Source organism: Cardiocondyla obscurior, linkage group LG05 (genome assembly GCF_019399895.1).
Source record: "Cardiocondyla obscurior isolate alpha-2009 linkage group LG05, Cobs3.1, whole genome shotgun sequence".
Lineage (NCBI taxonomy): Eukaryota > Metazoa > Arthropoda > Insecta > Hymenoptera > Formicidae > Cardiocondyla > Cardiocondyla obscurior.
The window spans coordinates 5,076,949-5,196,470 of NC_091868.1; the positions used below are offsets into that span (position 1 = coordinate 5,076,949).

Genomic DNA, 119,522 nt, shown 5'->3' on the forward strand with positions numbered 1-119,522 from the left:
ATGAACGCGTTAGAATCTCATTCCATTTAATGCCTCGTGATATCGCCTTTTATTTCATATTTCGTACTGAACGGCTTGTTAAATCGACATAAATTTTGTCAGCAATAATAATATATTACAAAACCTTTTTCGACGGCGAATGTCGAGAGAGAAGAATGCATCGGAATTTGATTTAAATAAAAAAACGATGTAATTATTTTTCATAGTTTTTGCAAATTTATACTTATAATTGAAAGCGTGAGTTGTAGCGTGCTCGTAGCCACCGCTTGATTCAATGTTAATATCGCAAAATTGCGCCACGAATTGTAAAACGGTAATTACTTTGCCGGAGTGCAAGCGATGTCATCGTCGCGTTGTTGCAGAACGGAATAAATTTGTTCGCAAGACCGCCGGTGTTTCAGATTCCGTTGGAGCGCCTATTACTAATCGCGCGGAGTCTTCTCACGCACCGCAAGGACCGCGAATTCTGCAGATTGCCTCCGCTTCCTGGTTCATCTCGGCTCATTCTCCGGTTGCCGATCAAACGGTATTCCGTCGGTATAATGCGGAGAATTCGCCGACCTTCCGCTAGCAGATTACGCGATGACGCCGGGTGTAATAGGTCCCCGGGATTATCTCCGCAAGTGAAACATCTTCTAACCGAAGGCATTCGCCAGTTTTCAAACGCTCGGTCGCGCTCGGCACGAGGCTTGCCGGAATAATAATCGGCCGATTAGCCTTATCGCATACGGAAATTCAGCTTCGATTTGCAAATAATCGAGTCGCCTATGTCGTTCCCACTAAGGTGAGACGTTTGTGGTGCGCGTTATCTTTTATTATATTATGCGATACCATCGATCGTCAATCACGCTGTCGCGAGTGCCGCGCCGCCAATTACGTTCAGGGGACGCTCCCGGTTAGATATTTCCCGCGTGTCGATTAATTATAGCGATACCCGACGTAGACGAGTGAAATATCGGTGGTATTAGCACATTCATATGCGACATATAAAGTCGGATAAAGTCGCGGAGATTATATACACGGGCCTTCGCGCGCCAGCCAACTTGCTCGCAGCGTGACGACTCGCAAGTCATTCAGCATTCCTGTTACGGCGAACTCGCAGCCCTGCGCCTCGGCTCTCTGCGGTCCTTTTAGCCGGCAGCCAACGTTGGTCCCAAAAGGACCGAAACGCGAAGCCGGTCCCGACTCCCGGCCAACCCGCTCGGCCCAACCGCTCACGTACGCCCGAGACCGTCAGAAGTAAACGCGCTACGAAATACGGAGAACACGTTCCTTCAAATCTATGCCCCGAACATAATCACCCTCGTGTCGTACCGTTTAAAACATACTATAATTATATATAATTGTAGATATTTTTTTTTAATTACGATGTACGTTAAATAAAAATTATTTTTTTCCTGCTAATCTCTCTGTGGTTATTAATTCACTGATTTAGATTAAATTTCCCTGGCTCCGAAAGACAACTTTCTACAAGTTCGTATTGCGAATTGCGATTTGATTCGAATAATTTTAGTCTCTTACCTAAGACATTGTCGCTTGAGCTCTCGTCGAACGCTGCTGCGCGAACGAATAAAACGCAGCGCGCCGGTACCAAGGGAGCCCGCGCGCTTCTCGCCCTTCTCAACGGTTGACAACCACTGGTCCGACTGCTGGCTGTTCTGCACACCGTCATCCATATCTGTCGCACCCTGGATCCAACCGCGTCGGAAGCCTACGCTGAGATTGTTCCACCACGGTTCGCGATGACTGCGATCCCCACGATCTCTCGAGATTCGCTGCGCTGCATGCGGTATCGCGCGCACTACCTAGCTAGCGTCGAGAAGTATTCGCGTTAGCGCCACAACGCGGCTTGTGTTTCGATCGCCGTAGCTATACGATGGTGTGTAACAGCCTTTAACCTGTAACGGATCGGTCAAGCTTTCCGCGACGTCGCCGATCGTCTCTTCCGATTAAATTAATGCCGGTCGCGTTGAGAAAAGTAAAGCGCTGATCGCAGCCGTTCGATAATGTCCTGTTCTCGCGTCACCGCAAACACCGATCAATTCGTTACTCCCGTTGAAAATGTGCCACATTCGAATATTCCCTTCGTTAAATTCGTTTACTAAATTGATATATATTTCGATATATTAATTCAAGGGTCTTCGTTCAACTCTTTGTTGAAATAGCGTGCGTGCTCGATTGGCATTTACAGCCTTTTTAGCGACGGTTCTGTCGTCGAGAATGTCGGTTCGACGAGGGAAATTCTACCCGCACGCTCAAGCCATTATCATAAATACAGAACATGATTATCCGTTAAACAACCGATCCTTACATTGTTTATGAGCGCGATCAATACCGCCGTTAATTACATAACGGCCGTCATCGTAGGTGCACATGTACGCTTCAAGTTCCTCGTGTGTCAAATTAATTTTCGCTAGTCCCACCGAACGATTGACCAAAGCTATTTCGCCATCCACGCGTTTTCGCTTTTGATTTTGGTGAACCATAAGATCGAGATCAATTTTTAATAACGCGGAACCGGTCAAAGTAATCACTCACTTAATAAACGATATTTAAAGAAGACCTCTTTCTCGCTTCAAAAAGCTGTGAGAGCAAAACGTCGAATTTTTCTTAAAAGCTTCGGTCAGTCGAACGAATCGGCCCGTCACTCGCCGCTCAAAAGCGGAAACTCCGCGTTGATTCTTCAGTCTTTGCAACCGTTTTTCTCTCTTTCGTTCCCTCACCCGTGGAAAATTCATGCGTGGCACTGCAACGTACCCGTCGATTAACAGCGTATAATCAAACCGAGATCCTGGACGATTTTAAGTGACGCAACTCGGGCGGATTGGAGTCAAGTACCGGCATGAAGGCGCCGGTTTACCGTTCGCGTACGCGGTACCAGAAGCAAATGTGGTCTCCAGTGGTAGCGCTCTGAAGCGACACCTGTGAAGAGACGCTACCCTCTTCTTCCTTTCGAGCGTTCGTTCGCGGGCGCCTCCCGAGTCCCTCTCGCCTCTTGCCTCCTCCTTTCCTTCTTCTTCTTCCTCCTACGTTTCGATCCTACTTCTTGCGATAACAATGAGGTTACGAGTGCCCTCCCGATATAATGGCGGCGATAGAGCACACCGTGCGATCAAGAATATCCGTAGAGGATCGAGTCGCGCGATTAGAGGACGGAAAATTAATAGCACGACTTGTCTTCCCGCGGGTCTTAATTCGCACCGTATCCATTTGCCGCGAATACACTCACGTTCGCGCATAAGTGTGTTAATAACAACGACGACGTAACAAACGCACTGACAATCAGCATCGCCGCGTCTCGGGCGCACCGAAATGTACATTTCGTTAGTAATTGCATCTTACGTATTTGGAGAGACGTCGTTAAGCCGACAAGTATTATGAAAAAAAGCGTAAAGGGGGGAGGTGGGAGGGAAGGGGGAGGAGGAGAAGAAACGTAATGGCTGTGAGTTCGTTCGAGGCATCGAGTCGCAGCCACGTAATAAAAGCACGTAGGGTCTGCGCGGCGCGCCGAGAGAAACTGCTCGGTATTCTCTCTTCTCTCCGGCTCTCCTAACCGATCTCGGGTTAAGTCGCTTCGGATTGGCTTTCTTGTTCTCCGGTCTACCCGTCGCTATAGAGTCGCCAGATACCAACCCGAGTTTCTATAGCCTCGACGTACCCGATGATCACGTCGTATCGACAATAACAGCAACGCGAGTAACGAGCTCGAGGTCTCGACTACGTACAACCCCCGACACATTCTAGACTTCCTCTACTCGATGATAAAATTTTTTTTGCCCTGCCTCGGCATTCCGAAGAATGATATCGTGCAAATGTACAAAAAAATGATGCTACTTACCAATCTGCATACAGCGGAGTTGTAAAATTCTGCCGTTGCCTGTAACATAAAATAAAACATATTATTGTAGACATTTCAGTAATTTAATGAGATTAATAAAAAAAAAGATTTTTTTTTAAATTTTTACTTACTTAAAAGTTGCTCCGCCGATGTATGATGCCCTTCCCGAGCCTGCTCCTCCTCTCAGGTGGGACGTGTCGAGTCATCCTTCCGCGCCGCGCCCAAGTCACTCGCGAACACCCCGACCGTGAATTTATAACCGCGAAAATTACTCAGTGATCACTCGCGCGTTCCATGCTCGGCACTCGCGATTAAAAGAAAGTCGTGTGTCGAAAAACTACGCCCGAATACTCAGCGGAACTCGCGGGACGACCGACGAACCGGCTGCGGTTCGTATATATCTTAATATCGGCGGTGACGACACTCGTTGACGACAGTGGATGCAACTGCGTCCATCTGTAGCAGAAAGAGATATCAAGTTTAATCGTAGTTATCGTGCCGGAAAGGTTTTCGTTATACGGAAGTGCGAATTACTTTTGGTACGGAGACACGTGCTCGCTGCGCAGGGTGTAGGACGTGTGTACTCGCGCGACCGCTGGAGAAGGACAGAGCGAGAGTGGGAGTAGTGGAGAAGTATACCTAGCGCGCGGCACGTAGCTCGCGCTCGCTCTCACCCCGTCCCACCCCCCGCAACTATCTATTCGTCACTCTCGTTCGATTTAATTGTAATATTTAATTAGTATGTCCAGACAAAGACGGTACTTCCCTCAGATCGTCCTCGATCTCGAAAAGACCGTCTTTGCTTGGACATATTAATTAAATATTACAATTAAATCGCCGATTTGATAGCCGACGTTGACTCTAGCTTGGCGTGAAGCAAGCCAAGCGAGAGAGAACTAGTCGCACCAATTTTTTATAGAGAGGATTTCGATTTTTATACGCCAATTGTATATTCTCGATCGTAACGATTGAAAGGGACGAACTCGCGCTCCTTAGAGAACCGCAGAAAACAATTTCTTATTAATTGCCTCGATTACTCATTGAAAATAGAAAAAAAAAAAAATTGAGCCTATTTATTATTGTTATTTATTGTAACCGATCGTTCCGAGAAGAACAAGAGTGTGCGGCATCAATCATTGTACATTTTATCTGATTTTTGCGCTTTTGTATTATGACGTGGAAGACTTACGGCTGGTTTATATACAATTTGCATCATGATAATATCAACCGAGGGGCCGGAAACGATAATTCGTTGGGCGGATGAGCTATGTCGGCTCGTATCTCTTCGCTCTCGCGCTCGCCCGCGTTTTCCTTTTCGATGTGATCCGGCAAGATGCACCTGCGTAATTACTAGCCTCGTGGTAATAACATAATGGCAACAATAACATAATGCAGTGGCAAACAGTATCGAATCATTAGTTATGCTAGCAGCTAAAACGATTCATCTACGTATTAAGGAACTTTTATACTATAACGTAAAATGCAAATAGATATATCTTGCTGTCATTTATAATTAATAAGGATTTATACTCTTTGCGATCGTTGCTAAATAATAAGATACGAACGGTCATTATCTTTTTTTTTTTTTATATCACACAACCATTATCGATTTTCAGCAATTAATGTCGAGTTGTATTTATCGTCGGGTTTCTATCGCTTTAAACTTTTATTTTCATATACTTCTTCGTCGTTATCTCGGCGGATGTACGATTGCGCGTGAAAAATACTTGTTTAAGAAGATGCGCAATGTCGTGGTTTGCGCGTAGCTCAGCAATCTCGAGACGTATGAGGAGCAAGAAGCGCGGCGACCAAAGGGAGACCGGGCGCATTCGACAGTGAAAACGGATGAGTAACGGCCGACAGCCCCCCAAGACTGCAAGCACATTGCAAGTCGATCTCAGGGCCAGCGAGTGTGGTCAACTACTCAGGCTGTACACGAGGAAAGGGTCATGGTCACAAGCAAGGTCGTGCTCGCGATTGTGCGCGCGATACTTAATGCGTAGTGCTCGTGAACGAGAATAATGGGGCCTACGAATTTCTCGATGCCGGACCTCACCAAAGTGCCTTCCACCCGGGGATGCAATTACGGCGAACTCGACCGCGGCCGGTTGCCTATCGGACGCGAAGAAATTGAAAGAAAACATCGTTATCCGGTATTATTTTCATCGGGTAACTCGCACGACTACTCGGCACAGACGAAGCGATATCGGATATCGCCGCGAAAAATCATCATCGTGATTGCATATGTATATAGAAGCGCCGATCGGAGCGATGCCCAGCTTCGGCTTTATAAGGTTCGCCAGCTGAAATTACCTATTTGATGATAATATCAACTAAATAGCAATCGGGGCCTTAGCGAAGCCCGATGTGGGATGCTCGGGCTTAGTGGTCCCCTTTTCGCGCAAAGTAACATCGCCGTAAAAAGAAAACGATCATTTGTTAAACGGCATCGTACTGTGCTATTAAGTAAGAGCGCGCTGTTATTATACCGAACTCGATATCGCAAAATTCCAATTGTGGTTATCTCTCTCTCTCTCTCCCTGAATAACTATATATTAATAATATAATGGCGAAAGTAATAATGCATTGTAAGTATGTTACCTAGTCGTGTGGATATAATCTCACAATGCAATCAACGGTAAATATACCAAATTATGCATTTTTATAGAAAAGTATTTACAATTTTTCTTGAGATAACGAAAGCACACGTATATTATATCGAATTTACAATTTTCTGATCAAGTTTGGTTAATCAGTTAAAGCTTAATTAAGAGATTATACAACAATTTGACTAATATAAAGATTTATTATTGAGTGAAAATTAAAATAGCGACGGGATTAAAGTTGAGATTTTGACGTTCCTCATATTTTGTTATGCATATTCGTTTCAACGTCACGATAATTATCGTCGCACCGCATGCCATTATTTCCGCGAGCATTGTAATAGCCGATTCTGTTTACTTTTTATTACAAAACAACGCGAAAAGGTAGGACCAAGTGCATCGCGTGCTTTCTTAGGAGAAGACCCGGGTTAAAAAGGGTCGCGCGGTATGCTTTTGTTCGAGAGTGAATCGCCCATATACGACTCTAGCTCTGCTCCATTCAATCCCTGAACGTAATTATGCGGAGTCGCGGAGGACGCGTATCGATCACTTCGTGGTGCACGCCTGACAATAGCCAAGCGAGCGCCGGTTCATTAACCGTTCGATTAAAGCAGGATGCACATTCACTGTATCCATCCAGATATCTGTCGGATGTGAACGGCTGTCATCGAAAAATCACTTAGACCTAACGATCATCGCCAATCTCGCTAGAATATTTACACTCTTTATTATATTACTACCTTCAATAAATCGCGGTGATATACATAACGCGGGGGATAAATGGGAATAAAAAAAAACGAGTGGTAAATTAGAAACGCGTTTACCGCATTAAACGCCGGCAGATCGCTCCCGCGGGTTCTCGTTTGTAAGGCAATTTATTTTGTTTATCGATAAGACGGTACGATGTACGAGGTGTGGTGCGTCGCGAAAAAAAAAATCGAGATCTTTTATATCGCGCGTCGTGTTGGCGTCTCTTTCCGTATAGTCCTTATTTTATCGTATGATAAATTTCTCGGTGAAGAGAGTCGAACCAGTTGTAGATAGCGCGTTTGCATCGACGAGTACTTTAGAACGAATTTCATCTTTATTACGTCAGCGGACAAGTTAAAGAACGCGCTGAGCCATTTTTCGTTAATATTAGTTGCCCACGAGACATGATACTTTAGAGAAAACACCCGTAGCTGATAAAATATCGACAACTGTCGCAATCAGTCGTATTTTCGACGCTCACCCAACCGTGAAATGGAATTATTCAATAAGGAGATCCATTTTTTTTTTCTCTTTAAACGCCACGATCCTCTCGCCAATCTTTCCGCTATCGCGACGACCTTATCGTGTGACTGTCATTCAGATATCACGTTGGACTGCGCACATAATTAACAATCAATGACCCGTGACAAATTACTGTGCCGTATTAACGGCGGCGGGAATAATTATGCGCCGTGTGTATCATTAGTTCCGCTGTGCGCGCAAAATTTTGGCACGCTTTCTTTTTCGTTTTTCACGACGAATAAAAAAAACTCATTATTACATTTCGATGTAGTAATCATTAGAATTTAATTTTACCAGCTTTCATAAAACCGACGAGCGCGCGAACGACTTGGAGTGATTCGTACGACGTTCAATACATTGATAAAACATTTAAATGATTTTTAATTTATATCAACCATCTGCAACGCTATACAAAACGCATCAACTGACACGTGAGGGGCGACCGCGCGCTTAAGTGCAGGTAAATAACTTTAAAGAGCCATTAGATGGCATAACGAGAAGCAGTCACTTCGCTCGTCATTTCAAGGGAATGTGATTTCGAAATAAATGTCCGTCAGCGTGGTCTTCGCCATTGATGCTGCAATAATCTCTGAATGACTATGTCACCGTCCGATCGCACGTGCCTACATTCACAATCGACTCTTTCACTATTTAGATGATGTTTTCATTTTCCTTTATTGTCCTCTTTTCTAAGGAATATGCCTGCGTGATAAATGATGCGACACTATGCATAAACTATTAGGCGCTGTGTTAATCAGACATTTAATTAGTCTTTTCAATAAGGTACCTGCTGTACTGTTCGAAAAATCTAACTGTTCTACATATATGTATATCAAGAAGAAGAAAAAAAATCAAAAGACAGAAAGAAAAAAAAGAAGAGAAATAATATTACGCGTGAGAAAAATTAAATTGCGACAAGTATTAAATAGAATTATAGTTTTACATTGTTTAGGACTTGTTGCGTGAAAAGAATTTTGTAAAATTAAAATAACAAGGATGCTGAACTGCAAATATCGCACGCGATATTGTAATAAATAGCTCGAGTGTGCGGTCTAACAAGTTGAAAATGTTGATACGCGCAAGTATATACATCGCGGCAGATTACTCGTGCGCAAATATAAATTTCTTTTTTATTTTTCCTCCTTCGTTTCTTTGCCTTTCTTTTAATGTACTCACGAAGGCGAAAGGCCGACTGATAACATCAGTCATTTATATCGACAATTATAATTTATAAGCAAAAACGTAATATAATATACGAACGCGCATTAAAAAGATGGATGTAAGTATGCGTTGCAACAGGTCTTTGCTTTGTCTGCGTATGTAAAGGCGGTCGTTTACGATGCGTGGTATTGGTATAGGTAATCGCCAAAGGTTCCACGCGGTCTCTCTCTTTCACGTGCGTATATGCGCGCCTACGCTTGTGTGCGTGCGGCATAAAGTAAGGTTGGTTTAATAAACGTAATGCACAACGCCGGCAAACCGGCCGGTGCAACCACCCCCGACATTGCTTCGAGCTGAAATAGCGGGGGCGGCAGGGCGGGAGGGCAATGTACACGGTGTCTCGTAAAAATTCTCAATTACGATCGCTATCGTGACATAACGCGCGCCATTTGCAAATGCGCATTAAATAATTCTTTCTCTTTTAATAGAAATCCTTCCGGTGCGTATCTCGAGAGCCAAGTTCAACGTTATTATTATGCCGCGTGTGTTATTAATATTAACTCCGTGTGCTCGTGATATTTTGCGAATCGCGGAGCGCATATGTGTCTCGTATATTCAAAGAAAACTGCTCCCTGCACAGACGGGATGGGACAAATCTCACGAAGAGCCCAGCGTCGATTATCTAACTTAAGTTCCGTACCGACTACGGCGTAGCGTCGTCTCGGATCTTTGAATATGACTAAAGTCATTTATCAGATCGCATCGAACCTAATGCGGAAAATATAGATGTAACTGGTAAAAAGCTTAAAAGGATCTGTAAAACCTGTTTCTCTTACGAAGGCACCAGGTGCCACGGGAGCGGTATACATTCTACACGAGGACACCCCGTAGACGTATACAGCCTCTTATTCCGGTGTGCTTACACGTTCACGATGGTCGTGGCAATTTTTTATAAACGACTTGGCAAAGCCATTAAAATAAAACGCGAAACAAAAAAAATAAAAAATTTTGTTTAATAAACTACCATTTTTAATACTCTAAAAATTAATTATTCCTCCCTACTTAAAGTTCCACGAAGCGTCAGGACATTAAATGTAATTCCAATATACATTTTTTTTTATAATAAAAAAAAATTTTAACAAAAAAAAACGTGTTATAACACCCGCGTGCGTATTATAAATTTCCTCTCGACACAACAAATTTTAAACTCTGAACTTCGAGTTAAAGTTTCCGATAACAGAAACCTGATAACACCTTCATCGAGTTTAAGGTCTACGCATCGGCGGAACTATGTAAGATTTAACCTTGGGCGATCTAGTCCTTGGAAGGCACGACGAACCGTTTGTAGGCTCGCCGTGAGATACATAGCACCCTCGTGCATCCAATTCCATTCGTACGCCGCGATGCGTGTCGATTGGCTGATTATACGCTGCTGCGGGATCGTTTGAAATCAGTAACAAGTATTCCAACGCACGTGCGTACGAATAAAGAATCTTAGTCGCGTCTCTCGCTAGAACAATTAATTCGGTAGCCGAGCCGGACGAAGCACGAGAAAATGATCGTGTTTAGATCGCAAATCGACAGAAGCGAGCTCGTTCCCTGGTCATTCTTTTTTTTTTGCAGCGCGCGGTCGCGTTATACATTCTACAGGCGGAAATAATACGAGGGGGAAGATGCGTTTCTATCACTGTTATTTAAAAGTAGCGTGACATAACGCGTCTTTCGCCACAATGTTGCGCTGTCCCGAGGTAAGGTAAGATTTACGCCGCACGTGGTCGCAGGAACGATCACCGTATCGGACACGTCGTGCTCTATCGGGTTTCTTAAAGGGCAGGATCGATCGCGGTGAACTGCGTTCTCGTGATGCATGCAGCGGGATTGAATAGGTAAACGGAATAACGAAAGGGAGTGGACGTGTCACTAATAAAGGAATGAGATGCGACGACTCCTCGTAATCCTCCTCGCGCAAAGATTGCGGGGGAAGGGTATAATATTCGAACGCGGGTGAACAATAGCTTTGTTGGCAGTGATTTATGGATTCTTGCAGGGGCCACGGCGACGACGACTGTCTAGTGTCACGACGTATTTCGTATCGTAGTCACTTCACTTCCGGAGTGTCGTGAATCAAACGGACACGTCGCGACTGCTGTGGCTGTACGAACCAGCACGTCAGATTTGTAAGATTGTAGGTATTCCTCGTAAACTTACGACGACATGTATTCGTAAAGAACTATTGTGCGCGTCAAGCTGATCATGGTACGTTACACACCGCGTATTCTAAGATATCGTATCGTCATAATTGTAATAAGCGTCCGAATGAGAATGCAGATTGCGCGTAAAATTGACGACGTGTAAGTGAAAAGATAAGCTCTTTAAAGGTTAATTTAAAATTCAATTTTAGAAAAATATTTTTGCGATTATCTTTCGTTGTAATATAAAAAAAAAAAAAAAGCAAAAGTATTACGAAGTATTCTGATACACTACAATTTTAAAATTTTTTATCTAAATTCCTTCTTTCCCGCTTTCTTTTTTTTTTTACGTAAATCTGTATCGCTCAAATTCAAAGTTCGAAAGACTCGTTTCTAAATGACGATGCCGTATGCGAATGTACGTATTGTCTCGTCACGTTTTGTGGCCGAGGAATCCCGAAATAGGGACGAACGAATTGGGTGTCAGAGTAGTTTATGGGTTATCGTAATGCAGCTTAAATGCGTTTATTGTTTGCTGTTGCGATATGAATTTATTCCGGCTACCTGTCCGCCGAACGACGACCGATTCTTTCTACCGTCATTTCGTCACACGAGAATAGTCTTGAGAATCTCAGGCTCGACCCTTTCACATTCACCGCGGAGACTATAAAACTTCAATCGCACCGCCGTTGATCGGTGTATTCGCATTACATTCGCATAGTGGCCGCGCGGCGACAAATAAAAGCAATCATTCGCACGCCGATCGGGCAGCGCACGTGGGAGGTCGAGACCGAGATATAAAAATCGATAGCCGGAAACACCACAGTCTTGTTAGCCGTTGATCTAAGTGATCTAAGTGTGGGCGCTAGATCATAGGCCAGTCAATCCTTCAAAGCGAGTAAATATGGCGAAAGAGAATATACCCGTGGTTGGCAACGATAGGCGAGAACGATAGATCTCCGCTGATACACTTTTCGCCCCGTCTGTTTCATCGTATCGCGATGTGCCATTTCTCCTTTTTCTTTCTTTTTTTTTTTTTTTCTTTCCTACGCTAACACATGACGTATGGCTCGCGAGACATTGCAGATGTATCGTCGACGGGTGCGGGAAATTGGAACCGCGGCTACGGCGAGAAACGACGCGCGATATGTCGTGGGCGTCGATCGTGCCACGAGCGATCGCACGGCGATCTTCTGGATCACGTTCCGGACCGAGGTGAAATAAATCAGCCACTCTCGGATGAGGTGCTGGGTGGGGTACGTGGAAGTGTGCCCTCGCAGTTTCTGCTATTCCCACGCCCACCGTCGGCCGCGAGACCGCAAAGCAGCCCCTAACCATAGTCGTCGCCAACTACTGACATTACGTTGAAAAAAACCGGCCATGAGCCGATTCCGTCTTTCACCGCGACCTCGAGAGTCACCGGAATCACCGCGGCGCGGCACTAAAGTTCTTCGTTATACAATGACCTCTGAAAATACGGATGGGCTTTTACGCCATCGCCATCGAATTCGGAAAGACGGAGACCGGCCTGTCTCCGATGATTATCGTTACCGAGCAAAAGTCCTCACGAAACCGATTCCCCGGCATTGTAATTGAAACCGCGTACCGATAATCTCGTCGGAAACGTCAGATTATCGGCCGCTTATATCGAAGGGAAATGATTTATTCGACGGCGCAATCGCACGGGCTTGCGTAAACTGACAATAGCTGTAGGGTAGTATCCGCGTGAGAACCCGCCGGCTCCTAACTTCTGCTACGAGATTAAGTCACGCGTGGCGCGCGCCGTAAAACTTCCGCCGGCCTGTTCGTTCAAGTATATTAACGTCTGTCTTATCATAGGTATAAGATTATCTTTATTGTTTAACGTCGTGCTCGAAGGAAAAATTATTCACCGGCTCACGTCTGCTTGTTAGAAAACGCGATTTGTCATCTCGAAACCTTTTTGTCTTTTACAATATTCTAACCTTGTCGAAATCTAATTGTCAATTACGTTAAAAGATTTCCTCGGTACGCTTCATAAAGCACGAATGTTGATTGACGATAATTATGATATATAGTTTAATAACTAAAGTAAATCTCGTTTATGCGTTACGCATGTCCTCGCTTCCGTCGTCCTGCAAATGATAATTTTAACGCTTTACTGCGATACGTAAATGCTATTACTCTTAGCCAAGCATCAATCGAGCTTTGTAAGATTTCATTACGAGCGTTCAGTCCTTATGACATGGTATGACCGCGTCCGTTACGTTTGCACGCGATACCGATCCGTATCGATGCATCTCCGGCGCCGCACCTGTATACCGACGTTGTTATTACCCGCATCATTATCTTTATCAAAACAGTCAATCTTCATTAAAATCCTGCTACAATGTTGCTCGGAGCGCTAGCGAGGGCCAACCGGATCTTGAATCCAGTTCACCGACTGTACCTTGCTAAGCTACTCGCGTGGACAAACGCAGTTCGACACGTATTCGTATACAATCGTGCGTGGCGGCAGTTAAATCATTTAGGAGGCTGGCGGAGAACCGAAACGAGAATCGCGCCGCGAAGAGAAGGCCGAAAGGAAGAATGGAAGTACACGACAGCATTGGAGAAGTGGATCTATAAAGGCGAAGACTGCTCGCTATTACTGAGTGCAAACGCATGCTGTTGCTGATAAGGCGCCGTCTCGCACTCATCACATATTCAACCGCGGCCCACCCGATAATCCGTAAAATGCATAATGATTTATTATTACACTACTCAACGATGGCAAGTATGTAGGTTGCGTCTAAGACCTTATACCTTATAAAAATAAATCGTAGGAGACGCTCGCGATTACGTTTAGTATTTGGAAATCAATTGTGTACTTTTACCTTTGAAACGGCAAGGACAATGAAGGTTGGCTCCGTTGCTGCAAGAAGCCTCTTAGGTCTCCTCTCCTTCCCAGACACTCCGGCCAGATCCTTCGTCGACGCACAAGTCACTCGCGAGAACGCGGATAATTAATTAACGAACGCGCGAGACTGTACGTACCGCGGCACTCGCGAAATAAACGCGACAAACCAGTTGCAGTTTGTATGTTCGATATCGATTACGGCACAATAGGTTCTTCACCGGATCTTTATCTGAAACGAGACAAAAATTGGTTAATAGCCATTCAAATATCAATATACTTTAACGATACAATTATTATTCAACGCGTATGGATACTTACTCGTTCACGGTGTTAGCTGCGTAGACTTGGTCATCCTGCACACAACGAACGCTTGAATATTGCCGAGCCACGTACATTGAAAGGCAGGTAAGGCGTTTGCTACGGCGACGGTGATGGTGGCGTGTGTGATCTTGGCGTGGTGTGCGTCGAGTTTTACACGAAGCGTGCACGTAGATGTAACGTGAAGCACCAGCAGTTGAGAACTGAGGAGAAGCACGCCCCACTCCTACTGCCTCTGCTCGGTGGCCGAGGGAGGGGATAGAGAGAGAGAGAGAGAGAGAGAGAGACGAGTCACGTACGCTAGCCGCCGTCCTCGCAGCGAACACTTTATTCGCCTCATAAATGTAAAACTGCAATTCGCCGTGTGGGTAGCAAACCTCTGGTTCCTCTCGCTCCTACGAAATATTAACACGCATGTTACTCAGAGGAATTTACAGCGAATATACTTTTCAATGCCACTTTCAATGTATCGCGAATATCATGTCTACTAGATCGTCGTGATGCTCGTTAATAAAGTCTCATTTCACGACCGAGTACCGACTGAACTGATCGGCGATTAGTATACTATAATGCCGAACGATATTACGACCGGCAGTTAGCAGAATTAAGTTTACTGTCGATCAGCTTGCTCGGAGCTGGATCGAAGTACGTCTAAATGAATCGCTTGCAGCTTGAAATTATCGCCCTGGGGAAGTGAGTAACATTATCGTAAAAATAAAAGTGTAACTTACTTTAGAGAAAGGATAGACGGTCAAAGGTACTCTCTCTCTCTTTCTGCCTCCGCGTATGGAGAATTAATAGAAGTTGTAATTCACGCTGGGTTACGTCTTAGTTCACCGGTAAATGCGTAACACTTCCGAATCTTCCGATACAGATCGAGCATTCCTTCCGTGGGTCCGGCGACTTCTGTTCGCATTCGCTTACTCCCCACCACAGCAGCCATATTTGTCTAGTACATTGCACTACTCTGATTCGTTAATTCAAAAAGATCTTATGTCATATAGAATACAGATTATAGACAGTAAGAGGTAATATGAAATATCGCTATTATAAATAAATGTGGACACCGACGAAATTAGAAAAATTGAATTAATTCGATTTTTCACGATAATGAAAAATACGTTTACAGGAAATTACGAAAAAAGAAAGAAAGGAAAAAGAAAGAAATACACATTAATATGTAGAAATATTCTGAATTAAATGTCTACAAAATCAGATTAACTTTCTTCTTGCATTACATCGCTAAATGTAGTAAAAACAAGTAATTGCACAAAGAAATCGCTCTAACTATTCTATTATAATTGCTAATTAAGGCATATTTAACAATGTTATAAATAAGTATTAATATTGGGCATGAAATATTTTTCCTATTCCTTTCTGTTCATCACAGACCGATATATGTATAAATTGGCTATTTTATAATACATAGTTAATATGTAATTGTCACATAATACATACACAATACATAAACTATTGTATAATAAAATATATAAAGTTATATAGATAAAAGTCTTTATAATGGAAGCACAATATGTAATATATAATTATGTATGTTGACGCAATTGCATTAATATGTTTATATCAATCTTGAGCCATAGCACATTTGCACATCACTTTTAGATGTACAAATAAAAACAGCTTCGTCCTAAACCGTTTCCCATCAATTATAATATCATTGTAATATTAAAATATTAATAAGCTTTATAATTTAAACGAAATTGTTTCATTATTTATTCTATTATAGTCATACGATCATTATTACTTGTATTATGTGTAATTAGTTTATAGATTAGAGTGTCAAAAACAATATTGTATAATATTATACGCAATTACTATAAAATACTTAATAAATATTTCAATAACATTAGTTACGTGATAAATGTTTAAAAATGGCAAATAAATCGTCGATGTATACGAAAAGTACACTAATGCATGCGGCAATTAAATGTTCGACGTCAAACATTTTACGCAAACAAAATTTATGGCAATTATAAAAAAAACCTCTAATAAAATGATGAGAGAAACAAGACATATAAAAATTATTTATGTACAAAGCTTATGGTACTATATGTATAACTATGACCGATTTATTTCTCTCGGTATTGCTAATCCACGATTGTCGTTGTATAAAGATATCTTATAAAACGATATATTAAACATTTACTTTTTAAAATGATATCACATATCATGACATATGCAAATGAATAAACTCGTAATAATATGAATGAAAATTACAAATTCACTAGTGTAGCAACGGAATGCATTTTAATATTATACGATAATATCAAAATATTTTTTTAACTTTTTATTAAATTATAAAAAGATTTTACTTCAAATATTGCACTTATAATTTATTTTTAATAAGTTACTTCATTCTTTACCTATAATTTATGAGAATCAATTGTCTTACACTTAAGTTGAAAGAGAAAAGTATATAATTATATATATAAAACATATTTTATATATTTTAACCTATAAAATTGATCGTTTTATGAAGTCTATAATGTATAAATTACTATTTACAATATAGTGACAAAACCTGCTATCAATTTTCCCTCGTTAATCCCTAAAAGCTTAACATCGTAAATGCGAATTATTAATTTATGACAAATTGGTTAATATAATTTTACATTTTTTAATATATTCTAATTAAAAAATATAAATAAAATAAAAGTTTCTATTATTTTATAATTTGGACGGACTTATAAATGGAAGTGAGATATCTTTAAAGACATTCGTCACATATAATGCATCACAATAAAAAAGACGCGGTTGAATCTCAAGAAACGTCGTTATTTCGTAACTAGTAATTAATTAAACGAGTAAATGTCTGTATTCATGTTAATTTCTTTTATCAAACGTAAACTTCACCTCTCTTACTACCAGTAACCGACGTCGTGGCGGGCACATTCATGGATGATGTTGTGGGTGTTGTGCCTAAATTGCTCGAAAGCGATGCATTTGTGGACGAGCCACTACTAATCTTTCTCGATGCATCCTGAATCCTTTGATTAGGGATAGAGAAGTCGGTAAGACCATCTCGCCTACTCGACACAGAGATCGCGCGACCTTCTCTCGGTTGTAATCCTGGGGATTGTGGCAATGACATACTTCTATCGTCCCGACCTGGGTGCGCCGGGGGAACTGGGGGACCGGGTAGCGAAGCCGATCGTCTCCCTCGTGCATCTGTACTTATTGCTCTATTAACTTGAGTTCCCGGCACAGCTGCGGTAACCACGTAGCCTAATTTTTCGGGTCTCATCAGAATTGGCGAGCGATCATTGTAGCCGTCAAAAATGGGCGAGCTGCCATTGCTACCCATCGGACTGTTATTATTATCGATCAACGGTGTCGAGCGATCCTCCTGCCCAGTAATACTTCCACTTCTGCTGCTTCCACTTCCACTACCTTCTTCTTCACTGCTTGTAACTTCTGTTAATGTCGCCTGGATGCCGTTACTCTGTTTATTAACATGCGACGTCGTAGTTGTCGCCGTTGTCATCAAGCCTAGTTGAGTTAGATGACCCATAGTGACCGGTGTCAAAGTTAGTGGTGTCAGGCTGGTTAAACCGGCGCTAGTTAATGTTGGCGAAAGCACAGCCTGTGCCAAAGCTGCCGTTCCAGGTTTTCCCGAAGCGGGGGTGCTTTCAGTTTCCTGTATCGGTGACAGCACTACAACCGACATTTCAGTCGGATAATGACCGTTTGCTGGTATTACGCCCACCACACCTGCGCCGATGTTCGCCGCATTGGTAGCAGACAAAGCTAGCCTCTGTTCACGATCAATCACCTCCTTCGTCACATCCGGAGTTGGTATACGTGGCCTGTTCTTCAAAGATACAGGCACCGAGTTCAGCTTCGTCAAAGTACCTACAATACAAGTAGAAAAGAATTGTGATAACCGTTAGAGCGACGCTACCTTGATCAACTGGTTCCGGAATCGGGATCATTCCGAGGACGCGCGTAAAAATAGGTAATAATATTGCCGATTAAACTAACGACTGTAATATTTCTCGGTTGAAGACGTGCTGAACGAGCGCGAAAATGAGTTTTAGACTATTGCTTTGGCGCCAGGAAGCATATCGAGTTATACTGACGAGAATATAATTACGCGAATATGATACCCTTGCGATACTGTATTTCCCGTTACAAGAGAGAAAAAGTAATGAAAAGAAATACAAGGACTTTAGAGAGTTTTCTCATTACATGGGCGAGAAATAGCCACGGAAATTGCAGAGGTCACGCAAGATTAGACATTACGCAATTTTGCGCATACGTGGAATATACAGCGATAAAGGAAAAAGTTTACGATTTCTTAAGACTTTCTTCCAAGACAAGTTCATGATTCAGAGAAAAAAAAGTCTTTAACTGGAAATGCCCGATTTCTGAGGTGAATCTTCTCCGAAAACACACATAAGAAAACATCCAATTTTTAATCAATATAAAAATAAAAATCTAAATCGGAGTATTGGTATTAATTAACTTATTAAGCACCTTGGCGACCCATGCGCTGACTTCGGATGCTTTTTCGTCCGACGAGACGATCATAAAGCGAAATTTTAAGATTAGAGTTGTTCGTTTGTGGAAGCCCGCCAGTTTCAGGGCTACTGTACACGCTGTTGTGACGATTTCGTGTAAAAAATCCACCACCGCTGCTGTATGTAGTCGAAGAGCTACGTACTGAACCCACTCGAGTGATCTGTCGTTGGAACCAGCCGTTTTTCTTTCGTTCTACCAACGGAGTATCTACGCTCTCCTAAAAGAAAAAAAAAACATGTAATACTTTGTGTGAAAATACGTGACAAAAATTAAATTTATATAAATCAGCAAAAGAGATTGAGATTTTTAATTGTTTCAGGTTCATATTTTATCAGTCAATCTGCAATTGTATAAGAGAACAGAAGTTAAAATTTATATAAAATTATTTTACTATTGCGCCTGTGCAAACAATTTACTTACGTAATCGGCGTACATATCATCTTGATGAGCTTTACGATGTTGGCCGTGACTGTGAATTTGCGTGCCCAACATAACGTTTGCGTAAAGAGCATCGCTGTCTTTCACTTTGTAATGTTCCGCAGAACCCTTTGGCTCTTCTTTTCGATACTGTTCGCTGGCAACTGTGTATGGCAAGTCCTTGGGTACAACTTCATCCCAGTATTGATCTTTTAAGAGTTCCGGATGTTCCTCGTGCATCTCATCGACGATCATGTAACCTGCCTATTACGCGATAATGATAACACGATGAGAAAAAGTACATTAACGTACGGTTCGTAAAAAATGTTAAGTGCACAGCAAAAAATATATCTCCATGCGCAAATATTTTACTCTTATATATTGACTTTTCTGTGTATCGAAAAAAAATTTACATAAAAATAGATAAGGACTTTCTTCTTTTTTTTCTAAAAAAGTCATACTTTTGTTATAATCGTTTCTTACTCTCATGTACCTTAATATGCCTGTCTATCAACCAATTCAGCTCGATATCGTCATCATCCTCGCCGAATGGATTAATTAATACCTCTGCGACTTTCAACCATCCGAAGTAAAAGCAAAACTGCAAGAGTACACGTCATTTTTATAAAAAGTCGTAAACATTATGCAGGAAAACTCGTATGCAACATTATAGTTAATGTTTAAAGATAGTATCGTTCATTTTAATTACCTGAAGCGCTGTAAAAAACGGAAAATACATATCGGGGTCCTCGTATTTTCCTGTGCCGGAGTGTTCGACGAATTGTCTGCCAAGTAGTGCCGAAAAAAAGTAGGCGTACAGCGATAGCGTTACCACCTGAAAATATATGAAAGTTAATGATGAAATTCTTATACTGCATGTTAGTTAAAAAATCAGTGTAAGTATAGAATAATTCTTTTTTTTTAACAATTGCTTCAAACGTAGAATAAATTATTCCCACCGGAAGTCACGAACTTCGCCGGACCTTGTCTTGCAGCTTCTTTTTCTGTATCATGTAAGTACGGGCAAACAGGTTTAATGAATGAATATCAAGGTCGTCTCGCGAGCGCCGCCTTTCTTATTGAAGGTTATCAGGAAACGGTAGTTTATGCAAAAGTATAGCGTGACTTGTGCATAAGAAAGACAACGGACGGTTTCACATGAAAACTTGGAACTTCAGACTCAAAGGATTTCTCGTAAACGTAATGCGAAATCATTGCCGAAGGCGTCACGTATCGTAGAAAAATTACTGTTCAACTCTCTTGCCGGCCTTGACCATGCAGCATGTTACGCGTTTATTTTCCGTGTTTTATACAAGTTTCATTATCCGAGCTGCGTCCGTGGTTAAAGCTAAGCCCTCAAATTTATTGCTCGACTTATTGTAATACACATGCTGCAGAGAACATATGCATACCAAAGTATTAAAACTACACGCGATATATAAGACTTTAAAAAATATTAATTATTATTACTTGCCAAGTGTATAAAAAATTAAGATATATTTTACGTTGAATTTAAGTTAAATACTTTCATCGTGACACGCATGACGTACGGTTGTCACAAGGCAGTGTCTCAAAACCGTTTGTTACAAGGATAAATAGACACATTTCCAGTGTAAATGCAGGCAGCATGTAATAGCAGCGAGGATCCAAAACGGGTATTAATCTTCAACGGATGTATCATTACGCGATGAACACTCTGCGGTTATTACGCGTAATCTTCTTGCGATTTTACAGAATACGTCAAATTGCACCGTTTCAAAAGGCAATGCGCCTCGAATAACTGAAATAATGTTACGAATAATGTTTGATAAAAAAATAATTGAGAGATCTTGCTATTTATCGAATTCTATTTATACTAGCTTTAGTTTGATACCACATTTTGCAAGTGCAACGTAAATAATGTATCGGACACAGTTGTCGAAGATTACATAATAACGCGTCACCCTGCTAGCGTTTAAAGCATGATAATGACTTGATCACTTGAAAACGATCAAGGCATCGACGTAACACCTTCGACATCTGTCAATGACGAACAATACTATCGACGAAATGTAATTTTTCCACGAACATCAATGCAAGAGGGAGTGAACAGACAGGTATAAGAATAATATTATCTCTCGTTACTTTTGAAACATTTTGTTACTCCTTTGTCAGATGTTTAACAATAATTCAAGATGCTGTATCAAACTCATCAATATCCATTGCATAAATATTTAATTTTCAATTCTAATTCTGCGTGAATAATTAAGATAAATTTTAAAGAAGCATGGACGATTATTTTATCACAAGACGTTTTGATTTAACATGAGAGTACTCACCTGAGTGTAAACTAAAGGAACACAGACAGTATCATAACCTATCAATGCACCGAGCCTCTTCCTGATATCGCTGAGCTCGACAAGAAGGGTTTGCACTACGTGGTCGCTGGTAATCAAAGATTCCTTCCTCGCCCTGTTAATGATATTGGTCGCCCAAACCAACGGCATCCAATACTTAGACATAGCCGCCTTCTTGTTCATCATCTCGAAGATCTTCTTCTCCGATTCCATCATCAAACCTAAGGAAATCGATAGAGGTTAAGCACGAGTCGTTTCATCGTCCGTTCGATTTGAGCGAAGAACATTTTCGAATGTCTGTCTCGGCGAGTCGAGTACTTAATTACGTAGAACTTTCCTCGCGCGAGGCGCTTGAAATAAATTTCTCGACAGCTCGTGGGCGCTTGTAATATTTAATTAACATATGTCCAGCCAAAGACGGTCCTCGCGACTTCCTCCCCTCTCGCCGCGTTTCACCCGCGATTCGCTGGTGATCGTATTCGGACCACGTCGTCGGCGCTCGGCGACGATCGAGGTAGTGATAGAAAACCCTAGCGCGATCGACCAATCACAACGTTCCAAGGTCGCCTGATCGCGAAGAGTACGCGATGCGTTGCACGGTCGGGAAGAAGCGCGAAATCTGCACCCCGCCCGTCTTCTTCGTCGCGCCCGAGGTTCTCATCCCGTTTCGAGCAAGCGATTGTTTTTTAAAGAACCCGAGGAAGATAAAGTGCGCGGGAAAGATTTCGTATCGCGGCCGGTTTCGTTCGCCACTTGGCTTGCAAATTTTCATCCCGCCGACGAGGATCAACCGAAGAATCAGAAGTGACCAAGCTTTACATCGTGGCTTCTCGTCTCGAGCTCGAGGACGAGACGAGGAAAGACCCGGGAGTGGAAGTAAGCACCGCCACGAATATCGCGAGCACAAATTTACACAACGAATAATCGTTCGTCGCGCGTTTTAATTTTAATCGTAATAAATCGCCGCGATAATCCATCGTCATTCTTTCGGTCGTTTATCTTTCGAGTAATACTGATTATAAAATAAAACAGACCAGTATAATACAGTGTTAAGTGATGTGAAGTGCTATAACACATCAAGATAATCCAGAAACTGCCACAGAATGAAGGAAGGGAGGAAGGAAGGAAGGAAGGATGAAAAATAACCTGACCCAACGCAACCCTAACCGGAAGATACAAGGTATGTGAACCGGCAACAAGCCGCCAGCCGCATATCGCCAATTGTAATTGTATAGAAATTATTATAATTAATTATGGCCCCAAATTATAATAACGCGCGCGAATTGGGATCGTCTGAAAAACTGTCCAATGATTTCACGTTATCTTACATCACATAAATGCAAAAGGTTAAATTATACGAATCGGACGTTGTGTCCAACGATAATCGTAGTCGGGACAAAAACTATCTTAAAAGTCACGGCGAGTGCGAAGAGCAAGCTACTACAGTTCGATTGGCGCCCGATCGAGTAACGGGAACGTCGTAATTTTTCTCGGAGATGTCTTTTTCTTATCGGAGAAGAAAAGGGTCGCGTTCGCACGGGCGTAGATCCGCAACTAAGCTGGGGCGATGTCCGAAAAAAAGAAGAAAAAAAAAAATGAGGCAGCCTTGCTACGGGCAGTTATCGAAATAAATCGTGGCGTCACTCTGACAAGTCGTTGATCGAAGAAACAGTCTGCGAGATGAAAGACACTAAATGGAAGCGCGTAGATTACTAATGACGGTGCACACGTGCTCTTTTATTCAACGTGCGTAGCTGGATTAAGTACACACCTTAACAGCAAAAAAACTGACATAGAGGTAGCCGGATATTCCACTTGGCGCTTTACGTCATTTGCAGGCTTTAAATACGAAGTATTAAATTCTTTTCTGCTTACGGTTTTATTCTTTCATTCATCTCTCCCGAGACATCGCTCATATGCAGAACACGTATATATGCTCGTACATGCTTAGCATATACGCGTAATAAAGATCGCAATGTTATCCCGTATAAATAATTCTCGTTTCCGCGTATGTATAATGCTTCGTACGAACTACGTAATATTTAGAACTAGCGATTTGATTTATACGCAATTATGTATTTTATCCCATTTATCGTACGATCTCGACACTGATGTCACACAGTTATCTGACGTTGTGCACGATGAGCTCGAGAATTCGCAGGTAACTGAGCGATAATTCGATCATCGGATGACTCACTCGAATGCCGCGACACATTATTGACAATTGAAGACCAAATACGTCGAGACGATAATGTCCCGTTCTCAGCTTTTAAACGTTTAAAACAAGATTACCTTAAAATAATGAAGTCAATTTCAATAAATTGTTTACAATGAATATCTATATTCTAATTTACAAATTTCACGTGAAAAAATGTGTTGGCGCCAGGCGCCTAAAAAAAAATTTCGAAAGCGTGTCCGCGGCTACGAACTTAATTTATATTCACTTTCACGAGTTTTAACGGGCCGTATAAATTCGTGAGATGACATCCGTTTAATTTGCGCGTTGGCGTAAAATTCGCCGCTCTAAGCGGAATCCAGGCAAAAATTACTTGATGCCGTTAGTATCTGCTAACGGAAGTAAATCGACACTCATTAAAATATCGTTTGACCGTACGTAGTTCTCCGACCTCGTTGTTTACATTTAACTGCGACTCGTAAATCATAATCACCGCATTGATAAAGAATTACGCCCGTAAAACATTCGCTGCGTAAAACTAAGTCCGCGATCATTAAATCCAGATTAGCAATCAACTTTCTTCGCATCGTTACGATATAAATAGGCACACGCGTAGACGTATGATGTGTAGGAAAAATATCAAAATTAAATACTCCTGAATTTCATAAATAAAACGTCTACGTAGTTTTCTAAAAATATCAGAGAGGAAAAAAATGTGTAGAATAGAACGTAATCGACGAGCAAAGTCAACGTAAAAATAATAACGCGCAACTTTCGACGTGAGAAAGGGCTTGTTTTGCGATTATGAGGCGACGCGGATAAAATTTCAGAAAATTGCTCCCAGATAAAGTCAAGTTTCACAAGCCTCGTCAAATAAAACGCCAAAGAGTTTGGCGATTAAGAAGTGGTTCCCTTTTCATTCCTGGGAGGATGTTTACCCCTTGGGTCCTTTAGCTGCATACATACGTAAATGAGCAAGATGAAGTACGAGCGATCAGGGAGAAAGATGCCCGGCACGGGTCAAGAAACGCGGAGATCCTTGCTCCGCTCGCAAGGTCGCGGTAGAAATAAAAAATAAACCGAGCTCTCTTGGTTCTACCCTTCGTACTCGCCAGGCACAAACGTGACGACGCTAAAAAGCATCCTTCGGAGAAAACCAGTCCACCGTCCGGTTCGTAAACTTCTCGAATGTAGTCTACAAAGCAGGAGTCCGCGAATGCGGATGTATATCGCGTAAAAATTCCGTGGAACGTCGACATTTGGGTATTTAAATTGATACAGCGATATCCGGGTTTTATATCGAGCTATCTTTCTCAGGAAACTATCAGCGACAATAAAACCCGAGCGCCTTTCAAAACGAAGAGTCATTCGACTTTTTTTAGTATTAAATTCAAGAAGAATTATTTTTATAAAATAACATAATCCAAATTATTAACAACGCATTACTTGGAAGAAAGTATAAGTATGCGGTAAACGCAATTAAAAGAATTAATTGTTAATTATTAAAATCTTTCCCAAAACGTTAAATTGGTGAAAACCTCTTGCGCGATGAGCTTCTCGCGTGTGGATAATAGCTTCTTGTTACGCCGACGAATACCGTGCATGTAGAAAACGTAGCCGAGGCTCGGTCGCAAACTTGGCGCCAGTGAAAATACACTGATTAAGAAATATTCTCGCGTAATTAGAAGCGAGCGACTTTGGAGCGACTCGGCACGTGCGTCGTGGATGCGCATTGGGTGTCAATGGACGGCCCGATGGTCTGCCAAAGAGAAAATCGACCGTGTCGATGCTCCGCGTCAAGACGCGAGTATATTATGCGTTCACGTGCATCGCCGATCCTAGCAAATCGCACAACACATGACGCGGCCATTAACGATTTCACTATCATCTGAGCGACAAAGCGCTTCCGTCGTCGAGTGCGAATCTCCAGCGCAAGAGAAATTTATAGGATTTTCCATGGTCAAGAGAATCGTAAAACTCGATCTAACGTTACTTACACTTTCAGAGACGGAAGAGTTAAATACTACTCGCGATGCGAATCGTTAAGCAAAACGCACAATACGTCACGCGTAATAAAGAAATTAATTTTAACATTTTTTTTTAATATTATATTAATTAATATTACAAAAATGTGTTTTGCGGAAGAATTACCCGTAAACAATTTTAATGAAATTGTATATGTATAGGTATTGCTTTTTTTTCCCCCCGTAAAATATTATTTAATAGTAATCTGTCTGCAACAGGGAATGCATATAAAAGCTTCAATCTCACTTTCAGAATAGAAAGACTCTATTTAAATCAGTTTAAATTCTGTAGATCAGTGGCCAAAGTGACTCGCATGCTTAATTATTCTGTACCGTGAAAAACGGAGCTTCTGTGCGACGCACGTTAATCAAATGTGATGTACTGATGCGTATGAATTAAGAATGCGAATGGATACTGGTTCGCATCCTTAATTGTTCAGGTAGGCGCGATGACACCGCATAGGAACGACAAATTAACTGTAAATCACAAGGATTAATTTTAAATTCGGTAAAACGTCAATGTCTGTTAATCAAAATACGTACGCCGAAAACGTTTATTAACGGTTATTAAATAAAAATTATAAGAAGTAGCTTTGTAAAAGCTACAATAAATAATTTTGCTATTTTATATTGGCGTTATTTTTTCTTTTTTTTTTTTTTTTTTACATTGCAAACAATTCGGGAATGCACGGTATCGATATTTATATGTATATCAACGCGATAGATTCGTACACGCATGTGCGTAAAGACCGTTGACCGTCGTAGAAATCTTATATTCCGAGAGTTCAACGCGTTTCTTTTCGTTCTCTCGTTTCCTTCATTTAGGTGAGCACGGTCAAGGTTCGACCTTCCCCAAGGCCGGTATCTACGTAACGTTACGTTCAGGTAAAGTTCACGGTTTTCTCGCTCTTTTGAGGCTAGTGACACATGACCCAGACGCGCTCTATAACTGTTCCTCGAGGGACTCGAGAATGTTGGAGAGTTCCACGAATAAAACGCGAAGAAATCCGTTATCTGCGAAACGTTAATTACCAAGAAGCCCGATTGTTTCCTTTCTAAAAGTCCAATCGCCGTTCGTGATATCCGCCAGCGAGAAAGCGCCAATTGTGTCACGAGCATAGTCGCGTGTCGAGCCTCTTATCGCGAGATTAATTAATATCGCAAGATTTCCCTCCTCTCGCCTCGGCTACCGTGACATTCCTCTGAAATCCATCGCCACCGGGCAATCTCGTCTATTTATCTATATCTCATCTACGACTGGACGGCGCGCGGCGTGTGCTTTCAAAGCTATCCGGGGGTAATTATTTTCTTGCGAATCGTACCCGCCGCCGATCCTTTCGCATAATCGTGGAGAAATTCTACCTGGAACAATAATTTGTGCTAAATATAGGTAACGCGTGCTGCGTGCGCATTGGCGTATTACGGTCGGCCAGTGAGCTTGTAAAAAGATAGAAAAAGATGATTAAAAAAAAAGGAAAAAAAAAAACAAAGAAGGAAAAAAATGAGGAAACAGATTCTCGAGTTTCTTGTTCTGCTCCTGCTACAAAAATGTGACTTGAGGATACCACCGATGGTGATGATGATGATGATGGTAATGATAATGATGATGACGATGTTGGAGATGATAATAATGATAATAACGGGTAGCAATAATTCTTGAACCTTCGCGACCAGTCAAGTTCCCGAAGAAGGCGAGACGACAGCCACGTATCAGAAGAGTAGTAGTCGGTTACCACCTGCAGTCGCGGTTATATTACGGTTCTCATTACGCTGGTTATATTTAACGTCTAGTCCCGATCTAACTGCAAAGAATTCTCGCTGATCTCAAGATAATTTCCACGATCGTTCATCCGAGCATCGTCTTTTGACACGATGATCGTTTCAAATAAGCCTAATAAGTTGCTCGCCGCGTACAGATTGGTACACAGGCATATTTTAAATTAAAGAAACAAAAGATAATTCTATCTAAGAGTCATTAACTTCAGTAAATGCATTTTTAGTATAGAAATAAGTCGATTCGCTTGTATTTAAAATGATTAAGCGATATCCGTGATGAAATTAGAAGGAAAAGCGCACTGTGCGCCGACGGTGAAAATCTATATCAATTGATAATTGCAAGGAGGTCTACGAAAAAGAAAGTAATAAGGATATGAAGACCAAGGAACTCCTCTCGAGAAAATCACGGGGACGTAGCCAATGATTATCGAGGAACCCGCGACATTAGCGCGTCGGATCGGCCGCAATCGCATCGAGTTATTTTTGTATGCACCGGGAGGAAGAAGCGGCACGCAAGAACGAGAACAGGATGAGAGGTATAAGGTAAAGGCAGAAGAAGCCCCGCAGCGTCTGCTCGCCTAGGCTCCGGGAATAAAAGCGGTGAGATGCTGCATCTGCGGTTGCTCCAGCCACGCGACTACAAAACAAGAAATTCACGAGGAAGAAAAGGAAAAGGACGTGGAACTGGCGCCGGCGCTCCGCGTTTCTAAGCGGTCTCGCGGCGTGCTCGATGAAAATTACCCGGACGCACGTGAAAATTGCCTGCCGGCGTGCGAGAGGCAGCCAGGCCGACAAGCACAGACGAGCGCGACCGCCGTCGCGGCGCCTGACGATTTCCAGATAGTAATTCACCGGGGAATCGGGTACACGCCGATTATTTCGACTACTTTCAAGACTCGAGTTTCGAGATTTCTTCTTGTCGCACTGTAATCACCCGCGATCGTTCACGATCACAGACACGCGACGATACGACTTTCTGCTCTTCGACAAATCTTCGGCGCGAGAGCTTCCGCCTCGCGTTATTCGGTACGTTCGAGACACTTATTTTTATTACTGTACGAATATTTTTAATTTATTATAACGAGAATAGGACACATGATATTTTAATTGAGACGAAATCAATTAAAATTCTTTAATTTTATAATTTTTTGAATATTACTGAGTAATTCTTTTTTTATTACTATATGTATAGAATTGAGTTTTAAGAATATGTAATTTCTTGAAAAATTTACACGCAAATACCGACGTAAGTCATAGCGGCAAATTTATTCTATGTCTTTCGCAATACTGCGTGTCAACGACCAGTCATCGGACACGTGCATGCATGAAATTGTTTTCAATGACGTCCGTTGCAATTTTGCATCGACATATACGCGCACACGTCGATGTATATGTCTTCTTAAAAGTGATATCCATTAAGTGCGGTCAGTTGTGCGGAAGTTTATTATCCGTCACTTTGCCATTAAATATCATAATGTGCAGTTTTAAATTCCACATTTTAATTAGGCACACAATAAAAAAAAAAAAAAAAAATTGATAGATCAGTCTATAGAAAATCCTTTCTTTTTTCTTTATTAAAAATTTGCAAATTTTATAATGCAAATACCTTTCGCGTGTAGTTCCTCATTCCTTCCTCAAAAAAGACAATGATCGTAATGTTTTAGCTTGCACAACGTGGGAATTGTTATATTTACAATGCGCATGCCGTAAAAATTATATCGGCGTTCCGTTGGCATTTTTCAGTTTCATCATTTATGTCGTTATATTAACGACTGTTCACCAGAAAAAGCTGGCTTCGCTTTATTTATAGATACGCACTGCATTTTTCGCACATACATTATTAATGAAACCGCGGCATGGAACATGTCGAGCAGATTTTGTTTCCACGATAGTAAAGAGTTTTCCTATTTAGATCTGCTCATTCTTCCGAGAGGCAGGTTTCTTCATCGTGCCGGCACGTTTCTTTCACGATGCCACCACAGAGTCAGTTATTTCCACAGAAGAGCGAGTTCTTACTGCAGATTCGAGCACTTAGTCCCTGATTTACGGATGGGGCGGTGTCCTTACGTTCGCGGAGCATTCGCGGTCTTCCTTATTAGAGGAATGCGAGCTATTTCTAAAGACAGGATCCGCTCTGACGAGCGAATAATAAGAAACCGAACAAGGGTACGCAGGCTCTTTTGATTTATCACAATTATGTGAATACTCGTAGTACAAACTAACCATAAAATATTCATAGAAGAAAATCACTCATATCACGCTACGATTAGAAAGTTCAAGATATCGTCTGCATCGTATTTCGCGTGTTAACGTTACTCAAACGTAATTTCGAAAATGTAACTTACTGACCTACATCCACCATATGCTGAAGAGTCGGGAAACGCCTCTTAACGCGAAGCGAAATCCTTTGCAGTGTAATGACATACGCGAGCACGGCATACCTCACGATATTGCGTCTCATCAATCGCCCCCGTTCATCCTGAAACACAGACAAAGATGCATCAATTGTATTTCACATCTTTAGCAAGCTTAGATAAACCTGTTTGGGCATGAATTTTCTTATTAATTTTAATTTAGCTTGCTTACGCAATGGCTTACGAATAACTCGCGTTAATAAATTGAATAATTGCTCGATTTGATTTCTTTAAATTCTCCACTTTAACGAAAATTTAATTTGCAATAAATCTATGTCAGTTAAGTGGCGTCAGCTTCAAAATTTGTTTTACCAAATGCCAGACACGTTTACACGTCTCGCACATACTTTCCCCTTATTCTCTTGGCCCGATGCTATGAATCTCCCTCCATTCTTTCCGCTATCGTTTTAAAGTGTTCTAATATTAGTTGGAGAAAACCCGACAATGCCTACTATTTCCCCCTTTCTCTCTCTCTCTCTCTCTCTCTCTATCTTTTTCTCGAACGCTGATGCACACTTTTGTAATCGATCACGCATTTTGCAATCCACACCGACGCGACGCCGCAATGGGCGCAATCGCGCTTGGAGGAATATCAATTTAATCGGAAATGATCGGCGATGTCGACATTTTGATTTTCCGTATGCTCGAATTGTCGCGATTCCTTGAAAAAAAAAGTTTGTTAAAGAAATACTAAAAAAATTTTTTATTCACAAATTGCAAAAGAACTCCTAGTTATTCGTCTTAAGATATCTTTTTTTCATGACTGCCGATACCTTCTACATCGCACATTAATTAATTTCGCCTCCGGAGAGGTTCCTTGCATTCTTCGTTGACAATGACGACGTGCTATGAACCTTCTCAAACACGTAAAGCTGTCATAAGAAATTACATCGAGATTTATTGATTAGTTAAAATAACGTGAAAAAATATTGAAAAAAAAAGAACAATAGCAATTCTTCATTCTGAAAATAATTCCTTTCTCTTTCCGCATTTTCTGAATTAAGTCATTGATCAATAATTATCTTTCCATCATTTTTCACTTGCACGAAAAAAAAAGAAAAAAAAACCGAGACAGCTCCTTCCTCGGAATTCTGCGACCTACTCGCCATGCATATAAAAATGTTTAGTTTGGCAGCTCGCAAACCCTTCTTGTGGGGAAAGGTAGCAGTCGGATCGATCGTCGTTTTGCATTCCAATTAGATTTCAATGAAAGGTGCAGCACAAAAACCCATGTTGACCACTGCAGTAACGCTCATTCACAAATTGGACATTCTGTATTATGCGATTACATGACCAGGCGTATGCATATAACTGTGGACACGTTCCACGGCTGAGGACTTTACTAAAGTTCCCATCGGGAGCTGGTTTGACAATTAGTCGATTCTTCAAAATTATATAATTCGTGAGAAAGTATTATATATTTTAATTTAATATTTGCTTGCAATATAAATTGGATATTTCGCGCAAATTTATCTATAATGTCGATTTAATAAATTGCTAAAGTATTTAAGAAGGAAAAGGAGATTGCACGAGGAGATAATTAAATCATTTAGTGGCGATTGATCTATTCTCGCTCTATTAATGTAACGCCAGGAGCAATTAGTGGCTGTAAGTCGACCACATATTGCATGAGTTTAACACTCGGTGACCGATAAACATATATTTCTTTAGAAATCAATTAAAGTAATGGATTAATTTAAAAAAAAAAGGAAAAATATATATATATGAGCGTGTGCGCGTGTGTATATATGTATATATGAGATGTGCATGACGTGCACGCGTAGGTTTGTCCTTCTTTTTCGCCACGGTACGTTGCACTTTCACTCCAACATTGAGTCATTGACCAGCGGTGGAAGCTTGCACCGAACCTGTCTTCGTTGTCCAAATTGAAGCTCTTTGTTTCACGACGAAATAGTCGTGGAATTATTTACGAAATAATTACAAGAAAATCTTTTTAAAAATTGTAACAAATAACATATGTACTTATTGTGTTTCGTTTCTTGCGTTCGTATCAGTCATATAACAAAAAAAAAAAAAAAAAAGCGAATCTGTCAGTGGTTGTGAAATAATGGGATCATTATCCTGTACATTTTTTCGTCTCTGGGCGTGACTGACTGGATTGGCACCTACTTAGGTTAACAACACCGAAACATGTCACGGCAATTCATTAGCGTAATGAGACTGAACGTAACACGAGCGACTACTTGAACCAAGGTTGCATCAATTAACGCGAGTCTTTTTTTTTCGAAGAATAATATCGTTTTGTTAAAAATAATTTAAAGCTCCCATTTTACATATCAAATAATGTGCTTTCTACGACACATTTACGATTCAGAATGGCATCTGTTCTTCCAAGAAGAACGCTTTACAGCCACTATATTTTTTTTAATCATATTTGAAATCAACAAAGGACACCTCGTCTCGATGGGCAGGTTTTACTTACATTTCCAGGAATGGCAGCACTGATGAAGAGAGCCAGATTATCTGGCCAGGGTAAAAGTTTATACTGCTCCCACCACCTCTTCACAACGAGACTCACGTAGAATCCTAGGACGAACGACATAGGTATGGACTCGCTGGAATTGCCGAAGTAGTATCGAATTTTTTCGAAAATTCTGAAACAAAAATTTCACGTAATTAACATCAGTTCTCAACTTCGATTTTTCGATCTTACTGTAGAATATCTTTTTACGAGGTTTTAATTCTATCAGAATTGTATAAAAAAAAAAAAAATAATTCGAGATATTAGTATGCGTTCGAATATTGTTAAAATTTACATGTTAGAATTTTTTGTATGAATTTGCATGCGCTCGAAGTGGAGCAAGGTTGTGATGATACCGCTTGTCATTCGAGCGAAGACAAAACCACCGGCATTACATGTCGCCGATCAGTATCGATAAGCGCAAATTTCCACCTGGTTTTCGCAACTGATTGCAAGCGAAAGCGTCTTCGAAGCGAACTTCGATTCCTTATTCGTTTTGCTCGTTAATATCGGTTATTGCCTTGCAACGGGTTATTTTAACAAGAGCGTAATCTCCGCACGCATAAAAGTAGCCGTCTTTATTTTTACGACTTCACACATCAATCCCGAACGATTAGCGCCGCGATTCCAGGATGTTTCAGCAAGTAGGTTTACGTCGGAATTTCCACGAATAACTGGCACTGTATGCGCACTCTTAAGGTAATATTGACTTACCGTTACCTGAACGTACAATATCACGGCCATAAGGAACTGATATTGATATCACGCGTAATCATTCAAATAACGACAGAACGATATCGAATGCTTTCCCCAAGAAAACACATTCAGCGCAATAATTTAATAACTTTCCAAAATTATATTTAAAATGCATAAAATCATTGTAAGAAATATTTATATGTGCATCAAGACGAAGACATTTCACATGTTCGTTCAAAAAAGGAAACTTGCTTTCAGATAAATCTGAATATAAAAGGAATTTCGGGATATTAATGATAGACGATTAATCTTGCAAACTACAGAGAGGTGCAGTCCACTCGGGCCTATTCAGTAACGCTGAATCGCTTGTACATCTTCACTCTGGATCCTAAATCCGTCTTAAACTTTAATCTCTGCAGTTCTAAATTTAGCACGGACGAATCGGAAACATTTAAAGGAGAAATCTTTTTACATCCTTATGCTTTCTTCTGACACTTCTTTATCGACCTTCTTCGCAGCCCCGCATAAATAACAAGTTACATTTTAATGTCCTTTTTTTTTAAAACCAAATATGAATGCTTGGTCCAACGCATTCCATGATACTGTCGTGATGTAGTACAAAACACATAAGAAAAAAAAAAAAACCAAAAACGAAGTATTGTACAGTAAGCAATCAGTCAATTTAATTATATGCATTTAAATCTGTTAAATATATGCGATCTTCATTGTCAGACCTTCGTTGCTTAGTTTTCCTATTTGCAACTGATCAAACATGACAAAGGAACGAAATGAACGAAGGGAAGGTTACCGAATATTTTGCGTGACAAAAATACAACAATGAATACTAATAAAACGAAGGTATTGTAAATTCCCTGGTGTTAGCCGATGATACGCGTGACCGTGATCAAAGTATTGAAACCTTCGGATTTGCTGGCGGGCCAAGGTTGATATTCCACAGGTTTATCTACGTCCATAAAATATAGTTATGGCAGATACGCTCACGCAACGGCGCGCAACAATCATTAAATTCGGCGTTATTTGTGATAAGAACGCGACAATCGAGTCGGTAATCAATGAAAAATATGAGATTAAATTACCACTTTTCTTGCACAATCGAAAGATATTGCCTACTTAAATTATTTACACACATCGTTCGGTATATTCTTGCTCTGCATTGCCTTGAATTCTGTTAAATTTAATTTTCTTCTTTTCTAAAATAATTCTACAAAATTAAAACTGTGGCTATAAAAGATCGCCATTGAATATGCGAAAAAATTTCATAAAAAAGAAAGAAAAACCGCGTAGTTGGTTTAACATCAATGTACGAGGATTGCATGTGGAAACATTTCCTTTCCTGTTTAAAACATCTTTAGTCTTCCGCTTCCTCGTGGAAAATGAAATTCGCGAGAATTACATTAATTCAGGTTATATTCTGTACTTACAGTCGTTGGTGCTCGCTCAACGCGTATCGATACGTAAAGTTGATGAGGTAGTACAGGAACAAGTACGCCAGTAGTTCTCGCCAGATCAATTTGTAAACGGAGCCACGCCATCTGAAATAAAAACCCGAGAGATTCACTTAAATAAATTGCATAAATATAAACGTAATAATTAGAAACCTACGAACTATGTCATTTTTCTTTTTCCATTTGCATGGAAGATAAATGATTCATTTACTAAAATTTGATAGTTGAATTTATGATAAGTTTTCATATTACGAGGTACGTTAATTTCAATATTGTAAACTCAGTATACTTTGCAATTTATCTATGTAAAATATTAATATACATTTTAAATGCGACTCTTACTCCAAATAAAATACTCTATTTTTCATTGCCCGTTTAACAGGTGACGTTAGTGGGGAAATTGTAAAATGACAAAATAGAATATTTATTTGGAATAAAAAATAAAAAGAGCATTAACTAACAGATATCGCGCCTCTTCAGAGGGAGAAAGATATGAAAAGTTCTGCCGGATATCCGGCGCATTCAGAGTAGCTAGCTTGCTGTGCTCACAAGACCGTGACAATTCTGAATGATTATTGTGTACAATAAATTCATTTGCGGCTGATAAAAAACAACGATCGAAAACGCGAAAATTCACGAGAATAATCGACACATGACGCGTAAAGTGAAATAACACATTGCGTTAAGCGCTTGGATCAAAAGAATTCCTCTAATGTGATTGTATTCCAATCGTTGGGATTGCGCAAACAAGATTATTTCCTTTCGATAGTGAGTCTTCTGCTCATTAACCAACCCGTAATTGCGGGAAACTACTAACCGTTGCCAGCTATATTTTTTTGACGCGCAGTACACTAATTAACATTGATAATCACACAATCGCAAATGGCAATTTTGCAAAAATAATCATGAAATTGGCACACACATTCTTACACGAGAGACACAATTACGCGCCTTTAGACGCCGATTAAGCTATTTGCCTAACGTATGGCAAACACTCGTTACCGTTGATTATTCATTGAACAACTTGACCGGGCTATTACTCGGAAATAAACGCGAATAGATTTCTTATTAAATACTAATAATAAGCACTTTTAAATGCTTCGCGGAATAAACTTATATAAACTGCATTCAAATTATTTATATTAGCTTGCAAGTCATAATTATTAATACTATTGTAAAGACGCGAGACGTGCGCCGGCCAGCGAGGAAGATGTCAGAATTTTATGAGCTCCTTTTAGCTTCACGCGTAAATACGCGACGAGTGGTTTGTTACGATATTTTGAATAACGGCGGAAGGATATTTGATTTATTTCGCTATATATTACTGTGCTAGTGGGTCATGGTAGGAGGCAATGTCCCACGTTTTTTTTTTTTTTTTTTTTTTATACGTACACGGCGGCACGCCCGCGAATCTCTTCACACATTTTTGCATGCGTATACGCACACGTGTGCATGCACACGGGTAACATAAGAGTCATTACATCGCATCGGTGTGGCTGCAATTGGGAGGAGCTATTCCATTGTTAATCAATCCACGACGACCTTCATCCGATTCGTAATTTCTTCCCAAGAGTGAGGGACGCTCATTTTTATTCCGCGCGCTACCTTTATTTTGACGAACGGCGTGCATGAGCGCTGCAAAAGAGATGCACGTCAGTTCTAGCGTTGTGGATTACGCGGTTTACCCGTCGCTCGTAAAGTTAAAATTAGCGCAGTGAGGCATATTTTTTTTTTTTACGATCGATGAGAGACGGTGTCTGTTTTCGATGCGGGATCGAGGAAGAAGTTAGGCCGTAAAAGTTGACGCGCGAGTGAACGTCAATGACGAGCTCTCGCGGTCTCCGAGTGAATGGGCGAACGTTCCGCGATGGTAGCCAGCCAGATGTCGAGCGAGTTTATGCAAGATCGTTATAGCACAACGCGGCAATTTACCGGCACTGGTGCAAAAGCGTTTTTCTTTTTAGTCCTTTCCCCGCGCGTTTCACGGTTTTTGCCGCGAAATCGGCCACGTAAATTCGTTACCGCCGCTTACTCCGCGGCGACCAATTTCTCACCACTACAGAAACACCCTAGTCACACAGATGAACGCAATTGCATAATTATATCGAGTGCTCTTCGAATGACGTTCAGAGATGTAGTGATGCTGAAAGGATCATTTTGTAATCATTAAACGATAACATCGCAGACAATACCACGCGATTGTAAAAAAGAGTGTCTATAAAAAAATTTTAATCTTTTAAACGTGCTTCAAATGCCTTTCAGACGTCTTTCAAAGATATACTGCAACGCACACAATTCTGTATGTTCGACTGTACAGAAAAATAAATCAAAATATTTGTGAAGATACAAAAAAAAAATCGTCCGAAAAAAAAGACGCGATGATCAATTATATCGAACGTTTCGATCGTGATACAAGCTGGCAGATCGATCAAAGAATTACGTAGGAAGCGACTAGTTCGTCATACTCGCTTTGGTATCACAAACGGAATGCAAAATATTACTGAAACGTGAGTCACTGCCGCCGATGTCTTGCGAGATAGGCAATGATAATTTACGTCTTCTATTATGTAGGAATTGAAGCTCCGCTGCCTAGATGCAACTCGCTTGACACCTTGTGAGATAGGAAATCTTTCGAGATATTAATTATAAATGAATGAATATAAATGTATAAACAATTATCTGACATACGTTGTTCCAATGTTTCGTTAAATGTTTCTATCGCTATTTCCTGGTGCAATGTAATATAATATTTACACGAACATTGTAGTTTTGTAGATAAAAAGATTAAAAAAAACGTGTCAAATTTCTTGGTTACGTTCACATTAGTCTTAATTATGATTAGCATCGTCGATTTGTATGAATGAAAAATATTACGCAAGATGACTTATAATCGTAATTCACATTAGCGTGTACCGCATTCTAGTCTTCGGAAGTACTGTCTGGTTTACTTCATCAGCTGTTAAGAAAAATTTCAAGAGCTCTCTTTTTTTCTTTTTTTTTTCTGTGCCGTGCGCAACACGATTGTTGCGAATAGCATTTATTCAGTGCACAAAAAGTGATTACATTTTCCCTGAATAATCAATGCAAGAAAGACGTGCGGATGACGATTTATTAAAAAGCTAGAATGGATGAGGTTGGCCTTACAACGAGCCGTACTGGTAAAAGGAAAATAGGAACCTAAGTCTCTGTGGACGGCGTAAAGTAACGGTTCACCGGTCAAGGCTCGCCAAGGCCTTTTATCGTTTTTACCAGCCAGACAACCGCGCGGTGTTGTAATTTCGTTTCTGTAATTTCTACTATGCCCGTCCTTCTCCATTTCTCCGCGTGGCTTAAATTTATAGTCACGCTCGGTGATCTTTTCGATGCCGGGAACACGTTAAATGGTATGAATTATCGGTGTTAAACAAACGCGGAAGCGGCACTTCTGTAACTTTAACATAAAATACGTAACATAACATACTTTGCGAAAACTCTGCTCTTTTATTACTTGCTGCAGGATAGTGTATTAATGTTCTTTTTTCTTTTCTTTTTTTTTTTATTAAATATTTTAACACAAATGTGCAAACGCGTATTATTCAAATAATGTACTGTCTGTTCTTTAAGATAAATTGTGTGCGTTGCGTGCATGCGTTGAAAGATGAGATGAGTCGGGTACAAGGTTTTGGGTGGGCTGATATGTGAGAACAATGAGACGGATCGGGTGAAAGTGATTGCAAAAAAACACTTTCGAAAATCTCTATAATGCATGAGCGGTGAAGTCACGCATTGCGAAATAAAAAAAAAAAAAATTATAACGTAGCGCGCGAATATTAGTAAGACGTGAAATTAAATTTATATATGCAATATTGTATTTTAATTTAATATACTTGATATACTATATTCTTGATATACTATATATGAGAAAAATAATTTAGAAAGCTCACACGTATATTTTGCACACGAGATATACAACATTGCCAAGAAATTATCTTCATAAAATTAACAGGTAGTTGCATTAAATATCTTTGAACGGCGATTTTCCTTCGTTAAAGTACATAATATCGCCGACATTGAGAACTTGGCTAACGATGAGCGGCAGTAATTAAGACGTTTACACAGCAAGTATCCTTGCTCGCAATGTGATGATTACGCCTGTTAACTTAGATAGAATAAAGGCGTTAATTTTTTTTTTTTTTTTCTTTCCTTTCTTTTATGCCGAGTAAAAATACTTATTAATGCATTTCTGCGAACACGTCCTTCGCAAGAAGCATGAAACTTGAACGAAAAAGAAACAGCGGAAAATAAAGACTGCCTCTTCAGGATGAGCAGAACTGCTCGCGTATGTTCGCTCTGAGAAAGAATACCAATAACTCAAACTCCGGCGAGGCGTATTCTCTTTTTCGTCTATTTTTTATGTCACGACTAACCATAAGACAATGCGCGGCATAGACTTCGAACGAGCAACAGTGATCTCACCAATGCAAGGGCGAAATTGAAATAGTTGCTCGAGAAGTTACATTTAATATAAAACACGAAATTCGTTACGTGGGTTGGATCCGCATTTTTTTCCGGGCATTGCCATCGAATCGCCAAACTCGAGGTCCGTTTAAGATATAATATAATTTCACCTGGAAGAAATTCATACGAGGAGTTCTAAAATTCTTTCAATTTCTAAACAGAAAATCTAAAATGACGCAAATCATAATGGCCTAATCAATAGAACACTGGCGTTATCTTTCTTATTTTACCAAGAAAAAAATAATTAGCGAGATAGACGGATGTCAGAGAAGTAATAATTGATTTCGATGATTTTACTGTTTCCGTACTTCCAAGAACACGATGACTCGCGCCTCTCTGTTACGAAGGGATAGCATCAATCGAGTAATTCGATAATTGTTACGTTCCCGGGCGCAGAGTTATACAACCTGGCTATGTTACGAATTAATTGATTTGCGAGAGGCAAATTACGAATAACATTGCCTGCGATAAATGATACATTTTCTTTTAACACCGTTAGACGCAAGTATGCTGAGCACGCGCAGCCTTAACATGCATTACAACTGTTACCTGTCACATTACATATAATATTACATACTTTGCAGATATTAAATTATGTAACATATATTTTTAAATATAAAGATAATGAGTTCTATATATATATATATCTACAGCGTTTAATTGTTGCGCGTTATAGAGTTTATGAGACCAATGATTTGCGGCTACTCGCACATTACGCCACTTTTAAGCTCTCAATCAGAACAAGTTTAGGTAAAATATTGCGGTTTATTATTTTACGCACTTAAACTTTTTGTCCTACATCTAATATCCCACCGTAAAAGCCGGAGTGCCGCTATGTACACGGAAATTATGAGACGGCTGCTAACATAATTTCAGGGAAAAAAAAATAGAAAAAAAAAATACACCAGCGCACTTTTCGACACGTAGAGCTAGAAGGAGCGCTGATTAATGGCACGAAAGTCTCGGCGCGACTCTTGCGCAGCACGGAAGTACACAAATCGTCCGAGTGCTACGAGCGAGAGTCAGCTTCCTCCGGGTTTACATAAGGAATGATTAACATCAATCGCGGCTACTAACGAATTAATTACGCTGCGTGATAAGCTTGCGCCCATCTTGGCGCTGAAAATTACACTCGAGCGTGTAGCAAGGCCGCGCCTTACTCGCGGCTGCAAAAAGCGACCAGCGTTCGATTGTTTTGGATTCTTAATGAGTCGACGTTGCCTTAATGATTTTATTATTAATTGTAAAAAAATTAGTCACGTAAATATGTAATCGGCAGGCCACGTGTGCAAACGTACCATGATTCTCAAAAATTTAACTAACAATAAGTCAAACAGTCGATTTACATGTGCACATCCGTAAGTTAATATATGCATACACTATATTTATTATTATTAAATTTATTAATTGAATTCTATTATCATTGGTCAAAAATTATTATTACATTTTTTACTTTAAAGCTGCTGAAAATGACTATTGAATAAATTAATTGGCAATCGAATCCAGAAATGATGTAGTAAGGTCTTTTCCACGACCGCGGACCATGAAGATAATTAAGTATCCTGGCACAACTACGTTTGGAAAGCGTTATACATACCGATGAGTCTGATTGACAGTGACATAGTTACGGGCAGCCTTGTATTTTAAGTCGCGACGAAAGAAGTGCGACGGTTATGCGTGGCCAGTAAATGCTGATGCATGTTTTTTGTTTCTTTTACATTACGTTATCAATTTGCCAAACAAACATTTTTAACACGATTATAAAACGTGCAGAGCAAGCACGTTTTACCTATCAATAAATAAAATTTCTTAAATTATATGGCTTTAAAATTTATTTAAAGCGTGCAATATAAGAAGTTAACATGTATGTATACGCTTATCCGTTAAGCAAAAGAGAAAAAAAAAAAAAAAATTGCTGGGTGACATTTTTAATCTTTTGAAGTTTCCGGTAATAGCACGATTTTGCAGTAATTATGAATGATAGTCGGATAATTTTCACGGACATTTGTGGAGTGCTAAACGCAATTGTCGGCTGATTTATTGACTTGGTCTGTATGTTATACAATACTTGAATTATGATTCTAACAGCTGTCACGGATATCTTTAAAAATATCTCGCGAATGATAAACAGATTTGCTACGGATTATGATTTAACTGTATCAGTAGATAAATCAAACTGGCCATTTTTCACAATCTCATTCCGTCTCCTTTAAATTAAATCAGAATTTTGCAGTGAAAAAAATTTTGCAAGAGCCGCTGCATCCTGATCAACGAATTTGCCGAGGGTCTTTCTCCCCAGCCATCGTTTACTTTTCGGAAAGATACCATCGTCAAGGCAACAAATTGTAATTGATTCTTTGCTCTAAACAGGATAATACCAATGCAGGCAACAAGGACGCAAGACTACGAAACGTTGCATAACTAATACTAGTCACGCTTCACGGCATGATGTTTCATGTTAGCCCTCTTTACCAGATTTTTTCTTAGGATTCGCTTTTCCACGGTCGTAAGATTATAAAGTACTAAACGAGAGAGTCGGTATGCGATATTAAAATTTAGAATATTTATAACATCGATATTTAGCGCGAGGGGATTATCTTTTCTCGATGCCTGTTGAGAAAATGTAAAGTTATGTGGCTCGACATTTTAATTAGAAATTAAGCAAAATTAAACGCGCAACGTTTCAAAGGATTGTACGGAACGTCCGCTTCGTTGTCGTCTCTTACGAGATAAACGTCCCTGTGGCATGTCGTTTAACTCACGTACGAGACATTCGCCGAGACGATCAAGGACCAATGGAAATTTTCGATAAGATTTCACGGAAGAAAGAACGAGTTCTTCTGCCCTCGAGTGGAAGCTAGTGGATGAAGGCATTTTGCAAATTGCACGCGAGGAAACGCTATTGAATAAAAATATCAGATTGCGATCTGAATTAAAGAAATTTTATAGATATTCCGAAAATATGCATAAATTTGCGAGGACTCTGGAGCTTGAGCATATATTAAAGATAACGGCGGTGGCAAAAGCGACTTTAGGGTTCAGGCGATTTAACGCGCCATGCAATGGGTTATGAAAAGTAATATTTGGGAGCATGCTTACACGAGAGGTCGATGAAAGACAAGTGAGGTGAACGAAATGTGTGTCACGCGATCGAAGTGCAGTGCGCAGCCAAGTGCGAACCGCCGCCAACGCTCGCGCACGTCTTCTCATTGTCATTCGATGTGGTGCAAAACGAGCCGCAACGGGTGCAAGACGGCGACACGATAGAACCCATCCATCTCGATTCACATGCTCGAACGTGACCAATCATTGTACTCGTCCCGATGCGAATAAACCGCAGAAAGGCTTTGCGGTCTCGATAAGGCAAGTGAGAGATAAACTCTGGCCTAGTTCTCCGCGAAATTAGATGAGCGGTATGTAAAAATTATACCGAGAAGACACCTCGGTGTTTACGCGTTGAAAAAGTAGCTCAAAAATGCGAAGAAGGAACAGAAATTATTTTTGAGAGAATTATACAAAAGGAAGAAGTAACAATTGTATAAAATATATATATATATATATATATATATATATAAATTACGAATACTTAATAAAAAATATTCTGTGCGCGTGACTTTTCTAAAAATTTCAATGCTAGTTAAATGGATGTAATTAAACTTGTCTCACATAATTATTGCACACAACTCTATATAAATTTAATAGATTAATAGTTTCAAATAATTTCAGACTTCTTTCCAGTTTTAATCGCGTTAATAATCCGATAAATTTGCACGCCTGTATTTTCCTTATTTCAAAACGGCATTTTCAACACACGCGTGTCTTATTTTGCGTCCTACATAAAGTACGTGACGATTCATCACGATTGGCCTATCGTTCAGCGACGCGCGCTTTTTCATTTCACAACGAGCTGTTTGTAATTCTGTAAACATCTGGGCAAATTTTGCCAACCTTGCGTATCTCGTTTGCGTCGAAGGCAACTCGTTGTTTCGCTGATTTATAGATCCGAAATCGATTTCCCGTGCCTTCCTGACGAATCTGCAAAAGCGAACGCGGCAACGCGAACGGCAACTCCACGGCGGCGTGAAACCGTTCTTGCTTTCACGCGTACGATTCGTCGCTATGACTCTTCCGTTCATGCACCGCGTGTATTTCGCGCGAGTGATCGAGTCAGCTGTAATATTAGCGCGTATGCAGGCACAATTGTTGCAACAAACGTCATACCTCGAGCGATAATCGTCGGGCATAAAAATGCTTTAGATTCTCATTTCGCTTTTGTGCGTCACGCGACAATGACACGCTATGTTCACCAAATATTTTTTACCCGCGCGACCATTCACCGTCGAGTCCTAAGCGACAAGCAGAAATATATTTCCTTTTTTGTCTAATTAAAAAATAATAAATCGCCAAATAAAAATGAAACGGTGCATGGTAATATTAACGACAGGGTAAAAAAAAAAAAAAAAAAATAGAGAAATATTGAATGATAACCCAGAATCATCGATGGAATTCTCGTTGATTTAACCTTCTCAAGAAGTCGGAGGAATTGGCCCTTAGCCATGCACGTAGACGCACACGAACGTCTATCCGCGGCTCAAAAATCGTCCTAACGATCACATCATTAACCTCGTAACAGATCTGCTCTACGTGTGAGAATTTGCCGGCACGATCGTTTTATCGGCGTACTGGAAAAGCAGGTAAGAGGATTTTCTATTCCTGGATATAAACGTACGTATTTATAGTACGTTCCGGGGACTCTCCTGGGTATTTATAGATTGGCGATCGCGCTGTTCCTTTTTAACAGCAGCACCGGTAGGCGGATAAGAAAGCTGGTATGGGTCACCGCGGAAGACTGTAATGAGAAAAAGGAGAGCTACGCGTTTCGCCGTGTCTAAACAAGCAAAACGCTGGCAATGAAATATCATGGAGCGGAATTGCCCCGCTTTGCAAATAGCATAGATAGCAGATAATTTTTTTCCTTGTAAATAGCACCGTATCGGGACGAACGTGCCATTAGCGATCTTTCAGAATCGAGGTAATTCCATGCAAAATAATAATTAAAAAAAAAATTTTCCAAATTAACAGCTGTCGTACGTAAAGTTAGATTTAAGATTTCGAGAATCGGGAGAGCGTATAAGAGTACGAGAGACACCTCTTTGCACCTCGAAGAGCGCAGCTAATCGTAACTTCCGCCGATTTGAGAGAACCAACTTATGGTGCACATGCACACGCGCTCTCGTTTGCACGCTACCACGAAAGATTTTCTATTCCTGGACATTCCAGGGTATTTATAGACTAGCTGCTGTCGTCTTTCCTTTAACTGCTGCGGTGTTGTGGTATAACGCGCATAGGAAAGCGAGATCTTACGTGAAAGCCGTTAAGGCCATTTCCACCGAGGCGTATAGAGAGAAACTGAGACTTCGGAGCATCCACTAATACCGCAGTGTGTAAAGGTCGTGGAAATGCCAACACATGGGCTTGAACAAGGACACCGCGAATAGTAATAGAAGATACCGTGCGATTAGATAAATTTCTGGCCACCGTAAAATCCGCGAAATAACGTTAATCACGATACATTGCCGCTGAAACACTCGACTTAATCAAGCGGTCCTGTTTCCCGTTTTATCTGAAAATTTTTCAGCGGCTATTGTATCCAAATATTTCGGATTATTCCCATTAAAAATTATACGTTGGCATACATTGTCACATTATTTTGCATATCTACATTATATTCCAAAAACATTTCCATGTTGCATAACATTTAATTCTATACGTAATTGTCAAGACCCGCGTAGACGTTCTCGACAAGCATTGATGTCACCGATTACACCGATTTACGAGAATGATTATATAACGACTTCAAACGAACAAAAGAAAAAAAAAAAAAAAAAAAAAAAAAAGAAAAAGAAGAACTTTGTAGTAATAATTGCAAGTTACAGACGTTAATATATGTATGTACTGCAATTGCAAAACGATCCTAATATTCTAGTTTTTCAAGTATTATCAGTCAAGTGTGCAGAATGTACTAAGATACGTTTAAACGTATCTTAGTACGTTTTATTCGTTAAAATTTATTTTTTTTTATTAAATTAATGATTGATTATCAAATTTAACAACTCTCTTCGTCGTTCAAAAATTCGAAAAAGTAAATGCAATATCCTTAATCAGTTTCTCGCATTCTATTCAAGTAAAACACCTGTGAGAGAAACGTAACATAATTTATATGGTATTCCCATTCAAAAGATACGACCTCGGCGTTGCTCGAACTCTGAACATATGGAAGATTTACACTTGCATACGAGTAGCTAAATTAAACACGTGTCCGGTCAATGTTGTCGTGTCAATCTCTCCAGAATAAACATTACCATTGTTATCTGTTGCATGGTAGATAAGCGACGCACAGTCTGGCGTACGGCAGTGCAATAATTTTCAGTGCCGATATATTCCAGGCACAGAGGCCGTGCGCGCCGCTACGTTTTAAAATCGACGTATCGGCGACCTTATTTCCTTAAAACGCGCGCGCAATCATTTACCGAACGCCATTTCTGTGCTAGCGGGTTTTACGTGCTCCGCCGCTGTGATTCGAACGTTTTCTGCGCGGTTGAAACATTTGGAACACTTCCGGACTCGGATATCTTCAAATCTACATTAATTCCTCGATGAGTTGCGAAACACGCGGGCTGAATAAAAAATTATTGGACGCTGCTGACAGATATACTAATGTTCGTATATTTAATGATCGCTTTGATGCTTTAATTAAATTAAAAAAAAAAAAAAACTCTTGCCCGAGGATATTCGTTTTTTAACTGTAATTGAATTATAAAGCGTGATCGTAGCGCACTAAGTCGAAAGTTAAAAATTGCATAATGATTATCTGGCGGGTTGTAAGGTAAAGTATTCATCTTACATAGCACACTGACAATAACGTGGGACGTCTTGACATCTAGAGCATCTAATTTCGCTTGTTATTCCGCACCGAAGGCACAAACGTCAGAGATATATGACGAAACGTTGATCCCCAAATAAATTCCGATGTTCCTCGACAAATTCGTATCACGAAACCGCGACATTTTGCAACGATCGCGGTGGCCGACAGCCGATCGTACGTTCGGGTCTCAATTGAAAATACCATCGGCATAATTTATGCGACGTAGCAAAAGTAAAAGTAGATCCCGCAATCTTTGCGAGGCGACGAGTGATAAAAACTTTCGGAGAGTAAGCTACTTATAATGATGGATAGAGCGTCGAAATATTACCGTCGGGTATACCACCGAAAAACGAGACTACCATCGTATTTGCATTCGACGGACGATTCAAATCGAAATACGCGGAAAGCAGACTAACCCAAGACTCCACCGCGCCTGTTACCGGTCTCACCTGTTAGCTGCTAGCGAGTTGACAGCTCCGGTGCCTGCGTCAAGCGCGGACCGCAAAAAAAAAGTCATACATTCATTCAACATATTGAAGCAAACTCTCGCCGAGTCTCGCGAACTAAGCGACGTTACTTACTTGATCAAAATCCTCCAGAAGCAACCAAAGCTGGAGCCGTTCGGCACTTCGCTCGCGTACGATATGGTCATCTCCCGTCTGATTGCGCGCACGCAATCCTCTTCCTAATTGCCGTCTTTTTCTTCTCCCTTCGACGCAGTATCTCTTCGCGTAGACGATCTTGCCCCGCGTACCGTATCGATGACGTTTACGGCAAAGATGCAGCACATTCGCGCACATGCGGCGCGCGCGAGCCGCTAATATTCCGTTTCCGACGTTTATAATTAATTTAATTTGAATGATGATTTATTATTGACACCAGTAGACCGCCACCGGGATCTACCTAGTCGCTCGCGATGGATCTAACATCAGGGAGATGTGTGATATGCGAATGGTTCAAACCAGCTGACTAGGTGGATCGACTGTCTACTGACTGAGCTCCGGTAAGGACGGCGGGACCAACAGAGAACGGGGTCCGGCTGTGCCACCTCCACCCGAGAGCCAGGGATGTGAACGTCACGATCAGAGCCCATTTCACGTTAAACCTGCTTAAAGCAAGTATTACGAGCATAACTAAGGCTAAACTCGAAAGGGAGAAGCAAATGGTAAGATAAACAAAATGTCTCTTTACGTTTTTGCCAAATATTTCAAGTCACTTTTGTTAAATAAAGTTGTTTCAAGATTACGAAATTGCATACGATTCAAAATTATTAGATATTAATCCACGGTGAATATTAAATGGCAATTACCACTTCTGCCTGCTATATTCGTTAAACTATCGAATTAGGCGCGCCGGTTTTACGATTAGATTAATCACAACTCATGTCCGAAGTTCAGCTCCAGAGTCGATAAAGAATTTATGTAACTCTGTTGCAAGGATCTGTGACATATGGCTTACACGGAATTCCTCTTTCAAAATCAACGGACACGCCTGGCCTTTCAAGTGGATCTGCGGCAAGTAAAAGGGGAACGGTTCAAAGCGCGCCGCTCGCCTACGCGGCGATATTAATGTCCAGAAGTTTCCATATTTCCTTGTTGTTTGCCGATCTGCTCTGATTCATCATTCTTTCCTTTATGTCATCATTAACCGTGTTATTATAATTAACTCACTTAATTCCAGACCGTTCAGCGGTAAATCGAAACGCGCGATCGTCTCGTTAAACAGGTTTAATTCTTCAAAGGAAAATCGGACTTCCTCACGGCCCTGCGCGAGGTCGTTCAAACGCAGGTGGACGCAGGTATATTAGGTATCAGGCACTTCCAAAACGCCATCTTACGCACAGTTATTGTATCCCTCTCTTACCTTGCCGTGGCCTAGCCTGCGGCGTAATCATGGCCTTCTGGTACCATCCACCGGTCACCTTTCGCTCGTTCACGCGTCGAGAACACTACGCTGACGTCGACTCTTACCGCTTTCCGCGAGCGTCGAATATTTATGCAACGGGAAAACCCGAAAATGTTCGGCCGCAAGTTTGCCGGAAGACTTTACTTGGAAATACAAAGAGGCTCGAATTGCGTAAGGCAAACGTCGGGTATTCTACACGTCGTCAAGTGTTAAAAGAGGTCATTGACGTCATTGCCTCGTCGGATTCGATTTTAAGATCTTGAAATCGTTAACGAAATTATATTTATAAAGATATTATCATTTTCGGCGACCATTCCGTTGACTCAAACTATTAAAAAATTCGAGACGACGTAGTTCGAAGGCTTCGTTCATGATTCTTGTTTTTATTTGCATAAATTAGCAATCGGAGCATTCGCGGTTGCCGCGTGTCTTTCTGCACGAGTCGGAAAAAAATTTGATTGTGTGGTAAACGGTTTTGTGGTGGCAGACGTAACGGGACGAAACGTTGAAACGAGCTATATATAATTTATTAAACGCGCATTTTTTTTTTTTTTTTGTAAGAAATTAAACACATTCTCACGATTTCTTCTCACGCACCACTACTTGATTTTGATGGTTTTCTGAACGTTGTGTACGACGTTCGCCGAAAGCTGAAACAGCTTTTTCTCGTATTCGGTTATGTGCATCCGTATTACTTGCGTGATACCATTTTCTCCAATCGCGCAGGGTAAGGACAGGAACATATCGTGGCACACATCGTGGTGACCCTTCATTAAATCGACATAGAACAGTATAATTACTATTTTGCACGAGATAAAATTTTTATTTAACATGAATTATTTGCATTAAAAAAAAAAGAAAAATAATAGTTTTATAATTACAAAAAAAATTATATTAAATTATTGATAGGTAAAATATTCGTTTAATATCTTTTTAACGCCAGAAACAGATTTTCCGAGATGAAAGTAAACGCAGTAATATACAAATTTATACCTGCACTAGAGTCGAAACTGGTATGATAGCTTGTGTATTGCGTAATATTGCTGTTATGATGTCAGCTGCAGAAAGTCCAATGGCCGTATTTGAATATCCTTTTAAACATCGAACCAAAGATCCTCTTAAAAAATGAGTAACATAAGTATGTATACATTAGAACAGAGTTTAATTTTTTGTTTAATTAAAGTGATGTAACATACGCTTTTACCACATCTTTCGCTATTTCAAACCACTTTTCATCGTCTGTCTCTAAGCCGATATTTGGGATAACATCGCGGAACTGTACTCCCGCGACGTTCACTCCGGACCAGAGCGGAACTAGGAAACACCGAATGATAAATTAGGTTTAATGCGTAACGTCGCCTTTCTCCCCGTGTCATATGTCACAGATCGATCGACAGAGCTCACCCATGCTGTCCCCGTGTTCACCAATTATGTACGCCTGTACCGAACCCGGGGCAATTTGCAACCGATCAGCAATCAGGTAACGAAATCTTGCGCTATCGAGATGAGTTCCACTACCGATTACTTGATGAACCGGAAGTTCACTTAATTTCCAAGTAACCCATGTCAAGATATCGACTGCATAAAATAATTATATTTACATTTATTTAACTAAATGTTTGAAAAATTGTTGAATTAATTAATTTTAACCTGGATTAGAGAGAACAACGAACACCGCATTCGGACTATAATTTATTAAAGGTGGTATTATAGTTTTCAATATTTCTGTATTTCTTTTTGCTAGGTCGAGCCGCGTTTCACCCTTTACTGGTCGTACACCCGCGCAAATAGCTACGACTTTCGAATTACTCGTCACACAAAAATCTGAAGAAAAAATAAAATAATTTTTGCATTCTTATATAAAAATAAAAAAATGCTGTAATAAATTAATTACCTGTATCATACTCGATCTTTGGGTTACCTATAAATACGGAACCGTGGCTAAAGTCCATTCCTTCGCCTTCTAGTTTATTAGGAAAGACATCTACCATTGCAATATGTGAAGTAGTTCGCTAATATTTTATAAAACAACAATAAAAACTAACAGAATATGTTACAAAATTTAATTTTTAATATTTTAATTTTTTATCTCTAAAATATAAATATATAGAACAAAAAAAAAATACTTGGAAAAGTAGTGAATTAGCGAGAGCAACTCCGACCATTCCGGTACCAACTATGGTCACTTTATGGTCGCAATCTTTAATTGGTTCAGATATTTTGCATAAAAGTTCTTCCTTTAAACACGGTGAACTAAAAAACATGGTAAAAAAAAAATTTAAATGGCATTTATAATTTAAAGATATAGAAACAAGTATAAATCAAATATAATCCAAAAAATTATTAAATTAGTATTTTAAAAAAGTTTGAAATTAATTTTTCTTACACAAAATTAAATGTTTTCTGTAAACTCGAATTGGAAGTCGCATCTTTCCCAAAAGATTTTCCATTATTTCCGAAGATCTTTGCCAATATCGTTGGTGGTAAAGCGCGTGTATATCGGTTTCTGATCAAGTTTTTTGTCAATGTCACGCATGCAAAATTTCTCAAACATACCGATAGCAACGAGTTTGACAGCAGAGGTGATAAAACCATTGCTTCTGTCACTCATCGGTTTTGTAAACGTCGCACGATCGTTTTCAGCCACGCCCGTCACATTGCATGAAACTGGTTTTTTTTTTTCTTGAAAAGAGAGAGTACACTGATAATCGATCAACATAACATTCTTGGCATACAGCCATCATGTCGATTTGCCAATTGTTAAACGCATCCATGGTTACTAAAATTTATTATTTATAATAGGCGTTTAAAAAAAAAAAAAAGAAGATAGGAATAAAATACGAGATTGATCAATTTCACTAGACGTTATACAGCGCACGTTTCGTTCATTTTATTTGCTTTAATTCTCTAAAAACTCATTAAAACTCATTAAATTCTCAATCGTATATATGTAATATAACATCGAAAATACTTTTTATTCGTATTTTCCCACATTTATTCAAACTATACGTCGATTATATAGTTATAAACGTTTGTAAAAATTTATTAATTTAATACATATATAAAACGTGTATATTAATACTGTGATCAGTTAATACGTTTAAATACACATATGTATAAGTTATATATGGAAAACACCAAAAACACGTAATAAGATAATATAAAAAAAGAAAAAAAAAAAATTAAATTAAGATATTCTTAAAACTTGAGGCCTTTTTGCACTTCGTGCATCATCGCAGAGGAATTATGCAATAATTCAAGTTCATCATCTGTTAATTTCTGCTGAACGATGTGCGTGACGCCATCTTCACCCAGCGTGCAAGGTAAGGATAAAAATACTTGTTCATTAATTCCATGGTGACCCTAAAAATTAATAAGTGTTAATTTCGTATTTCGTATTATAATTAATAAATACACAAAAATCTAAATTTCCATAAAATTAATATTACAGTTTGTACAAATGTATATTAAATATTGTAAATTAATGTAGCAGAAATCCACGTTGTCGACTTACAGTAACTAACGTGGATACAGCGTGCACCTGATTGGAATTTCTTAGTATAGCTGATGCAAGTTGCGCCACACTGAGACCTATGGCCCATGAGGTGTAGCCTTTTAATTTGATTACCTCATACGCACTTTGTACCACTTGCTTATGCAACTCGTTCCAATGTTCCTCATCTTTCTTAGTACCCACGTGCTCGTTCAAGTCGCGTAGACGTACTCCGGCGACGTTAACTCCTGACCACACAGGCACTGATAGAAAAAATACAGTGCAGTAAATTTATTATTATATTTATTACTAAAAAAATTTTTATTATTAAAAAAAAAGCAGTTAACGTACCACTGGTATCGCCGTGTTCTCCAATAATCCAGCCGTGGCAAGACGTAGGCGCGACATTAAGTTTCTGCGATAGCAGAAAACGGAAGCGAGCGGAGTCTAAATTTGTGCCGCTGCCAATAACTCTGTTCTTTGGTAAACCGGAGAGCTTCCATGCCACGTAAGTTAAAATATCCACCGGATTGGAAACGATAAGCAGAATCGTGTTCGGGCTATATTTCACTAACTGAGGCACAATGCCTTTGAATATGTCGGTGTTACGTTGAACGAGATCCAATCTGGTTTCATTTTCGCGTTGACGAGCACCTGCTGTCACGATGCAGAGGCTCGAATTCGCGGTCATGGCGTAATCAGTGCTCGCGCTCACTTTTGCGTTTTTCATAAACGCACTTCCGTGTTGTAAATCCAGCATTTCGCCTTTCAGCTTGTCTGCCATCACATCGATTAATACCACATCGCTTGAAACATGCTGCAACAATTTATCGACTGACGCAACTCTGTAATTCGCGCTGCAATTATTCTGAGTAATGAAATTAACTTACGTTCGTCAGAACGCTGAAGGCGCAAGCCATTCCAACTTGACCGACACCAACCACTGTGATCTTATTCCTTCCGGTAGGCACCGGTTCGGTTACAGTTGTCAAAAGTTGATCCTTCAACGCTGCCATTTTCTGTTAATATTTATCAAAATTAATTTAATAACGCACCGATATCAGAACTATGAAATTTTAATCTAGCTTGCTGTATATACGTCCGTTCTCTTCTTTTTTTTTTTTTTTAGTTACAAATAACTAAGGATAATTTTTTTTAATTGCGGTCGTTAACACGAGTTCGCGAAGCTCGTTAATAATATCAACCTTGGCCTCACGTCTTTTTTTAGAAGAAATTGAGTCATGTCGAGAAATGTGTTTGATCGGCGTCGTTGTAAAATGTGTATCGTACGGTTTCTACTTGCTGCGGTACGCGTCGCGTGAAACGAATGATTCGTACAATTGTCAGATGGCAGTGTAGGTATAATCAACGGAAGTCCAACACTTCCGTTTCGACTAGGTGGAAAATGTAGGAAAAAACTCACGAGAAATACGTTGGAATTAAACTACACATCGATTCACGAGAATTGCGGTCAGATCGTTCATCACTAATAACATTTAACTGGCGAGATGTAATCGACGAGGCTCGGACAGCGTGCAGCACTGTTAACTTACCGCACTTGTATAGGAAGTTAGTAAACGATAAAGTACAATATACCGGTAACGGTACGTAATGTAACACGCACGTGCTTTATCGACGTATATTTTATCGCAGATAACATACACCAGCTGATAGCACCTAATCGAGTAGAAACACAGAACTTTGACTGTCGTGGTAAAAATATTTTTTCTTTTGTACTCAACGTTAACGAATAATTGAATTCAATTAAATAAATTAAATAAATTTATTTGAACGTCGCGAATAATAAAGCTTGAATTACAAAATTTATCGAGGCCCAGATTTAAATATTACTTTTCTATTGCACACCGTAAGACTGGTTAATTGAAAATAATTTTAGACGATTGAAAAGTCTTCACTGACCTCGCAAGTATTCTCTGTATAATACTATTCTTCGAGACTGTCGAACAGTGACTGAACCCGGTGCAGCTGGCGCACCGCTATTCTACTGAATTGCTCAGGGATGTGGATTCGCCAAGGTGACCTAATCCCCACTATATAGCTTCTATGAGCGACAAGGCAATGATGAAATATATCCACTTTCGTAATAATATACGATAAAATCAGAAAAACCTTGAAAACGAATAATTTCCAAAAACGCGGAACGCGTCGAAGTGCGACGTGCGACTCGGATTTAAATACGGAATACTTTAAATCGCTTTGGAAAAAGAGGAAACGTGACATTGCGCACGCGTAACATGACGCAACTCACGCACGTGATGGGTGATATTCACCATCGATCCAGCTCGAGGAGACTTTCTTTCGCTGAATCTTTCTATTCCCCCAATCATGATGTGCTGGGACGCCGAGAGTGGGGCAAAATTATTTCTGGAAGCAATGCCCGAGTCATGACTCCCGCATTGTGCGGCACGACATTTTTATGGGTATCGCTAAAGTTAAATTTATCTCACTTGAGAATATAAAAAAAGAATATTTAAAAAAACATGTACAAAAAAATTCCATTTGAGATAAATAAGATTACAATTAAAAGTAAACTGTATTGTCCATAAATAATCTATTGAAGAAATATCTATAATTCTCGCGGTTGCAAATTCATTTCTATTCTCAGATGATTTCGATCGACACCAGTTGCATGCGCAACTATGATGCAACTTTCTCCGTACAGTTGTAATGCTGTACGTGCGAACGGTCATCGATCCATTTCGAAGTCTATATAGTGTGTATTCAAGTGACTCAAGTACGGCGTTCTTTTTCGCTCTTACATTTTACAAATTGTCTCTGTCCTGCACACGTTCTTCTATTCATGACATATCTGCTCCCCACTTTGGAACGGATATAGCTATACTTAGCGGAATGAGTAAAGGCACTCCGTTCATCCAATTTCATTACACAAAGTACAGCATTACACATTGTGATACATTGAACTTGTCAAGCACAATATGTATTATTTTATAAATAGGCTTCCTGAGCATTTTAAAATCGTTGCAACAGATATAAAAAAAAAAAAATAATATTAATAAAGATTTTAGTGTAAAAACTCGAAGACGGCATTATAATTGAAATTTAAATTAATCTTAAAATACAATAAAAGTTTTTTTTTTTGTTTCATTAAAAATGACATGTAATATTATTCTCTCTGAGACTTTATCTTGCCAGGAGTTTTTTGCCAATTGTAATTTGCATTTGCCGCTTAATAACGAAGCGTTAATCTTAAACATCGGAGCGCACCACGTATTCCAAAATATGACCATTCGTATAATAATCATTTTTTTTTAAATATGCAGAATGAGACGTATTGCAACAGCCCGCTGTGATTTCCATACACAAAGTCCATAAAGTGTTTGCGTGCGTTTGCCCCGCAGCCGGCGAAATCGCGCCGAAGAAGGCGGCTGTGGATCTTTAAGGCCTCGAGAAAGGTGGAAAGAAGAGAGAGTAGGAAGGACAGGTCTCATAATAGAGCAATTTAATAAATTGTCGAGCGTGGCAATTAGGACGGTGTTAGGGATCAGCAACGAGACCTTGATATGGTAATTACCGGGGGATAATACATGTGCATTCGTTAGCAATCGCCGTATAGTGTGTACGTACCAAGCATTCGGCTACGTTTGTACGTCAGACTCGCGAATATTTCGGTTCTTCTCTTGTGACGTGATTGTAAATTATAGCTCGTAAGAAAACGCGCTCACCTTCGCAAGGTACCGCTCGCGGACACGAGCGCACGTTAACCGTCGTGTCTTACCTTGGAAAAGGATTCGTTAAATTGCCCGAATACTTTGCGCAAATTATCTCGTCCGCATACGTTTTCGAGCGAATTAACAGTGCGCAACACATTGCGACTGTGCCTGCAATCGTGACGTAAGATCGCGGGAAGTTTGATATTTCTGGAAATTAATTATTTCAACATTTTCATTTAACTTGCATCGTGCGACTAAAAGCTTGACAGGAAATGTAAGCGAATCTACATATGATCCTTATCTAAAATTATGTAATTATTTCAAACATAAAAAAGTTATTACTGAGAAACAATGTGTCAAAATATAATGCAATTAAAAAAAAAAAAATGCGAAATTTAATTTTACTAAAAAAAATCATGACATAACTTTAATTTATTTAAATTTTTTAACTAAAATTCCATATAAATTTCGAGAGAAGAATTTTTAAAGCCCTGTCAATGTGCTCTAAATTGTATTTGGTGTCCACAGCTGCATTCCCATGCCCGATATTGCGGGTGGTCGTCAACGAGTGTGTTAAAAGTGCACTCACGCGTGCGGCCGAGAAGAAGAAGGGCCAAGGAAGAAAGACCTCAGAAAGAGAGAAAGAAAAAAGAGAGAGAGAGGAAGAGAGGGAGAGATATCGAATGAGCGGTTGCAATAAGTGATTCCCTGTAACTATAAATAAACGGTGATACGTCCTGAACGGCTTCGCTTGCCCGTAAATCTCGAATCGGAGCATAATCGCGTAATCGCTAAAGCAACCTAGAATCTGCCGCGGATCAAAGTAGATCTTTTCCGTCTTCGTGTTCCCGGGTCCGCAGGATCTTTTTGACGAGGCTCATCGACGACGGTAAGACAGAATCGTATCAATTTTCATTCGGTAACCCAAGATTCTGTTATAAGTATATATAAGTCAAGGCCTAACGTCGATGCAGATTTATTTTCTGCAGTAAAATTAGGTTGCCACATGTACACGGTAAAATTATTATCCCTAAACACGTAATACGCCCTTGATATTAGGATATTCGTGACTAACATTAGAAAAACACCTATCAAGAAAAATTCCTTTTTCTCTTAACTTTATAATGCAGGAAGTGCACTATTAGAAACACCTAAAAAATTCCAATTTGTATTAACACTTGTTTTACTAAAGTAGAGCAATGTTACGGTATTTATTTCCGCTTCGTTAATCACAGCGCTGTATTGTAACAAACTTGCAGTTCTGTCAGAAATTATTCATTATTATCTGGATGCATAAAAAAAAACAAAAAAAATAAAATGCAGCAATTTTCCATTAAGATCTGGATAAGTGAAAGAGACAAAGCAGTATTGCGTAATAACATATAGATATAACTGTATCCTAAAAAAAAAAGCGGTACTCGAGGCGATATTTGCGTTGATTTCATTAATCTTCCCGGCTGTAAACATTTTATTAAAATATCTTGTTGCGCGAGCAGGTACATTTCCTTACAAGAAGTTATACCGAACAGTAATTTATGAAGATGTGTACTGATATAAAAATCGGTGTCGAACAATCTACTGTTAGTGGCGTGATTTCGCGCCATTAATCTTTCCCCGACAATTAACCGACCGTAACGCAGCCGGCAGCTATTAATTGCAATCAAAACGTTATATCACATAACCGGCTGATGCGGAATTTAATCTCGTGCACATTCGGTGGAAAACATTTATCTTTAAAAATCGTAACAATCATTACTATATTGACCGTAAACACATACGTGCGCGCATAATCTCAGTGGGGAAAAAATTATTAGCGTTCATAAAATTGTGAGTTCGTCTCGCTGGATTGGACTATGCATGTTAAACAGGTTTGTAAAAAGGTGGCTGAACAAATGTGCTCGTTTATCAGGCACGTTTTCGATCGTGTGTTCTGATTTTTTCCGACAGATGCCAGGAACATTCAGTATTTTTCTTATCGCAAGAGATAAAATTAGATATTAATAGACTTAAAAAAAAATTAACAATAAAACAATAAACAAGAGACTTGAATGTGAACAAAGTGCAATATAAAATTAATGTTACCGTTAAATGATGCAAAAATATCCAATCAAAATAACAAGTCACTTATTCGATTAAGTATTCGAGATATATTGTTATAATTTCCAATTAAAAATTAATTAATAATTGATAATAAAGTACAAAAAAAAAAGAAACAAAATACCTACGTTGAGAACAATATAAAATAAATGTCAGAGTAAGATTTTGAAGAAAAGAGAAAGAGAGAGCACGAGGACAAAAGTTCTCGAGCGATAAATTCGTAAAGAAAAAAAGAGAGATCGAAGAAGGGCTGCGCCCGTTGATTAGCGGATATCTTAATTACTGATTGGCCGCGCGGGCTAATTAAATCGTAACTCAATCAGGAGTCCGACCTGCCTTCTGCGCCACGGCACATTTTATGAGCGTGTACGCGTGGTTTGAGGTCCCCACATGCATACGCGAGTCGCTGATAGCGTATAGATGACTTTAAAACTTTGAGTAACGCACTCCAACTACTCTCCACCCTGCCCCTTTTACATATTCCCTTCACTGATCTTTCTCGCGCGGCAGTCCCCTTTTTTACTTCGCCTTCTCTCTTTGCACGCCTTCCTTTTTTTTTTTTTTTTTTCTATCGGCGACCTCCTCGCTCCGAGGCTGCTTCGACAGCATTATATTCACGTGGAATAAAAAGTATAAGTAATTAGTAGTACCTACCGCCGCGTCTCCTACCCGTTGAGCAATGTCCTCCGGACCCTCCCACTTTTCATTCGTATAAACCGTCCCCGATATGAATTTTCAATAGCCGATCGTGCAAATGCGCTTTCGCCTTGATGTATGCACGAGTGCCTTGCCACCTTTTTCGCATGTGTGCGATGCCTATGAATTTCGTACCGCGAGGATCACGACCCGTATAGCCATTCGGCATTTAACGGCAAATATAGAAAAAAAACCATGCGTGCGCTACGCCCGTGCTATTTTTTAAGAGACTCGAACTAGTATAAACTACGAAAAGCAAAGCGTGAGACTTACCGATCTGCAGCGATCTGAGCTTCAGCGGAGTCGTAAAATTCTGCCGGTAACTGTAACATAAAAAGAAAAATATTAATGTAAATTCAGGCGTCACATCAATTTTTTACAGATAGAATAAAAATTTATATTTTTACATTTACATTTCAATATTGTTACTATAATAAAATAAATTTCGTTATCGTATGATCAATAGTAGGCATGCGGGTCAAGAATTTTATTACGCGAACAATAATTCCCTTATTGTAATTTAAAAAAAATTAATTTTTTAACTAAATCAAAAAAAAAAAAAGAAAGCATTTAAGTTCTCAGTAAAACGCAATTCTAAGTATGACTTTAGATTTTGTATGTATTGAGAACACTTCGTTACGATATTTGAGCAGCAGTAAACGAACGTCTTAACTAATGTAAGGGATGGCAGAGACAAAAAGCGTGGTATCACCATACGTGAATTTTGTAACAAATTGGTGGGTATCGTTGACCACTAGAGTCGCGTGAAACCGCCTCTCTTTATATTTATAATAGCAATCGTTTTATCATCCCCGATTGCCTTTAGCAAGGCGGTTAACTGCTCCATACACGGAGCAATTAATTACGCGTAGTCTGTATTAATCTTTGCAAATTAGAACCGAAATCCTCGAAGTACGCCCTACAATTTATAGTATTCTCTGCTTATCTGATCGCACGATAAAATTAAATCGTTTTATAAAACACACGCGGATTGTTCTTTTCAATTTAACTGCTTAATCGAATGATAAAAGATTATAATTTTATATGGAAACATTACGTACACGTGCACGTACATTTTTAGTTTTCCATTTTCCTCTCCGTTAAACGTAACATCGATATGTAATTTATTCCTATATAAATTTTTAAAAGTATTTAATACTCTACAATTGAATAATTATAAAATGTTACGACGAATACGTGAATTGTATTATTTTTATTTATTCGATTTTGTCTAGGATCAATTTTTGTGCCTCGTAAATTTTTCGACAAGATACCGTCACCAATTCTTGTTCTTTAGATGTATATAATAAACGAATAAAAGACTGTACGCCGTTTTTTCCCACCACACACGGTAACGACATAAAAATGTCCTTTTCCAATCCATGCCGACAACCCTAAAATATAATAAATACTTTTGGTCAAGCTTTGACAATTAATTATCGAACTACACTTTTTTTTTTAGTTTTTAAGCAAAAAATTTACATATTTTTATACAATACTCGTGTTTCTTTATCTTTATATTCATCTTTGTCTTTTATTACACGGTAATAATTTAATATCGTCATTATACAATGCGAGATAGAAGTAATAAAAAAAAAAAAAATTCCGAGGTATGCGAACAATATCATTAAAGAAGTTTAATGGTTCCAATAAAACTTGTCGATAAACCTTTACGAACGTAGAGACAGTAAAACAGGCGCAAGTGTTGCGTACGATAGCATCGACAATTTCGCCTGCACAGATTCCGACCGCCCAGCTGTGATAGCCCTTCTTGGTAATCAATTCGTTATCGCTATCAATGACTTTTGTGTGCAAATCACCCCACGATTCTGGATCCGTTTTCGTGCCAATCTCCTTATTTATATCTTTCAAAGGCATACCCATTACCGAAACAGCAGACCAAACTGGGACTAGCGTACGACAAAATTAGAACAATTACGCGAGTGTGGAAATGAGAATTAAATAAAATCGCATAAACGTTTAATTGAATTATTCGTCCGTTTCGACTCTAATTACCGGAGGCCGGCCCGCTCTCGCCGATAATTAACGCTTGAACCGCGCTAGTTGAAATTCCGAGTTTCTGAGCGATCAAGTACTGAAATCTACAGCTGTCGAGAAACGTTCCTAGTCCTATAACACGGTTCGGCGGAAACCCAGATAGCTTCATAGCAACGTACGACAGAATATCAACTAAACAGGAATTAAAATAATGATAATAATTAAGTATCCTACTAACACCTGCTCGCGGTTAAAATAGATTCATTGTAAATTATAATATACCTGGTTTTGATAGAATGAGAAGAACGCTGTTCGGCGCGTACTTGGAGACGTTTGGAATGACGTCCTTAAAAATTTGCAGATTTTGCTCTAGATAATCAACCGGCTGCAAATCTTCACGAGACTGGCTTCCAACTGTGATCACGCATACCGCTGCGTCTCTGACACAAGCATAGTCTATCGGAGCGTAATACACACTAGATGATTTATCGTTTATTACAGAATTTTCTTTGCACGCGATTTTCGTATATAAAACGACAGCCCGAGTGGAAATTGATTCCCACCGTTGTCTAATAATTAACTAGCCAATTCGTGGTTCATCTCGTGGCTGTCTAGCAAAATTGCTAGTACCAAGCTAGTCACCAGAAATATATTTAATCTGCGCGATCTAATCACTAGCTGAAAAATCAGATTAGCTAGATAAATTTACACCCGGGAGAAAGCCTGTTTTCACAATTTTTCAAAGTCACAAAAGAAATTAAAATACTTTCAATCTTTCTGATTTATTAACGTCATTATCATTTATTATCAATTACTAATTAATTTCTAGACGAGTGTCGCTCGTACGTCGCTCATCGCGCGGCGTCGTGTAAAATTTAATTACCGCGCAATTTATCTTAATTTTATTAACATCTCGGGATGTCTCAATGCAGGCAATAAAGCACACGAACGTCACCTCTAGCGACCTTATCGCTGATCGCAGCCGCGCAATTTACTTATACGGACGGTTTAAAGCGCGGTTGTTTTAAGATAATTGCTCGTTATTCGCGGACAGTGTAATGACGGTTTCGCGATTTTTTTTTACTGCCCCCCCCTCACCTTTAGTACCGACAACCTTGGGATTGCCGAGATACGCGGCCGCATGGCTGATGTCTTCAGCCTCTGCCTTCGCGAGATCCTCGTTCGCGTCTATGAGGACGAGCTCGGAAGCGAGACGCTGCAAAAAAATTCCCAGGGGGGTGAACGGAGGGATAGAATGGGGTAGAAGCGGAGAAACTAGATAGTAATTAGGCTACTGGTCGCTTGCCCAGCGGGCAGCGTTATTACGTGCTTATCATTACGCAATGAGAGCATCAATTCTCCGAGAATCGCATTAAGATACGAGCGGCCACGAGCGATCAATCGCGCTGTTTGCAAAGTTCCTTAATGCGAGGAATCGTTAAGATCCGATCAAGGAGCAGCATCGAGAAGGGCATTATTTTCGGGAGAGCCCGGTACGTCGGCTCGTCGTGGTCATCGTCGTTATTGCCACCGGTGCCCGGTGACACAAACAACGTCTTACGCCGGGCGATAATTCATTCATGAATAATTATAGGACCGGCGCGGCTCCTTCTCGCCGGTTCCTCCTGCCAGGGACTACCTTCCGTCCCTTCCTCGGCGACCGCCGCAAGACTCACGGCCGTAGCGATCGCGTTCTTCATGAAATGTCAAACGAGCATGAAGAATGCTCCAGCGACCCCCTGTCCGCACGTGCTTCATTTTTCTCCCGCAATCATGGCTTCTTCGTAAATGTTGTCTATTTGTTTCCTCATGAATTTTTTCGTTTCATTAAGGTATCGTACCGCGCATACGCCAGGGATATCGTAAATGTAACGTTATACGAGTCCGTGAAGTGTGGCAAATGGCGCGGCAAACGAGCGGTATAAGGGACCGCTGGTAATCCATATTCGTTTTCGAACGACGGATCATTAAGCTTCGAGCGGTTCTAATTTGTGCGGACTAATTTGCGGTATAATGAGATATTCGGACGATCATGTAAATCACCCCGTAAAAATTTATGGGCATTATTCTCCTAGGCTTGTATCGTGTATTAACGCGCTTTCGTAGCTACGGCGGCAGATACGTGCCGAACGATTCATATTTACAGGACACGCATAGTTTCTACAAATAATTGAGGAAGTTATTGTCAGAAGAATCAACGAAAAAAAAAAAAAAAAAAAAAATTAGTTTTAAGGAAATATGATATTAATTTCATAGTCGACACAGGCAATTTTCTTTAAAAACTATTATCGTGCGCGGTAACGGGTTTCCTAATATCCTAGTTATCCTCGTACAATTCTGGTTCCTGCGATAATACACGATGATAAACTCCGGTATACATATATTATTTAGTCTCGTGATATACGCCATATATACACCATAGGATCGTCCGGCGAGAAGTCTATCGTGCGTCAGTTACGCCCTCCGCCTCCCGCCGCATGCGCACGCCATTGTTTGCCCTCGTAAATTTGCGGAAACCGAAACCTAGAATTAGTCGCCCACATTTATTATCCTCTACCGGAATGTACTTGGCATATGGATGCAATACTGTTGCACCTTGTAACAACGCGAGCTACGATGTGTTCCGTCTAACTGTTAATTTTCCTCCTCGACGCAACTGATATGAAATTACGCCTAAACAATACGGTAATAATATACGATTTCATTTAAAATGTTACGAGCAATTTTATATTTCCCGTATTTTCCATTATTACGCATGACTCGAGATTTTGGACGGAAGAAAATTGATAAGCGCGCCGTTTGTTAAATTGATTAACGTCACGTTAATAATGTTTGCGCGAACTTCGCTAAAATGTTAAATGAATCGTGTTGCGGATTGTAGTCTTCCTCCGGTTAGTAGTTAGTATAAATCAATCGTTTAAACCGTCCTGCGGGGGCGCATCGACCGACGTGTAAATGCTCGCGTTACGATCCGATAACGAGCGAAAGGATCTGCCCACTTCTACATCTTCTATCATCTTCTTCCTGCTATCTTTCTCCCCCTTTAGTGTTTCGTTCCGATCCTTCCTACAGCCGAATTCCTTTTTCTAGTCTTCAGTAGATCATTTGCATAATAGCTTTTTTTTTTTTTCTTTCGAGTTGGCGCACACTAACGAGCCTACATTCAGGATTCATCCTCGCGCGTATATTCATGCATAAATCTACACAGGTTGGTTTGGATATTCTCATCGTTCTTTGTTGGGATTTGAGGGTATCTACCGAGATCCATAACGCGGCGGAGCATTATATCTTTGATCCTCGATGAAGAAATGTATTCTTAAAAAATATTCTTAAAGATTTCTTTAGATTGTATTGAGCATATTATTGCATTATCTGACAGATACACTGATGCAAAATATATTATTATTTAAATATTACATTTTTAAAAAATTAATGATAAGTTTGAAGTGTGTATTTATCGCGCTAAATAAGTATCAATTTGAATGCTGTTAAAGTGATAAAAATTAATTAAGGTGACATAAAAGGTTAGAATCCAAAAGAGAAGTAAAAGATTCTTTTAACTAACTTTGAATAGAATCGCAATAGCGACCGCGACACCCTTTGGTGCGCTACCAACGACGACAATTTTGACACGATGACCGTCCACAAGATGTTCGGCCTGTTTGGCCAGTAAAACAGTTACCGTATTGCCAGCGGCTTCAGATAATTTCCTTCTCGCTTCGGTCATATCCGTTACGTCAGTGTTCATTCACTTAAAAACACTAAATAATTTAAACAATCCAAAAGTCGCTTGACATCGTGAATGTCTTTAATCGAGACAAAGAAATTTGACGGTCTGTTAATTAAAATTTACGTAAGATAGAATACGTCTGAAAGAAGCAAACAATTGAAAAAAAAAAAAAAAATTTTTTTTTGACAGGAGATCAATGAAATTAACAACGAATACGTGACAGGTAGATTTCCTGTAAATTTAGAATGGCTGCTTGAAATGGAATATGTAAAAAGCGTATTGGGTTCTGTACAGTCGAACTCTCTTTGTTTTTCGATGTATCCCGCACGCTTATAATGTACTATACGCACGAGATGTGAACGTCAAGTTATCTTGTAGCAGAAGATATACAATCCGATTAACACGTTCGATCATGAACGAAAAGATGCTATCGATAAATTCAATCGCGTCGTACAGAATCAATTATAGTCGAAAAAATGGCCGTTATACAAAAAGGTAAACGCTCGGAGCAGATGTAGAGACGAATCGCCAATTGGACGCATCGTTCCTATGGTGCTCGTTTTTCTACAGATAGAAGGTCGTAAAATTGATCGACAGCTGTTGCGAAGCCGCACAGGTGGGATGCGCCGCGTTCTTGAAAAGATACTACCAATTTGTGTTTTATAAGATATTTGAGACGGAATCGAGAAAGGATTCTTGAGAATACATTTTTTTTTTTTAATTCTATCTTCGTCAACTATACTAGGTTATTACATTTTTATTATAAAGACCCAGCTATGTTTTATTTCGATAGACATCTAATTTGCACGATTTAAAAAGAAATATGTAGCACAACGTACGACTTTGCTGTACAACAAAAATTAAAGCTAACGTAAAGAAAAAAAAAAAAAAAGGATTGTAGCTTAAATTATCCAATCTCTTTTAGCCGCAACTCTCAGCCGTAGATTCGCCTTGCACGCAATGGAGAATGCATTTTCATCCGCCCTTTCACCTTTCCGTCGTACATCGTTCGACTGCGTAAATCAAAATTCGATCGAGCAAAAAAGACGCGGTAATAAGCTCCGCACGCGTGGAACATTGTAGCGCGAGTTGCATGTACCGTTCGCCAAGCCAATCTTAGAAGAACGTGGCTGGTTTAATTTTCCAGGAAGTCGAGTTTCACTCATATCGTTTATTACGCCGATCGAATATACGTAGGTACGCACGCGGGAACCGGTTGCCAGGATCGAACTTTATTGATGAAGATATATCCTAGGACGTCGCTCCTTCTCCCGCTCTTTCGTCGTGACTAACTTCCGCGCCGCGTATCCGCTCGCATTCGTTTTCAGATCCTCACTCGCTCTCCTCCTTTCTTTCGTTCGTCACTCTTCAATGTCATTCGACTCGCGAGGAATGCCGCACTCACGCAACACATCGCGGATGCTGTCGGCGCACCGTTGTAGCGCCGTCTTTTCCTGATCGTTCAGCTTCTGTCGCACCCTGGCGTGTACACCTTCCCGACCGAGAACACAGGGCACCGACATATACACGTCTTTATCAGTCCCGTGGGCGCAGCTCCGCGAACAGAAATTCCTCGATCCTGTTTTCTCCGTCGCGCCGATCGACGCACAAATAAATGCGCTTCGATTCTACATTTTACTTTGCAAGTTCTAATGACTTTTCAGTGATAATAAATTGTAAAAAAAAAAAAAAAAATTGTCGAACTTTATTCGATAATTTTATAGAACGTCTATTTAATTGTGCGCCGTACGTGTATGTACGTCGACACTGGCAATACAGCTTTAATATTCCTGACGACGGCATCAACGATCTCGGCGGTACAGAAGCCGAGAGTCCAGCAACTCGGCCTTCTCTCGCTCTTCTTTCGATTAAGCTCCGCGTCGCTGTAAACACAAGGCGAAGACTTTATTACTTCCGTAAATTTTCTCGAGAATGTCCCGCGATCCTAACCACTGACGTTTTATTTACAGCTTCGGAAATGTCACGCCACTTCCCGGGATCATTTGCCTCACCCATTCGTGGGTTTATGTCGCGTATCTTCGTACCTGCCACGTGAACGTTCGACCATATAGGAAACTAAACAACAGATGTTGGAAGGAAAGAGACACACCGTTAACTGTCGCTTGATCGTTCGCAGTATAATATAAATATAATAAATATAAAATATAATATGCAATATATAGCTAAAGTATTTTATAACGTTTAAAAATCAATATGGATTCATGTAAAAATTGTAGCAACGACTCTTAATCGACCGTAAAATTAGTCAGCGTGTCAATCAAGTTCCAGATGTATCTCCTTGAGCGTCGATGCTCATGCAATTGATTGACGTGCGCGCCAGTCCGAACTTCCGACTCAGTAAATCCTGGAACCTGCAGCTATCGAGCAGTGTCCCCGTGCCTAGCACTCTGCTTGAAGGAAACTTAGACAACTTCCAAGTGACGTACGACATCACGTCGATCGACTGAGTTACAACTAGTAGCACGACTTTGCAGGCCAACTTTGCAATCGTAGGAACAATTTTCTTCAATACTTGTACGTTGTGCCTCACATTCAATTCCTCGTCGTATTTCTTTTCGCAAACCGCGATTATTCCTCCCCCTTCCCCGTTTTTCACTTTGTAGAAATCTAAAGTTAATTTTAAATTATAAATTATCGCAAAAGTAGTGCTAATTTTTTTTTTCTTTTTTTCTTTAATACGGATGCATTTTAATATTCGTGGCATATTTTTCTGAGAGTCGAGGTATAAATCGTTTCGAGTCTTTATAGAAGAGATCTGAATATTCACGCAAAAGAAGTCGTAACGGGAAATAACTTTGTTAAGAATCAGATATGCCTTTCTGGAGAACGTCTTATTCAGCCACGTAATCATCAGCTCCTCGAAAGTGCGTGGAATACAAAACGATGAGAAAGGATGAGAGATTTTTTCCCCTTTCGAGAGGGAATCACCATCGAAAGAGATTTGCCGATAACGACGGCGGGGAAGACAATCCGGCGCGGTCGGAAAAATAAAGCGTACAGATTCGAGGCAACACCTTTACAAAATACTTGTAGTAACACGCGGCAGTACCGCAACTATACGGAAGATACATTTACGACGGAGAGAGATGTTGTTACAGATAACTTGGCAAGCCCATAAAAAAGTCGTCCCACTTGTTCCAGTAATTGCTACCTCGCACGAGACAAGATCAGAAGGAATCATTCCGCTCTTCTCTGTATAGATATAAATACAGACACTACGCATCGCACGCAACGCCAAGGAAAGTCGAACAAACTGAAATCATTCCCCGAGATTAAACCCGAAGCAGCTCGATGAAACTATCCAGCGAGATCAGACCTGATCGTACCGCACACTTTCCGTTACTGTCCTCTTGAATTCCCACAAAGGATACGACGCTTTTACAGCCGGCCACTTGTCGGAGGAACCGCGCGCCGTACGCACGTTGGAAGCAGAAACAGAAAACCGCGCCGTAGCGAGTCGATCACGGCCAAGATAAATAAGAGTGAGCGAGATTTACGACAGTGTCCGTGAAAAGCTCGGGGGAAACGTTCGCCCGGTTCACCGGCGTGTATAAACGTTCAGCGATGTAGATGAGAATCGAGATTAAAAGACAGGTCCGAGGGAATTCTTGCTCCCAAAACTCGTAGCTAACTCAAAAACCCACCTATGTGAAAGCGTTGTTTCTGAATCGCTGCACGTTGACAGGGGTCCTTCGGGATTCCGAGCAACCTAACGGATTTAAAGTGAGTGTTGATCGGAGCCGACAATCGCGACACGCCGGTGACGCTCGGTGGACTCATCAGTTCGGACGTATCAATCTAAAATTTCTGGAATCCGTGCTGTTGTGAACCGCCTAGCACCTAATGCGTGGAAGGCTTACATCGTCCATAAGCGTTCACGACTCGTTGATTCCGTGATTGTGAATAGAGCACGACGACGGGATCGTCTAAAGTGTTAACCGCTGTGACAACCCTAACGCTGGCTTTATCTCACACACATAACGTGACGAGGCATTTCTCGTAAGAATGGTACACGATCAAAAAGCATCGAAAAGACGTATAGTTGAACGAATATTATAATTAATAATAATATTATTAATAATACGTAATATTAATAATATATAATATTAATAGTAATATTTTATAATTATTATAATTTTTATTTATCGTTATATACGATGTAATATGTAAGCTTATTTTTTTTTTTTTTACCTGATGTCCCAACATTAATGAAAACGCGATCCATCTCGTCTGTGTACTTTACTAATTCTGTATGTATGTATACGCTCTCGCAACACGAAATGAGCCAAACGAGAGAACTAATATCAATCGCGTGATTTTATTTTCTCCGCGTTATCATTTACGGACGCTCGTCGCGGTGGTCGCTATCTTTAAAGTTTGAGTTTAATAAACGGTGGTCCGGTCGTTGTTTGCGCAAATCCGGATCGGTTTACGCAGGAATAACGCATCAAATTTTTAGACGAATACATATTTCACCGTTACGAGGAGTACGCGTAACGTTTTTGAAAAAGAGATAACCGCACGAGAGAAGACTGGAAGAATAACGGCGTAACTTATCTGCGAGCTGTAAATTAGCCTCGGGTAATCGGCGTAGAAATGCAAGTAACCCCTCGTGCCTCTCGTCGGCTAGTCGTGTTCCACCGGTACGTTACCGCGGCACATATTCGCGAATATATCTACGCACACGCCGGCACGTGCGTGTATGCGCGTAAATACTCGGCTGCGTCGAGACCTATTAGTTGATTACAGCGAACGAATATGTTTTTAATGACTATTTCGAATGAAATAATTAACCTCATGGCACATAGTAAATCACACATGACTCTCCCAACGTTTCCGCATGAACGATTTCTATTAAATCCCGAAGTTTTTTTTTTTTTTTATTAAATACTATTGCCGATGATAAATCCTTATTAATTAATAATGATAAAAAGTGTAAAATGTATTTTTATACGCACATGTCAACCTGAGATTATGTGAAAATAGCAGAATAATTTTCTTTATCTTTTCATCTTTAATTTGCACTGGCATTTAATAACTTTATAATTATGCCTCGACGGAAATTAATGTAGAGAAGAAATTCAGATGTACGACGGGCGAACTCTCGCCCAAGTTTCGACAGAGGAAAAAAAAAAAGTCGTCTAATATATCACGTGTGTTCAAATAAACGGATGAGAAATTATTAACGTCACCTTGTTATATTATCTTCGAGACAGGTCTAAAGACTCCAGGCAGAACTGTGGCGAAAAAGAAACATGCGATATCATATATTCGTCCGAATGTACGCGTTGAAAGTAACTCCTTGCACCTGCGATATAACGTTCGAACGACAATCTTAACCACCCGAAAAAGGGAGCAGTTAAAAAAGTAAAACTTTTCCATTTACTTTGGTGGCCGCAGATAAATCATGTCCGTTGCATTTAGGAGTAGCGAGCGAGGCGTTCCCGGTAGTTTGGGCATCGCGAGGTTTTAACACACATTCGAAGATGAATCTGGCCTCCCTCTCTCTCGAGAGAGAAAGAGAAGTCTCGTTTTTCGCGCGTGGTCCATACAACTGGGTCCGATCCGCGCGCTCACGGACACATTCAATTTTAGCGTTAATAATCGCCGGGAAAAATGACGACCTTAAACGTGGCCATTCATCAGGTCCGATCGATATTGCGAATGCACCTTAACGACGGAGAGATACCATCGACCGTCCCGCTACAGAGTTATTGAATCGCGTCAAATAATATACGAGCCAATAATGTATGAATAGTCCTGCAATTATGGCCCGCTGATCGTATCTAAGGGCGAGTTGTAATTTAGTAATCGTTCATTCTCACCGCGCTCGATAGAGAATCAACGAATATCGGTGGATGGTTGCTCGGCCGCGGTAATACGCGACTCTTTTTACGCGATGCTCGAAGTTTAGGGGGCACAACTGCTATTATTCGTACAATTGCAAATCGATAAAGCGATTCCTCCCCACTCTCCGCGATTACTCGCTACCTCATCTGATTATCTTGCGGCAGTTATCTTCGGTAGATTGCCGCGGGTTCGTAATAGGATAATATGTTTCCTATCTTTTTAATGACCCCGTGACACTTGTAACCATTCATAATGCCAGTTAAAATCGGTATCCACCAATTAAACGATTTCCTAATAACATCCGCGCCGGATCGGGAAGACGCGGTGAGATCGGAGGTGAGGAAGTAATTTCGAATCTGACATTTATAGTTAAGCGCCGCGAATGGGAACGAAGCGCCCTGCTTCCAGATAATTAATTCTCCGGCTTAATTAATCATGCGAATTTTATCGAACGCCTTAGCGGAGAATCGCGATACGAATCGGTACAGCACCGCCGCGGTGATTTTTTTTTTTCCACGGCAAAAATCCGCCGGTTGACGGCGGCATACCCCGTATCTCAGCCCGTTATGCAATCTCGCGATGCCCGAGCATACGGAAGCGAAAAAAGTTTTTCGTGCGGAGACACGAATCAATTGGGCGATAAAGGCGTGATTCGGCGATAACGATGTCTCGTGAAGCAAAATTTAGTCGAGTGGACGGTGCAAACGAGCCTCCGTTTACCGCGGAGATAATCCTTGAAGGTTGGTCGTAAGCAACCGATCTTCTGGTACCCAGACCCAGTCAACCGATCCAGACACCGGCTTGCGCATGCCTTCGCTGCACAATGGTAGTATTGCAGCTGATACAAGTATGTTCGCCGTGCAACCGGAATTTTAATTGGCTATTTGTTTGTCCGCTACACTTCGCGGAGCTGCTATTGTCCGCTCTGCCGCAGGAGAAACCATCACTTCTCTCTTCTCTCTTTCCCTGCCTCGTACCTTCTTTCACACCCTTTCCATTACTTGCGGTCGCTTCATCGCTCAAGTATTAATCTACTTTTAAGAAAGGAAGCGCTCCGCGCACATGCACACCTATACACCGCGAAGTCGACCTTTTAACGTGCTCAAATTGTTCGATTCTGAATCCCTGAAATTGGGAAATTTTTTTTTTCCCTTCGGAGCATTAAAGTAACGTAAAATAAAAATTGAAATTAATCAAACTTTCCAGATTTTACATATAGATTTGATAATTAAAGAGACAAAATAACTCGAAAAAGAAAAACTCGCTAAAGAAAGACATTTATTGCGTAAAGGATAATGCCGTCGAAATTCTCAAAAATAAAACCAATGCAAAATCAGCAGCCCGAGAAACATTTTATTGATCCTTTCCGTGCATCTGTTGCATTGATTAATCGCAATGTTATTTACAAGAGCCGCGAGATTCATTTTCGCCACGGTAATTATTGGGCTATTTGAATGAGGCGCGGAGGGGGAGAGGGAAAGGAGAAAGTTTTTCTTTTTTGCGGTTGTGCGTGCGTTCCGGCGTAATCTCGCCAATGATCACGTATGATATTAAAAAATTCGCCAGCTCTCGACTTTCAATCGAACGCCGGAGATCTCGGAGCACGGTCGTAGGAGGTCGGGGCTTGCGTTACGTACTCGGCCACGTACGTACATACGACCCCCGTGGCTCGTTGAAATATCGCGCGGACGCCGGTTCATTTCGATATTCTTGGCCCTGGGGCCTCGATGAGGAGAACTCCTCTCGGGATCGGGGCGGCGGTGGAGGGCCGGCAAGAGACCTCTCGTTTTATTACATCGCATTGGGAAGGGGCGAGGCTGATGCGCAATTGTTTATGCTCGTGTCCCGCCCTATCGGACGCATCGGACACATTTGAACATACCTACCACGTACACGCCGGGTGTGCTCGCGCAATGGTGGTGGTGAACGCAGCGGACGTGGTGCGCGCGAGCTGTGTACCCGTACCCTCTCGCTCGCAACTCTGCCGCAACTCCTCTCCGCGCCCCTCCTCTTTGTTTCTTCGTTCGGGCTAAGATTATTAATGGCCAGACCGAGGTCCGATACCCCGAAGTGTCAGCTTCATGACAATGACGAAGCTCGCACCTCGAGTCTACCTTCCCTGCTTTCCTCCTTCCACTTCTCTCTCTGTCTGGAGGATGAATACTGTGCGTTATCGCGTGTGACTTCGATTGACGTCGTGGGTTATTGCAACGGAAATACGACTACGACACGACTTGCAACGCGAGATCACGATCAGTTTTTCACGCGGTAGTTCTCGTATACTTCTAATTTATTATGCGTTTCAAAATTAAAGTTTAGACAAACACGAGATAGAAAGAAAGAGAAAGGGAGAAAGAGAGAATGCAAAAAACGACTGGTGCGACGATCAGGTGGCAGATGTTTTTAAATGATATCTATATGAGCGGGAGAGTATTTTGAATGACATCAATAGTAGCAGGTGTTGGCTATCAGATCGTCGGACAGCCTGATTTAAAGCGGATATATAGATCATGAGAGCACAAAACTGCTTTATTTTCTCTTCAAACAAGCGAACTTAATCTTGCATCGAGGAACATTTCTAGGACCTCCCAGAATACACGAGTCAGGTGGAAGGAAATATACCGCATCGAAATCGCGAAATTAAGTCTTAACGCATCGTAATTTCGCTTAATTAAACGCGAAATAACTCCGAGTGTAAAAATTACTCGGAGACACGAGGATAATTAATTCTACTTTGTAAGAAAAAAACCGCAGACGTCAAACCTGCGGCCTCCGTTCGGCAATAATTAATACCGAAGGGTGGTACGTACACGAACAAAAAAGAAGGTGAGAGAAGATAAAAAAAAAAAAAAAAAAAACGGTTAAAAACGATGGTGAGACCAGGCGACAAAATAGCGCGGATGGGACCGAGGGAGATTCACTCGAAGAAGAGATAAAATCACACGAGTAAGGAACGCGCCGCGCTATCTGAGCGTTCGCGCTTTTGCGCAACGCGACTCCGTAACCTGTCTCTTCTTCTCCGAGTGTAATATCATTCGCGTTCTCAACCGATCTCCGCCGCGGGCGGGGTCCATTTCATCGGATCGTTTTCCGTCTCCGTCGAGATCACTGAACCCGTTCGAAAGAGAAAGAGAAAGAGAGAGAGAAAGAGAAAATTAATACTCGCCGAGTGTGCGCGCGGCCATAAAGCTTCCCCGCGACGCGGTAATTATGTGGGACCGCGTGCATTATGCACCCTCGTCCGCGCCAACGTTCATGGTGGCGAAGCCGCCGTCTGTTTTACGAGCTTCTGCTTGTAATAACAAAGCACCGCTGTATGATGACACGTTAAAAACCGCGTCCGCACCCTCGTAAGTCAAGGCCGCACCGGCTCCGGCGAACAAACGCTTCTCTTCGCGCGCGGTAGCGTGGGTTTGACCTACTTCGATCTCGTACCGTGTCTTTTTTCGTTTCGACGTTTCCGGGATGTCCCAACGCGTCGTCCGGCTGATGCGGAAAAGAAGAACGCGTCGCGTCGACAACCGTGACAGCATTCTCGCATACATAATATATCGATACAACGTACGGTTTAATTAAACGTTTAATCGGTATAATAGCGCGATTTTATGCGCGATGCAGTTTTATAGGTAGGGACGATTAAATTAAAGAGATATATATTATACAGATAATAAATCTCCATATCTGACTGATCAAGAGACATTTAATAATGGCCCGCAAAAGATTATCTGTAATGATGCATTAGATAGGAAATTTGAAATTAGGCTTGCCCGTCGTAGAAACGGGTGTTAATATTCTACAGTGATCTATCGCCTCGCGCTGGCGTGTCCGAGGAGTTTAAATCGTGATTAGGATATGAATGTGGTGAGGGTTGTAACGGTGTGTGACTTCCTGGCCACTGTTACCAGCCACGTTGAATCACTGTGGAAATGTTTCTTTGTGGACATAGACGAATCGCTTCGGCTCTCCGGTAACGAGGCAACGGCACGCCAGCCGTTTTGTTACGTTCGTATGTTAATGACTAAGTATGAATCTCGTTACGGAGTGCGTCTATGCTGATATAAACCATAATGCATCAGAGAACCGATACTTCACGGAGCGCCCGAGGATACTTCATGAAGACGTTAACGCGGTTGGAATTTGGCGTGCCCTACACCGAAGGGAAGATACGGCGATTTTCTGCGGCTACAGCGGCTAGCGTACGTAATCCTAGGCGGCAGAGGCGGGGGATGAGAGAACGGGGAGAAATCAGTCTTCGGCAATCCGGCCGGCGCGGTACATACATGCGGTAAATGTGAAACTCGGCGCACACGACGCTAAAGTCACGTTCGCTAGCTGCCCGTCGTCATATCTGCCTTTCAGCGTACATACGTGAATAAACTTCGATGCACCGTTTCGAGTAGTTTCAAGTCGGAAAATTTAAAACAGCTGCTTTAACTGCACGTGACTTTACAAGTACTTTAGCGCAAATAAAAAAACGTGACTTTACAAGAAATATTATTTCGAAGATAGCGTTGATATCTTATTACGAACGGAACTGTTTATACGTCGTGGAAAAATTAAAAAAAAAAAAAAGTAGAATATCTCGCTCGACGTCGCCTCGTCCGCATGAAGACAATTAACATGTACGCACAACTCAGCGAATACTTTTTTTCCCCGTGGATAAGAACCGCGACGTTTTATTCTGCAATTTGCTTGCGTCGCACTCAACTATTCCCTAAGCCACTTTGCATTTATATGAGCACACCTTGTCCTCCCTCGACGTGCAGATGCGTACGTCGAGAACGCGCGTGTGAAGGACTGCGTGCATATTTGCCTTAGCGAGAGGAAGAGAGCGGAGATAGGGCCAACGGAAAAGGATACAGCGGAAGCAGCGGAACGCGCCTGATGAGTCGGGACTGCCGGGTGCGACGATACGGTCGACGACGAGCTGGGTGCAACATGGTCGTAGAAAGCCCTAAAGTCCGCGCGGCGCGTTCGCAGAGCGAAGAGAGACGGCGAGAAAAGGTGAACGGAAGAGTCGGGAGAGACGTGGTGGAAGAGGATGGCGGCGCGCCAACAAGAAAGCGAGAGAACCCGGAGTAGATGAATTATGTTAAACGTCTGTTTAAATACATGTACGCCTAGGGATACACACAGTGCGCGCGAGTCAAGGAGGTACCGCGCGCCATTCGTCTTCTCGATTTATATTAAATCGCCTCTCGAATGACCCGACAACGGCTACGGCCGGACCGCGCCAGTTCGGTATTCACTCTTTGTCTTCGGTTTCAGCGAGCGCAACTAATATTTAAGGCACGGATATTTAAGGTCCAATTTAAGCACGTATCTGGCCACGGGATCTCCTTCGAGGTTATTTTCGATAACTCGTGATAGTGTCGTACGAAACGCGCGTTTAGTTTCTATACGCCGCATGTCGTGTTAATTTGGAATTTTTACATTTACGAATTTAATAAAGAGAAAAGACGCTATTACATGTATATTTCTATAAATCCGCAAAGAGATATCATTTGTAAAAATTAATTTAAAAAATATAAAAAACTACTCTGCAGTAAGTGTTATTAAATGCATAATGATAGTCGGTAGAAAATAACGTTTAAAAAAAAATTTAATTTATTTCGCGTCTAATGCATGTTCTGAAATATTCCGACAGGAATGTTTTTGCCTGTGTGGGTGTCTACGAGCGTTTTAAAGGTTACATTCTTAATGGACGGTTTGGCCTTCAAGAAAATTGTAGAATGGTTGTACGTGGCCTTGAGCTCTCATCGTGAACTGTGAACCACTCTGCCAACTCTGCTGAATGCTCTGGCGTAGCCTTCGTTTTGTAGTTTAAGGTCGAGGATAGCCGTGCGCGGTGTATTACGTTTCGAAATAAAAATATATATATCGTTATCACTGCAAAGACGGCGCGAATATCGAGAAAGATCGGATCTCGATTAAATGTACCCGATCGTGAATCAATTTCAAATTAGACACGTTTGTGTTTACTCTTCAATTGGACGGCCGTCTATCATTTATCGTTGAACCGTAACTCCGGGATCGATACGGTATTCTCCAAGCATTCCAGCGTACCGAGAGAGCCGTATATTCCTAGATGCACCTCTCCAAACCCGCGTTATATCGAATTATTCGCTCAGAACTAGCTCGCTCCAGCAGCGACTACGGCTGTATAATCGTACCCGGCCGATCGTAACTGATTTACTTTACGACTAGTGGTGAATAGCGGCGGTATATAAGGTTCACTCTCATAAGCGATTACCGCCGGCGCGGCGATATACGCTCCGGTGTAAAACGCGCATTCGCACTCTCTTCGGGCAACCCTTGCGGAAGAGGAAACCTGAAACGCGATCGCCGCGGAACGAACTCGCCTATATCCGTTGAATTTGTGTGCAGGTGCAGAGCCGTGATAATACGTATTAAAACCGGCTCTTCCGCGCGGGGAAATCGTTGCCGAGCACGGAAATCCTTAATCTAGTTTCATTATAGAGACATTGCACCCGATGTGCTTTAAACGTCCGGAGAATTCGCGCTTAAGTTGGAGCGCTTTAAGTCCGTTCGCGTGCAGGCACGAAACGCGAGAAGGTCACCGAATCGGCTTCGCTTCCTGAAACACGCGCGATAAATCAAGATTAAAATCGCGAGGCCGTTTTATATTTCGCGGTCGAACCCGAGGCGATACGCTGAACGCGATATCGGACCGCCATTATCCGTTCTATTAAGCGGGGTATCTCTCTTCTGGATTTATCTAGATATATGTACGGGAGATACTAATCAACGGCACTCAGCGATGCCGATTCACGCAGTCCGTCTCCGACAAATCAAACGCGGGCGCGGCGAGAAGAGCGGAGCCCTCGCCGACCCGAAGTGGTAGAAGATATATGTATAATAAATAGACTTGAATGCCCGCGTGGTAAGGTTCGCCGCGTATGTAACGGGGTGGCCTATTATCTTCCAGATATCGTTGCTCAGGCAAATAGACGATAAATATTAATTGGAATCGGCGAGATAAAACAAATGAATCTCTTTGCCACCGGGACGAGCACCGGTCACGCGCCTCGAAGGTAGAACGAAGAGCACGAGGAGCGCGAACACGTCGAGAATCGTGGCCCGAGTCGCCGCGACGAGAACGTGGAAGAAAGACGGCGCAAGGAAATATAGCGTGCGCGGATTCAATGAAGGGAAGAGAAAGAAAGAAGAAAAAGAGAGAGATAAAGAGAGAAGGAAGAGAGCGGAAGAGAAAAGGAAGAAGCGAGGGGAGACAGAAAAGTGGTCAGGCAGAACGGCGCGGCGACGGCCCCGGCTGGTGATTTATATAGAATCATATCTCCATCTGAATGTCTTCATTTTTAACGCACGGCCGCGCAATGGTCTCTCTCCGCTCTCGGCGGCTTCGTTTCGGCTCCTCATCTTTCGCGCCCCCTCGCCAGCCTTTCACGTGCTTCCGTCTCACTCGGTTTCGCCCTCTCTTGAAAATCATTTCATCCGCTCGCTCTTAAGTACAAACGAAAGCTCGTGATTGTACCACGGAGATTGACGCATTTCTCCGACGCTTCTCTGGTGGTCCGTGCGATTTAATTTCTTCATACAAGCCGCCCTTTTACCTACCCTTTGACCCAAGATACGCGTTCGATTTCCAGGTCACGTTATGAGTAAGCGCGATCACGTTCGAGACGCTATATGGACGCGGGAAACGCCTGCGAGGGCTGGACCGTAGCCACGATGATCAGGTAATTTTATATGAAACGCCGCACCGGTATCGACGACCGGTCGATACGCCTGCACCGGTCGATTTCGTTCCATTCGCGCGTGCATAATCACGAAGCCCCGTTTTCGGACACCGCCAGGTTCGGTATGTTGTAAAGGGAAGTCGAGCACTTCCCGATTGTCGCGGTTGACCGAATTTCAAAGTTAAAAAGAAGTGACGTACATTAGACAACAATTACCGATCAAAATATCCAACAGATTATTCCATTAAATTTTTTCATGATTTTTTTTTTTTTTTTAGACGCTCTCCACAAATTACAAAGAAAAGAAAAAAAAATTATCTGTACAAAAAAGATAAAGAAGGGCGTACTTAGGAAACGATTTGTACGCGCCTTGTAAGCGTTGATCATTACGAATGGTAATCGTTACGAGAATTCATGATCGGCTCGATAGCCGATGAATAATCCGACACCGCCAATGCGCCGCGTTACCGCTACCAACCGCCATCCTCTCGACGCGTTGTCGAAGAAGGAAGAGAAAAGTAGCCGAGGCGAAACAATTCATTAGACGATCGCGAGGTGGTCCGTCTGCGGGCCCTCGAATGCGACGATGACGAAGATGACGGAGTGGCCGACGCCTCAAGGTGACACGGGCTACCAGGGAGAAAGGGTTCACGACACCCGCGTGCCTTTTCATACCTGTATTATATCTTCGAGGATGCTTGTAACGGGCCCTGAACGCTGGCACGTCACGCCGCGCTCCGTGACGACTTCTTTCGAACGATGACCGGCGATTCACTGAGTGCCCATACGCTGACGATCACTACCTCGCATACCCGTTTCCGACACTCCCTCACAATCGTTACGGAACGATACGCTTCTCGATGGTACTTCTCTGGACCGACAAGGAGCTGCAACCCGAGACTGCCGACGATTGAACGGAGCAACGGTGCATCGACACGTTATAGAAATGTCGAGAAGAAAAATACTGAAGGGTTTCGACGTGACGTTCGATTTATATGCAATTTACGGAATAATATTAGAAATTAAATTAGTATTATATTTGCTAAGTCATAATGCTGATAACGCGATTGGAATTAATCAAGAAACAACCGATGACGGTCATCTAAAATGTATTAAATTAAAGAAAGTAGCGATAAGAAAGTGCCCAGTTATATTTTCCTACGGTTTAATTGGTCATCGAGTTCTTTTGAGGTTTCTAATTTTTTATTTTTACGTCGCGTGCGTCGAATGAACGATAAATTTGTCGGTCACCGAGGACTGAGGGGGAACGGCACCCACCACTACTCCCTCCCTCGTTTTCGGCGGCCGAAAGAGGGGGAAGTCACGTACGCCAGCCGCTATCGCCGCTCGTCGCAGAAAATGCCATATCTACCTTTCATGTACAAATTGCGGCGTTCAATAATCGATTCGCGTTTTTCAGAGGGACAAGAACAGGTGCAATTAAACTTTGCACCCGAGAAAGGCGAAGGGAATTCGCTCTCGAGCCGCATGCGAACGATGGACTCTTTCCCCGTTCCTCTCGTTACCACCGTCGTCTTTCTCTAGCCCTTAACTTGCTCGCATCGTCGCGGTATCACGCGGCCGGTAATAATGCGTCTTGGAACGAACGGCGGTAAGGTGCAAAACTCGGGGCCGTTGACTGGACGAGCTGCAGTTTTGCTTTACGACGCGGCTGAGTGACATTTAATACTGAACGGCGCCCTTTAGCGCCCTTTACCGCCCATGAGCGCCTCGCTCCGGGTCGTACAACGGACCGTCGGGTAATTCTCCGTAAATTTCGCCGTAAGTCTTCGGGGCGCATGCATTTCGACATTTCGTCGTTGCGCTCGTCGCAATTGTCTTGTAATCGCGTGCTGGCAGAGTTCCAGGGAAAAAACGTGAAATATATTATCGCGATTCGTTCGTTCTGGTCGTCATCGATGTCGAAAAGTCGAATCAGATTATCACGTCGCGCGCAAATAAATCCTTGTTTGTTTAATGGTTCTCTCGAGCATACGGTTGCCGTGACGCAACAGGCGCAAATTGAAATTCCGCACGGGATTGAGCTAAATTACGTTACGTCTAACAGATCACGTCGGGAAAGGTCTTACGTTTGCGATAGAATAATTTCGCCCGTGACATGAAATGTCTATGGTACTGCGCGTATGATCATCGGGCGCGATTTCTCGCGCCTCAAGGCTCACCATCACCAGATGAATCGAATTTTTGCGCAAAAGATTGCGCCGCGAATATCGGCACGATATCTAAGCGCGCAATAAAGCAGCCCCGCAGCGCGATTAACGTGTGAGGGAATCGAACGCGGAGAAACAATAAAGGATTTTGCGAGGAAAACGAAAAAGCGCACACCTTCGGTGCGCCCGTCCATCGGAGGAGATACATCGCGCCCGTTCGAACGGACGTTTACGGCGCTATGAACGCAGTGAACATCGGGGTGTGGTAAACACCGGCTGACCGACTGCAAACTGCCATATTCTCGTGGAATACCGAAGAGTTCCGGTCGCGTTTTACTGTGCCTCTCGCAAAGCCGTAATAAATATGGGAAACAGTTAACCGCCGCGGCACGAAAAATATTTCCCACATCAGACGTTTTCTCGTAAAGATCTTTTAGCGCGGTCGATGGACGGTGTGTTACTAAGAAAAGCTCAAGAGTTATTTATTTGGCGATTAAGAGCGCAAAAACACGTGTGCACGCGCGCGCTCTCGAAAAAATACGTGAAAACTCTGTATAAAGATTATTTTTAAGCACACGATTATTCCATAAACGTATACGGAAGCGCTTTCCGGCGTTAATCCCTTTCGTAATTTGAGATTAACAGAAAGTTAATTGCGCGCCGCAAAAAGGAGCTGTCTCGGATGAATTCCAAGGAGTCGCTCGCGGCCGTCGGATCGCGGAATTATTAAAAGCGATTTACGTAGGATCGGCGGAGACGTCTTGCCCGTTACGAGTTAAACGTCCGTCTCGCACACGGGAGGTTGTCAGGAGGAGAGCCGGCCCCGACTACAACGCGCTGCCACATCGGACCCATCCACTTCCGGACAATTTATACCTAGTCAACTCGATTTCACGGTGCACGCCGCGCGCAACCGGCGCAGCTTTTTCCATTCTCGCGGTCTAAGTGCGCGGCCAATACGCAAGAAATCGCGCCGCGCGAGGTGCGCAAGGCGAATGCGTCATGGGGTCTTCTCAGCCAATGAATATATTGACCTACGCAAGGCTCGATCTCCCTCCGACGGTCCCTGGCTTTCTTTCGTCGTTTAAGTGGCCTCTCATGACGCGCTCACTCGCATTTTCGCGCTCGCCCGAAGCGAATGCCATTCCCGTTCTTCTTCCTCGCTCCGCTTTGAAAACGTAATTGGCAAACGCGGTGCCCTCCTTCTCGCGCGCTAACGTTTCCGCGCCCCAGCCTTAGGAATATGAGCGATGCGCGCGCGATCCGGGCAATCGCCGATCATCCATGAACGATCGTCCGAAAAACTTTTACTTTTCGAGTTTAGGCTTCCTCCTCGGCTCCTCGTGACACTGCACTATGAGCGTTTTATCGATCCTGCGATCGCATGCCGTAAAGTAATCATAATCGGCTTTAATCACGATGACGTCCGTGGCGCTTTCCGCGATACCGCACGCTGAATTATCGGACGTTTATGAATGTACCCGTTATTCGATTTCATGCTAGCGACGGGAGGTAATCGCGAATACGATGCTGAAATTTGTTGCCCCGCGTCGCTATCGGCCGTCCCATAACGTCTCCCTCGTGGATAACGTTTAAGTACGTTTTCCGATGCAGAGACAAATATATTTGCGTCCGCGGCTTGTACGCGTGTCGTAGATATCCGCGTTACAAGAAAAGAGAATCGCGGCATAATGGAATCGAAATGCGTGTAAACAGATTTCTTATCTCGACGTATAGGCATAGTTTAATATTAACATGACAATATAAACGTATAGACGTAATTGCGCGCACAAATCTACGTTGAGACGTACGTCCGCGATATCGCCTAACTCAAACTGTCTAACGCAGGGATTTTATAAAACTATAAGGGAAGAGAAGAGAAGAATCTCACGTGTTATTTAACACGCTTCTTCGCTTTTTCGATACTATCTGTTCCCGCGTTAAGACTTTCTTACGCTCGGCGCTCATTAAGCGCGAATCATTTCCCGGCAACTGGGCAAATTCGCGTTTCAAGTGACAACGGAATCGTTTCCACGAAGACGGGATTAAACCGCGAGTGTAACCGCAGTCCGTGCGGGGCCATCAAGCCAATATCGCTCTCGCAGCGATAGGCTAAAGTTACGCAGACAGTCGCAATGAGCTACTTAAATCGCGATTCTACATCTCTCTTCGTGCCTTTCGCTCGGCCATCCCGCACTTTCGGTCCCGCATCGCTGTTTTTCGCGGCGTACAAGTCTCATCTCGCGGATAACTCGTAAAGCATACTTGTTTATTTTATTGAGGCCCTTTTGCCGAGCCGCCTTCTGGCACAGGTCGCCGCCTAAGCTCCGTTCGCATTCGCTGAGTAACGACATTTTCGAAATATGTACGTCTTGGTCGTTTTTCTAGGGTCGACGGAGTGCCATCGGGCCCCGAGGCACGCCGGTAGACTCTTCGAGAGCGCAACGACGACAACGGATCGTGAGGAACCCGGTATAGGAGTAGAGCGCGCACCTGCGGCTTGACAAGGGAATCCGTGGAATTCCTTGATCGAGCAGCCGATGTGTATACATTGAAACGATGGATGCAAAGCGAGACTCTTTTATGCGGCGTAATGACACCGCCGTTCGTTCGATTAACAGCGGCTGATATCCCGAGATGAATATTTCAACATACGTTTAAATCCGCGAGTTATTAGTCAAGATCACAAAACATAATTACATTCCCTTTAAATTTTTGCATAAAATTAACAAAGTCTAAATCATTGTCGTAATATATATTAAATATAATAATTTTTTATAGAGATAAAATAATTTTTATGTTGGTATTTAGAAAAAAAAAATTGCTTTTTAATTTGTAAATTTTTTTTTATACGCTAGCGATTGCGATCAAGCATCGATAAAGTAACTGATAAAAAGATAAACGTTCCTAAGAATTGAAAAAAAAAAAATAGAATAAATTAGAAGCTTATGTTACTTGTTTATTAATTTTCTACGCTGTAAGGAGGGATCCATAAGTCTAAATAAATGATGTTAGCGTTTTCATTTAATATAGATGATCGGATGTCGCTGTCCGAAGGGTCGACCACCTTACAGAACAAGCAGCCGTTCTGTACTGCTAGGGAAATAGTGTCCACTGAACGAACAAGCTGAATCTTTAAGATAAGATAAAATACGGACCCGGATAATCTAACACGGACCTTCTCGGATTCCGATGGTTTAATTTCAATCGTGCGCTGTAATGGGGCTAGTTTATGGCTTAAGTAACACTCGAAATTCTACTACACGAAACAGTATCCTATAACCGTGCGCTTAAACAGATTGGTTAATCATTGAATAAAATAAAAGGCATAAACTTAATTTAAAAATAAATTTGTGGGTATTTTCACAGTCGGAATCTACAGTAAAAATTCACTTTTAGGGCCGCAGCAAACACGATATTCTCGTAAATTTCTGTTAAAATAATATGTAAAATAAAATTGTATCTAAAATGTAAATTATTAAAAAAAAAATTTTTTTTTATATTTAAGAAGAAACTTGCTCTTTTCTAAATAAAATTATAAACGTTTTAGTGCACCATTTATTTAAACCGTTTTAAACAAGAATGCAGACTGCTGTCGAAATTAATGAGATTACATATGTGTAGTGTCGCTGATACCGATAACGTGCAATCACGTGGCGTAACTCGCTGTATCGTTGCGGCCCATAATAGCTCTAATATAAGAAGTGAATAGATCTCATCGCTTGCGTAACTACGTCTTTTCTTTTCCGTACAGATATGCCCCCATAACTCGTTGCTACGCTATCATCTCGAGTTTTGATCTTCTTCTCATCGTACATACTCAATCCTCGAATTGGCCAAGCCACCTAACACTTCATCTCGATCTTCTCTTCCTCCCTGTTCTCCGCACCTTTCCCCCTCCCCCTATTTTTTTTCTTCCTCTTTCTCTTTCGACTCCTTCGTGATCTCATATACTTTCCTGTCGCACTCTAGCAGCGTATATCCCACGTCATTTGCCACGTGATAGAGGGCGAAGGAGAAAGAGAGAGAGAAAGAAAGCAAGAGAGAGTGTATATATAGTTAGGTCGATTGTTCGATGCAGCCATGGATCGCGCCATTGTCGGACTACGCATTTTTGTTTCTCGTAATGAACTATTGATCGTGAACTGGCGATCCTTTCACGCCGCGGCGCAGTGGTTGCCACGATAAGAGGAAAAGAGACAGAAAGGAAAAGAGCGGGCTGCGTCGAGGGCTCTGCCGATGGTTAAAGCCATCGACAACCTCCGTGGGGCCCTTCAATGGCAATAGCAGGAAGGGCAGAAAGAAAGCGTATAAGAGTGGGCGCGCACATTCACGGATCATTACGCGACAGTGACGAATTATAACGACGTGGTCGGTAATGCGTCTCCATGTACAAGAGCCAACCGTTTTTGCTGCCGAAGGGTAGCGGGAATCGATAGAAGATCGAGCGGAGAAAGAACGACATGGTCGGGCAAGGACGACAGTGAGAGGAACGATGGAAGGCGAAAAAGAGAAAGAGAGATGAGAGAAGGCCGCCACGGTAGTGCATCCTGCCTCGTAAACCTGTTTCTCTTTTCACCGCCCGAGAACCGCTCTTATTTACGAGGTCTTCGCGTGCCTCCGAATTTCGGATTTACCCGCGGCGTCGCGAGGCGAAAAATCAGATTGCTGCGTTATTAACAGCCGCGATTCCGCGTACGCGATCGGTCTAATGTATGTCCTCCACGCTCTCGTTTAAAACACCCTCCCGAAGAGTTTCCGTATTACCAGTCGATCGTAGTAATTTGCACGCTCTGTACGATAATATTTATTCAATTAAAATCCGATACGTTTTATTAATTTTTTTTTTCTAACACGCTGTTTCCGTTTTTCTCCTTCATTCTCCTCCGACTCGTTCCTTTCGACACAAAGTAACCGCGGCATCGTGTGATCGATCGCACTCGGGGTCATAGACGGTCATAAATTATCATTGCTTGCCCGTTGTGTTCGGCTTTAAGGTTCCCACACGTCGTAATGAGACCTTCCACCCTTCGACCGGGCCCTATTTCTTCCTCCTCCATCCACCCCCGTTCTCGCTACCTTCACTTTTTCTCGTACAACTCCGTTACGGGCAGGACGATTCCGTCCTAGACTCGAGGCACCAGTTGCTGAAACGAGCGGTAATATATTACCCTCGATTCGATCATTGCTGTCATTTGCGCCGGCCAGCTCTTGGATTAATTAACCCGGCCAATACTTTGAGATCTCGTCCGTAACAACTTCCATCGCCCGATCCTTCCCTTTTTCTTTTTTTTTTTTCTTTTTACGACTCGCCTCACTATCACTCCTCTCTCACCTTCCTCTCGTCTTCTTCTTCTGTATTTCTTCCTGTTCCTCTGCCTCTCGTTTCCTCGACACTCGTTTCTTTCACGCACGATGGGCTGCTCCGATCTCATCCGGACATATCGAAACGTCGGCGCGGTGGAACGCGCGTGCCTGATCGTCGTTTAGATCCGCCGTTGATCTTCGTCGGCAACCGCGCGCCCGGTTGCACCATTTCTGCACGATGACAAAGAGAGAAGCGGGACGATGGAAACCGAGATGCTTGTAATTCAGTTTACTTGCGATCGTGGCGGCGTGATTTGCGGCCGATCGCCAGACCTCGGAGGAACGTATATACCGGAGAATCTGTGTGGAGACTAACACGCCGCCGATCGCACGACACGATGAGGTTTTTACCAAGTGGAATAACTGATATTTAAAATAAAATCTATTATATAAAATAAAAAGATACTTTCAAAATTTTACTCTTGACGAAATAAAATTTTACTGCAGTGTTACGTCTCCGACTCTGCGTCTCTTTTTTTCGACGTATATTAAAATTTTAGTTAAGGGGAAGGTAGACCGTAGTCCATTGTAACATAAAAAAAAGGGAACTTCAGAGCCTTTCAGAAAATAATTCAACAGACGTCTACATATTCCGGGACAATTTGTTGCGTGAAAGCATAAAAAACATGCAACAAATTGCAAACGGGCGCCAACGAATGTCAGACAAAGAATTTGTCTAGACATAACACAAAAAATCAAAATTTAAGAGCTCATAAATATTTCAACTTTGATAACCTGTCTGTCACAGGAAAAGAAAAAATAACTTTTTTCTTAAAATTGTAATTGCGTACCGATCCTGAGCTTTAGAAAAACCAAGGGCGCGAGAGGCCCGAAATTACCGGAGTATGTGGCGCAGGCAAAGGCAATAAAGCCAGGTAACCATATGTCGTATGGAAAGTAAAAGTTACCCTACCATCTCTCGATGGAAATGATAGAAAAATTCTGGAAGGCTCGGAAGGGGTAACTCGTTGAAGCGGGGGGTGCTTCGTAGGCATATTACTTCCTTAAAACCAATGGATTTCGGGAACTCCTCACCAAAATTTAGAAACTAAGGGCGAAAACTTAGAAGCTTAAGAAATAGAGAAGGGATGAGGTGCGAATGCCCAATAATTTTTAAATAGGAAAAGTGGAGGAATAAGCTCTGCAAATGAGAGATTAGAATTTCAGAAAAATGAAAATTCGGGAAGAGTCCTCCCCTTTTCCGAGCTTATAAAATCTTGTGCTCAGGCTGAGCACGCTCTCTTGCATCTCAGCTACAAACCGCATTAGTTTGCTTAAAACCTAACGTGAGTGTTTTGAGTGTGCAAGTCGATCCAGAAGCTATCGAAGAAGCCGTTTGAAGATCTCCTACAAAGTAAGTTCCAACGTTTTAATATGTATCCTGGCGAAAACACGATTCCACTAAATATATTTTTTCAATTAATTATTTCCAAAGTGTTATCTAAGAGAGAAAGAAATGTCCGAGTCGAGGTTCCGCGGCTTTGATTCTGTTCTGATTGTTCCCGTGATCCGTTGAATGTGTGAGAATTCCTGCTTCCGAACACCGGTCGGGACATGCTGTCGAATGACTAGCGATTTTCTGTGGTTAACGCCGCGAAATATTGCTGGAACTTTGGCGACTGTTCACGGCTAAAGAATCGGCAAGCGATTCTCGCCAAAGATAGATTACGCGGAATCTCTTATGGGCGGGTCGAGGCCTTCGGAATTCGTCGGTGACGAATCTCCTTCACTCCATTGTCATTAAACTTTCCAAAATTCTGATCAAATTAAATTAAAATCAATTAATAATTTTAGTGGAATCTCAAAATAAGAAAACTTTGAAGAAAAGTCGGGCGCGACGGAATAAGCAAATCAAAAACTTGAGGGAGCTGGTCCACCGCTTCTTCATTCAATATCTGCTCGCGGCGGCACCGAGCGAAGAGGTATTCGTCTCTCCCGCGCGCCACGAAGAGAGACCTTGGTCTCCTCGTCCGGGCCCTCCGCCACCATCACCTATCCACGGCGATCCGGAGCCGTTACACGGATATTTCCCGGAAGAAGAGACCCCAAACCACTCTATTGCAAATCCTATCAGCTAAGTCAATTTTTCAAGCCAGTCCACGGAGCCGGGATCGGAACAATTCCGCCCCACGACTCCTTCTTATACCCCGAATTCGTCCCTCATCTCCGAGCCACGGTTTCCCGGAGGTGAGCCAAGAGCCTGCTCCTCTCCTCTCTCACCACCTCCTTTTCCTTTCGAACCTGAGGAAGCCGACTCACTGGGCGAAGATGAATCTATCTCTCTCCCAGGAGTAGACTTCCCCGATCAACCTCCATCTCCGGTCCCGAGTATAGAGATCCTCGAGGAGCGTCCAGAACCAAGAGAGGTTATAGATCCTCTCCTGGAGCTCCTCCGCAGGGCCTGTACTCCGTGGACAGATCCTGTCCCGGAAAGGGCCTTCTCCATCGGCCCTGACCACTTCGAACCAGAGGAGATCAGGATTCAGGCAGCTCGGTCTGATCCTGATTCTCACTTTTTCATTTATTATCCCGGGGTGGAATTTCCTTTCCTGGCCCCGATGCGACTGATAGATTTGGTCTTCCCGAGATCCACAGCGAGGGTGGTGGAGATCGAGGAAGTCACACTGGACTAATTATTTAAAACAGTCACACATACACACACGCTCACACTCATGTATATAATGTAAATACTCAACTCCGTTATGTTAAATTTATACTTGTTCATTCGCCTACAACCTTTTTCTTATTATTTAATTTTTTCCGTAAAAACTTTCACATTATTTTTGTATCTCAAACGAACTGATTGAATTTTTCTAAATTGTTTATTTGTCATTATATGGATTATATTTTCTTTATTTTTTTGTAATTAGAGTCATCTATTTAGAATTAAATTGTTAATTTTGTGTTATTCAAATCGTGACTTAATTATTTTATTATTACCCTAAATTATCCTGTCTAAGCGATCAATCACGCCTGGTTCTATCCCAGAGAATAAGGATTGATTTCCTTTCTCTAAAAAGAACCACTTACGCGCTCAATTGAAATCCGAAAATAATCTGCGCGTAAAATTGTGTAGATTCAAATTTCGAATCACACATAAATTCGGTGGTACGTCACTTTCCTACCCTACCGGCCAAGACCATTTTAAGGAATCCCTTCCAATTAATTAATTAAACAAAATTAACCTTCCTGACGTAACAGCAGAATAAAGTAGAATTTTTAAGAACCGCCTTACGCAGCTTCGATCCTGCAGTTCGAAGACGACGTCGATTCTCACGCCGTCGTTGAATAATCGCGATCCTGCCCGTCGCTCGTACCTTTGGCTCGAAGAAAGCCGCAATTGGTAGGGCTCTGGTATAACGACGATCTACTCATCCCTTTCGAATGTCAGGATTCGAGGGGGTCTCCGCGACAAACGCACCGGCTTAAGTTACCGGCTTCCGAGCCGTTAATTCGTCTCGATCGAGTGCCTAGATAAATCGACACGTTCTTTTTGGGACGCGCTCGAGCATGGCGTTAACCAAGAAGATCCGGCCTCTCGCTCACGCTCCTTGGATCTTTCACGTTTTCCTTTTCGCACCTATCCGCGTGCTTATCTGACTATCACTGTGCTCGCAAGTAATCGACAAAGTTCTCCCTTTCTTTCTTTTTTTTTATACTTAAAAATTAATAATAAAAAATTATTTTACACACTGTGCATTTATACGATATCTCTACGATCATCTATGGCTGCACCTTACACGTTCTTAGGACGCTAATGAGAAATTATTAAGAAGACACATGTTAAAGACTGCGCAGCACATTAAAAGGCTATAACCATGCGTTTGAAATCCCTCGAGATACTGGTAACGAGACTCACCGACTGTGTCGCGTACTTTACACGCACATTTTCACTCCGCGAGGCTGAGCTAAACGCGAATAAAACTCGAACAGATATAGCCGGGAATAATTTTGACGTCACATGCGCGTTTTTAAATTTGCCGATTTTTTTTTTTCCTTTTTAGCCCTACAATCCTATTTCTTTCTTCGAAAACGTCCGCGCGAGGCGCGTTCGCATAAACAAGATCTGGGAAGATCGTAAATTGGATCTACTGTCGTAAGTTACGTCTGTTACATACGCATAAAGCTATTATACCTCCTACCGTCCTATAATACGCCATAAAACCCCGCGTTATATATCTGGACGCGATATCATCTGGGTTAGGAGCACCCGGAGAGCTCGGTTACTCTCCCCGTGCCTTCACCTTGGCGGTCAGCGTCGCGACAGTAGTGGAATGACCTTTCTTACGCGGAGTACATCATGAAACTACGTTCTTACCACCGCTGTCTCTTTCAACTCGATCGGGCCGGCCATTATTTTCACCGTTCAGGTATCACCGCGACGTGCAACGCAAGGCGTCGCGCCTTGGCGATGTTTACACGCGCATTGCCGCGCGCACGAACCGCGGACGTTGAATAAGGGTAGAAGGCTGATCGCCAACGAGCCGTAGAATACATATATTCCAGTGTACGTGTGTGTTCTTGGGAGACGTGCGGTAATCACTCGTCGGCGGCGTAGACCACCGTGACTCGCGATGTACGCGGATATCCCAGAGGAGCCATGAGAGCCTGGCGGCGATACGAACCTTATCAGAGAAGTATTTATACGGTACGTAACCGTCCGGATATGAGCAGATAGTGTATTAATTTATCGGATTAAAGCAACGCGAATCTGCGATTCCGGAAAATTTACGGTTATTACGTAGACGCGTTATTATACATCCAGCATTTTTTTTTCACGATGTTTTAACTATCTTTTGCGATTAACAAATTAATTTTTTTGTCGACGTGATATTTATAAATTAGAATTAGTTGTATTTAATTTAAAATGTAACGTTCGTGGCTAGAGTACAAAATAATTTTCTTTTTTTTTTTTTTTTTTTTTTTTTTACGTCGCTAGAGATCTTTTTATTGTCCAGTTTCGCATACAGCGAGCAATTGCTACGTTCGCAGGCGAGCACCGTTGTATCGTTTAATTTGTAATAATGTTGCCACACGTTAAATCCTCCGCTATGGAGCCGAAGATGCGAATCCGCGCGTAGACGCATGAAGATCCGAGTAATTACGAATGACAGTTGTTCATTAACTACTCATTAACAGGCTGCAAAGTGCGCGCACTTTGAAAATATGTAATTACTGCCTTTTCCACGGTTATTACGATCCCGTACGGACTTCTAAAGTGCGCAATGCTACATGTAGTGATGTATGTTTTCAAGGATATTACTGTAGGCGCTAATGTACGACGGTGACCCGTTAGTACGACTTATAATAACTCGTTAAGGTAGGCTTTACGCCGCGCCGCTCGCGCGCATTCAAAAGTGATGCGGCCGCAAATAGAGTCGATAATTTTCTAATGTGATTCAGCATGCACGTTACTTCCCATAAAATATACGTGAGCGTTAATAGCGGGATTACATCTCGCAATTTGTATTACTTATACAGCTAATATTCAAGACCGCGATGATAAAAGAAATTGAAAAAAAAAGTTACCGAAAAAATTTTTCATTACAAGATTACTATTAAATAAATTTCTTTTTTTTATAATCTTTAAATTAATATTAAATTTTCACGTATATACGCGTTTCAAGTACTTGATAAAATCAACTGACGATTATCGAAAGTGTGAAATACAATGAAAATTCCCACGTTGAAATGCGAATGAACGGCTGGAGATTTTACGTACAGTCTTCTCGCAACGTGCCTGCTGATGCGCGATATCGATCGCATACAAATTCAATTGTAATTGTTCGGCTCACTAACGCGCCCGCTAACGTTCCCGTGCTTAACGGCAAACGGTGGCTCGCCGCGACACCGGCGAGCGCGATCATTTTCTTCGTGCCACCACGTGCGTCGAGTAATAACAATGCGCGTGACGTTCTACCGCCGCCGGATTTGCATTCGCGCCCCGGCAAATGGAAGGTCAGGGATAGACACGGAATGGTTGATTGCTAACAACCGGAGAACGTATAGTTACACCGCGAATAGTACACGCCGCCGCGGCGTGTAGCGATCGCTCATGGTGGCCGTAGGGACCACCGCGTGCCCGCGGCCACAAGCGTCCGGAATTTCTCCGGCGTCGATGCGTCGCGACGTTTCGCGCGCGGACAAATTGCCCGATCTATCATATGCCCGGGCTACAAGGCTAATCCAATTTGTATGCAGCGCGATAGCTCAGCGGGGCACCCGTCCATTGACGTGACATTCGTATTGCCGGAACGCGACGTCTCCGCTGACGGATGAAGAATCGTGACCGACTGGAAAAGCTCATAGAGCGGAATGGGGCGGGATATAGTTAGACGTTTTGGAACTGATATCTCTCAGTAGATTGTATAATTTTTTTTTTTTTTTTTTTTCTTTTTTTTTTAATTGTGGAAATAAGAAATAAAATGGAGACATGATAATTTTTAATTTGAAATGGAAGACTAGACGTCGTAGAATCATGTAACTCATCATACATAACGGGAAGAACGTAGGGAAAAACATTTTTTGCGCTTGTTATTGCGAGCTATCTCGATGCGTATCGAGTAATCTGCGCGATATTCCTTCTTTCGTTCGTTCAATTCCTCATCTATCACACATATGTTGCGCTTAGATAACGTCGCGGTAGCTCTCAGCAGGTATTCCGAGACTAGCGGTAGCATATCGGTAGAAGAATCGATTTACTTGTGTTTACCTATGGTGAGCCGATACGTTCATTAAAAACTTTCAACGACCCAAAATCATTAATATTCGTTTAAGACCCTTCCTAGATCGAAGTTAACTATTCGATCGATGAAGAGATTTCTAATGAGACGAAGTTTGCAGTCGTAGATATTATCTGTTGATATACTCGTGCCAAATCGATGTATCCCGACTTTATGACCATGTATTGAATGTATCCGTCACGTTCGTAATAAAAAATATTTAAAAAAAAATACGAAGTTTTTTTTTAAAATTGTAAAAAAGAAAAAAATTAAAAAAAAAATCATATATACCATATAATTCAGTGACGTGGTACACAATGAAGCCACCGTGCAATGTAACCATCCCGAAACAGAGAAGCCATGTATGGTAAACGATGGTGTGGCAGCCAGGTACTTTGCCTCAGCAAACCCCCCATAGAGAAAGAGAGAATGGTAGCGAATCCCGGCTTCAAAGAGAAAGACGGAAAGAGAGGTGAAGGGGAAAGCGTGCGGTGCTGCAACGGACAAAGCAACAATCGAACCTACCTGACGAAAAACACCCGAGTCATCCTCGGCTTAATAGCTAATTATCAATTAATTAAGAAAGCCGACGCTCTGATTCCAATGCAACACTTGCCCGCGCCGCAACGGTTCGCGGATTCTTTTTACAGAAAATTTGCATCTCATGAACATTATCGAGTCGTTATAAGGCGGGACGTACGCAACAATATATTACATCAGCGAACGACCGCCCGTGTACCGTAATGAGTTTTTCGATGCATCCTACGCAATAAAGGAAGATGGATGATATGATCTCCGATCGAGAGACCTTGACATAGGGACTTAATCGTTGCGCAAATGGAATTGTTAAATTGATTCTTCGAATGTGTTAATGCGGAGATCATAGATCTTGCCGCAGAACGAGGTGAAGCGGACGTTAGAAGACTTTACACAATCGCGCGCAATTGCTCCAGATTACATCACGGCGCGCAGATTGCATGGCTCAAATTTTGAGCCATATATCACAAATCTGACGTCTTGTTTACGTACGATATACATATATTTAATTTTTAATAATTAACGCGTCAAACACCGAGTTTCTTAATCACGTTTCTTTATGCGATACATAAAAAGAATTTAATTTGATAAATACGTTCGCACAGTTAATGATGATAAATACGAATTTATCGAGCATTTGCCGAATGCTCTCGTCTCCCATTAGATCGCGGATCTCATCATCTTTTTCAAGACACCGAGCAAGCGCCGCGGAAATAAATGAATCTACTTCAGTGGATTAAGCGGCCATGCCGTGCGCTAACAATGTTATAAGAAACCGCCGTGATGATCATTAACGACGTTGATAATTTCGCTTGCGGCGCAAAATTCATTCTGTCTCGAGCAAAGTACGTGACCGGCATCGGAGCAGCGATTTGCACAAAGCTGCGGAACGAGAGGCACGCCTTTAACGCATAGGCCCACTCCCTTTCGGAATCAAGGCGCGATGTACCGCACGCTGACTATAATATCGAATATATTGGATAATGATAAAGCCGCGAGCACCTATACCCGCCGCACAGGTGATTGGTTATTAGTTTTGGCCGCGCGATACGATCTTAATGGAAATACTTAGGTGGGAGGCTCCGAGACATTGAGGATGATCTATACTACGGACCGTGTACGCATCATGCCCGGCTGGTAGGTCGACCGAACCTATCCGTGGGACATACCGTGTACAACCCTTCGATTCTCTCTTCGCGTCTACCACCGCATTACCGATACGTACCCGCGCACATGTGTGCGCACGCGACATGCATGCGAGCGCACGTCATCACGAAATACCCCAGCGTGCAGCACCCCGGCGACAACACAATACAGCTAACACGAGGACCGCGATAAGATCGGAACCCAAACTGCTATGTCGAGAACGCCTGCTGGGACCCACGCCTTTTTTGCACACGGCCGTCCAATCCGCGACGTATATATGGATCTGCTTCTTCCTCCTTTCCGTTCGCCGCTCATTGTTATTATTAGGATGAACAAGACCGAACCCTCCACCCTTTTATCTCCGGAAGAGCGATTCGTGATATCGGGTTCTGGCTGAAGTCACTTCCTACCAGACAGCTGCTCTGCCCCCGATATTTCCGGATGCCCCAAAGAATTCGGTAACCCTTTTTCACACGCTTCAAAGCACAGAGTACAGTCCGTGCGACTAAAATTGGCTGGATATCAAATGAGGCTGTTTACATTACGTATATAAACTTTTGCTAGACGTGCGCCAAAATTAGACTGCAAACGCACCGAATTGCATTCCACTCGCGCGCTTCGTATCGTTCTCCGTATCGTAGCTTCGGGGTACGTCTCACATAAACGGTGACCGACAAAACCAGTTACTAATCTTGCTTTACAGCAGAATATTAATTAACACGCGCAAATAATGGTCGTATTTCCGACGACTACAAAAAAATAAAATAAAATAAAATTTTTTTAAGCCTCGATTTTAATTTTTATCAGATTAAATTTTTATTTTGTTCTCGTAATTCATGTTACAAAATTATTAATCAACGTTAATAAATTGCAAAAGTCACGTTTGTAAATATGTTGAGCTCGCAAGTCGAATGTGTGGATTAATTACTTGCCGAAAATTAAAATCGTCTTTCACGAATATTTCCGATTAAAATGCCGTATTGTACGATTACATGTTACCCTACCGGTATACGTTTATGACGGTAATGCGTGCACGAGAGTTGGTATCGTCATGATGAAGGTCGCAACGTCAGACTATGCAGATTGACGATTATCATATTTTTCACAGCTGACGTTTATAGTTCGTGAGCGCTTCAATGTATCATTCACGTTCGCGTGGATTATCTCGGCCGCCTCACGGGAATTTCTCCGCCGCCGCAATCGCCGTCGGCTCGAGAATAAAGCACGAACACGATCCACGCGTACGAATAGCTCACCCACGAAGAGGCTTCGCTAAAGGCATTAAACGCGCGTTATGTTTCTCTTTCCTTCCCTTTACGATACACGGAAGCCTCCCTTGAATCGTCAAATCATCCGGTGCCAATTAAAGCGGAATATTTGCTGAGAACTTGTAAGTTTAAAAAAAAAAAAAAAAGTAGAACCTATCTCGATACAAAATAAAAAAAAAACGCGTATAAGATACAAATATTAAAAAAATATAAGGTTTGGTTTTAAAAAGATCGCGCGTTGCGTTACGTCGTTATGGATTCGACAGAATTTGGTGTATTCGTCCTAACTCGAGGTGCTAAAGAAAAGGGATTCGGGGCCGCGGGTAAATTCGCAGAATAAAATAGGCGGGCGAAAGAAGGACTGCAACAGGAAACGAACGGAAGAGAAGAAGGTGATGAATCCTCGCGATTAACACGTCACCGTAGAAGAGCGTGTTTAATCAGCGTGCGGAGAAGACGCTGCGGGGCGTCCGCATTCGGACTGTCGGCCCTGTCGTTGCACCCCTTTTCAAAGCCGGCGGAACACCCCGTCATAAATAACGGGGCGTTCTGGATGCTCCGAGTCACGGGGGGATGACCACGGTGGTAATTGTGAGTTACGTCGGACCCCGGGGCCGTATAAAAGCACAGACCCACGGGACATGTTCCGAAATTAACGATGATAACGATGATCAAAGAAGTAGCTTTAACTACGAAAATCACGTGGATATCTTTAAATGCCATTCTCGCGGAATAAACTTTTCACCTCTGACATCGTAATAACGATTTACCAGCGCGTTTATGAATATTTATAACGTGGCGTAATCGTTAACGTTATCGATATTAAGAAAAGACAATCGTCGAATGTTGAATTATTATTACGTTTTAATTGCGAGTAAATTTACGTTCGAAAATTATATTTGTATTCTAAAATATAAATAGATAAAAAGTAAATTATGCGTATTTTTAGTTAAATATAAATTAACGCAATGCTTATTATATCGAGAAGATTCAGCGAACATGATTGCCTCTCTGGCGCTTGGATCAAGTCAAAAACGGGGAAACAACAACCTGGAACGAAAGGAGAGAAGCGCGAAAGGTGGAACGACGGACGGTGAATCAATCCATGTAATGCGGCCCTTTTGGAAAAGAAAGAACGTATCGAAAGAAAGACAGAGAGTGATACAGACGGGACTCGCACTCGTGAAAAAAGGCTTAGATGTCGGACCGCTGCTGAATCACGGAATAACACCATGAATGAGTTTCCAATCAGCGTGACATTACACGATATAATAACTCGGTAACTCTCATCCCCTTATTGAAATGTTTTTGCCCCGTATTATCAATTTTCGTAATAACAGCTTAAAATTCTTTTATTTCCAGCTTGAATTATTTAAATAAAAATTTAAAAAAAATTAAAACACAAAATGTACTTTTTTCCTACCTACACGTAAAAATTGGAAATAATCCAAAACGTGACGCTGCGATTTACATAAACGAATATTTAGATTCATATAATTACGCAATTGAAAGGTCTGTCCATTAAGGGCGTCGCCAAACTCGACGCTACGTGCCTCAAACTTATTAATTAATCTCGCGGAATTCTCGGTCGCGTAAGAAACGGGATCTACGACGGCGGTAGGAGGGCCAACTAACGGAACGATATCTCGGCTCCAATCTCACTCTGCTCCCCCGCTACCGTTGAGAGGACGAGCCCTCTTCTTGCCAAATGAAAATGGCACCGACGTTATTAATTAATCGCGCGTCGCCCGCTCTCTTCTCATCTCTCGTCCTCCCGCGCCGCGCCGAGACCGACCACCGCCGATCGGCCGGACAATATCTCTTCGATTAAACGCGGTGGCCCTTCGAGACCACCGATCATCTCGGGTCCAACGTCCTCCCTTCCCCTTCGGCTTCGGGATCTCACGGTAAAAACCGGATGCCGCGCTACGTCGGGCCCATAAACAGCTTTTTAACCGATGCGCGCACTTGAATATTCAACGAGTGCGAACCGCGCGGGCAAACTCAGTCGGCGCGGTATCGAAAACTCTCCCCGACTCGCCATGAACGCGGCAATTAATATTGATTTTATTAAATTCGATTTCTTGCGCGGCATTGGGGGCTCGCCAACTGTCACGTCGCGCGTTCTAACATGCACCGGCATCCAGTATACATACCGGCATATAGGCATAGCTTTTTCGCCTGTATTTATTTTCGACGGATATGGCTCGCGTTTGGTCTGCCGAGGCAAACCTTAAATTATTAAAATAATTTGAAAAGACCCACACATGATTTAAAAATATAATTAATCCACGCTATCGTTACTGTTATAAAAATTTCTTTTAATTTTTTTTTCCTTTTTTTTTTTTAATATGTTTAGATAAAAGACGTCAGTCACTAGTCAACTCGAAAATTTAGGAGAGCGCTGACCGAACTTTGAATCATTTAAACAAAATATATTATTAACCACGTTTTTATTACGCGGTTGTAATAAAGCGTCTACATTGCCATGATGAAGTCCACAACGTGGTGTTTAGAGCGTTATAAATCAACCTTGTTAGTCCGACGTTAGTAGGCAAGGCGCGAACTATCTTACAAACTGACCTAATTATGTTACAAAGAAAAAAAAAAAAAAAAAAAGAGAAAGAGAAACTGGGCAGGCAAAAGTGATCGAAAGGTCTAAATGACATAATAAATCTCACGCACCGTGTTTATAATCATTGTCTTGCGTTTCGTAATTTATACTTTCTTCTCCCGGTCTATAAATTCAAAATCTAAAGATATAAGCTCGTATTCTCTTACTTTCGTAAGTTATATGAAATTTCCAGCGAAATATAATATACAGAATGCAGTAGTCTTCTCATTATCGTCGTCGATTACGCGACGAAATGTATTCCGCGATTCGGTCCAACCTCTTTGACGCAATCTGGATGAGAAGTCAAGGGGAAGGCGGGGCTGGATTAGCGAGGGGAAAGGGGGAGAGGTAGATCGGTGCCAGATGCCGTGCTCCCAGTGGGACGCCAGGCGCCCCGGGAGTGAAGACGTTCGAGTAATTGGCCCTCTGCTTCGATTCCGACTGCTACGGCCGCGGGGCACCCGATTCGGCGGCCTAACCGAACCAGTCCTCTCGTTACAGTGGAAGCGCCCGTCTTGGTGTCGGCGGGGAGCTACTGATTACAGACTCGCCTGCAGGAACCCCCCTCCCTCTCTCTCTCTCTCTCTCTCTCTCTCTTTTCCTCTCTTCCGTCGAGCTTCTCGCGGTCCAGCGACTCGCCATCACCTTGTACTTGGTACACGTGTTGCCTGCCGCGCATAATAAGGCCATCCTCCTGCCTCGATGCCTCCAGGTCTCCATCACCGTCGTCGCCGTCGATGGCGATACATCGAACTTCTCGGAAGCTACCAACCGACTATCCCGTCCCCGGACTTGACAAGTCGTTATTATGAAACGACAGTGGAAGAAAGTCGTAATGTACGCGCGACAGTCAAAAGATGATTTCGTATGATCGATGCGATCGCCTCGAAACGCCAGTAAAACGGATTGATGGAAATACACAATGCAACCTTTTTTCCTGTCGACATTTCCGCTTGAACTTTATTAGCTACTTCCTGCGTCATTATCGTACCGCTAACAATAAGAGCGCGAGCGTAAGAAAGCATTTCTCCCTCGTGTTCTCGGTTTTTCGTTCCCAGTATTAGTCAATTGACTGCTATGTAGAACACGCGAGACTGCCCGATCATTATACTAGGACGCGAAGCGGATAATGACAAAGCCGAGGAACCAGAAGATGTGGATCTTATCGGTGGCGGCTTTAGGCGAGCGCGGCAAGTTAAGATACAAAAATCCACGTCGCTGCAATTTCATTCATTTTGCTTAGCACGCGACGCATGTCATCGAGCGGAGACGTCTCTGTTTTCGTGCTCGTTATGTTTCTCTATTATGTATGATTTTTGTAAAAAAGAAAAAAAAAAAAAAGAAAAAAAGAGATTCGTCCCGATAAAGAGATTACGACGTTATCTCGAGACGGCAAATGCAACAAGAAACTAAATCAAGCGCAATCATCTCCGAAGAAAAGAGAAGGGTGGCGTTAATACCCGCGTACACTCGAGCGTGTTGTGTCACGCGCACGGTCATTCTGTGCTCACATATACATTTGTACGCTCGCCTTTCGCGTGGTTCGCGTCGTCCAAATCGAATCGAATGCCGAGAGATGCGTCGCGTAGGCGGATAGCACTAGGCGTCTTTGTGCCGCTCGTTAGCGCACAATGCAAGAGGATTAGACGCGTAGGCGGAATGACATACTTAAATGTTTTTAGAATAAGCATTTAGTTAATTATCCAGTTACGTTTGTCCCCGTTTCATCGAGCGTGCGGATCTGCCCGCGTCGAGTGATGTATAGAGTCCATGATTATTCAATAACACACGCCGACTTGAACTTTGATCGCCGATGATGAGACAGCACGGGGAGAATTTCGTCTGTGCGCGACGCTTTGACGTATCCTGCCGAAACGATGACGCGTCAAACAATATTCGATTTGACTTTATCGCACGACGAAGAAACGTAGATTCACTATTGTTACGTATCAGTTATTATATTCGTTTAATTTTATATTATGCCTTGACGTGCGTATTTTTGTACTCTCCGTTTAAAATTTATTTAGTTTTATCCTCTTGTTGCATTTTCGTATGCTCGCTACATATAGCATTATACCTTTTATTCATTTCACGAAGAAATTCATAATGTACGATCGGATAAGATTACGGCTCGTTTAATTTTATTTACGCCCACCCGAAAGTCGTATCGTCAATCGTCAAATTTCACCGACGTTATACGTATTCTAACGATACGCGAGTTACTTTATTTCTTTTACGCTTTTTCGATTATTTTCTCAGAAATCAGCGGCTCGATTTGGGCATGCTTCATTTGGGTTCGCCGCAAAAAGTGTCTGCCCTTACGAAGATGCTAATTGCCCGGTGTGATTAGCCGAGCAGACTCGCATGATGGCCGCTGAACTCCGCCGGCTATCGAGGTCGATCGAACAAGCGGCGACAGAAGAAGATAACGTAAATCAATCAGCGAGTCTACGACCGTTTCGACGACAAAATCCAGGGATAATTGGTGCAACGACAAGTTGATTAGCAAAGCTGGCGCGGCTTCTTTCACGACCGCGGCGCGGAATGAACCCGGACTCCCCGACATCTACTCGTCTACTCGACTATCCGGCGGGCTTCGGAGCCCTTACTCATCGAGGGCCTCGCATCGCGTGCATGCCTCACGGACCCAACAAGAAAAGGAAATGACCAAGTCCTGCAACCGTAAGGATGTCATTGCTTATTCAGGCGCAATGACCTGATTGTCAGCAGCGTTAATAATCATGCGTCACTCGATTCCAGAGAATCTCTGGCGCGCGTCATGCACGTCCTCGATCTCATTTGCGTCTCCACTATAGAGAGCGTCGGAAAAATGTCATGCGTGCATGACTAAATTGCCGAAGCAGCGCGCTGTGAACAGGTCCGACGTTACCGAGGGTGAGCAGTTAGTTGTAAGATCGCGCGCGTCACGCGGTAGTATACTGTACATATATTTTAAAATATTAATATATTTTTGACCGTAAATCTTTAATTCTTTAATTAAAAAAAAAATTCTTTTCTTACGTCAACTTGCATTCTTGCTTTCACGAGACGCGTTACGAATAAAGAAATATTAACGTGATGCATAAAAATTAAAAGAATCTCGTAAAACTTTCGTCCGGTAAATCAACTGCTACGGTGACGGTGGCATCAAATACATCAATAAAATCTGTCATTAGTATGCAATCTCAGCTCGCCGGCGTTGAATTTTAAGAGAAAGAAAATGCGTACGTCAGTAAGAATTATGCAAAATTAATCACGCATAGTACGTTACGTTACCGGCTTGGGAATTGTAAAAGAGTGTTGTAAGAAGAGACTTAAGCGAAGACAGGGTTTCCTCTTAGTACGTCGACGCTACGAAGGTAATGTTGATTGCGAGGAATCTTGTATCGGCTACTTTCTTCCCCTTTCCCCTCGTCTTCTCCAATCATGCGTTTCTTATTGTCGCGCGACGTTCCTATGACTCCGCTTCTTCCGCGAGGATGTGCGCTTCATTTCTCGTATGCTTACGGCGCGGATTTAATCATTTTTTTTTTCGCCGGATTCGATTTTACTCACTTCCGTTCGCTAATTATCTAAAATTATCACGACGCTTTTAAATGGTTTCTCTCTTCACTTGTCGCTGCGGGCGACGCCGACATCCCAAACTTTTATTGTTCGCTATATGGAAGCTGAAGAACCACGCGCTATCTCGATGCAGATAACTCTTTCGGAGAAACGGACTTTCTCTTTCTTTTCTGTTACATATGCACTCTCTGTTACTTTCTTGTCTCCTGTTCCTTCGCGTATTTTTTCCCCTTTTTTTTTTCTTTCTTTCTCCGTAGAACAACGACCGTTTCACACACGACTTTGCCGCCTGCGATTTCGGCGCGACGCACGCGCGTGTGCGTCTGTATTTTATTACCGTGAACCACCGGCATTCTTTCTTTCCATCTTTCTTTTCTTCCCTACCGCAACTCCACGACTGACCGCACTCGACCAACACGTGCATGATTTTCGTCTTTCTTTAATCGCGGCCGCTTCCTACCTTTCTTCCTTCAGCGCATCTTTATACAGTTTTCTTTTTCAATTCTTTTCGCATTAAAAAAAAAAAAAAAACAGTCTCAAATTTATTTCAAGAACATGATACTATGTTTGATTAGAAAAACTTTGTACCTAATAAATATCGTAAAATTCCGTTCAATTGCGCGGGTGTGAAATAACGTCAAGAGCTATTGCTGTAATCGTGAGAAGGTTTCTTTAATAGCCGGTAGTGGCATTCAGATCTCTCGCGTAGATACTTTAAATCTTTTACGATACGTCCTAGGCAATAGTGCCGACGATGAATCGCGGGAAGGCATCGGCGTTCAATGTAGATCACTATCGATTGTGGCGATAATGCGGCGATTGGCCGGGAGGTGCGATACCACGGCACGGTCTAACGAAGAAATATAGAAAGGAATCGCGAGGCAGGTTCGAGAGACACGCGGTGTCACGTCGGCTCGCTGGAAACCGCGGTGTTTCAGGAAGAGGCGAGATAACAGTGCGAACGAGCAGGTGAAGCGTTTGACAGTTCTCGTTACTCGAACTGATTGCCGACTCTCGAGTAACGAGCCGAGATATCTACGGGGATTCGTATATCTCGAATTACGGATCTCACTGAAGGCGGCTGTTGGCCCCATCGGGAAAAGCCCTTTCGCAGTAACTGAGATGCAGCGGAACGTAGAGCGAACGTCTCGAAGTAGAGATGCGAACCGGTGAGCTGAGCGCAGTCCGAGATGACAAGAAAAGGAGCGCGGCCTCTCTTCCGCGCTTTGCAGGAATACAACAGCGCGCGCTCGCACGAGCGTGAACGTGAATCTCGGAGCGTATTATATTCTTCAGCGGACGTAAACGCGTGCGCGCGTATGTATGCGCGATATCTATGCAGCGAGGAGGATCGCGGCATGAAGCTGAGAGATTCGATGGCCCAACGTCTTTGGAGTTCCTCTTGATTCTTCATCGCCTGGTGGGCCCTGCGAGCAACGGCAGGCCAGCCAGTCAGGACTCAATTCCTTTTCCTTTACTCTTCCCATTCTTTCTCTCTGCTCCTCTTATGCAAACCGGCTCCTTACCTTCGTGAAAATAAAACGACGAAAGTGGAGAGAGAAAGAGAGAGAGAGAGTGTGTGTGTACGTGTGTGCGAGGGGAAGGAGAGGAAGATAAAACGAGCCTCCGAGCCGCTAAGAAACAATCCTTTTCTTTCTTCTTTCTTCTACGTTGTCGGTTGTCCTCAGCTTCTTCCTCTTCTTTTTCTTCTCCGTCCACCTTTTCTTCTGCTTATTTTTCCTTATTCTTTTTCATTTCTACAGCGACATTTACAATTCCGTGCAACAATCGTTGATTTCGCGATAGTAGCAAATTAATGTTCCATAACTGTTTATGTAAAAACCTGCCGGCTCGAGCTCGAAAATTCGAATCGGTGTCAATTAAAATGCGGTAAGATATTTATTTAATGGCAACGTCATTTATCATATTTATACGCACATTGTAATTGAGTATTAATCTAGAACAGACGCATTCTATATTAATCTAATTTACGTAAACAAGCCTCGTAAATCATCGACTGCATTCTTTCCGATGGAATAAAAAAAAAATCAACTCAAAGGGATTTTGATTAACGTGTAATTATGCTCAAATCTTTTCTCCGCTCATAATACTGGGATAACGAAGCGGTTTTCTGCATCGACATAGAATAAAGGCCCTATTGTGCATTGTATCGAGTCATTAGCCACGCGTGGTTTCAGCATGATTATCCACTTTCCGTCGTTTACATTTTTGAGCGTCCCGTTACCGAGTGAAAAAAGATCGACGGCTAATCTACGGGCACCGCGTAATGACTCCTCGCGAAGCTGACAATTTAATTCTTCGGTCTCGTGCTCGATATCCGGTACCGCGGGCCCAAGGTAGTTTATTTAATTAGTCTCGTCGATTAACTTTTACAGATACGCCGCGCGTACGTGCACGCGCGCACACCAACGAGTGCCGGCTCCTACCGTGTTGCCCGTAATATCGTCGCCGGCCGCACGCTTAATCTCGACTGACAGTAATGATTAACGACGCGCGAGCGATTCTGTTCGGCTCACCTGCCTTCCACATTCGTAAGGTTAAGTGGAAAAGCCGTGGCAGGAATCTGGCATTCCGGTGGACCGCGGCGAGACGCTGAAGATAAATAGACCTAAGACAATGGGGTTCCCAAAGAAGTGTTTCTCGAGTGCGACGTTAGGCTTGGCCGGAACGGCGAGTTCACGTGGCTGGAAATTTGCATTCGTTCCAACCCCCTCCCCCCTCTCGTCCCGATCCGTTTATAAATCACTCGACGTGCTCTCACGGGGCCTCTCCGCCGTCCACGAACCGCGACGCCGTGCCCCTCGGAGGAGCTAGATATTGTCACGCGTGCAAGATATATGTATATGCGTCCTACCGTAAGTGCGCTATTATTCCGCGGCCTCCCCCGGGGCCTTTCGCGAAAAACTACCGATGTTAGATGTCCTAATCGCCAAGTGCAACCAGATATCCTCTATAAATTTGCACGCATTGAAAGCCCATTAACTGCGAATTTTTTAAGTCTCGGTAAACTTGCCGTTGAATTTATTATTTAATTTTTTATACTCGCTCTAGATCTCATACGTTTAATCAGTCCTCGTTATTTCTTGTAACGCAATATTTTTTTTTTTTTTTTTTTATAACGAATACAAAATGGATACGCGTTCGGATGAATTTATTGTTCGAGATTCCTACGGCTATGCATTTTGTTGCACGTGCTGACTTTCACTTTGAGCCCAGCTTCCTCACTTTTTCACCGCGACATTCCACGGCGACAGTTACACAAGGGAGAACCACATACGATCCGACGTCATGTGCAATCGACTTTCATCCTGCGTCGTTAAAAAGTATCGCTAGAATTTTAAGCGTGTTCCTATGCGGTTGATCGCGTCGAGCAAATATCGTTTACCTATACGAGGCACCGTCGGGGGAGCTTTACGACCGTAATTTTGATACAGGCAGTTATCGTTACATCATACGTACGAGCCTACGCGGTAAGGGCGTCGATATTACTCAGGAAATAGGCGAAATTAAATCGTTTACGATCAACCACGCGTATTAATAAGAGCATCCTCTTTCTCGTTCCCTCGTTTTTCTCCACTTCCTCATCTCGAAACGGCGATTTTTTAGAAATATTTAAGTGAGACACGCCTCGGCGCGTACGTCGTTGCACCAACGTGGAAACGTTAAACGCGAAACCGCAGCGGCTGCGGCGCGGGAGCGATCGCATTAAAACGTTCAACGACAGAACGGTGGATCGAGGCGATACATCGGAGACGCCGCCGGGCTGTTCTATAATTTTATAGCGCTCACTTTAATCCGCTCCCTAATTAATGGCCCATAAATTACGGGCGCCGAGTCGTTAATGGCGAGAAACGCGCGCGTGCGACGTGCGCCACGGTTCGGCTTCTTTCCACACAATCGTATGCAACTCGACCGCAATGCCGCCCCGCTTATCTCACGCTTGCCGTGTTCGTTTGTGTTTGACCGTGGTAACAAGCGCGCGTGTTACAGGTGTTTAACGCTCGTAAACAATGCGTCCCTACCGATTTGGTCGCCGGCCGCCATTAAAAAGCTCGCCCGAGACGCCGTCCGATTTTTCAGCGATACGAGAGAGTCGCGCAGATGGTACCGATATCTAGCCGCACAATAGGTGATTATTTTCAGACGGCGACGTCGCATAGAGAAGCGCTCGTTTGCGGCCGCAGCATCGCCGATGCCGATCGCTACCCGCGTACGCTGTTGCGTCGCGTCGAAAAAGCGTTTGATACGTCGCCAAATATACGTATTTCATAAATTCATAAAAGTCTAGAGACCGAAGAAATAAAATTATCTCCGCGTGCCATTAACGTCGTAAATCTTCTAGCGTATGTCTATTTATTTAATTTACACGGCTATCAGCGTGCTTCTTACAACCGCGATAAACCCGTAGAATTAATTTAATTTTTATGCAATTACGTACGTAACGGTGTTTGATATGTAATCGAAAGCTTTTTATGACGTATTAATATTACGAAGCGACTGTCGCGCAAGGCTTTTACAAACGATTCAATGTTCAGCTAAGCGATCGTGTTATAGTAATTAAAACATTCCGAGAAAACTCGGTGGAGGGAAAAGGATTCACGCGAATCCCCGAAGAAGCGATCTCGGACTCACGCGAACCGATACGTTCCGATTCCGTAGGTACGAAGAGAAGTACTCTCTTACAAAGAGAGAGGCTCATTGCCGAAGCATGCAGCCTTGTCTTGTACAATTTGCTCGAACATGTCCGTCGCGGTCGGAGCGCTCGTTTGAACCGGTCGCAGCGTTTCCTCTCTTCGTCGAGGAGATGAAGAGGATACACGATGCCGCTCCTCGGTCCCGTGGGATCGAGAGAGGAGCGACGAAATTCACGGTGCGAATTCCCCGAGTCACCTTCTCCTTCCCCTTTCTTTTACTCCTAACTCTTTCTCTTTCTTCCTCTTTTCCCGTCTCCCTTCACCATCGCGCCCTTTAATCGCGCCCTCGCTCTTTTCGCGACTCGCCTCTTCTTCCTACCTCCGAAGAATCGTCGGTAAACGTATGTATGCGTGTATCGCGCTTGTGTAAGTACGTTGAACAGGCCTACCGCGATAAATCTAAGAAGCCTTCCGCCGCCGACCCGAGAGAGCCCAATCGAGACAAGTTCTCCAAGCGTAATCCGGTGTCGACGACGGGGATCAGTGCCAAGCCCCGTCGTCGAGCTTTTCGATACCACAGATTAGACCTCGCTTCTACCTTTAAAGCAACATATACGCCCGCCACGCGCGTCTTCGCGCCTCCACGTTTCACGTCTTTCTTTTATATCGTACTTAACAAATTAACGCACACAGAGGATACGTACTCGAGGCGTCATTTTCTCACTTCTGTTACACGTTGCAAAAAATAAAAGAAAAAAAAATTAATTTGTTAAACGTGGGTTAAACGCGACTGGCCTACGTTGAAAAAGAGAAATCCTTTTAATAGACACCGCCTGTACTTTTTTTTTTCCTTTTTTTTTTTTCTTTTACCCCCAGGCATTTTATCGACGCGTATTCGTGTTACTATTCGCTACGCATCGACGTACTCGCGAAGACGGATGCCCACGGCAAGGTTCACGGGATTGATTACCGCAGTCAATAACACGGGTGTGTATATTGATGAGAGCGCGGAATGAGAGAACGTTAACAGGTCAATGAAATTATACTGTTACAAAGATTGATGCCGTTGTGATTGATGATTGATGATACGCTCGGCACCGAGGTGGCAGAACCGAGGTGGTTTTCACCCGATGACTGACCACTCGGTTAAATTTGTTCGACTATCGTCACAATTTGTATTCTATACGCGGCATATTACATAAACGCGCGTTGCATTCTGCTGTCGGAATGTCGCTCGACGATCATAGATTTCATGTATTGTACAATCAAAACCGATTTCGATTTCAAACGCGAAAGACTCATACATACTTTCGTGAATTATTGCGAGACTATAGTTTCGTTATATTAACGCGCTGTTGAAAATAAATATAGTTCTAATAAATGTATAATATTACAGACCTTTGCGGGAGGTCTCGAGATAAGCTTGAAATTAAAATTTAGCTTCTGTTTGTTCGCCTAACGAAACATAAATCAACACTTGGAAAAATCAGTGACGCGACCGGTAAGCTGTTAACGACTCGATAAATTGTTACCTCCGAGGTCTGCGGAGATTACATCGGCTATTACAGACTCCCGTCGTTTTCCTAAAGATGTTCAACAGTTATCTCACTAAACATTTAATTACGGTATGCAAATTAAATCCATGAATCGCCATAGTCGGGTAAAGCAAAGTGGTTTATGAACGGCAAAAACTCTACCTCATAGAATCAATTTAGTAATTGAACATAATTGAAAAACGTAAAACTTAATAAAGGCGGACTCGTCGTACCACGAAGCTAGCGATAAGATCTTTGCGGATTTTTCTGATTTATTCCAACTTAGCCGGACTATCGACAGATAATTCTATACTAAGTATAAGCGTGCCGCGAAAAGTATTTCAGAAAATTTTCATATTGAAACTAGCTGAAGTCAATCAAATTAAAAAAATAAAATAAAATAAAATAAAAAAAAGAGGCCTAGCATTTCGAGCCGGTATCGGTATCCGTCGCTTCGTTTCCCTCGCACGCGTAAAAGACGGTTCGCGCGGCGGTAATAAAAATAATTACGGTATCCGTCGATGTTGGTCGGCGCCCAAATCGAAATCTGATAAGGCCCCTAATAAATGCCGCGGACCGATCGCCTTAACGGTGGAGACAAGCTGTTTTCGAGGGCCACCAGATGATCCGAGAGACGACCGTGCTCTCTCGACGAGCACCGCTACGGAATGCGTCGTCTTCAAGCCCTAATGATTCCCGAAGCCGGGCCCACCGGGGACCCTGATGATATCTAAACCGAACGAACGTCGTCCGGACCTACAGCCGCTGTCTCGTCCTTGCTACTGTCGCTGGTTAGATTGTACCTCCTCCGCGACATATTTACCGAAGGCATTACTTCCCTCGGCAGTTAAGTATTAGTAATTTACTAATTACTAAAGATTACAGACCGCGCGCTCCGGACGCGTCATTAGATTCAGACATTGTATTGACTTTTTTCGGATAATTAAAATTTAGTGATTTACGGCCGACGGCCTGTTGCCAGTTTACTTACATTTGCGTCCTCCGGTTAGGTTGAGGTAGGTTATTTTCCGTCTGTCCGTCCGTTCGTTCTTCCTTCCTTCCTTCCTTCTTTCCGTCCGTCCATCCTTCCGTCCGTCCTTCCTTCCTTCCTTCCTTCCGTCCGTCTGTGGCAGTGTTGTATATTCCGTGGATTATCTTAACGTGTCGTAGCCCTTCTAATCACTTGGCACTAGATTACACTGCTCTGCTTTTTTTATAATCACAATCACTAATTAATAACCCCATCACTCGAAAGGCGAACGACCGAGAGAACGACGGGGAGTTATCGCGACGATTTTTTCCGATTTAAATTAAGAAGCGCGACGAACGATCAGATACTGTACGAATTTCCAGTCTCGATATCCGTAGCATTGATCACTTCCGCCGGGTCTTCACTCGCGTCGTCCTCGAGACAAGAAGCTGGTGGCCACGATGTAAAGCAAGATCCTTTTAATTCCTTCTTCGATCGACTCTCGTCGGCAGAGTAAACGGCGCCGAGCGGCGAACGAGACGGGCCGCGATACAAAATGTTCTCTACGCACTTTGTCTTTCTTGAGTTTCTTTAAAAATTACTTTCTCGAAACGGAATGAGAACCCCGGCCGCGACGAAGAAGACGGACGAGGTGCGGATCACTTCCCGCTCCTCCCGCGCAATCGCGGCTGTCGGAACCGGCCGAAGAAAATCATGATGGAAGCCGGTGGTCGAAAATGTCCGAATAATACGCGACGCGGTTCACGTCGGACGCTCCGCGCGCTGCGCTGCGCCCGTGACGTCACGTTGTCGTTCCGGAGCATTTTTTCGGAGTCCAAAATAAAGCACGAAACGATGAGTGGAATGGTAGAGGGGCACAGAAAACGATTCCTCGTACCCGAATTGATAACGTCGACATTTATTTGTACGCGATACTTCCCTATCCGCGGTCGAAACTACGCGAGATTGCGGAGCGATCAGCAATACGTCCTCGCGCCCGAGTCTCCGCAACTAGACTAACCGCTAGAGATTTCGGCCCTTAGAGAGAGCGAGAAAACTGCGTAAAGAAAGTGAGACGGACGATGGTCAACCGTCAATAGCGCGCTGTCCTTCTCGCACGGAGTTCTCGGAAAAGCTCAGCTGAACGCTGAGTCGAGACTTGCTTGGTCTATTTACGTTTTTTATGCGCTCGACGAGCTCGAGATCTTGTCCACCAAAACAAATACGAAGCGTTTTTTCGCGAGTCTCTGCAACTAGACTAACCGTCAGAGATTTCGGCCCTTAGAGAGAGCGAGAGAACCGTATAAAGAAAGTGAGACGGACGATGTGGTCAACTGTCGATTGCGCGCAGTCCTTCTCGCACGGAGTTCTCGGAAACGCTGAGCTCGACGCTGAGTCGAGACTTGCTTGGTCTATTTACGTTTTTTATCCGCTCGACGAGCTCGAGACCTCGTCCACCAAAATAAAAATACGAAGCATTTTTTCGCGACGCAGACAACAACTTTCCGAGCTCCGAAATCGTCGACTTAAAACTCCTGTTCGAGCAAGCCTCAAAAATAATATAATAGTCCTGATATATTTTTTTTGTTTTTTAAACCTTTCTTTTTAAATCGCGCGTAGTAACATTAATAATTGACGTTTACTTTGGTACGAAACGAACCAAGCGAGAAAACGGCGCAGAAAGATTGTAATAATTAACAGCTGATTCACGCGTAACATCATTTCTTTTAGATAGAAAGATTTTACGAAGATTGACAGGAATGAGCTACTCGGCATTACGACGCTGCTGTCGGAGTGTGACAGAGTATTAATTTGATAAATAACGGAATGTACAACATAACCGAAATGAGATCGATAATATTTTTGGAATGCAAAGAATGTCGAGATAAATTGACAGTAGCTCCGCGGGCTTCACGTCAATCGCTTCATAAGTCAACGTCACAAAATTGATTAATAGGTACACACGAATTGTTTGGAAGTCAATTTATCCAATCGTTTAAACAAATGCTTAAATGATACTAAATTTTGGAACGCATAACTGTGTTCAGAACTTTCGTAATATTAATTATTAATAATTTTAATTCTTTATGTTTAAATCGATATAGACGTTCGTGTAAATTATTGAAGAACAATAGGAAATGGACGGTGATTGCGTAATGACACCAAAAGTGGCGTCTTTCCTAACTCGGAGACGATAGACGTCGTTTCACCGTGCATTCGGCCTGAATCTTGTGTTCTACCGCAACGTTGTGCACACCACTTCCTTTTCACGAGCGCGTGTGAATGTGTTCTAAGAGCGAGCGCGACTCAAGCTACCTGGCATTGTCGCGAACGGTCCTTGTCGACGTCGTTGCCCGGCTCTCTCGAGCGAGAGACGAATGTTCGAATCTGTTCACCGCATGAATAGGGAAGCGATGTTTGTTTTGAGTACAGGTTCTCGCCTTTTGTCTCAGCGAGAGCCGTAGTCGCTTCCAGTCAATGCTCTCTTTTTTACGGATTAGTTTTTTTTACTCCATTCTTTTTCTTTCTATCGTTTTTTTTTTTTTTTATTGTTTCGAAAATATTATGCAATTAATTTAGAGATTTTAGAAATAATTTATGTAATATAAATTTTTTTAAGAATAATAAAGCAATGAAATGGAACGTAGATATAATATTAGTGATGTACGTATAGAAAAAAAAATTGTCAACGATATGCGATAAAAAGAGAAATAAATGATAAAATAAAAAACTGAAAACCGTGGCTAATGGTTACGTCGAAATTTCGTCTCTTTCTTTCGACTTACTTCAGAAGTCGAACGATTTTTGACGCGTGAACTCGACAGATTCCGAGGTCGATAAAGACATTAGACGCGCTTCTTGTTCTTGTATACGAAGGCTTTTGTATTTTTCTTGGTTGAAAAAGAACCATCGAGATGGGGGAGGCGAGAGAGTAGCGCGAAGGTGGAACAAAAATCTCAGGCATGACGGCGATTTTGTTACGGTGCAACTGAGTATGACGTTTTCGGGTATACATACATATATGTAAGTTAAGAAGAAATTAAATATATCGTGTAGATAAAAAGATTCAACGCAACGAAAAAACAAAAAGAAAATGAAGAAAAATAAAATAAAATTTAAATTGATCGTCAATGAATCATTAGATATTGCCCGCAAGATTTGCCATTCGTTATTAATTAATTTATTAATCATATTTGTATTTATATTCTATGCAGTTGCTGCATGTCGGAATTTCCATTATTATCTACATAGTGACGCAAGGATTTCAAGAAGCATCGTCTGTCTCCTAAATATACACTTTCTGTGAGCATGCATATGACATCACTTTGTAATTTAATTCACGAGGTAAATACACACAGCTTGATGTGCATTCCCGTCCACGAATTGCATTATAAATTTTCCAGATCTTTGTATGCCCATCCATTCGCACGTTTATCACATGTCCCGTTCATTCACACGATGTCTCTAATTCGCTCCTGTACGCAACGCACCGCCTTTCATCTGTTTCCTGTACACGACCCCCAGCTTTCGAAGATGTGGCAATTATTTACCTTTCATTATACCTTTTACCCGTCTAAAATTAATTCCGCTACTCCTTTGCATTTGCAGCTATAAAAAAAAAAAAAAACATACGTTGCCGAGAGGCGAAAGACATAGCTGTTAATTAATTTATTTCGTCCGTTTAACCTAATATCTATTTAAAACTAATATAACAGCAAACAGTGCCTTGCACGTTAAACGATATTGAAATTACATTTACTGGAACGAGAGGTGATTGAGTTTTAAAAGCCACGTTGATCGATTTTTAGTATCATGCATAAATCTCTCGTTCTATACTACCATCAGTCACAATTTATCTGTCTTCACGTTGCACGAAAGAAAAATCTTCCAGAGGATCAGAAGACCAAAGCTAATACCTAAAATGGTGCTGATACATTTCTATGCAAAGCACTTTAAGCAGTCCCAGTTTGTTCGAGCGATTAAGATTCCCGCCTGTCTTTAAGGATTATGTTTGGAGCGGGTATCCGTCGCGCTTAACTATTTTACGGCGACCGTAAAGAAGGCTGGCTATGCAGGTGCAAGGACTATGCACTTTTTGCTTATCTCGTTGAAATTCTTACGACTGTGGTAGCGATAGCGCGAAGATTAAGACTTCCAACAACGGGAGCAAGCACTCTAATAAAAAAAAGTGGGATACTTCTAAATTAAGAGAAATACTCTTGAATTATAATCCACTTTGCAATTAAAACACGAAACGACGAATTTGTTCTGGCTCGATTAACCACCCTTCTCATACATATTCGCGAGTAAATGATTCCGGAGCAATATCGGATCGCGTTGGTAAAAACTTACTCCGCCAAGGGCTAATGACATATCCGTCGTTGCAAAGACAGTAATCTGGTACACGATTTTAGTAATAGCGTCGCTATAAGACATACGAGTTTACGAGACACCTGTCCATTCCACGCATTCGGCAAAAAATGTATCGTCACGGCGAATTCACCTGTTCTTAAACTTGATCCAAACCTTAATTCGTAGTAATTAAAGAGATTTAGCGAAAAAAGAAATACAGCTGTTGCAAAATGTTATATCTTACGACATGGTAAACATAAAAAAATCTATAATACGGTTATTTGAACTTCTAAATAGCATACTTTTGAAATAAAAATTATTCAAAAAATCTGCTACTTATTAATCGCACGACGAATTAATATCGAAAGTGCAACATTAAAAAAATTTAATACATTTACAAAAACGTAATAAGCAAGAAAAAGATTTTACATCGTTACGTGAAATTGTCTATAGTAAAGTCAACAAGGCGGGGGAAAAAATAGAAAGCCGGGAGAAAGCAAAATAAACGATACGAGGGGATGGTACTGCCTGCAAGGAACAGAAATTAAAGTCGTACCCACAGACTGGCGACGGCACGCGAAAAAACAAGCAAGTGGACGCATTCGTTGCACACGCAGGGGAATGTGAAAATTAACGCCGGGCCTCGGGAAACGGGGCGGAAGACCGGGGGAAAAAAATAAACGTGCCAAAGGGATGAGAAGGGGGGGGAGGATAAGGAGGCGAAGAGAGACGAGGGCCTGCCGTCCAAGGCGGCGTGACATGACGCCGAGCCGTGCGGTAAATTACTGACGTATGCTGAAGAATCCGAGCGCGCCGAGGGTAATTCCTTGGGCGGACTCGGAGGCGGTATCGGTGGGTCGCATCTCCATGACAAATACTGGCAGAACCTCGCGCGGACACGGTAGATCCTATCTCGACTTTATCCCCGCAGATAAATGGGCCCGCGTATAATGCCGCCTCACCGTGGTTACGTACACGTGTACACACGTGGACGTAAGGCCTCCGCGCCCTGGCACACCGGTATCCCTCGAGCACGGCGGAAATGGTTCCTACGCGCTCATCGATGCGGAAGGAGACCGCCCCCGATATTATTCCTCGCGGTCGTCGCGTTCTTTAGCACGCGCGGGACGAGAAAACGCGCCAGGAGCGATCGCAAGATCACCGAGAGCACTCGAGGTATCCACGCGCCTTTCGAGATGTCATCTCAAACGATTACATTGATATATCGAATAAAGAATGCCCTACCGTCTATTATATAATTGCAAATAATTACTGAAAACAGTTTCCACGTGACATGTAATTTTTAAAAGAATTAAATTATAAGTGCCTAATAATAATTAATGAATCATATTGGTAACGAGGTCTCGGGATTGTTGGTAATATATTTTTCATGCGTTTCGCAGCGAGATGCTTAAAGTTTATCGAATACTTGAATTGAAAAAAAGGGGTGTAAAAATTTTGTCGCGCGGCTGAGAGCGGTGCGCGCGAATGGAAAACACCAGGCCGGCTCATTATCGCACCCTACAAATGTCAACATCGTCAGTCTCCATAATCGCGCCTCGAATACCGCCGCGTAATTAAGACATTTGTATCGTGAGCCCGGGTGTAGCGACTCCTTTCCCTCGGCAATTTAAACTCACTCCCCGTGAACCAGGTCGCGACAGTTAAAAAGAGATACGATCGAGACGGCACCGGATCTGCCTCCAATTGGATCGACGACCAATCCGTTGCCATGGGGCCTAATTAATTCCGCCTCTCGCTGGAGTCACGGTGGGACCTTATCGGGGCCCGATTAATACGAAACGCGGCCTTATCGTAAGGAATTAGCCTGTTTGGCGAGAATCGAATGGTCCGGGCCGTCGTGCGTGCGCATATGTATGCGGCTTATCTCAAGCACGCGTGCTGAAGCGAGCACGCTCGCATGCGTGGGCTCGCCGTGACAAAAATACAGGCCGTGTTTGCCAGGAATTTCACGTTATCGCCGAAGATGAGCTACGTGCGCCGATTACCGATGGTGCTTAAAGTTTTCCTGCGGATCCCCTTGGACGCTTTTTTTTTTACTTTTTCTCGCGCCTCTCACGCGAAATTACAAGACGCCAATTCCACGAGACCTCCGTGGGATTACGTTGCGGCGGCAAACACGAAAGGGCGACGGAAGAGCCGAGACGGAAAGATCTTAAGGAAATCGAAGAGAAAATTACGGCGGCGCGGCCGAAGGGTGGTTAACGTTTTACTGATTGCGAGGCATAAAATGTAATTGCGAGGTGGCCCGCGGAGTAGAATCGCGGTAGTAATGCGGTCGTCCCAAGTTTAGCGGGCCCTTCGAGCACTAAATACTCGCGTGACTCGAAATCCGGTTTGTAATGTACTCGCGAGCGCATTAGGACGCTCATTTGCGCTACTTCGCGCCCGCATAAAGTTCGTAGAATAACGCAATTAGCTGTCTGAATTAAACGCCCGATCATCGTTATTCGCGCCATCGTCCTCTTGGAATCCTACGCCGGCGCCTTTTACACGTTTAAACGCTCCGATCATCTTTTTTGCATGCCGCCCCGTTAACGCCACGACCTTCTTCCATTAGGAACGATTACATCGTTACGCCGATATCCACGCTCCCAGCATGATATTACAAAGCCGGAATACGAAACGTTTTCGTCGATGTGCGCGCCGCCGCTTTGATCGCAAAGAGGATTATATCCATAAAACGTCTACAACGCTGTATTTAACGTTACATAACATCAACTATCGTTTATATTCACGGAACGCCTGAGCTACTAATTATTTTCTCTCCAATTGCTACGCAGATTACACTTACAAATACGAATTGTTATATGTAAAAAAAAAAAAAAAAAAAAAAAAATATCTCACGTTTCCTAATTTTTCTCCACGGATTCTTAAATTGATTTATCGCCGACTGCAAAGTGTTAAGAGGCATGCGCGGAATTTTTATGTCGTTACACCGTGATGAACTTTGTTAATCTAATCTCTCTTCGAGCAAACACAATTCTGACGTGCGTAATCGATCGAACGGGCTTCGGTGCTTATAAATTCGGCATTCCTAACGGGCGGCCGTAATTCCCGACACGTCGGGAAGACAAATCATGACCGCTGTAATTTCCGACGATCAAGGCCGCGCGCCTCCGTAATATACGATCGGGGGATTGGCGATCTTACCGAGAATCGATTTGAATTAAACACCCGTCTTCGGCGTATCCTAGAGGCAGCTGGTCCGCGAGGAGCGGAGGCCCAATTAGGTCTTATAAGCGGCACGGTGCAGTACAGCGGGGAATTTTCAGCCGCGGGGACACCTGAACCCGAAGGAAGAAGAACACGGAGACAGGAACGGCTCTTGGCAAGCGTGCCGACGATCTACTCACCGACTTCACACGTTATTTATCTGTATCTTTCCCGCGGTGTGCATCCGCATTGCATCTATCAGCATATATGGCGCATCGCTATGCAAGTGAGACCGCGGCGGTATCCAAACAGATTCCTCTAGTCGCCGGAAGATTAAACGCGCCCCAAGACCACAGTAGCATTTTATTAGCTGATAAAGAACACGGACGGAGAAATAAATTGCGCCGCGAGTCAATATTGAGAATTAGTAAATACTAATTAAAGAACGTTACATTGCTTGCGTGATTGAGATAATAAAAAGGTTCTCGGATAATAATAGATTCTCAATGGGTCCTTTATGTCTTCGAGACGAAGATAAAATCTAGCGCGCGGCAGCAACTGTTACGACAGCATTACGAAAGCGTATTGAAAGAACCGGGGAAACATCGATCGCCGTATTAATTATAGCCCGACTAGCGCGGTGAGCTGATTGAGAAATATGTGATACCGTTGCGAAACACGCGCGGGGCGCGCGAGATGGACTTGGATACAATATCTAAGCAGCCGCGATGGTGGTTGCGTTGTATCGAGTATTAGCAATTCCAAGCCGCGCGGTTGGGAAAGCGGACGCATTCCGCGATGGCAGCCTACTCTACATTGAATGAGCGCCTCGGCAAATTTCGTGGAGCGAGAATCCTCGCGGCATGTCTACCTTTCCTTCTCGTTCGTCCGCCGACGCGAAGGAATTTGAATCGCTTTCCGTGCGATAGCGTACCTTAGCTCGGCTGAGTAAATGCGCGTCCTTTAAGACCGCCGACGCGCGGAAGACGGGGGGAAAAAAAAGATAGAGAACGATCCAACGTTTAACGCGACTGTGACATAAATCTGCATGGGTCCGATGCGCCCATATTCACCGTTGCCACTCTCTTCCCATTTCCTTTACCGCGAGCGTTGCTCGTGCACGTGTATATTGCTCGCGCAACCCCGCGGGACAGGACAAAATCTCGAGCTCCTCGAGAGGCGTAAGCCCATAGTTTAAAAGAGTTAGACGTATATGTGCATTCCGAACGAGGGGATCTAATATCGAAGTGTACGTATGTAATTTAACGCGTATTCTGCAAACGCACGTGCGCGCCACGGTCGCAATCGTAAATATTACTTGCAGCCAACGGTACATCAAATAATCATGAGAAACATAAAGGCGAGGAGATAAGAGTGTGAGATAAAATAGTAATTTCGCGCGTCAAAACGTGATTTTGACTGATCGAGAGGAAATAAAAATTCAGATCTCTGACACGGACGATCTGTGTAATTTCTTCGGAATGCACATAAAAACAACAAATTGTACCGATGATATATTTGATCGTTATGAAACGAAATGTCTACTTTTGAAAAGCGGATAATACAGTGACTACCTTTAATTATATATTTTTTATATTTATTTAATGACTATCGTTAATTCTTTAAGAACTCCGTCGTTTCGTGGTCGCCATTTATATCTTACATTTCTCGACACAATTCGCGGTGCGAGACTCTTCAAAGCCGTGGGAACGGCACGAGAGGAGATGTTCCGGTGGCGCGCGAGCGCGCGCGATCAAATTTATGAAACACACCTAAAACCTCGAAAGATGTTTATCAAACTTCCCGCTTCTTCGCAATAAGATGAGGACAAGGAACGTGTAAGTTCCCGACAGCCGTATGTATCTTGAAAGTACTCGACTCGGCACAACTACGCCGGTGAACGTCAGGGACGAGATTTAGAGGCCGCGACCGCGGACAATGCACGACACCTGCGGCCCCACGAGAGGAACGAAGAGAAGAACGGAAAGAAGAGAGGAAAATAGAACGAGAGAAAGAAAGACAGGCAAGCCAAAAGCGAAATAAGAAGATAAAGAAGCGGAGATGAAGAGGTGGATTCATCTCGCCGCGTATGCTGTAAAGTATAACGTGGTTCACCTAAATATATTACGTGGAACGAAAAAGAACGTTGGTAACACAACGAAATAAATCGTAAAAAAAAAAGGTCTTTAAAAAGTTTCATCTTTTTAACGAAAAAAGAAACCAGCGGAAAACAAAATTTTGCTATTCTTTGAAGTTTTTTAATCCCTAATTTATATCGCATAGTAAAGCGGTGTATGAATATTAATTATTCTGTAAATAATCAACTATGTGATCTTTTTGTTCTCGATACAGTGCACGGCTGGAAGGGTTTTCGGTAGCGCTGGACCCCTGATGGCGCATGCGGTGAAGAAAACGAAACGTAGAGGAGGCGAGAGCCGCGTCGCGCAGCCGAGGGGTTTTTTATCGGGATATTAATTGGACAACCAATTATATCTTACGCGGCGAGGCATAAATTCATAGCCTTTAAGCTCGCAGTTAAAACGAACCAATTATTGAAGGGGGGGCTGCTGCGTGCCTTTCCAGGCCGCGGCCGAAAAGCCCGCAGCCGAGAGAATATCCTTTCGAGGGTCGAAACTGCCCACAAGAACCCAATGGAACTGAGCAACGTGATTCCATCGTCGTTAACCATCGACATCGCCCACTCGCGAGAATGCCTCTTAGCCTGCAAATTTATTTCATTTCTTCGACACGAGCGAAGTACTTAGGTACTTACTATCAAGACTTAACAAACGGCAGAAAGAAAACGATCATCGGGAATATCCTTCGAAAATAACGAGATTAATAACACTTTTAATTCTACATACGGTTCTCAAAATCTTATTAACACACGTTAATTAGTTCTGTATTATTATATAAAATTTTGTCCTTCGGGAAGTCTTATTAAATTTAAGTTAATTATGCAATGTAACGCGCGTTTTTATACCACCCTGATATATGGGTTGACGAGATATTGGTGCGACACCATACTAACAAATGTTACGTATACGAGCCTACACTAGCAATTAAATAAAAGTATAATTCTATTTATTATAAATTATTATATTATTTTGCGATGTAGAATCGCGTGTTTCGCGGCCGTTATCGTGACGCTGGACACCGGCGAGATAACGTTATTTCTAGGATAACATATTATCGCAGCATCGTAGTAGAAATATATGTGAAATATCGCGTGTTACATGGCCATTAATGCTAATTATTATAGATAACATTAAGATGTGTTAAAATGCGAATCGTGTAGAACATAATTTCGACAATTTATTTAACTCGCGCAATAAAACCATTATACAACCTCCGCGCTTTCGCCTCGTGCTATCGTCGACGACTACTCTGAGAAGCTCCAGCTGCTGCTCCTGCGAAATTTCGGCTCCGTGATTCTTCGAACAATCGCGGTGGCCGTGGGGGACACGAGTACATAAGTGGAGTACGGAGTTCTTTTGATTCTACCTAGAGCAATCCCGACCTCGAGAATCTCGACAACCAAGTACCGCGCGCGTGCTTCCGTGAGCCTCGTGTGCTTCAGCACGTACTTGACGATGTCCTTCAGACTGGCACCTTCCACGAGAGGATCCATTCGTCTTGGCAACGACATCGCAAGAAACCTACGCGGACACGGGTTGTTCTATATTTTCACATAACGAAACCGCGCGCTTTTAAAAGCTTATTTGCTACGTTCTCGCGGATATGTTTTACGAATCAGTATTTCGCTTTCTCTTCTAATTGGATCATAAACACGTTCGAAAAAAAAATTTTTATTTCTCCATCGAGGCGAGAATATATACGTTATCACGCGTTATATGTTAAACCAGAAATGACGTTTGTGGCCGTCGTGGTCTATATAAAGATTCTATTGGTAGGAACGAATCGCAGTAGTATACCGAGCAATTGGATTATGCACTCCCGTCAACAGAATGCATGCAACACGAGAGGAAATTACGAACGGCGCGAAAGGAAGCGACGAGAAAGCGAGTACCAGAAAGGAGACACCGCGGTATCGCTTTTATGGGTCGTATATTAATCCTGTAATTGAGATATGGCTCTCGTCAAGCAACCGAACGCGCAGCGTTCCCCTACGAAAAAAGTCAATCATTAACTAAAATGGGCCTCGCAACAGCGAAAAAGCTGCTGCCAAAATGCCGGACAAAACGATTCCGGGAAGAAAGAAAGAACGGCGGG

The 119,522-nt window shown here is 42.3% G+C and overlaps 5 protein-coding genes across 10 annotated transcripts; all 5 read right to left on the reverse strand.

Moving 5' to 3' along the window:
- Positions 1-15,411: 15,411 nt before the first annotated feature.
- Positions 15,412-47,115, reverse strand: Best2 (bestrophin 2). Of its 2 annotated transcripts, XM_070656887.1 has the most exons (10): positions 46,589-47,115; positions 34,562-34,672; positions 32,385-32,556; positions 29,877-30,006; positions 21,534-21,772; positions 19,925-20,050; positions 19,709-19,816; positions 19,219-19,479; positions 18,754-19,015; positions 15,412-18,129 (listed from the first exon to the last, which is right to left on the reverse strand). In XM_070656887.1, exons 1-10 carry the CDS (start codon positions 46,657-46,659, stop codon positions 17,114-17,116), a joined length of 2,496 nt encoding a protein of 831 aa, XP_070512988.1. In that variant the 5' UTR covers positions 46,660-47,115; the 3' UTR covers positions 15,412-17,113. The 2 variants fall into 2 exon arrangements, with proteins under 2 accessions (XP_070512988.1, XP_070512990.1); XM_070656889.1 differs by lacking the exons at positions 29,877-30,006; positions 32,385-32,556; positions 34,562-34,672; positions 46,589-47,115 and adding an exon at positions 21,878-21,997 and having other exon boundaries at positions 15,414-18,129.
- A 1,396-nt stretch (positions 47,116-48,511) lies between these two features.
- LOC139102814 (L-lactate dehydrogenase) lies at positions 48,512-50,686 on the reverse strand. Its single transcript, XM_070656956.1, has 8 exons — positions 50,613-50,686; positions 50,039-50,165; positions 49,807-49,924; positions 49,563-49,736; positions 49,317-49,490; positions 49,109-49,226; positions 48,906-49,029; positions 48,512-48,679 (listed from the first exon to the last, which is right to left on the reverse strand). The coding sequence occupies exons 1-8, from the start codon at positions 50,684-50,686 to the stop codon at positions 48,512-48,514; spliced, it is 1,077 nt and encodes a 358-aa protein (XP_070513057.1).
- A 91-nt stretch (positions 50,687-50,777) lies between these two features.
- Positions 50,778-108,778, reverse strand: LOC139102764 (L-lactate dehydrogenase). Of its 5 annotated transcripts, XM_070656896.1 has the most exons (6): positions 107,781-108,778; positions 58,164-58,213; positions 52,296-52,424; positions 51,757-52,222; positions 51,427-51,668; positions 50,778-51,275 (listed from the first exon to the last, which is right to left on the reverse strand). In XM_070656896.1, the coding sequence occupies exons 3-6, from the start codon at positions 52,419-52,421 to the stop codon at positions 51,111-51,113; spliced, it is 999 nt and encodes a 332-aa protein (XP_070512997.1). In that variant the 5' UTR covers positions 52,422-52,424; positions 58,164-58,213; positions 107,781-108,778; the 3' UTR covers positions 50,778-51,110. The 5 variants fall into 5 exon arrangements, with proteins under 5 accessions (XP_070512997.1, XP_070512998.1, XP_070512996.1 ...); XM_070656897.1 differs by lacking the exon at positions 107,781-108,778 and having other exon boundaries at positions 58,164-58,412; XM_070656895.1 differs by lacking the exons at positions 58,164-58,213; positions 107,781-108,778 and adding an exon at positions 53,326-54,226.
- LOC139102767 (L-lactate dehydrogenase A chain) lies at positions 58,678-64,626 on the reverse strand. The gene is made up of 6 exons (XM_070656900.1): positions 63,454-64,626; positions 60,987-61,104; positions 60,171-60,344; positions 59,907-60,080; positions 59,559-59,800; positions 58,678-59,284 (listed from the first exon to the last, which is right to left on the reverse strand). Exons 1-6 carry the CDS (start codon positions 63,634-63,636, stop codon positions 59,108-59,110), a joined length of 1,068 nt encoding a protein of 355 aa, XP_070513001.1. The 5' UTR covers positions 63,637-64,626; the 3' UTR covers positions 58,678-59,107.
- On the reverse strand, positions 64,630-68,591 carry LOC139102768 (L-lactate dehydrogenase-like). Its single transcript, XM_070656903.1, has 4 exons — positions 65,905-68,591; positions 65,576-65,693; positions 65,369-65,501; positions 64,630-65,174 (listed from the first exon to the last, which is right to left on the reverse strand). The coding sequence occupies exons 1-4, from the start codon at positions 66,488-66,490 to the stop codon at positions 64,980-64,982; spliced, it is 1,032 nt and encodes a 343-aa protein (XP_070513004.1). The 5' UTR covers positions 66,491-68,591; the 3' UTR covers positions 64,630-64,979.
- Positions 108,779-119,522: the final 10,744 nt, after the last annotated feature.

Bases quoted from the DNA above. Each gene is read 5' to 3' on its own strand.
- LOC139102767 (XM_070656900.1), bottom strand. From the start codon at position 63,636: ATGAACACTGACGTAACGGATATGACCGAAGCGAGAAGGAAATTATCT. The intron at 59,801-59,906 runs GTAATTAGAGTC...GTCGTACGCTAG, and splicing joins CGAGAGCGGGCCGGCCTCCG to TCCCAGTTTGGTCTGCTGTT. The intron at 59,285-59,558 runs GTTTATCGACAA...ATTATATTTTAG, and splicing joins CTGTCTCTACGTTCGTAAAG to GGTTGTCGGCATGGATTGGA.
- Best2 (XM_070656887.1), bottom strand. From the start codon at position 46,659: ATGACCATATCGTACGCGAGCGAAGTGCCGAACGGCTCCAGCTTTGGT. The intron at 19,817-19,924 runs GTAATTAAAATG...GTACTCTTGCAG, and splicing joins CGTTTTTTACAGCGCTTCAG to TTTTGCTTTTACTTCGGATG. The intron at 19,480-19,708 runs GTACATGAGAGT...ATCGCGTAATAG, and splicing joins TGATAGACAGGCATATTAAG to GCAGGTTACATGATCGTCGA.
- LOC139102814 (XM_070656956.1), bottom strand. From the start codon at position 50,686: ATGGATGCGTTTAACAATTGGCAAATCGACATGATGGCTGTATGCCAA. The intron at 49,737-49,806 runs GTAATTAATTTA...TTTTTTCTTCAG, and splicing joins AAAGATCGAGTATGATACAG to ATTTTTGTGTGACGAGTAAT. The intron at 49,227-49,316 runs GTGAGCTCTGTC...GGTGTTTCCTAG, and splicing joins TGAACACGGGGACAGCATGG to TTCCGCTCTGGTCCGGAGTG.
- LOC139102768 (XM_070656903.1), bottom strand. From the start codon at position 66,490: ATGATTACGTGGCTGAATAAGACGTTCTCCAGAAAGGCATATCTGATT. The intron at 65,694-65,904 runs GAACTTGATTGA...CTGTTGTTTAGT, and splicing joins CGCTCAAGGAGATACATCTG to TTCCTATATGGTCGAACGTT. The intron at 65,502-65,575 runs GTCAGTGGTTAG...TTGTGTTTACAG, and splicing joins TCCGAAGCTGTAAATAAAAC to CGACGCGGAGCTTAATCGAA.
- LOC139102764 (XM_070656896.1), bottom strand. From the start codon at position 52,421: ATGGCAGCGTTGAAGGATCAACTTTTGACAACTGTAACCGAACCGGTG. The intron at 51,669-51,756 runs GTACGTTAACTG...TTTTTCTATCAG, and splicing joins AGAACACGGCGATACCAGTG to TGCCTGTGTGGTCAGGAGTT. The intron at 51,276-51,426 runs GTAAGTCGACAA...ATTAATTTTTAG, and splicing joins CTGTATCCACGTTAGTTACT to GGTCACCATGGAATTAATGA.